Source organism: Dermochelys coriacea, chromosome 26 (genome assembly GCF_009764565.3).
Source record: "Dermochelys coriacea isolate rDerCor1 chromosome 26, rDerCor1.pri.v4, whole genome shotgun sequence".
NCBI classification, from domain to species: domain Eukaryota; kingdom Metazoa; phylum Chordata; order Testudines; family Dermochelyidae; genus Dermochelys; species Dermochelys coriacea.
The window spans coordinates 621582-743477 of record NC_050093.1 but is presented as its reverse complement, the minus strand read 5'-3'; the positions used below and the strand labels follow the sequence as shown (position 1 = coordinate 743477).

Here is a 121896-nt window from a genome sequence, read left to right as displayed (position 1 = left end):
GACTTTTGTCTAGCGTGAAAGAAAATGTTGTTTGTTTATAACTCTGCTACAGACTGAAGGCCAGAAACTCAATTAAGAGATGATACGCAGCAGAAGGAATGCTGGAGGAAACAAAAAATTAAACATTATTGGGGAGGATCAACTGAATCACAAAGTGATGGCTCTTTATTATGTGCAATAATTCATACCTAGAAGATCCACATGGCGGGCAGCTCCCAAGCTTGAAAGGCCTCTCTTCCCTTCGTTTAGCTGCTGCGACCCACACATAAATCAACACTGGCTTCCCAGTCAGGACAGTGCAATGTCTCTGCTCCAGCTCTGTGCAGCTGCTGGGGAATGTGAGGGGGATAGAAAGCCTGAAGCGGAGTTTCCCATTAAAAAAGTAGTGGCCTTGACCTTTAAAATGGGAACCGACTCTGGCCTGTGGTGATGAGTGCTGTGTGGCACAGGATCTATTGCTCCACCAGTCCTTCTCCCTTCAGGTCTCACTTGCAGCATTCTGCTGGGACTTGGTTTGCCAATGGCTGAAAGATGAAATAAAGTCATTTTCACAGTTCCCCCCAGGGACTTACCCAACGCCTGAGATTGCACTATCAGAAGGCACACAGGATCTGGGTTGCCCTGCCTGGCTACACACCACATCTCTTGATTGCTTCATGTTCAATAGAAATTAAGTACTTGATGGCGTTTCTCTTTAAAATGCCCAGTCTCGACTCCTCTGTGTTACAGCTAACCAGTCAGTCATCCCACAGCAAGGCTTTGCAAATAAGTGATACACTCTCACCACCACCAGGCAAGCTGATCTCCAGAAACTGGCTCCCAACCTGCTGCAGCATCTGAAAGTTATCCAGTTTCCCTCTCTCTGTACTAGTCTGTGTTGAATCCTTTGCGGCTAGAAGATCCTGCCATACCCACATGGGCAGCCAAGAATCTGCATCCAGAGAGAGAGAGTCCAGTACAGTGAGATTTGCAGCCCAGAGAAATGACCTGCAGTGTATCAAGCAGCTCCCGATCCAGATGTGTTTGTGCTCACAGTGGGTGCAATCCACCCCAGTGCAGAGGGGCCGGCACAAGGGGCCTAGGCACCATTTTAGTCCCACTGGAGGCTTATTTTCAGTCTTCACACAGTTAATGTTTTCTAGATAAAGTCCCTCGGGAAGATCAATCAATTTCCAGTTAACATAATTTCTTTCTAAACATGGAGTGTTTTGGACTCCTGCTGTGCGTGTAGCCGGCTAAGCAGGGGAGGGACTAATTTAGACTCCTGTTTAGCAAAGAACTTAAGCGCGTGCTTAACATTAAGCCAGTATTTGAGTATCATTGATCTCAGTGGGATGCAACCATGTGCTTAAGTGCTTTGCAGAGAACCAGAACTTTAAAGACAATTGGCTGAACTCCCTGGAAATGTGGACATGGGCAGAGCTTGCCCAGACTAAGCAAATTGCACCAATGCAACGGGCATGGTCACTTTTCATTTGCACTATGTGACTGAATTGAGAGAAGGTCAAAAAACTCTCCATGATGATTTTACACCAGAGGTCTCAGACTCATCAGAGTATATAAATGGTGAAAGAACAAGGAGACTACATCACAAAAACAGTATATTCCTGTCCCTCAAATTACTCCATTGTCCACATATGAACAATAAGAGGGAAGCTGTCTCCCAGCACAATAAGGCGTTAGTTTAAACTGAGCAAATGTTTTAAATCTATTTTATTTCAACTATTAGGATTTAAACCTGAGATTACAATTAAAATGTAAAAATATGCAAGACAGTTGCATACGATCTGGCATTTCAGCCCCCAGCCGGCTCCAGTTTAGCAGAGCCCTACAGATTTTCTGATTTAACAGTTTCTCATGCTTTCAAATGTCAGCATGTCTATTTGTTTGATCCCTACATGACCTGATATCTCCATGTAACTTTTTCTCACAGCATATTTCGCCCATCGTTTACATTCATTGGGGGTTTCACGTTTCAATAACTTTTTCTTTCAAGAGAATCTAAGGGAAATATCTCCCATCTCTACCAATATGGCACAGCATGGGCTCTCCGTTTGGCTATTTTAATCCAATAACCCAGAAGCGCACTCTAATTTGGTACCCCACACTTCTGACCAGATGCCACCAAAGCCCTCAGATGAAAAGAGCTGGTCAACACATTTTGAGTTTCAGAACTTTCAGTGAAAAAGGGGCACATTATCTGAGAAAACGTTCCCTTGTCTCAAACAGCTCTGCAAACATACCTGTGACGTTCACTGACATGCCACCCCGATTTGGTAATTCTCTCTTTAAGTAGCAGCTTAAGAAAATCTAACCCTGAAAAATTTAGTTGCAGAGCATGTGTTAAACTATTAAAATCCCCAAATTTAAGCAATCCCAGATGCCAACTCTTAATTGTCCTATGAGCAGAGATAAGATAAAACTTCAAAGCCCTTCAAAGCAATAGGCCAGGAATTCTGACCCTTCGCTTTAACTTGCCATAATTTTGATATAGTGTCAGTTCCAGTCTTTCTTGCCAGAAATACTCTACAAGCAGCTCTCTCTGATTTCACTGGGATATCAAAAGGATTGTACATCTGATGCGCACCACCTGTGAGCCATCACCATCTGCAGCGCGTTCAGATCAATTGACCGTTTCTCTTTAGTGATGGGGAAATAATTAGTTTAATCAAAATGGCCTGAGAGTAGAACCCTAGATTGAGTTGGGGGGAGGATATGGGGGCATTTTTTTTTGAAAGCTGCCTGCTTTCATTACTGCTAACGAAACAAGGATACCCACTGTCTCTAGGAAATTCACTGGCATAGAAGAAGTTTTCCAAATTAAACTGTTTGCTACCAAAAGGGCTAGTTGCTTTCTGGCCTTCACATCAGAATATTCAAAAACCCAGAAAATTCAGTGAGAATAAGAAGACTGTGGCGGCATGAGTGACCAATGCTGAAATGAGGATGTATTTCAAGGTACTCTAAATAAAACCACAGAGGGGTCCTCTCTGCAAAAAAAACTGAAGAAATGTTTATACGAATCTTGTGGCTCATGTTAACAGCTCCAAGTATCCAGCTTTGCAGCATGTTAATCCCCTGGCACCCACAACACAAATGAGATTTAACATAGTTGTGGCAAAGTAACTCACCAGGCAGAGCGTCCCAGGTTGAGAGGGATCAACAAGCCCATCTCTTCTTACTGGTGTCTCCAGCCTAGCAGTTAGTAGGAAGAGGTCTGTCCACCTCCCAGGGCTGGGCCCTTTGGAACTGGGCTTCTCCCTTTCAAGGCTCCTCCTCCAAGATTGTCATGCCTTGTAGGTGTGGCGGGGCAGAGCTTCCTGAGCCCCCAGCAGCTCACCCACTGCAGGGTTTGTACATTCCCTCCAAATGCTCACATACAGTACTTTTCAGTTTAAAAAAAAAAAACGAGAGAAGTTTTAACTTCTTAAAGCAAGAAATACAAGCAGTTTAATGGTATAAACAAAAAAATTCATATTCAAATGCTCTGAACATGCCTTTTTTCTTCATTGTTCATGTTTAAAAAGTAAAGCTATAAAAGGCACCTTTTGTGTTTGCAGTATGCATAAAATTATGTGTTTAACCCACCTGGTCCAAATGTGCGAAGCACCTGTGCACTAAACATGCTCTGGAAGCAATGACCCACTCTATTTTGGAAAAAGAAAAGGAGTACTTGTGGCACCTTAGAGACTAACAAATTTATTAGAGCATAAGCTTTCGTGAGCTACAGCTCACTTCATCGGATGCATCTATTTTGGGGGGCACTTCTCCCCAGAATGTGAGAGGGTACAAGATATCCAATAGCATTAAGCAGAGTTTCTTTATTGCAGGCTACTGCAGACCATCACTTCATTGTTCTGTTTGTACTCTTATCCCCACGCAACCTTGTCTGTAGTTGTGTAATGCCTTCTTGTTTAGCTAGTGGCTGTTGGCCAAGCCTAGATGATGCTTCTGATTCTCTAATACTTATACTTACTAGATAACATTTCCTAAACTGAATGCTGAATTCCTATGGAAAAACAAATACTAACCACATAAATATCACCGAAGATAATCTTCTGATAATGTCTCCTGATGGAAGTGCAGGAATCTCCATGTAACAGAAAGGATTGCACAAGAACCAGCACAGTAAGAGACACTGATATGGAAAAGTTTGTAAGCAACTGCACCGAGACAAATGTGCCACTAGTGAGTTATAATTATATGAACACATCAGTGATTATGAAGCAATAGCAGCAAATTAAGACATTGATCATTTTACCTCTTGTAAAGAATGTGCAGCCTACTGACGTGGCTTGGGCCTTATCTGGATCAACCGAGCAACTGTGTGCCTGGGGGCCGTTAAACATGTTGATTTAATTTGTGTAAATTCATATTCTGCCGTTTCTCTGCATGAGGCAAATCACAAAATACAAATGCAGGCTGGCTCCTTTTCTTAACGGCAGGCACATTTCTGACTGGTGGAGAAGACCGGTTCCGAAGGAAAAATGCCAGGCTGAAGCTTAGGGGTGGAGTATACTATCAGAGTGGGTAATGCGCAGAGAGGCCAATAGCAGGACTGGGAAGAGAACCCACATCTCCTGACTTCCGGCTAGTGCCCTCTCCACTGGGTCATGGTGCTGCACCCGGTTGTGGGTGCTCTGGTATTACTACAGTCCCCACACATTAAAGCAATGCGGTCCTGTACGATGCTGAACACCCTCAGCTCCTAAGGTGACTCATTCCCTCATAGGACCAGGCTCTTTATTAGGGGCTGCACAAACCATGTGAGTCCCCTGTCCTGATGCCCTCCCTCTGGCAGGCTGTGCCTGAGAACATGATCTCTGGCCTGCCCTTGGCCCACAACACTATAGAAAGGATTGGTGGCAGCCCCAGGCCCCCAGGGAATGAGATGAATGGGGAGTGCGGAATTGGAGCTAGGCCAACAGGCCTGGGCTTTGCAAACCCAAACCTGGGGAAGATTTGATTCCCGTGGGGGGGCCCTGTTTTATCTGCCCCACCAGAGCTCAGGGATAACAGGTTCTGGCCTCAGCAGCAGGACGTGTGGGCCTTTGCTCTCTGATGAGTCTGATTCCTCCCATGTTATCCACACTGCATGTACATTACAAACACCCCGAGCACCAAATCTATCAGCTTCTCGGGGTAACACTTGGGAGTTTGGTGAGGTTAAGCAGGCACTGTTTGCAATTAACAGCTCACCAGGAGACACCTTTGCCAGCTGGCAGCTAATTGGCTTTAGCTTTCTCGCTCCATTCACAAATGGGTGAAACACCGTGGAAAAAACAAGTACAGTCCATCCCCTGTTTGGGCACACAATGCCCAAAGCTCTGCCTATGTCTGAGGCTCCAAATTGATTGGACAGTTTGTTTTGTTTGGGGATTTTTTCTCCATATTTATTTATTTTCTGGATGGAGGGTAGAACCAGAAACTCTGAAATCCTACCCCTTGGAAAGTGGTTCCCATGCTATTTGCATAAGCAGCAGCAATGTCCCATGGAAGCACATTCTCTAGTCTCCCAACTAATTTTGCAGACTGAGATTTGGATAGGTGAGCTACGTTTCAAATAAGCATCCACACAAATGGATCATCTAAAGGCAGCTTGCCCACCTCGGACACTGAGAATAAATAATTATTTAATATCAATCCTCTCAATAGTCTTTTCCATCCCCAGTGTCTGTGATTTTATGATCTAAACGTTTATCTGAACTACATTCTGAACTTTCATTTCATCCATCGCTGGACAGCAGGGTAGATATGCTACATCTCAAAAGAAAACAGACAATATGATTATTCCACATGAAGCTAACATCTGAAGGCATGGGAAATACCGTCTATGTGGAAAAAGTTATAATAAAGATTGATTTGGTTTCTTGTATATTTGTTTTATGGAGGGTGTTTTGTACCATTGCAGAAGAAAGAAAAGCAAAGCTCAGAAGTCTATATACTGGCTAAAAATAACAACAACAAAAGACAAATAGATCCAGATTGTCTCATCAAAATGTACCATTAGAGAACTGAGCAGTACTCTGCCACAGGCATTGTATCTATTGTGACGGGGCAAGGCCAGATGGCTATAGAGTGAGCTGTAGCTCACGAAAGCTTATGCTCAAATAAATTTGTTAGTCTCTAAGGTGCCACAAGTCCTCCTTTTCTTTTTGCAAATACAGACTAATACAGCTGCTACTCTGAAACCTATAGAAAAGTAGTGGGAGATAGATATATTAGCTCCAGACTAAACAAATCCCTGGTACCAGGATAAGTGAAATGGCAGCTGCTCCAGGTTAATTAAGACACCTGGGGCCAATGAAGAACTTTCCAGAAGGCAGGGAGAAGGCTAGGTTGATTGGGACACCTGAAGCCATTCAGGGGCTGGCTGAAACTAGTTAAAAGCCTCTCAGTCACTCAGGTGGGGGTACATGTCAGGAGCTGTGGGAAGAAGTTGCGCGGTTGGAGAGGCTGAGTAGTACACAACGTATCAGGCACAACGAAGGAGGCCCTGAGGTAAGGGTGAAGTGGAGCTTGAGGAAGTGAGGGCTGCTGTGGGGAAGTAGCCCAGGGAATTGTACACGTCATGTTTCTAAAAGGTCAGCTACCATAGCTGCTACTATTAGGGTCCCTGGGCTGGAGCCCAGAGAAGAGGGTGGGCCTGGGCTTTTCCTCCCCCCCCCCCTTTGCCCCCTGATTAATCACTGAGACTGGGAGACAACATAGACTGTACAAGGAAGGATAACTTCTCCTCACCTTCCTCACTGGCTTATGATGAAAATGGCTCAGTAGACTGTGACCCTTGTCTCTAGAGAAAGGAGGGTCACAGTGAGCCTCTGAGGCTAGCAAAATCCTCCAGGAAATGCGGGACCCACGGAGGCAAGGACAGAGCTTTGTCACACTATGTATCTTATTTATACCCCAGCCCCTTGACATTGGTCTGGTAGTTTACTTCCACATAAGGACTCTATACACAGTCAGGCAGAACAGAGCCATAGTGCTAAGGAGAACGAGGGCCTGTATGTTTTTGTGTCTCTTTCCCATGAAGTATATCTTTGGGGTGCATTGCTCAGACAATGGACTCCATGTAGTTTGCGCTAATCTAAGATTTACTCATCTTAAAACTCAGAGATCAATGGAGGGACAGGCAGCCCTTAACCAAAGGAAAATCTCTGCCAGGTACCAAACTGACAAGATCATCTCTCTGTTTTCTAGGACCTGTTTTAAGCTCAGTGTCGGTACAGAATTGCCTGGGCCCATGGCACAGAACAATTGCACAAACCCTGAGATCCTTCTGAACATTCTAACCCTGGGCGATTCTCACTTAGCCCAAGTTTACAACTGGCCACAAATTATTCTGCTCTGTGGTATCCAGACAAGTTTGGGTTCAAGGCAGCACATGCCATTCTTCACTCCCCCAGGCAGGAGCACACAGAAGATAACAAAGGTGGTAGTTTATTTAGGTGATGGGAGAAGAATGGCCTCCTCTCAGTTCCTGGGACAAGCTGCCCCTCCAGACATACTTTGCTCCATTCTGCTTTTGGGAGAGGTTTGCAGTATAACTAGCCGGGGGGGAAATTATAAAGGACTTCAGTAAAGATTCTTTCCTTTATTCCTCACAGTTCAACACCCAGTGCCACCTTGCTGTGCCTACCCTGTCCCAGTGAAAAGACTCCAAATATACTTGGCTTATTATACTGTATTCTTCATGCTGATGAAAGTGAGAATGGGTCAGCTTACAGAGTCAGAAAATTACATTTCTCCGGGGATCACCCCCCGGTGCAGCAGGGTTAGGTGGTAACTCGTCATTCAGGCTGGGGGAGTGCTGGGTCTGGTCTCACTGGCTTTGCCTCAGTTTTGTCTGTGCATTTGCAAGGAGCAGAGATTGTGAGCTGGCATCCATTATTCTTCCTCCAAACCAACGTTATACACTAGACACGCTGAGCTGTTCTCATTGCTAAAGCAAAGAGGATCCATGGAAGCTTGCAAACGTGGCCATTTGCACAGTGCCGTACAGATTGTGTTCCCTCCCCACTCGTACTTGTTGCCCTCTCTTTTAACATGTAGGTGAGAAAATAATTTGCCCTGTCAAAAACTCTGTTTATCTTCCAGGATGCCCAGATTTGTAAAGATATTTAGGTGCTGCTGCAGGCCATTTTGCAACACCTGGTTTAATTTCAAAAGTGAATTAAGCACTTAGAAGCTAAAATCTCATTGACTGTCCTAAATCAGCTTCTAACTCAGTTAGACATTGCAATGCTAACTGCAACGATGCCTAAATCCCTTCAAAAATCAAGGCCTAAATAACCTGACAAGGATAGAGTGAAGAACCGCAAAGCATTTTACAAAGGCAGCAACTCTGTACCCACCGCTAAAGCACAACTGACTCTGAGAGGGAAGACAGCAACTGTTTCGCAGAGCACTCCACCACTTGAGAGCAAAGCGCCCAACAGAACCCCAGAGCCAGCTGCAACTGTTCAGGGCTTTAGGTTGTGATGCTGGAGGTAGTTATCTGATTTGGAAAGGAGTTAACAGCCACTGCTCAGAAGGGCCCCCACTCTCTGATGACTGAGTGGCCAAGGGACGTTCACTCCTGTTCTCCTTAATGCTGTCACGCTGGAGCACTGCACTAACCCAATTAACTCAGAGAGGAGCACCACCAACACCATCCCCTGAAGCAACCTGGTTCTCCCTGCAGCTCTCCCGCCCACGGACTCCCCAGGCTCATCCCTGCTTAGCTTCTCAGATGTGACTAGTAATGTCATGCACCTGGACCGCAAGGGAGAACCGTTCTCACAGCAACCCAGCAGTAAGGGCCTCCTCATGTCTGTCAGTTAGCAGGGAGGACACCCTAACGGGAACCACACCAACTTGATGTGCCAGGGCTGCAGGCTGGAAATTGCTGGGGCTTTCCGTACTTTCCTTTTAAGCAAACAGCTCTTGATGTGAGTGAGTGCACAGCTGTGACAGGGGAGTGGGGTTTGTACTTATCCTGGAGCTGGCACCCTTCTCCCCTTGGCCTTCATGCTGCAGCCCATGCCTGTCCATACTGGGCATAATTAATCATTACAGAGTCCTCTAGAGGGCCAGCAGCCACCTGTCCCCAGTTGTTCTCCTGCCAGTGGATCAAAGTATTTTTCTGTCTTAATTCTTTTCCTTCTGCAGGGAAACAACCCAGTTGCTAGCAAAGGAACCATGAAAGCAAAGTCCTGTCACCAGGCTTCCTAGTCCACGTTCATGCTCCAGGTGAAACTCTGAAGAAAACCACCTCAAGCTTTCCCAGTTCAGCCCAGCTTCCATGCCCTCAGCAGCCGCACAAACTGAGCCGTGCCACTGGGCAAGCTGGGTATGAATATTCGCTGTAGAATTGGTGCAGCCAGCCTGCCAGTCAGCATGGAACTTACCTTGGTACAGAATGCAAGCCAGAAATTTCCCATAAACCCCCTCTGTGCTCCAGGTGAGTCAGTGAGCCCTGCTAGCTGGGATGGGAATGTGGGAAAGGATAGGCAGAATCACTCTTCTCTTACTCTCAGTAGTTGTGATCCATTTGATGCAGCTGAGAATGGGGGGGGGGGCAGGTTTCTCCACAGCTCTGTCATTTTCCCATGTGGATAAACTCTGTTTTGATTGCATCTCTGGGGGGTGGAATGCCGAGGTGACAGTCAAGCGGAGGGACGCTTTGCTGTTTTGTTTCAAACCACGTCACCTCCTACGCTGGCCCAGTTTGGGCTGCAATGTTTGCTCGTTTGGCTTTTTTGTTTCACTTAACTGATTCTGTAGGACTAGCTGAGGGAGCACACTGCATTTTTGTAGGGCCTGTAAAACCAGTGCCAATGGAGCCTGTCCCATTAGTTGGGGGCCACTGGACTCTGTCCTCAGCAGGTTGGTGGCTGAAAAGATTTGACAGTTTCCCCCTCACTACCCATAATTTTAGCCTCAGGAGTCCATGATGTCCCCGCCCTGCGAGGTGCCCCAGAGAGAGGCTACTACACAACAGAAGTAAATTCCACCGCACTGAGCACACAAGTGAAGTGAGTGCAAGGGCAGCACAGCGCCCACAGGGAGAAATGGTCCGGCAGGACTCAGGGAAGGCAGCCAAATGGCATAGCAGTGAGGGGTGTGCACTCTAGCACTCCCTCCACTCTGTTCTTTTCAGGCCTGATGCCACGTTGTGGGGCTGAGCCAGAGCACATCGTTCCTGCAAATCAGCAGACTCTATTCCTCCCGAATAAGCACCGAGAGCTTGTTAAACATAAAGGAGACAGCATAGCCAGCAACGGGATTTCAACTGAAAAATGGGATACAACTAGGAAAACCTGAGTGCCATGCAATCCTGGTTAGGGGTAACCCTGCAAGGGCTCCCAGGCACCTCGCTGCAGCTCTGAGGAATGGGTATTTTACTCTATGGTGTTCCAATCCAGCTCATTGCCTGGGACAATTCATCTAGATGTATTCCACTGAGCAGTCTACACACCTGACTAGGACAGCCGGGAGCACTGGCAGAGCGAGCCTGGGAATAGCTGCAGAGCTGCATTGCTGTCAGTGCTACCTCTGACTTTGCAGGTTCCCAGGGAACAGGGACCCCGGCTCTCTCAGCAGCAGCAAAACGGGTCTGCTTGCTGGGCTGCATGCTTGGACATCTGCTTCCTGGCATACATTTAATAGGCTTTAAAATCTGCTTTATTGGGGCACCTCTGAGATGCAGCAGGGTGAGGTGGTAACTCGTCATTCAGGCTGGGGGAGTGCTAGGTCTGGTCTCACTGGCTTTGCCTCAGTTTCGTCTGTGCATTTGCAAGGAGCAGAGGTTGTGAGCTGGTGTCCATTATTTTTCCTCCAAACCAACGTTATACACTAGACACGCTGAGCTGTTTTCATTGCTAAAGCAAAGAGGATCCATGGAAGCTTGCAAACGTGGCCATTTGCACAGTGTCGTACAGATTGTGTTCCCTCCCCACTCGTGCTCGTTGCCCTCTCTTTTAACTTGTAGGTGAGAAAATAATTTGTCCTGTCAACAACTCTGTGGAAATATGTGATGTGTCTGATGTTCCAGAGCTTTAATGGCAATAATACCCAGCTCTTACGTAACGCGTTTCATCAGCAGATCTCAAAGTGCTTCCAAAGGAGGACAGTATCATTATACCCAGGTCACATATGGAGAAACTGAGGCACAGAGAAGGGAAGTGATGTTCCCAAGGTCACCCCGCAGGCCAGTGGCCAATCTGAAACTAGAGTCCAGGTCTCCGGAATCCCAGTCCAGTGCTTTATCCACAGGTGCTTAGAGAGGGGATGCTATCGGTCTGAACTAGAGATGGTTGGAAAAAGGGAATCTATGTTTGCAAAAAATTTCAAAATTGCAAAGTTGTTTTCATGTTGAAAGGTTCAAACATACCCATTTTCAGTTTTGCTACGTTTGTTGTGAGTTTTTTTTCATTTTCTTTTTCAAAACTTTTTCAAAAACATAATTGTATCAATTGAATGATTAGGGGATTTTATTTTTAAAAGCATTGACATTTTTGGCAAAAAAAAAAAAAATGTTGCCAATGTCAATAATTTCTCTCTGCCTCTCAAACACACATTTTAGGAAAGGCCATTTTTTCAGTGAAATATCTTTTTCATCCACAAAGTTTGGGCCAGCTCCATTCTGAACAGAGCTTCTTGAGGTGTTTCCCATGTGAAACCCCAGCCTCAGTTATTCCATTCAATTAGTTGGAACACTCCTCAGAGGCCGCCCTATTAACCAGCTGGTGCTGGATTCACCCGCTAAGCAATCAGTGACCCAACAGGACTCCCTTGACAAGCCTGATTTCTCCCCACCCCTTGTCCCCATGGTACTCTGGCTCTTTCATCTTTCAGCAGTGAGTGCCCAGGACCATGTGATGGCGGCTGGGTTTAAACTCACACACTGTGGTGAGAAAACTCACCTGAAAGGTGAAGGAAGCCAGAGGCTGGGCAGCACTGGGGGGAAGCATATAGATCAGCACAGCATGCTGCAGTGCCAACTGGGGAGTGAATGTGAAAGAAGCTCATCCAGGAGTGTGCACATGGGAGAAGCCTTTGTGAAGGTTTCCTTTAAGAATGTAAGAACGGCCAAATTGGGACAGACCAACGGTCCATCTAGCCTAGTATCCTGTTTTCCAACAATGGCCAATGCCAGGTGCTTCAGAGGGAATGAGCAGAACAGGTAATCATTAGGAATTAACAAGGATCTTCCCCTAGGCTTGACTGTACATTACTTTTCCACCATAAGACTTCCAAATACCAGTTTCAGTGGGTGTTTTGGGTGTGTGAGGAATGCAGCATCAGGACTAACCATGTCATGCGCACGCGCGCGCACACACACACACACACAAATGAACATTCTAAGCATTTCTGGAAGTTTTGCAGAATGTGTAAATACACAATGGGTTCTGCTGCAGATTATTCCCAAGTGCCTGATTTAATCCATCCTTCTACAGAAACCATTTGAAAGGCACCAGACCAGGGTTAGAAAACAACATCTCTTTATAAAAAACAGGGGGGAGGGGGAAATCACATTGTAATTGATTAATTCAGCAATTTTAGTTAAGTGAATATTGATACATGAATGAAAAAACAGGGAAAGCATATGCAAGAATAAGGAACAGATACTGGACTTGCTATTAAACATAAGTCATAACATCAAAACAGCTGGTAAAATAATGTAACATGAATAAAACGCTGAAGTAAAAAAAAAAGAGGAATGTCAAACATTTTCACAGTATCCTAAGCTTTTATACACATCTCAGGAGAAAGTAGAAGCCGATACTAGTTCTAGGGAAGAGTCAAGCTTCTCAGAGAGGGCCTGAGCCAAAACCCAGTGACATCGGAGGAGATACTGGGAGACTTCAATGGACTTTGAGTCAGGCCTGGAGCATCTGTGATGTGGGCTAACATGATGTTTAAGTGGTGCATACCGCCTTGTGCATATTCCCTGCACTGGGCTGTTTCACCCTTACTGCATGAAAGATAGGTACTGCCAGTCCATTAGGATACATCAATTGCTTAATGTATATAGCTAAAATGCATGTGGAACTAAATATATCAACAGCTATTAGATGGTGATTCCTGAAAAAGAGACAAGAACTGGGTTCTGACTTTCGAGAGCATGAAACTTACTGGACCTTTTCTAGGAAGGCATCTTCATCCGAAAATTCAAATGCATTTGCCCTGTCAGTGTAGGAATCATTTAAAAATCAAGGACATACCATATGTCTGCTGCTCTGAGAAGGAATTCAAGAAGTACCTATTAGAACTATGCAATGAAGTACATTACAAAAACCAGACACTATTTTCTCATGAAATCATCAATGCATTACTGAGGATTTTCCTTTGGTGCCAATTCTAACATTTTCAGATCATGTCTCTCAGTGAACCCTTGATTTCCCTGGCAAGTTTATTTTTATGATTACATGGAAACACCATAATGTTATCTAGCAAACTGGCATTATAGCAATGATTGCAGCTAAATTCCTGTAACACAAAAACTCTCTCACCATCTGTGGCTTAGTCTGACAGGACTAGGTAAAAGCCTGTTATTGTTCCAACAATACTGAAATGTTTTGGATGTGCTTTCAGGTCCTATTTCCAGAATGTGGGGCTGTGTTAGCCTTCACATGATTGGCTGCAATATCTTTTTTGTTTTTTGAAAGGTGTAATAATGCTCGTAAAAGTAGAAAAATTAGGCCACTTTCAGGAACAACACAAAAGCCTTGCGTTCATTTTCACAGCCCTTAGAAGGAAGCTCTTTTCAGTTCCAATTCTTACTAACCTTTTACATTTCACTTCCTCTCTCAAAATCTCTATTTACAAACAAAAAACAAGTTCCCCCCTCCCAATCTGCCACACTTCCCTAAATTAACGCTCTAAACAATTACATTAAGACAAAATGTAAAGATACTTTCACTGCCTACAAATAACATGATGTTACATCGGACTCATTTTCTTGGGTGCTGTTAATTTTATCAAAAACTGCACATGCATAAAACAGAACTAAAAAGTCCGAATGACGACCAATCAAACCTAAAAGCTAGATCCATACAGTCTCAGAATCGCTGACAGTTCACCAAGCAATTTGGCAAAAGGAAAAGTAAAATTACTATTCAGCTACATAAAAATGTCCAAAAAACCTTGACTGAAATATTACACACAAATCTGATAAAAGGATCTAGCTCATCCTCTTTTCACAGGACTAGAATACAAGATCAGAGAGCTGGTAAACTAACTGATACAGTACCTAGAGGCACACAATTATGCTATGCTTTAAATAGGTAACTACAATAACAAATTGCTTTTCCACAATGTAACTTTGATAGGTGATAGATTTTCTCGCTCCTCCTGTCCCAAGCAGAGCAATACCGTCCCCGTAACCAGGACACACAGTCTGACTGACTGCAGGACCCCTACCTCATGCCAACCAACCAACTATGTTCTGGAATCAGATACTTCCTGGTCCTGCAAAATGACACAAATGTCTGCTAGAGCTGGTCCTTACTGTGTAACTGACCTGACTTTTACCAGGTAATTAACATCCTGTACAGAATAGTTACAGAGGGAGAAAGAAATACAAAGAACACATTATCCTTCTAAACTTGCTTCCTTTCAGGATTTGTGTAGGAAACTAATTGACACTGCTAAAAATGTAAAAGGATCAGATATTTTGTTTCATGCAATACACTAGAACACTGAAAAAAGTGATGTACTGCTCAGTTCTGTGGCTCCAATTGTCTCTGAACTTGGACTTTTTGGCTCAATGTCCACTTTATAGAAATCAGCCTAATTCTGAGAAGTGCCAGGGGGTGAGTGTGAGTTTAAATCTACATGAATTGAGTTTCTATTTGGGCTGATGGTTCCTGCTGAAATATCTGAATTTTGTTTAAAACAATCAGCTTTTGCCCATCAAGAGGCATAAGGTACATTCCTATGGCTGAAGCAGTGATGAGAGAAGGCCAATAAAACCAGAGGGACCAGCATGAAGATTCCCAAATCATTAAAACCCTTTAGCATCTCCCTTCTCTGATGCAAAACTAATCTCTTTTCTGTCCCTATTGCTCTGCCAATGGAAACAATCCTTGTGTGGACTTGGCAGGCTTTCCCCCATGTCCCATAATGCTTTGCAGACATCTTAAGTGTATGTTGTTTTAAAATAACCTAATCACCTGCTTTATGGCTTATAGTACTGACTGAGCCTGTGTTTTCCTTACTGTTCCACCTCCTAATGGCTCCGGTTTGTCGCTTCCCCCATGTCCTAACCAATCTATGGCATTCAAGTCTGCAGAATTTAAAAAGCAACTAATGATAAAGTTCTTTATCTAGAATTAGTTTTGCATCAAAGACGACACTGCAAATACTGGTCTAAAATTAAAAAGTGGGATTTTCTGCAGCATTTATGTCCTAATTCCATCACCCCATTAGCTTTAAAAGGCCTTTCCCCACACATAGTACTTTGTGGAATTGGCCTTCAGTGAGAATTGCAGAAAACATCCTATATAGGCAATAAACACCCCTGAGCTAAAGAAAAATCAATTTACCCAGAATTATTTCACTTTAGACCAATTCAATAGGATTATCTAGTATCAACCCCCCCACACGCTTTGCTCTCTTTATCTGACAAGTTCCTTATTTAAATAGATTTGCATATCATTACAGCAACAGGTTACTTCAGACATTGCAGGTGTAAATAGTTTGTGACCTCAGTGACTATTCTGTATGAATGTGCTGCACTTTCAAACATTCGCTTACAGGGAAATACTGAGACTGGGGGTGGAGCTTTAAAGGAAGCTCAAAAAATTACAAAGAAACAAAATTGACTCAGGTACAACATCCATTACTACAGAAGGAGCAACATTTGAACCCCCAAGTCCTAGGGCTGTGCAAGTTCTGGGCCAGCAGGAGTCCCTCTAGCCACCTGATCATTTGAAGAGAGACTGAAACGTTGGACACTCCAGCGTTTTCATTTTCTTCATGAACTTTTTGAACTCTTTGTTTTTCTTATCCCACTTGTGAATGGCCATCAGCAGGTACTGGGTCTTCACTTTGCGGCCCATGATCAGGAAGTGGTTGCTGAGGTTGTCCAGCTGGTGGCAAGGGCAGTCTGCTCCATTCTTTAGATACAGTACTAGCTTCTTGAGATCTTTTCTCTTGATTGTGCCCAATTTCAGGGGCTTCTTCTTCTTTGGAACAATCTTTTTGTCCCCGTTCTCCTTTTTCACTTCCTTTATTTTCATCTTGAAAGCTGAAAAACAAGAGAGAGAAAACAACTCCTGAGCACCATTTGCGTACATGAAACAGAAGCACTGCAATGCTCCTCGGCCTTCCAAAGTGAACTGAGACAGTGCCAGCACACTGCACATCTGGGCCAGGTGTGCTGAGTGCGCTGCTGAGCAATAACGTCTCGTTGTTTCTTTGTGCTCCCCCTCCTAACTGTCCATATCTGCCTATTGTCTCCTGTCTTCTCCTTAGACTGTAAGCTCTCTGGGACTGGAACGGAGGTCCTGGTCCATAACTGCAGCTCCTCAGTGCCATGCAATACAAATAAGAAAGAACAACTAGCCCTTTGCTTAACCTGTACCCATAGAGACGCTGCAGCAGTTACCTCCCTACTGTGTCAGTAGCTATGTACGGACACCAGAAAGACCAGCACTGCAGATATCCATTCTGCTCCTTTAGACCCTATGTCCGTTCCATCAGTTGCCACTGCTATCCTTGCATCCTACCCAACCACCAAGAGGGGAAGGTCTGGGTGAAGTTGGGATTTTCATGTCCTTGTTTCAAGCTAGAGAGCAAGGCAAGCTATTTCTTAAAACCATGCTGCATGTTTTTTATTCGAAAGACAGATGTGTTTAGCTGGCACTGCGCACAATTTGCTGGCAAAATGTTAGTTGAATAAACAAAGCTATTTCCTTACTTTACAAGCACAAAGAGAGATTCCTGAAAGGGCCAATTAAAAGGTCAACTCAGCTTTTCAAATACATTTTTTTAGTTGCTCCTGCCCCTGGGGTGTCTGTGAAACAAGTTTCCAAACACAGTGAATTTCTGCAGTGAAGTTGAGCAATGAAACCTCCTTGGAAATAGGTATGTCTAATGGGGACCTGTGCTGTCGGAGGGCGAACCACATTGCGCTAACAAAGGTGCTGACACCTTCCTGTAAGAGAAGGCGAGCTAATCCAATATGACTTCAATGGAAAAGATTTCCCTCACTGGGCTCCGTGCTTTCCTGAGCTAACGTTAATGTTCCTTCACCGCGACCATGCAGAGGAATTTAGTTTACATGGGAGAAAATGATGAAAATGTGTTGTACATTAAAGTATCCCTTCAGTGCCATTTGGCTCTGCCTCTTCTGTTTTTGGGGGAAAGCACATATAGCCAAAAATTACTAACATGCTTCCATCGTTTGGGGTTTACTTTAGGGCTGCAGAGAAACAGGGCTTGAATAGTTGATCAATTGTCTTGTGCCCCTTTCCTTTTGCATCTTAAATGTATCTGCAGAAGCAGACATGGTGGCAGCCTTTGGCTCTAGCAGGGCACTGCACAGTACGTTCTGAGTTCTGGAAAGCAGCTCTGTGGGCCATTCCAGACACAAAGGGAGGAAGGAGATGGTGATGACAATATTGAAAAGGCAGCGGAATCTGTCTATTACCCCCATGCTCCTAGCCACTGCATTGGCAGCGGGAATAATGGTATTTATCCACTTGTGTGCCAGAAATATCCAGCCCACTTGACAAGAGCCCTGCTGTGTGATACTATTACCATACAAGAGTGTAATGGAGCTAGAAACCTCAGTCACATTTTCATTCCATTTGTTTTCTAGATTCAGGATGTTTAAAGAGCTAAAGAAATTGACCCAGATCAATTTTCAACGGGTCTGGAAAATACAGGAACCTTTTTTCGTCCACTCTATGCTCTGAGACACGAATTGGGCTGCGATCTCCATCATTATGAATCCCAGTTTCTTTAGCGGTTCAGAATTTTAACTCCACACTAAGCACTGCAGAGGTCTATGCAGGATGAAGGGTCTAGGAAACCTGTATAATCCTAGAGATAATGACAGGTTTCAGAGTAGCAGCCGTGTTAGTCTGTATTCGCAAAAAGAAAAGGAGTACTTGTGGCACCTTAGAGACTAACAAATTTATTTGAGCATAAGCTTTCGTGAGCTACAGCTCACTTCATCGGATGCATTCGGTGGAAAATACAGTGGGGAGTTTTATATACAATTTCCCCACTGTATTTTCCAACGAATGCATCCGATGAAGTGAACTGTAGCTCATGAAAGCTTATGCTCAGATAAATTTGTTAGTCTCTAGGGTGCCACAAGTACTCCTTTTCTTTTTCCTAGAGATAATGAATACGCAGGGACTCTTTGGAAATGTCCTGTTTGCAAACTGACTTAGTTATATCATTGCTAGTTTACATCCTTGTTGCTAAAGCCCTCGGAAAGAACGCTGCCCCACAGTTAGTGGGGGTTTGTTCTGCTCCAGGCATCACATGTAATGGAACCCCCATGCATGGGAACCGTCCTGTTCTCAACAGCTCTGACCTCTTCCTTGTTCAATTTAACCAGTGTTTATGGGACAAAGATCCATGCTAGGGGGTGACATGTAACCTGCTCAGACAAACCATAAATCCAGGACTTGGCTAAGTCACTGTAAAATCCCTCACCTGTGTACAGCGGTGTCTCCAATGTACAGAACTGGGATCAGAGAACAGGAAGATGAGAGGAACAAAAAGGTGGCTGACCAGGGACAAGAATTTCAGTTTAGCAGACTCTGCTGTTCACGGCAAAGACATTCTGGTCATTCATTCTGATAGCAACACACAGAGCTTGTAGTTATGTCACGTTAAAATACCATCCAGCCTAACAAATCAGATGCTCCTAGGTTATAGACTCAATGGATATATGTGAAAAAAATGGCGTAAAAGCACCATTCCCTCTCTCCCCTCTGCTGGTGACTTGTATTCTCGCAATTCCCTGGGACGTCTCAAGGTAGATCATTTAATGTCAGATGTATTTGCTGGTTGTCAGCCGCCTGAGCGCTAAGGACACTTTCTGCAAACAGCAGGGCCTGGCAACTCCACTGCTTTTTGCATGAACATTGTGAAGGCAATTAGGGATCCTTAGCCTAATGGCTTGATTCATCCCAAGCTGTCTGATGCTGCTGACTGATGCTGCAGGGTTAACACTGGCTATTTAAGGCAGGGCCCCTTGTATTGTGGTTTTATTAAAAAGAAATGCTGTGGCAGTGGAGACCATTGTGCAAATTGTCATTGGGGAGCACTGTCCTGGCATACACTGATCCCATCCCAATGAACACCTTCACTCCCAGCAACAGGCAAGGACAGGAGGGGATGGGTTTAAATAAAGTCAGTCATCAGGGCTGATTGAATCTTGGCTCCAGGGTCTAACTGTGCTGCCAACACAAACAGCTTCTTTCCCTTGGAGCCCCAGCCCTCCAGCTCCCCCAGCATTAAACCAAACTCAGCTTGAGATGATCTTGACAACCTAATGCCAGATGGGAGTCAGGGAGATTGGGGCTGGAGGAGATGAAATTGACTCCAGTCCCCAGGAAGCTCTTGCTCACACTGCCTTGGTTTTCAGCCATCTCATGCAGGCAGGTACCGACCCCTGAGAGAGCTCAGCACAAAGAGCTATTTATAGCACTACAGCATGTGCAGCCATTCCCAACCCAGGAGCTGGGCTGCCTGCATCTTGCCTGCAAAGAGAGCATGAATGGGAACTGGCTGGAGGGGGCTGCTCCAGCCTGAGCCCTGCATCTGGACAAACTGCTGCCAACTCGCATGATTTTGTCATGAGTCTCGTGATAATTATTGTTTTCCTTAAAGCCCCAGCTCCTGGAGTCAAGGGGATCTGTGATGATTTCAGCCTTCATTCTTAAAGAAAAACTTAGTTTTTAGCCCTTGTGGCTGTGGAGAAAGCTTCAAAATGTATCCCCAGTGCACCCTAAAGGCTCTAAAAGCAGAAGGCAACGACATAGAACTCAAAATCTATTATTTTTACATAATCTCATTATTTTTGATGAGCCCGATTCAAAATTTTTGAACATTTGGGGTTGGCAGTACTGCCCTACCACTGACCAAACACGATCTACATTTGCAAAGTGTCTGGGGAGAGCTCCTGCTCCCCTCCCCTCCCGCCAGTGACTCAGCACAAGCACTTGAGTTTTACCAGTCAAGTCTGGGAAGGGCTGTGCCTCTGTATTAATTAGTACAGTGGGACGGAAAACTTCCATGGCGGGGTCATGGTAGGTCACTTGGCAGGAAGAGAGCAGAGACCAGCAGAAGGCTCAGGACCCAGAGAGAAATGCTCCCATCTCCCTGTAACATCACAGCAAGCCAAATGGAGGCAGCTCTCTCCAGTGAGGAACAATAGCCCTGCCCAGCATTTCTTCAGGGGAAGGGGGCGAGTTACCCACCGAGGATTTCCAGGGCAGCCTGGTGCCAGCTCTCATTTAGGAATCAAACCCAAAATGGGCAGGCAGTGCCATGCAGTGGAGCGACTTGAATTCACATGGAAATGCGCACAAGCCCCTCTCTGTATAGAGGGCCCTGCAGGGCTATCTGCACGTTACAACCCCCCAGTTGCTGCAGCAGAACCCCCACCATGTTCAGGCCATTAACAGCTACATTTCTGAACCCCCCTTTGCCAGTTATGATGGGCCTGGTTTCCAGAGGTGCACAGAGCATCCCCATATCCAACTGACTCGTGAGGGCACTCAGCACTTTAACAGTGGCATGGCTCCACAGAACGGACACCTTATTGTTTCTGTTCTCATGTGTTATTTACAATGCAGCAGTGCCGATAGCCCCAGCTAAGATCCAGGCTCCGCGGTGCTGGGTGCTGCATCGACATGCAGGGCTTGTCTACACTGCCCCACAGCTCAGACTGTGGAGGCCTGAAAAGCAGTGCGCACCAAAGTGCTGCGCTGGAAGGTCCCCCGTGTGGACACTGTGGGCCTAACCAAAAGGCTCCTAGTGTAGTCTGCACTAGTGTGAACTAGGAACCTGTTAGTTCAGGCCCGTAGCATCCCCATGAGGCAGTTACAGAGCAGCACTTTGGTGCTCTCTGCTATTCATGTTCCTGTAGTCTGACCTGTGGGGCAATGTGGACATGGCCTTGCTAAGAGACTGTCCCTGCCGTCTCACTAGACAAGCCTGACAAAGGGAGTATCCCCATTTTACAGATGGAGAACTGAGGCGCAGAGAGGCCAAGTGACGTGCCCAGATCAACAGCGGAGCTGGAACCTGAACCACAGGCACCGACGCCCTGTCAGTGCAGTAACCGCAAGACTGTCCTTCTGTTGCTTGTATCAGTGTATAAATATACACAAACAGCCAGTCCAAGCTCTTCAACTCCACACTCCCCCTTATATGAATCTCAGTTATGTCTCCTCACTTACTTCACCATTAATGGTTGTGATGGCCTCAAAACGCTGGTTAAATAATGTCACATTGTGCAGGAATACACGACAGGCCCCATGTGCCTCATTCTGCCAGACGGGCATCATTACTGCACAAGAGCTGCCTCAGCAACTGGAGAGTAAAGCTACAAGCCTAAATCTCTGGTGCAATGATAAACGCTTGGGCAGAGAGAATTATTCTTCATCCCTCAAATCCTCTGTTGCCTGAAGTCTTTAACCCAATGTCTCTCTGAAAGAGACACCCCATCTCCTTCAGAAGCTATAGGTCTGGGTGAAAGTCTCCTGTCTGTGTTATGCAGAAGGCCAGACTAGATGATCAGAATGGTCCCTTCTGGTTTTTAAATCTACAACTCCAGCCATTTTCACTCCTCCGGCCACTCACACAGACTGAGGGAGGTTATTGCTATTTGGTTGTCTTTGATGGTCAGTCTGACGTGTGTTTTCCAGCTCCCCTATCTAAGGTATTTCTACAGTGCCTGTAGTGGAAGAGGTGGAGGATTGTATTTTGCAGTCCCTTCCTTCATGGGGGCTCTTTGAAGTGGGACACACCAGAGCTGACTAAACCAATATGATAGCAGACCAGCAGGTCTGGTACAGTTCAGATAGCCATAGTGCCATTGGGTTTAGAATCATAGAATCATGGAATATCGGGGTTGGAAGGGACCTCAGGATGTCATCTAATCCAACCCCCTGCTCAAAGCAGGACCAATCCCCAACTAAATCATCCCAGCCCGACTTTAAAAACCTCTAAGGAAGGAGATTCCCCCACCTCCCTACGTAACCCATTTCAGTGCTTCACCACCTTCCTAGTGAAATAGGGTTTCCTGATATCCAACCTAGACCTCCCGCACTGCAACTTGAGACCATTACTCCTTGTCCTGTCATCTGGTACCACTGAGAACAGTCTAGATCCATCCTCTTTGGAACCCCCTTTCAGGGAGTTGAAAGCAGCTATCAAATCCCCCTTCATTCTTCTCTTCTGCAGACTAAATAATCCCAGTTCCCTCAGCCTCTCCTCATAAATCATGTGCTCCAGCCCCCTAATCATTTTTGTTGCCCTCTGCTGGACTCTTTCCAATTTTTCCACATCCTTCTTGTAGTGGGGGGCCTAAAACTGGACACAGCACTCCAGATGAAGCCTCACCAATGCCGAATAGAGGGGAACGATCACGTCCCTTGATCTGCTGGGTAAGCGAGATTAAGAGGGGTACGGGTAGGTGTGGTCAAACCAGTATTATTAATGTAAATCACCATAAGGTGGGGTTTTACAGACCCTCCCCACCATCTTCCACTGCTCCATACAGCCAGCCGCACTCACTTCACTTGCCCCTAGTCAAGCGTGAATGAGGCTGCGAGGCTGGCCATTAACCCTTCTCGCCGAGAAAGGCAGAAAGGATGTTAGCAAATGGGATTCTGGTTTAATGTTTCATTTCCTTTTCAGCTGAGCATGAAACCGGTTTTTAAACCAGATAAGCAGCGCGCGCGCGCGCACACACACACACAGTTCCACACATGAACTCTCACATTAGTTGAGATTTAGTCAGTGAGGAGCTGTTAACTTCCAGTAGTGACAGAACGTGCAGTAATTACTGCTCCCTCCCCATTGGCTGCCCCGAACGGAGCCATCCTTCAGCGCTGTCTGACAGCTGAGCAAACTGCTTCCGCCACCACCCCCAGCAACAAACTCAGAGCTACGGGGAGTCGTCGGGATTAGTGCCCAGAAAACAGCAAAGCTTCTGCCACGTCCCAGGAGAGATGGTTACAGGAAAAGGCCCTTCGCTTGTGCTACTGCAGTAGTAGAAGCCAGCCACTTTCAGGACTACACACAAGCCAGTGAAGGCTACTTAAGATCAGGCCATTATACCAGCTCTTGTATGCAACATTACACCGCTGCTGAGACGCCACGTGAGCTGCAATGTAAAACCAGTCACACCGGGTCAGACCAATGATCCATCTAGTCTGGTACCCTGTCCGCCAACAAGGATACGTATATAGAGATCTATGCAGTGTTGTTGTAGCCATGTTGGTCCCAGAATGTTAGAGACACGAGGTGTGGGAGGCAATATCTTTTATTGGACCAACCTCTACTGGCGAGAGACAAGCTTTCGAGCTTACACACACCTACACTGACCTGAAGAGCTCTGTGTAAGCTCGAAAGCTTGTCTCTGCGACCAACAGAAGCCGGTCCAATAAAAGACATACCTCACCCACCTTGTCTCACATAGACAGACAACTCAGTGATATGACATGGGGGTCACTGCTGTGTGTGCAGCATCCCCAGTCCTGTGTCTCCTAAACAGACGGAGCTTTCTTGGGGGCTGGCCCAAGACTGTGGAATGAACGCCCCCGTAACTAAGGGCTATCCCAAACCTCACCAGCTTCCAATCACAGTGCAGGGTGCATTTCTCTGACCTGTCTTCTCGAACAGAAACATAGAGCAACACAAATGTGTGTGTGTGTGTGTGTGTGTGTGTGTGTGTGTGTGTGTGTGTGTGTGTGTGTGTGTGTGTGTGTGTGTGTGTGTGTGTGTGAGAGAGAGAGAGAGAGAGAGAGAGAGAGAGTGTATCTATCATCTCTCTAAAATAAATTCCAAAGCAAGACACTCCCCTGCACACAAACACGTGACAGATGTTAGTCACATCGCTTAATGAACACCCGGAAGGCACTCAGATACTGTGGTGATGAGTCCGACATAAGAACCTGTACAGAACAAAGTAGAATTTAGTGTGTTCCTTTCTCTCCAGGCTTGTCGACACTAGAAACTCAACCTCAACCTGACCACAACCATTCCCAAACAGGGACACTGCATAGGACGCTTTCTCATGACAGAACTGGTCCAGGCCTGCTCTAGGTCTCCATGACCAGTCCAGCCGAGATCATGTGTCCTCCTGCACCAGCACTAGCGAACACATGGCTCGTCACCTCAGCCTCTCTCCCAGAAAGCACACACCCTGCGCATCATTGTTTCCAGATGTTAGTTATGTGGATCTGAAAATCCAAATACAATTTTTAAAAGTATTGTCTGCTGAGAGGACTTGTCAATCAATGTGCGACTGCCCCAGGGAGAGGCGCATGGAGCTTGATGATGAGATGCAGTCCCAGAATGGCATCTCCCCCGTAGCATGTGTGACGAAGCGTGACTGTCCCTAATGTTTCCTCTGAATATTGTGGGGGTGCCTCAGTTTCCCGTAGGCAGTTCTTAAGTATCTAGGGGGTGGGATAAGGGTGTATGATCCTTGCACAGTCCTAGAGGGCAGGTGTGTGCAGGGGTCTGGACACAGAGAATGGCCGACACCCTGATTCCTGGCAACTGATGGCCTGGGCCCTTTCCCCCTGCAAGGTGAGAGGTAAAGGGTTGGAGAACAAAGGAATCTGGTGACCTCCTGGCCCGGGAAAGGGACAAAGCCCAGAGGAGGGGGGGCTGGAGAGAGTTTCAGTTTGGGGCTGGTTGGGGACAAGGAGTGAAGGGCAGATGTGGTTGTCTGGCTCACTGTCCCCCAAAATGGACCCAGCTGAGGGGTCCTGTTCTCTGCACCTACAAGCTCTGTGTTAGACCATGTTCCTGTCAGCTAATAAACCTTCTGTTTTACTGGCTGGCTGAGAGTCACATCTGACTGCGGAGTTGGGGAGCAGGACCCTCTGGCTTCCCCAGGACCCCGCCTGGGCGCACTCGCTGTGGGAAGCGCACGGAGGTGTAGAGGATGCTGGATGCTCCGAGGTCAGACCCAGGAAGGGGGAAGCCAGGTGAGCTGTGTGTCCTGCAGACAGGCTGCTCCCAGAGAGGAGACTTCCCCAGAGTCCTGCCTGGCTTCACAGGGAGCAGTTCCAGAGCATCGCCCGGGGACTCCGTGACAGCATGTCCTGTTTGGAATGCCAGAGTCATGATCACTTTCCCAGAATAGTAACACAAGACCTGATGGGGCCAGTCAGAGTCACACAGGGACCCAGCTGGATGTCATTATTATTATTCATTGGTCTTATTAAAAGTGCCCCCCCAACCCAGGCTGGCACCCCACGGTGCTAGGCAAGAAGCAGTCACTGCCCCAAAGAGTTGACAGACGATGTGAACAAGGCAGCAGCTAGTAAGCATTCTCCCAGGACTGAGACATCCCTCAGGAACTCAGTGGCAGGCCCAGAATTGAAGCCGGGTCACTGGAGGCTCAATCCAGAGCCCTGACCCCAAGACCAGTTGTCCTCTCTAGTTTGCTGGGTAATTTCCTACAAGACACCTGTTCCATGCGGCATTCCAGCTATAAAACCTACTCCGTGCTCTGGCCACAACACAGCAAAATACTTACACACGTGCTTAACTTTAAGCATCTGAGTAGTGCCACTGAAGGCCCTGGAACTCCTTCCAGAGCAAAATTGGGGCTATCAGAACGGCCATACATGGCCGGACCATTGGTCCCTCTAGCCTAGTATCCTGCCTGTCAACAGTGGCCCACACCAGGTGCGCCAGAGGGAATGAACAGGACAGACAATCATCGAGTGATCCATGTCCTGTCGCCCAGTCCCGTGCTGAAGCGGAGTATTGGGCACAAGGAGTGGTGGTGTTCCTGTTTGGGTTAGGATTTCATTTCATACCAGATGCTGTTATGAAACACGCCGTTCCTGTAAGCACTGCGGTTGAGGTCACTTACTGGTGAGTAACGAAAGTTTACTACTGTGAGCACAGGTTTCCAACCACCCACTTCAAAGCCTCTTCCCAGAATGCCCGAAAGTTCAAGATTTATTCAGGCTGAGAATCATCTGGGGGGGTGGGGGGAGGGGGCGGAAACGAGGCCAGATTATAGGAAATATTTTTAATCTCAGACCTCAACATATTTCAACCATATTGTTTTTACAACAACAAATTCTAACCCAGGGTATCAACTCACAGGCTACACCAGGGCTCACCCCGATACAATCCTGAACAGCTAAGAGACTCACCTGCCCTTCCCCAGACTTAGGGTCTGGACAGCAGCCACTAAAAGGACCCAAGCCACAAAAGCATAACCAGCAAGGGGTGGCAATGTGACATCCAGCCCCACACAAGGTATGTCTACCCTGCATTTTGGAGTGAGTGGGAGCAAGCCGCTGCCCCGGCTGACAGACTCAGGCTAGCAGGACTCACACTAGCACTCTAAAAATACCTGCCTAGACAGCGCTTTGAAGTTAGGGATCAGGCGGGAGCTTGGACTCTGACGCCGAGGGAGTGGGGTGGATTCACAGTCCGAGTGTGTGCATGGAGCTGATTCTCCCCCAGCATCCCTACCTCAAGACACTGCACCATGGCAGGAGAGCAGACTCCCACAAACCCCTCCCGGGGGGCTGCTGTCTGAGATGGCTCCAGTCACGATGCTCAGAGCCCCCCTTCAGAGGGCAGCGGGCAATCGGGAGCCCCCCAACACCCTATGGGTGAGTGAAACCAAAGTTCAGTCCAATTTTCTGCCTGAATAAGGACCTTCGCACCAGCAATGACCTCCACTTGGTTAGACTGGCACAGCCCCAGTGCAGACGGGCTGCAGCAGGCCAGCGCCAGACTGTTAGGGGACTGAGCTGCCTCCGGGCAGACCCTGCTTTTCCCAGTGTAGCATGTCCACATTAATGGTTTGCACTGGGTCACATTTCCCAGCCAGGCAGGCCCTTTGTCCTGCCCCAACATCCTCCATGGGCCCCTGCCCTGCTGTGCATCCAGCTTTGCTTTCTACTTTGTCCTTTGGTTTTTTGTCTCACTTCCTGGAGCACAAAGAGCACATTTGAGAGGGACAAGCCAATGGCTCTAGGAGCTCAGCCCTGACATCACCATGAATCTGGGTCTCCAGGAGCAGTATTCCTCTGCTAAGACAACATGCAGCCTGGTTAGACTGAAGCCAGGAATTTGGCCTTGACTACAAAGGGCCTGTATCAGATTGTAGCATAGTTCTGCTATCACTAATGCAGATAGAGCAGTAAGCACTGAAGATATAAAAGTGTCCTTTCTGATTTCCGCTCACATGAAACAGGATCTATGAAAATGTTTGTTCACTCAGAATGAAATTAGTCTTGGCAGCGACAGCTCCAGAAAGAGCAAAAGCCCCCAGAAGTTGGTAGGGCTCCAGTCTGGGAGAGTGCAAGACATTTTTCATCGCTCCTGCAATTCTTTATCAATAGTCTTCAAGGCTCAGGCTGTCAAACCCCATCTCCCAAATGGGGAAGGAGGAAACTCAGTCTCTCCAGCAAACGAGATGCTTTGCCTTGGTGCTTCCTGAGAACCGAGATAAACCTGGCCTCACATTCCCACAGCCCCAGACCTGCCAGATTCCCTTTCCCATGAAATTCTCTGGAAAGCTGTAGTGACATCTTCAGCACTTGCAAGCACCATGTTGTAAGAAGCACAGCTGTGCCCAGCTGTCCTCTGTGTGGTGGGATGTCTGGTCTGCTTACGTCAGACTCAGCGTGTGCTGGCGGGCGGGTTGGCGACACCCCTCCAGCTATCTGTTGGTGGCACTTATGTGGCCCAACCAAACCAGGAGAATCACGTTTTCCTTTTTTATTTTTGATCCCAGCTTTAATTCTCTGCATGCTCTGGCTGAGTCTGCTGACGCAATGTGACAGAGGGCCCTTACCATCCCCGGGCTGGCTCCATTGGTCATGAACATTCAAACTCTGTCAGCTCCAGCAAGGCTAACTCATGTGACCTGTGACAAAACCAGCAGCGTGGGCACAGGTGAGTGACCTTGCCATTCCTCCCCAACACACGCCTCTGAATATAACGCAGAGAAGGCTGAAAGGAAACTCAGAGACAAAGTAATCTTCCCCGGTGCACCCCCATACTTGTACTGCACTGAAAGCCATTGGGTTGCTGTAATAACAAGCAACTGGGGTATAAAGGAACTGTATTTCTGGGAAGCTCTGGGTACTAGATAACACGAGGCTTAGCAGCTGGGGAAGGCAGGTAACTATTCTAGGTCTAATGCTGACAGCATGGCAAGTACCCAGGTGAAAAGAGAGATTTGCTAACCACCAGTACGTTCTGCTAAAGCCAAGTCTACATTAGCTATGTCACAAAAGACATAGTGTCAGCTCCCAGCCACAAGCCACCAATCTACAGAAGAGTCAAGTGTACCATGGCTTACTGTGACCCTGCAGCTAAACTATTAGCCCTGTGGCATTACATGCATCTGCAGTCCCTGCTGTTGTCCAGAATGTGGAGTCAGGCACTAGGGAAAATCCTCCTCCATCTGCTGCAGTTTCCCAGCGCCTGCTGGCAGGGCCCCACTCCAGCACCACTGAGGGGTGGGGGAAAGAGAGAAAGGAAAAACTCGGCTTTTCCTTCAGCCTAACTGCTGCTTCCTTTAAAAACCACTCAAAGCAAGGAAACCTGCCAGGAGACACATTAGGACTGTAAGAGAAGAAGGCTGCAGGCAAGGAGCTGCCAGTCAAGGAAGAAAATAAATAGAGTGTATTGATTTTATTCCAGTCGCCACTGCAATCAGAGCCACGGGTTCAGCAGGATCCCCTCCCACCCCAGAGAAAGGGCAAGAACAATAAATAAAATCACCAAGAGAAACAGACCCAAGAATGAATCCCAGGAGGCTCCAGGATTGGCCCGGCCCAAGTGAGGAGTGAGAAGCAAGTCTGGTCACATGCAGGGGAGCGAGATTCCTGGGAGGAGTTGTGAGTGGCCCAGGAGGGCATCCCTGCATTCCAGTCTTCGTTTGTCAGTGCCCTCAGCATGGCGGAGGCACACTGAAACCTAAGCAGCACTTAACCCGAAAGTCTCTGACGTGACCATTCCTGGAGCTGGTCTGTAGCACAAGCAAACAGTAAATAATCTCATGCGAGTCTCTGCTGCCTTCCAGCTCACAGCATCCCCAAGCCCTTTACAGGCACAATAACCCTGCGCTGATCAGGTCCAACCCACAACAGTCGTTTGGCCCACCACTGACAGGCAGCCAAGCCCAGGGTAGGACATGGCAGCAGGCTAACACAACCCATGAGGTTAGCAAGGGAAGTGAAAGAGCCCTCGCTCCCAGACCCACAGCAGGAGCTGAAGGGAGGTTGCTGGCACGGCGGGAACTGTAGCTGTGACTCCAGAGGCTAACACACCTGCTCCTGTGAAGGGCCCTGGATTGGCTCTCGCACCCAAAGCTCAGTATTTTACCCACTGGGGGTGAGAAGCACTGAAGGGGGAAGTTGACTTTATTGTTAGATTTTATCTCCCAGCTGGGGCAATGACCTGCAGTGCTGAGCCTTTTCAAGCTGGGACCAGCCCCGTTAACCGGGCACCTCCCCAGGTTGACGTCCCGTCAACTGGTAGCTCTCAGGAGTTTGTGACATTCCCAGTGTATAAAATGATTGAGCTCCCTGCTGGTCTCGCCATCCCCTGGAATGAGGAGAGCTGCAGGTTCCTGGTGGGGTAGGAAGAGCAGGGATGGCTGGGTACATGGGCAGGACTAACGTCACCAAGACCCTGGCCAGGCAGAGGCAGTAAGGGCTGAGATGCTCTCGGTTTGAGCCTTCAGCACCAGAGTGCACTGTTTGGTCAGTGGTGTTGACAGGAGACACACATCTCATTTTATGAGTCGTCCTTTTCCCCCACTTTGAACCTGGGACCCGTTCTGCTGGGACAGTCACTCAGCTCACAATGCAGTGCAAATCGCTGCTCCGTCTCTGATTCCCCTACTGCTGCCGCTGTACCCAGAGTGCTCTCAGATCCTGTCTACCACGCAACGTCCCCCTCCTCAGAACCCACTGCTGCCTGCCCACCCCGTCCAGGAACAGCCCCACTCTGCTGACCTTGTGCTGAGCACGCTGGAGCATGCTGGAGAGCTGACAGCCTAATAAAAGAAGAAGGTTACAAGAAGTGGAAGGTTGGACATATGACCAGGGAAGAGTATAAAAATATTGCTCGGGCATGTAGGAAAGATATCAGGAGGGCCAAATCGCACCTGGAGCTGCAGCTAGCAAGAGATGTCAAGAGTAACAAGAAGGGTTTCTTCAGGTATGTTGGCAACAAGAAGAAAGCCAAGGAAAGTGTGGGCCCCTTACTGAATGAGGGAGGCAAGCTAGTGACAGAGGATGTGGAAAAAGCTAATGTACTCAATGCTTTTTTTGCCTCTGTTTTCACTAACAAGGTAAGCTCCCAGACTGCTGTGCTGGGCATCACAAAATGGGGAAGAGATGGCCAGCCCTCTGTAGAGATAGAGGTGGTTAGGGACTATTTAGAAAAGCTGGACGTGCACAAGTCCATGGGGCCGGACGAATTGCATCCGAGAGTGCTGAAGGAATTGGCGGCTGTGATTGCAGAGCCCTTGGCCATTATCTTTGAAAACTCGTGGCGAACGGGGGAAGTCCCGGATGACTGGAAAAAGGCTAATGTAGTGCCCATCTTTAAAAAAGGGAAGAAGGAGGATCCTGGGAACTACAGGCCGGTCAGCCTCACCTCAGTCCCTGGAAAAATCATGGAGCAGGTCCTCAAAGAATCAATCCTGAAGCACTTAGAGGAGAGGAAAGTGATCAGGAACAGTCAGCATGGATTCACCAAGGGAAGGTCATGCCTGACTAATCTAATCGCCTTTTATGATGAGATTACTGGTTCTGTGGATGAAGGGAAAGCAGTGGATGTATTGTTTCTTGACTTTAGCAAAGCTTTTGACACGGTCTCCCACAGCATTCTTGTCAGCAAGTTAAGGAAGTATGGGCTGGATGAATGCACTATAAGGTGGGTAGAAAGCTGGCTAGATTGTCGGGCTCAACGGGTAGTGATCAATGGCTCCATGTCTAGTTGGCAGCCGGTGTCAAGTGGAGTGCCCCAGGGGTCGGTCCTGGGGCCCGTTTTGTTCAATATCTTCATAAATGATCTGGAGGATGGTGTGGATTGCACTCTCAGCAAATTTGCGGATGATACTAAACTGGGAGGAGTGGTAGATACGCTGGAGGGGAGGGATAGGATACAGAAGGACCTAGACAAATTGGAAGATTGGGCCAAAAGAAATCTAATGAGGTTCAATAAGGATAAGTGCAGGGTCCTGCACTTAGGATGGAAGAATCCAATGCACCGCTACAGACTAGGGACCGAATGGCTCGGCAGCAGTTCTGCGGAAAAGGACCTAGGGGTGACAGTGGACGAGAAGCTGGATATGAGTCAGCAGTGTGCCCTTGTTGCCAAGAAGGCCAATGGCATTTTGGGATGTATAAGTAGGGGCATAGCGAGCAGATCGAGGGACGTGATCGTTCCCCTCTATTCGACACTGGTGAGGCCTCATCTGGAGTACTGTGTCCAGTTTTGGGCCCCACACTACAAGAAGGATGTGGATAAATTGGAAAGAGTACAGCGAAGGGCAACAAAAATGATTAGGGGTCTAGAGCACATGACTTATGAGGAGAGGCTGAGGGAGCTGGGATTGTTTAGTCTGCAGAAGAGAAGAATGAGGGGGGATTTGATAGCTGCTTTCAACTACCTGAAAGGGGGTTTCAAAGAGGATGGCTCTAGACTGTTCTCAATGGTAGCAGATGACAGAACGAGGAGTAATGGTCTCAAGTTGCAATGGGGGAGGTTTAGATTGGATATTAGGAAAAACTTTTTCACTAAGAGGGTGGTGAAACACTGGAATGCGTTACCTAGGGAGGTGGTAGAATCTCCTTCCTTAGAGGTTTTTAAGGTCAGGCTTGACAAAGCCCTGGCTAGGATGATTTAACTGGGACTTGGTCCTGCTTTGAGCAGGGGGTTGGACTAGATGACCTTCTGGGGTCCCTTCCAACCCTGATATTCTATGATTCTATGATTCTATGAAAAGCAGAGCTCAGAACTATCAGAGTCTAGAGCTCCAGGAAAGAAGTCCAAGCTGTCAGCAGGAGCTGAGAAATGACAGTTGCAACAGGGGAGGGAGAATGGATTTTAAGGGAGACCCTTCGATTACCAAGACTGGTTGAAGAAGTTTCTCAGTGCTCCCATCTTGTCTCCTTCCAAAAACCCTGAAGGATCACCCCGGAAGCACATATCGGGGTTCTCCGCAGATTCCCTCTCCAGGAAGGGCTTTGTGAAGGAGACGACAGGCAGTTTCTGGACCTTGCTGATATAACACAAATAAAAACCAATGCTAATCTCCAGGCATCCAGCTGCCTTAAAGGGATGATCTCTCGAGGCTACTGTGGCAACGCAAACCTCAAGGTCTCATTAATTCGCTCCAATGAATCGAGGCCTCCATTACCAAGGGTCAGAGCTCCGCTCCTTCCGTGGATGAGGGGGACGCCGATCGTGGAGGCAGAGAGCGGCAGTCCTGGTCCCAGTGAGGACAGGTCTGCACAGCCCATCCGCTGGCCAAGGCCACATGGGTACCTCAAGAACCGCTGGTGCTCTGGAGCCACACACCAGGACTGCTGTTACTCCTGGGCTCGTGGCAGGGGACATTTCCCCACTGATCCTCCGACAGTCTGAACAGCCCCATAGTGAATTTTCCAGGCGCTCGCAGAGTATCGGGCTTGAGCCATGCCATGCCAAGCACTTGAGAGTTCAGGTACTGCAACACATGCTCTGCCCACTCCTCCAGAGCTGCATCTCCTCCAGGGAGAACGTCCGCGTGCACTACAGCATTTCCTCTGCTTCAGAGAGGGCTGTTTGCTCAGGACAGGAGCCAAGAGTTCCTGGTGGGTCCTAGTCCCAGCTGTGGCACAGATGCTCTGCTGGTGACCTGCTCTGCCTCAGTTTCCCCCCTGCAGAATGGAGCTGTGAGGATGATTCCAAAGAGCACTGAGGGCGTGGAAACGCTCCATGTCACCATCTCACACAAAGCGGTCACCATTGATTCATAATGGAGATTGAGACAATTGCTGCTCTGCTGCATGGAAGTCAGTGGGATTGGCACAGGGGCAACCTGAAGGCACCATGTGGCCTTGGGACTCAGAAAGCCTCTGCCTTGCCTGGCTTTGCCAATTGACAGTCTGGGGCAAAACTACTGCTCTGACTTTAAAAGTCCCACCTCCCTTTCTCGGAAGGTCTCTGCTCACTGCCCCAGCTCCTCCAGGCCCCTCTGCATACCTCTCTGCTCCCTGCAGGTCTCTGAGACCTGATTTAAAAAGACAGAGCCAAAATGCCCCTTGGCTACTGGCACACAGTGAAAGCCAAATCAGCGGGTCTGAGCGGCCTGTATCATAGAATCATAGAATCCTAGAATATCAGGGTTGGAAGGGACCTCAGGAGGTCATCTAGTTCAACCCCCTGCTCAAAGCAGGACCAATCCCCAACTAAATCATCCCAGCCAGGGCTTTGTCAAGCCTGACCTTAAAAACTTCTAAGGAAGGAGATTCCACCACCTCCCTAGGTAACCCATTCCAGTGCTTCACCACCCTCCTAGTGAAAAAGTTTTTCCTAATATCCAACCTAAACCTCCCCCACTGCAACTTGAGACCATTACTCCTTGTTCTGTCATCTGCTACCACTGAGAACAGTCTAGATCCATCCTCTCTGGAATCCCCCTTCAGGTAGCTGAAAGCAGATACCAAATCCCCCCTCATTCTTCTCTTCCACAGACTAAACAATCCCAGTTCCCTCAGCCTCTCCTCATAAGTCATGTGTTCCAGTCCCCTAATCATTTTTGTTGCCCTCCGCTGGCAACATTTTTGTTTTCCAATTTTTCCACATCCTTCTTGTAGTGTGGGGCCCAAAACTGGACACAGTACTCCAGATGAGGCCTCACCAATGTCGAATAGAGGGGAATGATCACATCCCTCAATCTGCTGACAATGCCCCTACTTATACAGCCCAAAATGCCATTAGCCTTCTTGGCAACAAGGGCACACTGTTGACTCGTATCCAGCTTCTCGTCCACTGTAACCCCTAGGTCCTTTTCTGCAAAACTGCTGCCTAGCCATTCGGTCCCTAGTCTTTAGCGGTGCATGGGATTCTTCCGTCCCAAGTGCAGGACTCTGCACTTGTCCTTGTTGAACCTCATCAGATTTCTTTTGGCCCAATCCTCTAGTTTGTCTAGGTCCCTCTGTATCCTATCCCTACCCTCCAGCGTATCTATCTCTCCTCCTAGTTTAGTGTCATCTGCAAACTGGCTGAGGGTGCAATCCACACCATCCTCCAGATCATTAAGGAAGATACTGAACAAAACCGGCCCCAGGACCGATCCTTGGGGCACTCCGCTTGATACCAGCTGCCAACTAGACATGGAGCCATTGATCACTACCCGTTGAGCCCGACAATCTAACCAGCTTTCTTTCCACCTTATAGTCCATTCATCCAGCCCATACTTCTTTAACTTACCGGCAAGAATACTATGGGAGACCGTGTCAAAAGCTTTGCTAAAGTCAAGGAACAACACGTCCGCTGCTTTCCCCTCATCCACAGAGCCAGTTATCTCGTCATAGAAGGCAATTAGATTAGTCAGGCACGACTTGCCCTTGGTGAATCCATACTGACTGTTCCTGATCAATTTCCTCTCCTCTAAGTGCTTCAGAATGGATTCCTTGAGGACCTGCTCCATGATTTTTCCAGGGACTGAGGTGAGGTTGACTGGCCTGTAGTTCTCCGGATCCTCCTTCTTCCCTTTTTTAAAGAAGGTCACTACATTACCCTTTTTCCAGTCATCCGGGACTTCCCCCAATCGCCATGAGTTTTCAAAGATAATGGCCAATGGCTCTGCAATCACATCCGTCAACTCCTTTGGCGCTCTCGGATGCAGCGCATCCGGCCCCGTGGACTTGTGCTCGTCCAGCGTTTCTAAATAGTCCCGAACCACTTCTTTCTCCCCAGATAGTTGGTCACCTCCTCCCCATGCTGTGCTGCCCAGTGCAGCAGTCTGAGAGCTGACCTTGTTTGTGAAGACAGAGGCAAAAAAAGTATTGAGTACATTAGCTTTTTCCACAGCCTCTGTCACTAGGTTGCCTCCCTCATTCAGTAAGGGGCCCACACTTTCCTTGACTTTCTTCTTGTTGCTAACATACCTGAAGAAACCCTTCTTGTTATTCTTAACATCTCTTGCTAGCTGCAACTCCAGGTGTGATTTGGCCTTCCTGATTTCACTCCTGCATGCCCGAGCAATATTTTTATACTCTTCCCTGGTCATTTGTCCAATTTTCCTCTTCTTGTAAGCTTCCTTTTTGTGTTTAAGATCAGCAAGGATTATACTGTTAAGCCAAGCTGGTCGCCTGCCATATTTACTATTCTTTCTACACTTTGGGATGGTTTGTCCCTATAACCTCAATAAGTATTCTTTAAAATATAGCCATCTCTCCTGGACTCCTTTCCCCCTCATGTTATTCTCCCAGGGCATCCTGCCCATCAGTTCCCTGAGGTTATCAAAGTCTGCTTTTCTGAAGTCCAGGGTCCGTATTCTGCTGCTCTCCTTTCTTCCCTGTGTCAGGATCCTGAACTCGACCATCTCATGGTCACTGCCTCCCAGGTTCCCATCCACTTTTGCTTCCCCTACTAATTCTTCCCGGTTTGTGAGCAGCAGGTCAAGAAGAGATCTGCCCCTAGTTGGTTCCTCCAGCACTTGCACCAGGAAATTGTCCCCTACACTTTCCAAAAACTTCCTGGATTGTCTGTGCACCGCTGTATTGCTCTCCCAGCAGATATCAAGGTGATTGAAGTCTCCCATGAGAACCAGGGCCTGCGATCTAGTAACTTCCGTTAGTTGCCAGAAGAAAGCCTCACCACCTCATCCCCCTGGTCCGGTGGTCTATAGCAGACTCCCACCACGCCATCACCCTTGTTGCTCACACTTCTAAACTAAATCCAGAGACACTCAGGTTTTTCTGCAGTTTCATACCGGAGCTCTGAGCAGTCATACTGCTCCCTTACATACAATGCAACTTCCCCACCTTTTCTGCCCTGCCTGTCCTTCCTGAACAGTTTATATCCATGACAGTACTCCAGTCATCTGAGTTATCCCACATCAGAGTGAGACTTTCTCTAAAGCTGCACAAAGAAACATCTTTAACACTGGCAAGTGCATTCTCCAGCCTTGTTACCAGCCAGTAAGCAATCCTCCAAATGTCACCCCCGCGTGGGCTAGTGAACCTGCGCTCATGTTACACGGGGACCTCAGAGATCCAACATAGAGGGTTCACTCCACGGCAGATACAGCAGTGCCAGCCCCAGTTCTGCCAACTGCTTTCCAAAAACACTGGCCTTGGACCAAGCGTAGCGCTCGAGCCATGAACATCTAACCGCAGCTGCACCTACACGAGACCTGTGTGTGGAAGTGCAGAGGGCAGGAGCCTGCTGGACTTGGGGCCGTATCATCCCAACAAACCCCAGTTACACTGGGGCTGCCTGGCTTGTTCCCCCCACTGCTCAGGGAGAGGGGAATGAATCACAAAGAAGCGTCTATTACAGTCCGGGACCCAGAAGCTTGTCAGAAGCGACTGGGAGTCAGGGAAGAGCAGCCTGGATCAGAGACTCATCCCTGCCAGGAGTGAACTATTCCCCCTCTTCCAATCTCACTCCCCTCAGACAGCTCTGGATTGAACATCAGCTCAGTCCCTGAGAAGTGGCTAGCCAGGGCGTGGCTTTCTGGCTCTGCTCCTTGGCAGGTTGTGCTTCTCCCCTTGGATACGGGGGAGAAGTGTCACTCCATGACAGGGTCCCGCTCCCCTTCCCACAATGGAAGAGTGAGGACAGCACAATCCCAACCACTAGCATCTGTTAACACATCAGTATTCACATGACACCTGTTTCCAGAGCTGGCGTTCCTTTGCAGGCACAGACTGTAACATTAGCCACCGATCCCACACACAGAACACCCCAGTCCCAAACTGCCACCTTGTGGAGGTTATAACCGTCCCTTTGTCCTTCACACGATTGCTGCAGTTAGGACCACATGCCCTTAGCAGGTGGTCAGGGGGAAAGCACCTGACAAGCTGCAGTGCCTGCTGCTGAGGCAAGGCTAATCCCATGGGCCACTTTCAACAATCTCAACCTTGAAGGTGGTTGTTAAAGCTGGGTGCAGCTGCACAACTGAGATGTTACCCTTGCACAGAGAAACTGTGAGCTGCCTGGGGCAGGGCCAGGTATTCCGTAGTTCAGGGTTTGTCACAATGGGGCCTTGATCCCTGAGATGGGTCTTTAGATGCTACCGCAATAACAACAATAATAATCACAGGTGTTAAGGAAACAAAGTCCCACGTGTATTACAAGGCCTGGAAGAACCATTCAAAGCCCCGTTTCTTCCCAGCAGCGCTGATGTTACGAGAAAGGGCATTAAGAAAAGCAGCTCCTCTAGCCTCAACTTAGCTGTGCATGGCCCTCCCTTTGACCTTGGGATTCCCAACAGGCGCTGGCTTTGCAGCCAGGTGTCACAGACAGGCTGAGTTGCGAATGTTCTCCTTTATCTTCCCACTCCTTTGAACCATGCCAGGCCCTACCTTTCAGAACTCTTTCCAGGCTCGACTCCTAGACCCAACGACTCTCTTCTTCGGAGAGTTGTGAAGTATTTTGCAGGTTATTTCACCATTATAAGAAAGTGAGGAGGGGAGAGCTGTTCTGGCAGAGCGTTTGCCATTGTAGCTGGAAATGTGTGAGCACCACTTTCACGCCACCCAGCTACTGTGGAAACCTCACCCGCCATTAGACATCTGGTTACCCAGGGAAATGCTTCCTATTCATAACAAGGAAAAAAAAATCACATTTTGCAGTGAAGCTATTCAGTTCATTGGGTTCATGAGGGGTTCATCGCTCAAGGCTGTGTGAAAATAGACCCCAAAGTGCCAACAGAAAGCTCTCTGGACAGCCCCTGGGAAAGTACAGGGGGCTGTGACCCCATCAGACATCAGAAGTGTAGCAAAGTCTGGCTGCACCAGAACTCAGAGGAGAAGCCTCCAGGGAACCATCGGCTCTACAGGAAGTGGTGCTTCCCAGTGAGTCAGTGCTGGTGTTAGGGGGCTGCTGGAGGTGCCATCTTCCACATGAAATGCAACACTAGGCTCCTCACCACTTGTTCTCATAAATGATCCCCCTAGCACTTTTTCCAGGCCTCAGTGTGTGAACCCCAATGTCCTGACTCCCTAACATTTCTCCTGTGGTTTCAATGGATACAGCTCTCTTCACTTCATGTCCTAATTATCTGCATAGTGTTGTTGTGTGCTGTTAAACTGCTGCTGCCTCCCACCCCTGACATGACTGCATTTCAGCAATGGGTGAGACAATGCTTAAACCTAGTCTGTAAATTGCCATGGGGATGCAGGCAAAGCTTTAGAAGTGTAAACTAGAATTACAAGAATGAATGGGAAAAGGCTGTAGAGAGCAGAGAGGTGTGGTGGACCCAGTGACAGCTGCCCTTTATAGCAAGCTTTAGTTTAAACATTTATTGTATGTGTCTGGCTTTGACAGAGAATCTGTAACCTGCCAGTTACCAATGTTTACCTTGGTGGAAATTCACGAGAAATCTCAATCTGAACATCTTAGAGTTTATTTTAGTGCCAGATAAACAGTTCTGCTTGATAAATCACCCATGTGACAGTACCCCTCAAAGACTAAACAAAGATCTCAAGCACAATCCAGAGCCCTTTGAGGAACTTTCCAAAAGCTAATGCATCCTTAATTGGTTGCTCTTAACAGGTTGGAGCAGATGCCCAGAGCAGGATCTGAAATGTGCTGACACTCCTCCTGTCACTTTTCTCTCTGTTAAAGCCACAGGTAAGATTTACTGTTTCTAAATGGTGCTGCTTGCCAAGGGCGCTGAAGGTGTTAGCTAAATACCAGGAACATCTGTGGGGAGAGAGGAAATGAACTTACACAGTTCCAGGGATGGAGAGGGCGAGAATCAAGAACATTAGAGCCATTCACTGAAAAACTGACTTGTCCTCCAAAGTCTTTCTTGTAGGTGAACGGGAGAGACCTCTCTGAACAGCTAAGCAGATGCCTTACCTATGGTTAGGCTAAAAAGAAAGGGCTGGATAGATGAAGAAAGACATTGCAGATAGATGTGATGGTGCGACTGGGGCTCTAAGCACTTCTGAAAGTTCCCAGTTTTCTCTCTAGCCTTCATCCTTTTCAGAGGAAATTGGTAACAGGCTCATGTGCTGTTTGAAACTGTGCAGCTAAAGCAGGAGCAGCGAGATGCTAGGACATCTCCTCCTGGTGCCATGGGAAGTATTGAAGCCAATTGCCTCTGTGCAAATCAGAATCCTGCCTCTGTGTCACCTTCACTTGCCTGGCAAGTCTTTAGTGACATCTGTGACAAAGTTCCTCCTCTACCTTGGTGGGTCTTGCGCTTATTGGCGGATTTGCTTGCCTTGGAGCTTCACGGCAGCCCTCAGCTTGGCCGTTTTTCTGAACCCACAGTCCAGGTCAACTCCTCCTGTGTCTGACCAGGAGTTGGGAGGTTTGGGGGGAACCCAGGCCCGCCCTCTACTCTGGGTTCCAGCCCAGGGCCCTGTGGAATGCAGCTGTCTAGAGAGCCTCCGGGAACAGCTGTGCAACAGCTACAGCTCCCTGGGCTACTTCCCCATGGCCTCCTCCCAACACCTTCTTTATCCTCACCATAGGACCTTCCTCCTGGTGTCTGATAATCCTTGTACTCCTCAGTCCTCCAACAGTTCACGTTCTCACTCTCAGCTCTTAGTGCCTCTTGCTCCCAGCTCCTCACACGTGCACCACAAACTAAAGTGAGCTCCTTTTTAAACCCAGTTGCCCTGATTAGCCTGCCTTAATTGATTCTAGCAGCTTCTTGATTGGCTGCAGGTGTTCTAATCAGCCTGTCTTAATTGTCTCCAGAAGGTTCCTGATTGTTCTGGAACCTTCCCTGTTACCTTACCCAGGGAAAAGGGACCTACTTAACCTGGGGCTAATATATCTGCCTTCTATTACTCTCCTGTAGCCATCTGGCCCAACCCTGTCACACACCAAAAAGACTTTTGTCAAAGTATAATGCAGTAACCCAGGTCCTTGCACAAAGCCTGGCTGGGTGGTCTGCTATCCCATGACCAACCACTGTGAGCTCCCTCGTCATTACAAGTAAATGACATAGACAAAAGACATTTGTTGGTCAAAACAAGGACAAGCCATGAAGTGAATGGCAGGATGGATAAAGACGACTGGTGGATTAGCTTCACCTGCTGCTGACTCTCTTTCATGCAAGAGTGGACAGAGTTGAGCCAGAGGTCCGATGCCCAGATCTCCCTGCCACATGAACAAGGGAGCTAGACACGAAAGGTTCAAGTCCCCTCCCGCTATGGCATGAAGTCATGGCAGGTGTTCACAGAATTCCGTCCTGTCCCGCTTCCCCCTCCCCGGTATGAATGGAACATGCTGCCCACCAGCACATTTGCAGTTACCTTGAATTAACTAAGTCATTAAGTGTTTCTTATTCCCACTCTCCTGACTGGGCACATTTGGAAACAGCATTATTAACCCTTCTCAGGACTTCCATCTAATGGAGAGAAGAAAACACAGCAGCAGGAGCTGGAACATGAACTACAGCTGCATGAACCGCGAATCTGTCCCCAGAAGAACAGCAGTGAAAATGGACATGGTCGCGAAAGGATATCAAAAACTCGGCCACCTTCCCATTGTCACTGAGATTTACCAGCTGCCGGGCAGGACCAGGAAACTCATCCACAACAGATAGCAGTCATGTGCTGATCAGCTTATTGGAACCTTTCCTAGACTTGGGAGAGCATTTTGTTTTCAAATAGAAACAGTTTCTGGGACAGCCAGGGGAAAGAGGCATTGGGAAAAGAGAAGAGTGGGTTGCACTTCAGACCCACAACAGCTTCAGCGCTTGTTTAAAAAATACAGATACACCTCAGAGTCATGCTGGTTTGGGAAACAAAGACTGACTTCCAGGTGACTTGGAATGGCTGAAAGAATTGTCCGACCCAGGCTTGGGAGAGAAAAATCCACCAATGGCAACATGGGGAAATATACTAGTATCTGGTGCCAGATGGATGCATTCACGCCGTTATGATGTAACAAGGACAAGTGCAGAGTCCGGCACTTAGGACGGAAGAATCCCTTGCACCACTACAGACCAGGGACCGAACGGTTAGGCAGCAGTTCTGCAGAAAAGGACCTAGGGGTTACAGTGGACGAGAAGCTGGATATGAGTCAACAGTGTGCCCTTGTTGCCAAGAAGGCCAATGGCATTTTGGGATGTATAAGTAGGGGCACTGCCAGCAGATTGAAGGACATGATCATTCCCCTCTATTCGACATTGGTGAGGCCTCATCTGGAGTACTATGTCCAGTTTTGGGCCCCACACTACAAGAAGGATGTGGAAAAATTGGAAAACAGCCAGTGGAGGGCAACAAAAATGATTAGGGGACTGGAACACATGACTTATGAGGAGAGGCTGAGGGAACTGGGATTGTTTAGTCTGTGGAAGAGAAGAATGAGGGGGGATTTGATAGCTGCTTTCAATTACCTGAAAGGGGGTTCCTAAGAGGATGGATCTAGACTGTTCTCAGTGGTAGCATATGACAGAACAAGGAGTAATGGTCTCCAGTTGCAGTGGGGGAAGTTTAGGTTGGATATTAGGAAAAACTTTTTCACTAGGAGGGTGGTGAAACACTGGAATGCGTTACGTAGAGAGGTGGTGGAATCTCCTTCCTTAGAAGTTTTTAAGGTCAGGGCTTTACAAAGCCCCGGCTGGGATGATTTAGTTGGGGATTGGTTGTGCTTTGAGCAGGGGGTTGGACTAGATGACCTCCTGAGGTCCCTTCCAACCCTGATATTCTATGATTCTATGAGAGTTCCTGTGTGATGTCATTGCTAAAACAACTTTCTTTCAGATTACATTTGCAACCAGTACACACTAACCCTATGCCTCTTTCCTGTATCTGGGACTAACAAAGAAGTTGAAAGTATGCTGCAGTAGTTTGGTGTTGTCATAATGTTTGTTTTATTCATTTAAATATCTCGCTCATTGCATTGGTTTGATTTTGCATTTTTCTTGAAAAATTAAAAAAAATATTATTTTTTAAAAATGGCCAGACATGGAACATGTATTTCCATAATAGTCTAGTCTATGAAAAGTTCAGGCCAAATAAAATGAGTCCCAGAGTCTATATTATCCTGCAGCCACACACACTGCGGTGGGTTTACAGATCTGGTTATTGAACCCCAAATGGTCTGGGACCCTGAGGACACCAGGAATTCAAGATCGGTCAAATCACAGTAAAATTTCAGGATCTTACAGTGATCTGAAGATGATGTAACTCTGGTTCTGATCATATGATTTTTTACAATTATATGTCAATTGATGTGCATATGCAGGCATTGCCAATGGGCAATGGACTCTAGGTAGATTTTAGCAGTGCTGGCACATACCACTAACCCCAGGGATCTAGGTCTACATTGTTTGAGGGGGACTCTCCCCACCTTCCACTCCTAAGTGATTTATATATTTTATACCCCAGAATAATATCTGAGTAGAGCCAATAGGAATATTCCTGAGAGCTGCTGGTTGGGACATGAGCCCTCTGGCAGCATCTAAGAGTCTGCCTACACTGCAGTTTGATCTCTGCAGCTGGGCGGGCTCATGGGGCTCTGGCCAAAGGACTGTTTAACTGCAGTGTAGACAATTGGGCTCTGGTTGCAGTCTGAACTTTTGGACCCTCCCACCTCGCAGGGTCCTAGAGCCTGTTCTAAGTTTAACCCAACTGCTTCATCTCCCCGCAAACACTACGAGACCTGAGGGGAGGCTGGGCAGCCTGGCCCAGGGAATTGTCTCCAAAGGAGTATTTCCACCCTATGGACTCTATTGCAACAAACTTTCTCAATAATCAGATTGCCATATGGGTTTGTTAATGTCCTGGGCTGCTCCACTAAGGGCCTGAATACTTCTGGTTTGGCCACCCTCATGTGTTGTGTAACCGTCCCAGCATTTGGGAAGAATATTCAGAACAAGACACTGATGACAAGCGTGTGGTTAAATGTTTATTTCCCTTCCCACTGTTTGCCCACTATGGAGATGCCATAATGGCTCATTCCTCACATTCCAGTCTCTGTGGATGTAAGGTGCATTGCAGGGACTTCCAGGAACAATGAGAAACAGTTGTTCTGAGCCTGCCAGCCCGACTTCAGGGCAACAGCTCTTCCTCCCAGGTTTATTTATTTTTGCTCTGAGCGAAGTGGGTTTCTAGATGCTACACTTTCCCTTTAAGTGCACCTGCTCTGGTGCCAAGGCAGTGCTTGTAGCAGTTTCCTGCACTCAAACATGAAGTGCAGGTTGGCATTCTGGGTTTATTAGCAGTTGCTTGGAAGTTTCTTTGCTGACTCATTACCCATGGGGCTCAGCAGGCATGGACCCCTCCTCTCTTCTGGCAAAGCCATAGCTAGATCTAACAAAATACCATGGCATTTGCTTTGGTCCCAAGTGGAGTCTGCCCCTTTCCAAACACAGACTAAGCGAGAGCAAAGACTGGGTGTGCAATGTAGTGCTGGCTCCAATTGCTGCAGTCAACTCAGCGGTTGAGTTGCAAAGTCCAGAAGTGCACCTGAGCCGCAATATAAAGAGCGGGCCTGGTCAGTGTAGGAAATAGGATTGCTAAAAGACAAGGGAGACGTCTAACAGCAAAGAAAAGCCTCTGTTTATAGACAGAGCAAACCAGACAGCAGGCAGCAAGTGCTGCTGTCTGAAATCAAGCCCAACAATGAGGAGAAGCTGCATCTGAGACTCGATGGGAGAAGGATGTGACACACCTCAGGGAAAGCTCTATCACCATGTAATGCTAGAGAGGCCAAAAGGGAATTGCTGAACAGTGGGAGAAGATAGAGGGAGTCGACAGTCCAGTGCAGAGACATGATCTTATGGAAAACAGGAATGACATTTTCTGTTCCTCTCTTGGAATAAGCAAAATTATAGACATTGATGTTCAGCTGCTAATGATCATGTAGCCTGATTTCTAGGAACACAGAAATCTCCAGACCAGATCAGACCAAGGCCCCATCTAGCCTGGTATCCTGTCCCTGGCAGTAGCTGGTACAGCTGCTCCAAAGTAAGGTGCAAGAACCCTGCAGTGTGGGAATGATGGGCTAACCTGCCCCCAGGAAGTTTCCTCCCAACCCACAATAGCTAGAGAATGGTGCCTGCCCTACAGCAGGAGAGTTTGTATCCCCTCCCAAAATTTGTTCAATATTTACTGCAACAGCTCTAGATATTAGTTTCACCTGTATGAATGTAAATCCCTTTTTGAATGCTGTTAAACTTTTGGCCTCAATAATATCTTGTGGCAGTGAGTTCCACCGGATAACTACAAGTGTGAAAAAATATTTCCTCTGATCAGTTTGGATTTAGCCTCCTTTCCATTTCCTCATTCCGGTGCTTTAAGACAGGGACCAGAGACAATCTCCAGCAGCCTTCTCTGTCCCATTATTTATTTTGAATACTTTAACCATGTCCCCCCTTATTCATCTCTCTCTACAGTAATCAATAGTCTCAACATGAAAGTCAGACAAAGCCCTGGCTGGGATGATTTAGTTGGTGTTGGTCCTGCTTTGAGCAGGGGATTGAACTAGATGACTTCCTGAGGTTCCTTCCAACCCTCATCTTCTATGATTCAGGAGACTGAGAGGAGACCCATGCAACGGGGCAGAACTCAGACTGCCTTCTCTCACCTGAGCAAGCATTTCTAAAGACAGCAGGCTTGCAGGCTGGCTGCCATATTGAATTCAAAATCCACTTTGCCTTCCCCATCTGTTACTTGATCCAGTCTGAAGCATATGCACTCCTGGGAAACGATTACATATGTTTTCCTGTCTATGTTTTTCCCTGTTGGAAAAAATCTGCCTTGAACTTGGGACATTTGGCCAATCAAATCTGCGGAGAGTCACGCATTCATTGCCAGCAGAAAGGATAATGAGGCCTGCATGCTGAGCAGGTTTGGGATTCTATAGCACCCTTTGGCACAAGTGTTAATCCCTGAGGAATGCACACCTTGTTCATAAGGCCTTAAGAACCTTCCAGGAAAGTTACATTTACCAGCAAGGATGTCAAAAACAGTTAATGCTGGTTTGATCTGAGAAAACTAATATTTTTCCTTACGCTATTTTTCATTAAGTTCTGTTTAGCTATGATTGTCTGTCTCACATCCTAAACCATCAGCTCTGCATTCTTCTCCTCATTGCTCAACACTAGCAACATAAGGGCTTATTTTTGTTTTCCATAGCTGCAAAAGTGGCACATGGGTTTGGCAGACGAATGCAGAGTTGATAAAAGGAAGCCAGCAGAACAGGCCATCATTGGGGATTTTCACTCGCTCATTACTGCAAGTTTGTGTCTTCTCCACAAAAGCAAGAATCAAAGCTGGAACGTGACACTTTGAAGTAGATAATGGAGTGAACCAAATTCATTATACAAGCATCCCCGAGCAGCCACTCAGGACAGGCCTCCCTCTTCATCTCCCACCCCAAGCCTACCGCAAGCCTTCAGGAGGCTCAGAAAGTCTGGTGTGGTATTCCTCCTTTCTGCTCCAAAAGGGGCGGGGGGAGGAGCAGCACAGCACAGCCTTCTCAGCTAGTGTCCTCTGCCTAGATATCCGAGCACCAGGAAGCCTTGCAAGTCCTGAAGAGCAGTCTGGCAGGCCAAACGAGCTCAGAGAAGCATCCAAATTTTTGGGTGCATCTGGATGACTCTGAAGTTCTAAGCCAGGCTGTCACCCTGCAGCCCCACTCCCCATTGGAGCCCCTGGGCAGATGTGCTAGGCAATGCAAGGAGTCATGGGACAAGGCAACGTAGTTCCCCTGACCCTGCTCACACATGCCTGCATTGCACTAGCCATGTGGCACACACTTGCCTTGTGGGCTTTAGGCTGCATATTGTGGGACCAGCTAGCAACAGACTCTAGACTCTTCACAGACTCTAAGGTGAGAAAGGACCAATATAATCATCTAGTCTGACCTCTTGCATCACACAGACTCACCCAGGAAAAAGAAAAGGAGTACTTGTGGCACCTTAGAGACTAACAAATTTATTAGAGCATAAGCTTTCGTGAGCTACAGCTCACTTCATCGGATGCATTTAGCTCACGAAAGCTTATGCTCTAATAAATTTGTTAGTCTCTAAGGTGCCACAAGTACTCCTTTTCTTTTTGTGAATACAGACTAACATGGCTGCTACTCTGAAATCACCCAGGAAAGCCACTGAAGCCCTATCAACATCACAGCTCAGCCAGCTGGGGCTACAGCCACATTCGAGAAACCCACATTTGAGTCCAAATCTTCACACACACACCCCCATTCAACAATGGGGACACCTGCCCTAGGACTTTTGGACGATGCCTTAAAGCAATAGTTTAAAGTACCCAGCATTCTGGGTTACCAGGTGCCGGGGTGGGGCAGGGGGTCATTTGTGTGTCTCCTGGGGTGTTAATCATTTGAGGGACCAGAGGAGAAAAGCAGAGTGACCCACTGAGTGGAGCCATAGGGAGATCTCTCTCTCTCAGGCAGGGGCAATGCTGATCGACAGCTTCCTCTTTTTACGAATGAGGATTTCTCACAAAGACAGTGGCCTGGGAGGATCTCTGGAAAGGCTGTGGTTCCTTTGCTCTGCACTGGTCCATAGAACTGTCCATCTCAGCGCTGACCAGGATTGTGCCTGGACAGCCCTGCTCCCCGCGCTGGTGAATAGCCGGCCAATCAGATAACTGACTGGCTGAACCTTCCTGACCTCTGGCTCCAAGCAGAGACAGGGGCTCTGTGAGCAATAGAGCAGCTATTGTAAACACACAGGCTGCCCCATGGGGCTGCAGGAGGAGGGGGCGAGGGGGCTGACGTCTGGATGTCTCCTGCAAATGGCAGAGGACGGTGGCCAGGGCAGTTTGGAGGGGAAATGCTGCATTTTACATGAAAATGGAGTAACTAAGGACACTGGCTGGCTCTACGATGTGTCAGCAGCACCAGCCTGTCGCACATCAGCCAGGGAGCTCAGAGCATTCACTTCAACCAGTCCTGGACTCATCGGCCACCTGACAGGCACACCTGAGCCCCTGAAGCTCTAGACTGGACAGCAGGGGTGCAGCCCAGCACAGACGATGTCCCCGAACCAACCACTTTACTGACAGCCTGGCTCTGTCCTCTCCATTCAGCCGGACCAAGCTGGCCTCCTCTCTGCAGTGGCCAGGGAAACCTGCTAGAAATCCTGCAGACTCCTCCCCTGTCTTGCACATGGCCAGGGAAACCTGCTAGAAGTTTGCTCTGTAAGAATCACTGGTGATTGGTAGGCATCTGGAGGGAGTTTTCTTCCCACGTGGGTCAAAAATGCTCTTGCTTGAATAGTGAGCAGTGCCAGAGGTCCAGCAGAGGGTGGGCTCTGGGCCCCTTCTTTGCAGAGCAGCTCAGCCCAGCTGGGAGGCTGCATCTCTCTGCATGGGGAATACGCTCTTCCCTTCTCCTCCAGACGAGGCTGCAGGTGCAAGACTCCTGGGATGTCACTCGCAGTTACTAATCTTACTTACGCTCCAGGCAGAGAGCCAGCTCAGCTCGGCTACAGCCTTCCCCAAGGCGGACCACAGGCTGACTGGCCAGGACACAAATCCCCAAACGGATGGCTTTAGAGCCAGAGACGCTATCAAAACACAAATGTGCTAAGGCTCCAGGGAAGCCACGTTAACCCTGGAGCGCCTAATAATCTTTACAGCAACCACCAAACCCCCTCCGCGCCCTGTGACCGACACAGACACTAGGTGATGTCTCCTACAGAGCAGAGTTAACAGAGTGAGGAGGCGTTATTCAGGAGGGACTGCCCCATTTCTGCAGAAGGGGACCTGCCTGTGCTAGAGGCAAGGCCATGAAATGCCCCAAGCAGGGTCTAGTAGGGATGAGCGGCCTCCCAGGGAGAGCCCCCAGAGAAAGAGATAGGCGAAGAGTGGGGCCTTCAGGCACGGGCGGAGGGGAGGCTGCTGGATGAAGGAGTAGAACTCTGGAGCCAGGCCATTGCAGCTCCGGAGAGACAAGGGAAGGAGTAATCTGGGTGAGGTGGGTGATGACTGGGGTTTGCAGAGTGGGACAGGGAACAATAAGTGACTTCTGGCTGTCAGAGACCTTATCAAGTCCTGTGAAATCATAATAGCCAAGTCAGAGAGATTGCGAGACCCCCTGCTGTCCTTGCCTCCACTCCAGGCGAGCAGGCCCCGGGACTGCACAGGGTGGAGGATGCTACAGAAAACAGCCTTGGTTTTGGATGAATAACCACAGGGCCCGCTGTGTAAGGCGGAGACGGGCAAAGCACCAAAGGGAAAACCGAGCTCTCTCCCCCCGGAACAGGAGTGGGGGAGTTTCCCCCTCCACAATCCCAGCCCCAAAACTCAGCTGCACGTGGGCCCAGGTTAGCAAAGCCAGGCAGGATCCACAATCTGGGAATGCACCCCTTCCACTTCCCACTGCCGCCACTTCCCCAGCTTCTCTGTGTGGCTAAGTCTGAGTCACTCAAACTCTAGAGCCCAGCTGTGTCCCTGCTGTAAGCATCCGAGCTTTTTATCCCTCACTGCCTGCCCTCCCGTTAGCCTCCTGATCTCTCCGCTCCCCTCTCCCCACCTCCCATGGCACAACAGTGACATCTAGGGGCATGTCCATTTACTAGAGAGAAACCTGCCACCCAAGTGCCCCAGGAAGCCCCGGCTGGGGTGACATTGCAGCTTCCTGGGCCTGGCAGGGAGGCACCCCAAGGGGCCAGTCCCCCACTGCCCTGCTACTTGAGTGGCCATGCTCCCCACTGCCAACTTGGGGTGCCATTCCGCTGCTCCAGCCCAGTAGCCATGGGGTAGATGATGACATGGGCGAAGGACATGTACAGGATCAGGCCCTGCTCCTGGGTGAGATTAGCTCTCTTCTGCACAGCTCAGAGGGTGCAGTCCCAGACTTGGCTCCATGCAGCTCCAGCACCAAAGACACTTTGTGGGCAGTGCAGTTCCCGTCTGATAACCAGACTCAGCCGAACAGCCATGGCCGCCCCAGGGGAACTTCCAGCTGGGCTCCTGCTGGCTCAACAGGGTGGATCCATCCACATTAGTTTTTGATGCAAGCACCAGAAAGAAAAGGCAAAGCATGATGGCCCTGCAGCAGCCATGCAGTGCTCCCAGCATGCTAGGAGGGAGCTGCTCCTCCTTCACCGAATTTACTGCACCATGGCAATTCCTAACCAAGACAGGAAACTGCCAGTAATTAGCAGAGCAGCCCAAGGAGAGGGGGCTCGGCATGATATCGAGTTTCTCCTCCCTCGTGTACATGAAACTCTGAAAAGGGAGAAGAGGAGGCCGGAATGTTTCCTTACCGAATTCACTGGCACACAGGTGTTCAATGATGGCGTCCGACTTCATCTCGTTGTCACAGGGGGGACACACAGCCGTTCCTAGCCAGGGAGGAGAGAGGGATCAGTACAGAACACACTCAAACTGGAGAGATTTGGTGCCAAACTGGTTACATCCTTAGACCAGTTCCCACCAGGGCTACCCTCCCACAAGGCATTCGCTATGCATCCCATGATGTGCTGGACCAATGGCCCAGCCTTGGGGAGGGCCTGAGGCCTGAGAAACATTTTGCCACCTGAAACCCATGGGAAGGCCTAAAGAAGCTGCTTTCAGATGGATGAGGAGCCTGGCTTGGTGTGCAGATAAAGGGCTGCTCTACATTTAAAATATCACAGCGCAGACACTACGTATGCAGGCAGGAGGGGTTCTCCAACCCCGGAAGAATTCTTCTGGCTCCTCCCAAGTGCTGTCCACACAGGGACTAAGGTCGGCTTACCTACATTGTTCCAGGGTGTGGATTTTTCACACCCCTGAACAACATAGCTAATTTTCTAGTCTAGACCAGGCCTAAGGAACTCTGCTGAAACAGGTTCCCGGAGCCCTGGCCAGGAATTTTCTGTGGTGAAGTGGGGCTTGCAGCTACAGCCTCCTACAGACAGGAGTTCTCTGCACCAACTTCCTTCTGCAGTTCCCACCTCCCTGTACAATGGAGCTGAAAGCTAAAGGCTGCTGGCTGGGATTGAGTGCCACAAGTCACTACTCAGCGAATGGGCCAGTACTGCCACTCTTGTGGCTGACTGGTGAAATCCTGCCTGGTAAGAACAGAAGCTATGGAACCAGAAATGTATGGAGTTATTCCATCTACATTAATACCACCTTTTTGGTGGCCCAACGTGGGACATAAAGGGTTACCCAAACTTGTACAAAGCTTGTTACCCAGTCTGAGGTTTGGTTTTAGATTTAAAGGATGGAGGGGAGGAAATTATTCGACTGAGATGTGGCTTTTACCTGTTACTGGTCCTATTGCAGTGGGGCTACTTTCCACATGCTTTGAGGAGAAATTCCCTCAGGGTGACTCAGCTCACTCTCCTCCCTCCCTAAGCAAACAAAACCCTTTCACCACTAGTGTGAGTGAGTGTTGGGGGTCCGATGAAGTGAGCTGTAGCTCACGAAAGCTTATGCTCTAATAAATTTGTTAGTCTCTAAGGTGCCACGGGTACTCCTTTTCTTTTTGGGGGTCTATGTGTCACACAATATCTCTGTGAGTCAGGAAGGTTTTAGTGCCGTGTCACCTGCTGCGATGGCCCCCGAGGGACAGTCCCCTCTGAGCATGTGTCAGGAATTCCCACCAAGTACAGGCGAGCTTGTTTATTTGAGAAGTGGAGGGAAGCACAGGACCCGTTTTTCTCCTTTTGCACCGCACTCACACCATCCCTCCTTGTTATGAACCATGCTCTGGGCTGCAATGGTGCTTTTCTGCCCCTCCCCGCCCCCAAGTCCCACAGCTGTGCCCTTGAGAAACTAGTCTCTGCTCCTGCTCCTAAAGGTCTGACTGCCCTTGGGGTTCTCTGCTGCAGGAGGGGCACAAGGTCCTCCCCAGGGGTGGCCTAAAAGCGATACGGTGCACCCAGCCAAGACACACACAGAACAGCGGCCTGGCTTTGAGCTGCTGGGCCAGGTGGGGAGCCGGCCGGGGAAGGCTGCTGCCAAACTGGCAGGGAGAAGTTGTTCTGGGGCCAGACCCTAAGCAGTGTCACTCCATATTGCCTCCAATGCTTCCAATGAATGGGGGAAAAAGGGCATCCCCATAAGTGACATCCTGGAACTCACCGGAGCCCCAAACGGGCAGCACAGCTCCGCCAGGTAAGATCCCGAACTAACAATGCAGAGGAGGGGTGAGGCTGGACTCCCGCAGCTGCAGTGGGGGATACACGTCAGAGGGGGCCTGCAGGTCTGACAGCCCTAATGGCTGGAGTTTATCCCCAGAACAAGCCCAGCCTGGGCGGCAGCAAGACAGCTACACTCCTCCCATCCACATGCCTCGCTCTGAGCCCTGGCTTCATCCTGGATTGCAGCAGGGCTCTTAGGGGAGGATGGGATATGCCATCCCGGGTCATTTCCTGAGGTCCGCCTTGTGACGAGGTTACACTATGCCCTGACCTACAGCCTTGTTTCCAGGTCCTGCAGACAGCTCTCGGCAGATGGGCTGTGGTCACCCAGCAGCACAGGTGTACAACGCTGACAGGTACATTTATCGAAAAGGGAGATGCTACTTCTGCTCTTGGTCCAGCAAACTAGAGGGCCCTTTTCCACAGGAGAGTAATTCCCAGGGAATATAAGAACACACCTCTGCCTGGTACAACGTACAGAGAGGGTAATTCACCAGTAGAACAAGTCACTGAGGATCAGGGTGGATTCTCCCTGCCTGACCATTTTTAAATGAAGACTGGCTGTTGCTCTAAAAGATCTGCTGCAGGAGTTATTTTGCAGCAGGTCTCTGGCCTGTGCTATCCAGGAGGTCAGACTAGATGATCACAGTGGTCCCTTCTGGATGTGGAACCTGTTACTCTGTGGGGGGATGGCTTTCCCCCGGGCTCTTGAGGGCAGAAGGACGGGCATCCCTCCTCGACAGCATTCAGGATTATTGGACAAAGAAACAGACAGATCCCAAATGAAGTGAGGTATAAACTCAGAGGAGAAGGATGGTTTTGTGCTTAAGGCATTGTCCTGCCACTCAGGTTTGTTAGTCTCTAAGGTGCCACAAGTACTCCTTTTCTTTTTGCAAATACAGACTAACACGGCTGCTACTCTGAAACAATTCTCTGCCACTGGCTCCCTGGACAGTCTCGTCCAAGTCACATAGTACTTCTGTCCCCCTCTGTTAAATGGGGATGATAAACCTTCCCTTTTCTATGTAGGTTCTAAATGCTTTGAGTCAAGGACTGTCTATTACTATTTGCATGTGCAGGTCCCTGCACAATGGGGCCCTGATCTCAATCAAGTTTGTAGATGCTACTGGGGAACAGATAATTAACCACAGTGTTCATATAACATCTAGAATTTAGCTCATCTCATGATCCAGGTGTCCATGGATTCTGTCTCTCTTTCTCCACCACGGGTGGGAGGAGGAGTGGGCAGGGATGCATGGCACAGGCCCTTTGTGAAACAATAACATGCAATCATCACTTCGATCTTTTCAATTTACAAGTGACTTTGATAGGAGCAGGATCCAGCCCTCGCAGCTTTAGCCAGGGCCTCAGTTAACTCCCCAGGAAGTTATTTTTCAATAAGCAGTCAAGGAAGATTTCCATCCAGCCTCCAAACGTTAATGAACTGTATGAAATGGACAGAGGAAGCCACAGGGCCTCGCCAGGGCATTCTCCTCCAAGTGCTTGGACTGAGAGCCAGGAGGAGAATGCTATTAACCCAGCTTTTTCCTAGTGAGGGCAGGCATCCGTGTCACTGGAGCCCTGGAGACTCCCCGTTGTGCTGGGTGCTGCACAGACCCACAGGAAGAGTGGGGAGGGAGGGAGGCAGAGCAGGGAAGTGACTCGACCACAGTCACAGAGCAGGGCAGGGTAGAGATGAAACCAGAACCCAGGCTCCTGAATCCCAGCCCAGTGCCCTGGACTCCCCGATCCCCTCGCTCAGTGTCTGTAACTCAGTCATTCAGTGTGACTTTTCACTGCGGTCCTCCTGTTAACAGTCTCATCACCAAAAGGCTGGTTGTAGAAGATGTTTGCAGCAGGGCTAGATTCGCTGCAGGGTTTATGGCAGCCGTGTTACCTGGTGGCAGGAATTACCCCAGAGGCCAAGTGCATAGCAATAGTGCAAGGTGCCTCCTACACCAAGGGCCCAGCAGAAAAGTCCTGAAAGTAACTGACCCTTTGGTCAATCTGCTGACTCAGCACGTCCCCTGTGCAGCCTCTACCAAGACTGCTCACTGTACTTTAAAGCTGCCCTTCCTTGCTGGAGCCCACTTGGAAGCCAGAGGGTGCCAACACCTATTGTTGGGTGGGGGCGAATCAAGCCAATTTCTATTTGTTTCAATCGAGAATGAACTTGGTAGATAAGAAAACATCTCCAGCTGGCTTCCCGGAAAGTCCCAGCCAGCATCAGACCTGGACGGAGGCTGCAGCCAGCAAAGCGCTGACTTAGAGGGAATCTGGTGCCTTCCCGGTTCCCACAGAATAACTGACCTGTGAACAGAGGTTTCACCTACACTGGGGCTGCCAGTGGACCTTCTACTCTCCTGTGCTGTCCACCGGCTTTCCTGGGTCTGGTCCCACTGCACTTTAATCCATTGTTGTGCCAGCCCCACATCCTGGAACATGCATGCAGGCAGGTGTTTGGGGTGCAGGGTGAGTTCAGAACCAGCCTCACACCAGCGGGTGCACTTTGCTTTGTATCTTGTGGGAGGTGCAATCCATGGGGTGGAACGTACAGGCCCCCTCTCACTTCCAGCACTGCAGAATAGCTTCTAGTCTGACTTTACCCAAAGAAAGCAGTAGTGGCTTGAACACTAGCCTAGGCCTTAGGAGACCTGGGTTCTATTCCTAGCTCTGCCAGGGACCTGGGCAAGTAATTTCCCATCTACTTGCCTCAGTTTCCCCATCTGTAAAATGGGGTTAATGATACTGACTTCCTTTGTAAAGTGCTTTGAAGCCTACTGATGATAACCGTGAGGCATAGACAATAGCAGCAGTGCCCTCAGACCATTATTAAACTTCCTGCTGGTTCAAGAGCGAATGCAGAGTGCTTTCCACTTGGTCAGGAGCTCCAGGAGTTACTTCTACAGCATGCCCACAAAAGAGGGGAACTGTTGAGGAACAGGTTTCAGAGTAGCAGCCGTGTTAGTCTGTATTCGCAAAAAGAAAAGGAGTACTTGTGGCACCTTAGAGACTAACACATTTATTAGAGCATAAGCTTTCGTGAGCTACAGCTCACTTCATCGGATGCATTTGGTGGAAAAAACAGAGGAGAGATTTATATACACACACAGTGTGTATGATAAACCCATTGTTTCATGTTCTCTGTGTGTGTGTGTATATAAATCTCTCCTCTGTTTTTTCCACCAAATGCATCCGATGAAGTGAGCTGTAGCTCACGAAAGCTTATGCTCTAATAAATTTGTTAGTCTCTAAGGTGCCACAAGTACTCCTTTTCTTTTTGTTGAGGAACATGACACCAAAGCTGAACATAGGAAAGCCCAAAGAGCAGCTGCTGCTCTCTGTGGCTTGAAGGGCCGGTGCTGTGTGGAGCCATCAGGCTCAGAATGATTAGATTTTTATCAGTAAGTGTCAATAAACACTGATTTCACCGTATACAAACAAACTGACCACAAACATTTCCATCAATAATAATCGAAATTCAAAGCTAGGCAAAGGGAAGAAAATGCTGCCCAAGAACTTGTTAGCGTTTGATTTAAGGCTGTTTACATGGTCTATTTACACATGATGTTGACAATTTGTGTTTTAATACTTATAAAGCATTAACTTTTTGAGTCTCAACATTTACTGTCATTAAATAATTGTCTGACCCCCCCCATAATTTCCCACAACTCTGACAATTTAAATAGAAACAAATCAGAAAAAAATGCTTAAAACCCATAATTTTGCACAACCGTGAAAATTTAAAATGATAAAAATTGAAAAAACAAATCCTTAAAAATAACCATTGATGTTATCCATCAATATCATATAAAAAGCAGTGAATTCTGTCCAGCCTATTTGAGAGCTAATTGCTGATAATATCTGCCCCCGGGGGTTGTCACATAGTTTCACATAAACCATGTTTTGGCTCTTCATGGGAAAAGGCTGCCATCTAAAGGCAGAGCAGCACCCAGCGTGCCTCATGGAAGTTGAAGTCTTTCAGCCACATCCCTTTCAACATCCCACCTGAAAAGCAATTACCAGCTCTGCATAAGCTTCCCTGCATGGCAGGACGCAGAGCAGGGACTGGGAAATCCCCATGCTGGAAGGCGTGGCAAAGAGCAGCCAAACCAAGCTCTCTCTCACACACACACACACACACACACACACACACACACTCTCTCTCTCTCTCTCTCTCTCTCTCTCTCTCTCTCTCTCTCTCTCTCTCTCTCTCTCTCTCTCTCTCTCTCTCTCTCTCTCTCTCTCTCTCTCTCTCCTCTCTCTCTCTCTCTCTCTCTCTCTCTCTCTCTCTCTCTCGCGCTCTCTCTCTCTCTCTCTCTCTCTCTCTCTCTCTCTCTCTCTCTCTCTCTCTCTGCATGGCTTTGGCTGCCACATGCTTCTCAGCCCCACCTCCACCAGCACTAAGACCAAGCGTCTCAGTGGTGTTTCCTAATGATAACTCCATTTTCTCCTCTCTCTTTCGCCCACCCTTAACGGCCACATCTCCCCATACTGTGCACATACAGCTCCAATTGAGGGGAGAATGCCATCACATCCCGTATCCAGGACCCTGCTGGAGTTCACCCTCCATGCATGTCAGGCCCCTGATGAGGGCAGAGAGAGTGGCCCAAGAGGTGCAGGCTAAGGTACGGGATGTGCTGTCCTATGGTTATCAAATGATATTGCAACCCACAGAGAAATGCACATGGGAGCCAGCTATGTACTCATCTCCTCATTACAGATATAATAGCAGAGACCAGAGGTCCTAGTCCCACTGGCCCCCAGGCATGCACCTGGATAGGTCACCACCCCGCCCTGTGCCACCAACTCCCCCCGGGGTTAGTAACATTTACCTGCGTGAAGGGATGGCGTAAGGATTTAATGCGACTGTTTGAACAGCACTTGGAGATCTCCAGCTGGAAGGGGGAGAGAAAGGTAATGGATATTCCTGTACTGGCAGTGATTAATTGGTGCCAGGGATTGGCAGGGTGGAGCCCTGGCACCTCTGGGCCTGGAGGTTCAGAGCCCAGCACCTCTCAGCTTGGCAGTTCAGAGCCTGGCACATCTGGGCTTGTCACGTCAGTTATGAATGTAAAAAAATTGCTTGAGACCCAGCCCCTCTTTCATTACAAATTAAGCACTGTGTACTGGCAATACATATTCAGAAGCTGGCACTTGGCTGGCTCCCAGGAATGGGTTGCGTGGACACTGTGGGGCAAGGCAACCCCACAATGCCTGAGGGACTCGGGTGAAACAAGTTACTTGTTATCTGGACCAAGCAGCATTCCCAGGCGTTGTGTCTCTTAACCCCATGATGCCATGGGGGAGGAAGCATGCCCTTCAAGGACAAAGGGGACTCTTCAGACTCCGAGATTCCTCGCTGGGCACTTGTGAGAGCTGTCTGACTTTGAACAGTCACTAGCCCCCAGGCTGCTCAGAATGTGTTCAGTGACAGGACTGAGTCTTTCCCTGCAGCCCATAACCCAGCTCCACTGCCCCTGCACTGGGCCCAGGAGGAACTCAGAACAAACTGGGGAGCAATGCAACACTTGGTTCTGACGTGGACCAACATCCAGCAGCATCAAGGTCCTGTCTGCACTCCAAAGTTATGTCGGCCTAACTTACGTCTGCATACGGCCCCTGCAGTTATTAAATCCCTTGTGTGTGCACACTTGCTCCTAGTGTCAGCAGTGCGTGTACTCACCATGTAGCGACTGTACTGTCAGCGTGGGACATTGTGGGATTGCCCCTGAAAGTCAGTAACAGTCGCCGGATGCAACGCGGTATCTACACTGACACTGTGTCGACCTAACTGCATTGACCGTGACTCTCCGCCGCTTAGGGAGGCGGAGTTACCAAATTTGCTAGAGAGGCACTTACGTCATCTGGAGCCAAATTTAAGTGAAGACACTTCCACAGCTAGGTCGATGCAAGGCAGCTTACGTCGACCTAACCCTGTAATGCAGACCTGGCCTAAAATAACACTCTGGGGCTGCAAGGAAATTGATGCTGGCCCGGAGGCCCAGGCTATACAGTGAGCTCAGATCACCGGAGGCCTGGACAAAGCCTTGCTTGGGCATCTTCTAGCTGGTATGAGTCGTGACTGAGCCAACACGCTGTTTTCTGCATTTCTGAACACAACCTCAGTCTGTTCCCAGCCTGGTTTTCCCCTGCTGCCCGTTTCCTACCACTCAGCTTTCAAGCAGCCTTACTCCAGGGGCAGGAAGAGGAATGTGTAATGCTATATTAATCTGTGACTCCCCTGATGCATCCTGTAGGCCTGCAGGCTTTACCGCCTCCTACTTAAGGAGAAAGGAATTCAGCAGGTCAGCTCTTTGAGAGGCAGAACCAAATTCCAGTGCTAAGGTGTTAATGGGGAAAAATACTGAAAGGGTTCGTTCGTTTTTATTAATATGGGAGGGGGAGCAGTGCTGGGCTCTGACCTTATTTAAGTCAACAGGAAACAAGTCCCAGCACCTGAAATCTAAGGGGGCTCCAGTTTAGTTTGGATTTTTCTTTTTATTAAAAAAAAAAAAAAAAAAGAACAAAATCTACCACCAGGAGCAGAGGAGCCCAACAGCCCCAGAGGTTTAGCAGCAGAAAAGCACAGGCCGAGCTGCTATACTGCAACTGATTCACCCCCGGCGGTCCGTTATCAGCCGATAGCTGGGAGGCTGGGGGCTTTCAGAGGGAACTCTGCAACTCTCTCTGCAGTGGTTATTTGCAGGAGTGTGAGGTGCTGGGAACTAGCAGAGGCTCAGCACCGTGCAGGATCAGGCCCCTGCATTTATTGATTTCAGGCCAAGGTCCAACTCTTTGCTAGGAGGTTGAGTACGAGACATTGGCTGGGGAGGGGTCCCAGAGTTGCTGTGGGTTAGGGAGGGGGTTGGGATTAACTTGCAAATTCACTCTGCCTGTTAGCTGCTTGTTTCTAATAGAAGGGGGCAAACAATTCTTTGTAAATAATGCATCTGGGAAACTGAGCCCACTTCTCTGTTTGTCAGTTACCCACAAAGAGACTGTGGGCCAGCCCCCACTGCTGTAAATCACTCCACTAACGTCAGTGCAGCTATATCAAGTGATACCAGCTGAGGATCAAGCCCTCTGATTATTGCAAAATGTTCTCTATTTGAACCTATGTGCCTGATGCAGAAATATCCTGCCGAAGGAATAGGCACAAAGCAGTCGCTATTTATTATCCCTGGTGGATGACTGGTCGGCTATGTCACATCGTATTTTTTCTCCAAATGGACACAACTAAAACCTTACCAGCAGGAGCCAGGAAAGTGAAAGGGATTTCAAGATGGCTGAATGAATTTTCCCAGCACATGCCTTCATGTGAACACACTTTTACATGAGCATTCAAAGACTCTTGCTTTCTGGGAATGTTTTTACAAACAAACAAAATCAGTTGTATGAACATTCATGGCAAACAAGAGTGTGAATGCCATTTAACAGAGGTGTGGGTGTAGCTGAGGACTTCAGTACTTTCCTTCCACAACTTGCCCATCCCTAGTTACTAATTTGTGCTTTTAAGTGAACAGTCAATGGATCCAGAAGCTTTTGTGATGGGCATGTTTCTCAAGTGCTGATAGGACAGGGCCATGTCTACACTATGGGCACTACAGAGACACTGCTATGGTGCTACGGGTTCCTATACTGATGGAGGGGTCTTTCCATCGCTGTAGGTAATCCACCTCTTCAAGAGGTAGTAGCTAGGTCAACAGAATTCTTCCATCAACTTACCCGCTTCTAGGTCGGACCTAACCAGAGCACTCAGGGATGTGAATGTTTTTCACTCCCCTGAGCACTGTAGCTATATTGAGGTAACTTTTAAGTGTGGGCCAAACCTAGGTCCTTTCTGCAACCCACAGAAAAGGATTCACAAATGCTTGGAATCGGAGTTGACATCATTTATTGTAACAAAGTCACTTTACTGATTACCGTGAATAGCATAACGATATTTATATTGTGTCGGCGAGCATGTTAGAAATGGTTAGAGAGGGACAGTTCTCATCAGCACTCCCCAGGGGAGGGGGCTGAGTTTTAAATCCTGTGTTTATCCGAAACTATTTTTGGACATTTCTAAAGCTATGTCTACACCTAGCACTTTTGTCGGAAAAGCATTTGTCGGTGAAAAAAAGCACACCCCTCCGACCGACATAAGTTACACCGTCAGAAGCAGCAGCATAGAGAAGCTCTCCTGCCATTGTAGGTACCCCCGCTCATTGGGGATGGTTTAATTATGCCTACCAGAGAGCTCTCTCCTGCCAGCATAGAGCAGGTACACAGGAGACCTTAGAATGGCGCAGCTGCAGCGGTACAGCTGAGAGGCTGTAAGGTCTCCCGTGTAGGCATAGCCTAACCTATATGGGAAAGCTGAGCAGAATCTGTTTGTTTGGAAAGACCTTCTTTCCTAGCCCTTGCAAACAGCACTGATTTTAAAAGAAAAAGTTGGGAAGTGCTGAGTCTGGGCTGACCCAAAGCAGTGGGAATCTGTAATGATGGGGGTTACCGCGGAAAGCACATGGGGACAGCACTACATTGAGAATTCCAAGAGGCACAGAACAAATCCTCCTACGTTCTCAGAAGACGAGAGCACAGCTCTGCTGAGTTGCCATAGCCTTTCAAGACAGTGATTTCACAGCCTTCCTTCAAAGTAAAGGACTTTTCCAAGAGATAAAGTTGGGAAAAAAACCAGCAAAAGCCAGAAAATTGGAGATTGTGCTCCACAAATCCCTGCTGTTCCCCCATGTCCTGCCCCTTGCACTCACCCATCAGGTGGGACTCTCAGTGTACCTGGGAACTCACTTGGGCTGCCCAGCTTGCCTCGACTGTGGGTGGAGTGGTGGGTTCCCTATGGGGACGTGATAGCAGACTAAGAGCCTCTTCCGCCTCCGCCCCTGAATCATTTACTGGCCATGGCTGGACATAGCAGTGCGTGTCATGCCCCACATGCTGATGTCCAGACAGATTGTGCTGGTGCAGCTGCACCAGGGCCCCCCTGAGAGATGGTGTCTCCCCCCCCCCACACTCCTTGTCACACATTGCCACCGGGTCAGGTTTGTAACCCAAACACAGCGTCACTCTGCTCTTTTCCACCTAGTATTAAACTGAGGGCTAAGATGTTCTAATTCTCAGCAGCAGGGACAATCCAGCTCCCTGTTCTCCAAGGAGCCACCCTCCCTCCTGCCAAGGAAGGCTAAGGAGATGGGAAACTCTGTGGAAGCCCCTGCTGCATTGGGACAGGGATGGTGAAACAGGTCAGTCTCATCCCTGCGGAACGAAAGCACCAGAACTCTTACTCTTTTCCCTAGCTGAGTAGCCCCCATGTTGGCAGGGGCTGGGATCCTAGCTGTGAATGGACAGGGAGAAAGCACCTTCCACCCCTCTGCTCCCCACTCTTTTCAGCACTAAGAGTTAACTGAGCTGTGCCTCTCTCTCTGCAAGTACTCTGTGCTCTAATTTTTACAGACACTCTGAGGATGTTACTCCTTGATTCCAGACTGCGTTCATTTCCTGCTCTAGAGAGTGGAAATTAAATGATAATTGGAGGATTCTGGGCAGTACAGTTTCTGGTGTGGAAAGTAGCATAATATTATATAACCCACAGTGAGAGGAGAAACCCAGGCTGGCTGGGCAAGGGCTCTCCCTCAGCACTGAGCAGAACATAAAGTGCTTTGTTTGCCAAAGGTAACTGCACTTGAGCAGCTATAGCGAATGGCAAATTTATCTTCAGATGAACCCCGGACACAAACAGGGAATAAATCACTGGAATTATTCTCCTGGCTGCCACGAACTCCCTCCAAAAGCAGCTCAGGAAAACCAAGTGATCCTGTCCCTTCCAAGTGAAGCTATAGGCACCAGAAGAAGAGAGCTGCAACCCCCTTTTTAAATACATTGTCTTCATTTTTTTAGTATTTTCTTTCCTACTGACCTTTGAAATACTTTTAGGACCCAGAACTGGACAGCTAAACACCTGGTCCTGTATTTGTTTTAGAAGTTTTAAGCAACAAACCAAAGATTAGTGTAACTCAATCCACGCAAGCCCATGTAATATCAAACAGACCTGCTGTCCAATAGAATCAAACAAGCAGTTTGCCTCTGCTTTGTCCAAACAACCTGGAAGTCTGTTTAACTTACAATAAAATTCTTGATCAGAAATGTTGCCCCATACAAAACTCTAGCCTCAGGTCCAGGTTTACAGCCCTTACCTGAAATGAACAGGGTTTGTTTTTCTAAATACGTGTAACCTGCTGCACTGAGGCTGTTTTGTGGCATGACTGAAGCAAACCCATCCAGCCTCAAACTTCAGCGCTGCTAGGAAAACAGGGTGTTCCTAACAGGTTTATTTTCACTGCTTCCCCAGGTTAGCCCAGGTTTAGACATGTGGCCTGGGCTATTACTATAAAATGATTCCACGAGACTTAGGAATGCGAGGAAAGGTCCATTAGAACAGAGGCAGCAGCTGTCCCTTTCACATCACTGTCAATAGTGGTAGAGAGGTCCCAGATATCAACACTAGGCTCCAGCCTAAGAGAATCAAAACCACCAGGAAGGAGCCCAGCCCGGAGAACATTTACATGCTTAGAGGCTGATCCTGCTAGGGTCTAAGATACTGAACTTCGGCAGAACGCTTGCTGCAGAGAGGGGACACTCAGAGAGAAATGCATCCGATGAAGTGAGCTGTAGCTCACGAAAGCTTATGCTCTAATAAATTTGTTAATCTCTAAGGTCTCTAAGGTGCCACAAGTACTCCTTTTCTTTTTGTGAATACAGACTAACACGGCTGCTACTCTGAAACCTGTCAGAGAGAAGAGTTGCTCGCAAAGTGGTAGCTGGGGCAAGTTCTAAAGGGAGAACTTGCTTCCCTTTTCTTCCCCCCTCTGTGGCTGGAGGAGGGGCGGCTACCCTGGAGCAGAGTTCAGGTGATTTGTGCTATCACTTCTGGAGGGAGTTCTTCTTTGGACTGGAGCTGCATCTCCCTCAGGCCAGCCTCTGCTCTGCTAGGAAAGGGGGGAACCCAGGGGTTAGTAGGGACAGGGCCAGTACCAGTGAGACTTACCTTGGGGCTTGGAAGCCTCTGTGGTATTGGGAGTGGTCATCGCAATGCAGACGTCGTCCTGGGGGAACTGGTCGCACTTGAGCATTTCTGGCCAGTAGAAGCCAAAGAACTGCATGACGGGCTCGCAGGAGTCACGCACGGCCTCGCAGAGCCAGCGGCAGGGGTAGATAGGCCGATCCAGGCACACGGGGGCAAACAGGGAGCAGAGGAAGACCTGGGTGCCAATGTGGCAGTTCTTGTTGAGCAAGGGCACCCAGCTGCTGGCCTGCTGCTTCACCTCGGCCATGGTCTCGTGGTCCAGCAGGTTTGGCAGGACCATTTTGTCATAGCCCACGCTGTGACAAAGGCGCAGGTCCGCTGGGATGGCCACACACTGCGGGGGTTTGGTGTAAAATCGCCCACTTTGGTAAGAGCCTATGTCGGACTGGAAACTCACATAGTCATATTCATTTGCATCACTGCAAGCAAAGAGTCCGGCTGCCAAGGCCAGCAGAGCCTCGGCTCCGCTCCAGCTGGGGCCTCCTGAACTCTGGACTCTGCCCATTCTTTAAGCTGAATGAAATCAAGTTCCAGGAGCTTTCTGCTTCCTCTCCCCTCCTGGGTTGGAGGTCTGCAGGGAAACCCTCCCGCCCGGTGCAAGGCAGAGGTCTGCCCTCCTTCCCTTGCCTCTGAGTGCCTGAGCAAAGGAAGCAGCTTCTCTCGCCTGGTGGCTGCGCCTGGAGCACCTACTCTGGAGGCAGCCGGACTGAGAATGGCCAGAGCTCTTGTGGGAGAGAGTTTCTGAGCCTCACACACCAGCCAATCAGCACTGAGCTGCTCCTAGTGTGCTCATTTACAAGTGTCAGTCACAGACTCAATTAGCCAATCACCTCCCTAGCACGGGCTCATTTGGGTATAAGCTAGATACAGGTCAACTCCCCTCAAAACAAAACCCAAAGCTGCACAACAGAGCGAACTGCATCTTCCCTGCAGGAAGCAGCAAACTTCTCGGATGCCAGCTAATGGAGAGAGCTCATGTTTTACCTTCAGAGTTGCACACGCTGACTCACAAATCAACCAAGTCTGTCTGGGAGGCTTTCTGAGTGCTGTGAAACCTGCAGAGCACAAGGCCAGGAACTTTTTGCTCCTTACAGAGTCTGTTGTGCTGCCAAGTGGAGGAGTTCTCTTGTCAGAGCTTCCTGAAAGAGTGAAGATATGGCAGTTCTGCAGTTAGCATTGTCCAGCAGCCCAGAGAACAGTACACTTGTTCTTGCAATTTGAAACCAGCACTGGCTTCCCTGCTGTCCTCCCCCAAATAATTACTGCTGGATGGGACGCAGGGTGTTAGAGAGGCAAACATTAAAAACACACATTAGCTCATTGGAGCTGCTTGTATAAATCTGACAAGCCCCTCACTCAAGCACCCATTTGAGTCCAATTTGTTACCTAAGTCAGCAATTCTCTGGAGCTGTTCAGCTTCAGAGCACCTAGCCAGGATCAGTAAATGGTCCAACACCTTGCAGCGCAGGGCAGCTTTATTCCCCGTTCTGAGGGCTGATAAGTCTCCCCTCAGGAGAGAAATCATTCGGAGGAAGCTGATTGCTAGAAGGTTCCAAAAGGCTTCAGTCATGGAGGGGAAAAGGGAGTTGGCTCCATGAGAGGCTCTACACCTGGTCCAGCTGGGTTCACAAGCCCCTGGGCTTGGGCTTTGTGGAATAAACAATTCCAAGCAGTTTTTTGTTTTGCAGCGATTCCCTTTGTCCTCCGACAATGGCTGCACGCGCTGTTTCCTTGGTTTTGTGCAGGAGCGGTTAATTCAGAAGTAGTTTTATATTTGCCAGCCACCTCCAGAGAAATACAGGGCCAGAATTGGAAAGGCCAGTGTCACCGGGCCACTGGGTGATGCTCTGGAGCTGCTCCCTTCGAAGCCAGGCAGGACTCTGGGGAATCCTCCTCTCTTGGAGCAGACTCTCTGCAGGGCAAGAAGCTCACACAGCATCGACCTTCCTGGATCTGACCTCGGAGCATTCAGCCTCCCCTGCCCCTCCATGCGCTTCCTGCAGCGCGTCCGCCCAGGTGGGCTCCTGGGGAAGCCAGAGGGTCCTGCACCCCAACTCCACAGTCAGACGTGACTTTCAGCCAGCCAGTAAAACAGAAGGTTTATTAGACGACAGGAATATGGTCTAAAATAGAGCTAGTAGGTACAGAGAACAGGACCCCTCAGTCAGGTCCATCTTGGGGGGCAGGGAGGCCAGAGCCCCATCTGGGCCTCCCTCCATTTCCCCAGTCAGCTCCAAACTGAAACTCTCCCCTCCCTCCTCTGGCCTTTGTCTCTTTCCCAGGCCAGGAGGCCACCTGACCTCTTTGTTCTCCAACCCCTTCAGTTGGCACCTTTGCAGGGGAGGGGCCCAGGCCATCAGTTGCCAGGAGACAGGGTGTCGGCCATTCTCTGTGCAGACACCATCACACTGGCCCTCTAGGGCTCTGCCACAATCACACCCCCTTATCCCACCACCTAGATACTTAAGAAATGCCTAGGGGAAACTGAGGCACCCCCACAGTAGTCAGAGAAAACATTAAGAACATTCCCACTTCGTCACAGCCAGTCAGATGTGTTAATTTGTGTGACTCTTTCTATTGATTCTGCCAAGCTGTGCTGCTATGAGACAGAATCACTGTGGAGCAGGTTTTTTAAATCAATGAGAGTTAGACATGTTTGCACATGAGGCACCTAGTCTGCATCTTTAGGCACCTAGATACCTTTACAAATCTGGCCCTAACTGTACAAGGCCATGTGCCCTATGCCATCAGGGAATCTAGGGTCTATTTGAAACTCTCAGCTTTTCTGCAAACAGCATTTCCAACGCTGCAAAATGTTTCTGGAAACCTGGTCTGGACTCTGCAAACCTTACTTCCCGATGGATGGAGTCCAAGGAAAACTATGGTATTGGCAGAAAAAGCCAGGTTTTTCTTAAAGAGGTATTACCCATAATGAAATTCAGCTGGGGCTTAGTGTGGGCAGCTATGTGACAGCAGTGACTTTGCGGCTTCTCTGACTCTCAGCAGCACTCTTTCCCCTTTCCTCACAAAAAGGGACACAGTGGGGAAAAGTAATGTTGGTAGCCAGCAGCTTAACTCTTCTGCTGTCACAAATGGTCCCGTCCCAGCAGCCTCAGGGGCTGTCCTTTGGAGTGTTCATTCTTAGCTCTGGTCTACACTACAAGCTTAGGTCAAATTTAGCAGCGTTAGATCCATTTAACCCTACACCCGTCCACACGACGAAACCATTTTTGTCGATTTAAAGGGCTCTTAAAATAGATTTCTGTACTCCTTCCCGACAAGAGGATTAGCGCTGAAATCAACAGCGCCGGGTCAAATTTGGGGTAGTGTGGACGCAATTTGATGATATTGGCTTCCAGGAGCTATCCCAGAGTGCTCCATTGTGACCGCTCTGGACAGCATTTTCAACTCAAATGCACTAGCCAGGGTGACGAAGCTCTGTCCTTGCCTCCGTGGATCCCGCGTTTCCTGGCCGATTTCGCTAGCCTCAGAGGCTCACTGTGATCCTGCACGTAACCCTTCTTCTCTAGAGACAAGAGTCACAGTCTACTGAGCCATTTTCATCATAAGCCAGCGAGGGAGGTGAGGAGAAGTTATCCTTCCTTGCACAGTCTCTGTTGTCTCCCAGTCTCAGTGATTAATCAGGGGGCAAAGTGCGGGGGGGAGGAAAAGCCCGGGCCCACCCTCTACTCCGGGCTCCAGCCCAGGGACCCTAATAGTAGCAGCTATGGTAGCTGACCTTTTAGAAACATGACGTACAATTCCCTGGGCTACTTCCCCCACAGCACCCCTCACTTCCTCAAGCTCCACTTCACCCTTACCTCAGGGCCTCCTTCCTTGTGCCTGATATGGTGTGTACTACTCAGCCTCTCCAACCGCGCAACTTCTTCCCACAGCTCCTGACATGCACACCCACCTGACTGACTGGGAGGCTTTTAACTAGTTTCAGCCAGCCCCTGATTGGCTTCAGGTGTCCCAATCAACCTAGCCTTCTCCCTGCCTTCTGGAAAGTTCTTAATTGGCCCCAGGTGTCTTAATTGACCTGGAGCAGCTGCCATTTCACTTATCCTGGTACCAGGGATTTGTTTAGCCTGGAGCTAATATAGCTATCTCCCACTACTTTTATATAGCCATCTGGCCTTACCCCGTCACACCAGGTACACAGAAAAAGCCCCGGGAACTTTTGAATTTAATTTCCTGTTTGGCCAGTATGGCGACCTCATCAGCACAGGTGACCATGCAGTCCCAGAATCACAAAAGAGCTCCAGCATGGACCGAACGGGAGGTACTGGCTCTGATTGCTGGATGGGGAAACGAATCTGTGCTATCAGAACTCCGTTCCAAAAGATGAAATGCCAAAATATTTGCAAAAATCTCCAAGAGCATGATGGACAGAGGCTACAACAGGGACCCACAGCAGTGCCACTTGAAAATTAAGGAGCTCAGGCAAGCCTATCAAAAAACCAAAGAGGCAAACAGCCGCTCCGGGTCAGAGCCCCAAACATGCTGCTTCTATGCTGAGCTGCATGCAATTCTGGGGGGGGGGGGGCCCTACCACTACCCCACCCCTGTCCATGAACACCTGCAAGGGGGGAGTCTCATGCAACAGGGATGAGGATTTTGGGGACGAGGAAGATGAGGAGGAGGAGGATAGCGCACAGCAGGCAAGCAGAGAAACTGCTCTCCCCGACAGCCAGGAACTGTTTATCACCCTGGAGCAAATACCCTCCCAACCCTCCCAAGGTGGGCTCCCGGACCTTGAAGCCAGAGAAGGCACCTCTGGTGAGTGTACCTTTGTAAATATAATACATGGTTGAAAAGCAAATGTGTTTAATGATTAATTTGCCCTGAAGACTTGGGATGCATTTGCGGCCAGTACAGCTACTGGAAAAGTCTGTTAACATGTCTGGGGAAGGAGCAAAAATCCTCCAGGGACATCTCCATGAAGCTCTCTTGGAGGTACTCCCAAAGCCTTTGCAAAAGGTTTCTGGGGAGGGCAGCCTTATTCTGTCCTCCATGGTAGGACACTTTACCACACCAGGCCAGTAGCACGTAGTCTGGAATCATCGCATAACAAAGCATGGCAGCGTATGGTCCTGGAGTTTGCTGGCATTCAAGCAACATCCATTCTTTAGCTCTCTGTGTTATCCTCAGGAGAGTGATCATCCCAGAGAATTGGAGGGAGGGGAGGGTTAGTTGGGTTTGTGCTGCACGTTAACCCGAAAACCGCAGCCCCTCCTTGTAAATGACCAACCCAACGGGTGCTTGATATGGGAAAGGAGGGCGCTGCTGTTTGAAACCATTTCCACATGTTATGAAGGTTGAAGAAGCCGAAAGGCTGTGGCTTACCATGGCTGCCTGCAAGTCGAATTCTGTTGCCTGGCCCTGAGTGTGTAAATCTCTCACACCAAATTGGCAGGCCCTCAATATAAGAGGCAAAATGCGACCTTGTTCTGAAAGCACATGTGCTATGTAATGCTAACAGCATAGTTCACTGTGAAAGAGTCTACCCATTGTTCTCTAAAATGTGTCTCTTTAAATACTACTCTCGCTTTCTTTCCTCCCACAGCTGCAAATGTTTCAATGCTCCCCCTATCATCTCCGTCCCAGAGGCTAGCGCAGATAGAAAGGTGAAAAAAACACACTCACGATGAAATGTTCTCTGAGCTCATGCAGTCCTCCCACACTGAAAGAGCTCAGCAGAATGTGTGGAGGCAGACAATGTCAGAATCCAGGAAAGCAGAAAATGAATGTGAGGACAGGAGGGATGAGCGAGATGAGAGGTGGCGGGAGCAAGATGAGAGGAGGCAGGATGCAATGCTGAGGCTACTGGGGGATCAAATTGATATGCTCTGGGGTCTGGTGGAGCTGCAGGAAAGGCAGCAGATTGCAGCCCCTGTATAACCGCCCGCCCTCCTCCCCAAGTTCCATAGCCTCCTCGCCCAGATGCCCAAGAATGTGGGGGGGCACTCCGGGCACCCAATCACTCCACCCCAGAGGACTGCCCAAGCAACAGAAGGCTGGCATTCAATAAGTTTTGAAGTGCAGTGTGGCCTTGTCCTTCCCTCCTCCCCTCATCCACCACACAACCCGGTCCGTCCCTCCTCCCCGACCCCTCCCGGGCTACCTTGGCAGTTATCCCCCTATTTGTGTGATGAATTAATAAAGAATGCATGATTTTGAAACAACAATGACTTTATTGCCTCTGCAAGTGGTGATCGAAGGCAGGAGGGCGGTTGACTTACAGGGAAGTAGAGTGAACCAAGAGGGCGGGTTTTCATCAAGGAAAAATAAACAGAACTGTCATACCATAGCCTGGCCAGTCATGAAACTGGTTTTCAAAGCTTCTCTGATGCGCAGCGCGCCCTGCTGTGCTCTTCTAATCCCCCTGGTGTCTGGCTGCGCGTAATCAGTGGTCAGGTGATTTGCATCAACCTCCCACCCCACCATAAACGTCTCCTCCTTACTCTCATAGATATTGTGGAGCACACAGCAAGCAGCAATAACAATGGGAATATTAGTTTCGCTGAGATCTAACCGAGTCAGTAAACTGCGCCAGCGCACTTTTAAACATCCAAATGCACATTCTACTACCATTCTGCACTTGCTCAGCGTATAGTTGAACAGCTCCTTACCACTGTCCAGGGTGCCTGTGTATGGCTTCATGATCCATGGCAGTAAGGTGCAGGCTGGGTCCCCAAGGATAACTATAGGCATTTCAACATCCCTAACAGTTGTTTTCCGGTCTGGGAAGTAAGTCCCTTCCTGCAGCTGTTCAAACAGACCAGAGTTCCTGAAGGTGCGAGTGTCATGTACCTTTCCCAGCCATCCCACGTTGATGTCGGTGAAACGTCGATCCACCAGTGCTTGCAGCACCATTGAAAAGTACCCCTTGAGGTTTATGTACTGGCTGCCAAGGTGGTCCAGTCCCAAGATAGGGATACGCGTCTATCACTCCACCACAGTTTGGGAATCCCATTGCAGCAAAGCCATCCACTATGAACTGCACATTTCCCAGAGTCACTACCCTTGATAACAGCAGCTCAGTGATTGCATTGGCTACTTGGATCACAGCAGCCACCACAATAGATTTGCCCACTCCAAATTGATTCCCGACTGACCAGTAGCTGTCTGGCGTTGCAAGCTTCCAGAGGGCTATTGCCACTCGCTTCTGAACTATGAGGGCTGCTCTCATCTTGGTATTTTTGCACTTCAGGGCAGGGGAAAGCAAGTCACAAAGTTCCATGGAAGTGCCCTTATGCATGCAAAAGTTTCACAATCACTGGGAATCATCCCAGACCTGCAACACTATGCGGTCACACCAGTCTGTGCTTGTTTCCCAGGCCCAGAATCGGCGTTCCACGGCATGAGCCTGCCCCATTGCCATCAGGATGTCCAAACTGCCGGAGCCCATGCTTTGAGAGAAGTCTGTGTCCATGTCCTCATCACTCTCGTCACCGCGCTGCCGCCGCCTGCTCGCCTGCTTTTTCAGGTTCTGGTTCTGCACATACTGCAGAAAAATGCACGAGGTGTGTACAATGCTCATAACTGCCATGGTGATCTGAGCAGGCTCCATGCTTGCCATGGTATGGCATCTGCAGGAGAGCAGAGTTGCAGCAGAAGCGGTGGCTGATGATGGATGCCACGAGAATAGATATTTATAGAGAACAACGAGAGGACCTGCAAAGTGGATTCATGAGAGCAGGAGAGCAGAGTTGCAGCGGAAGCGGTGGAGGATGACGGTTAGCACCGCGCACATTTCCCGAGGAAGAACACACGTACCGGGGAGCCCATGACAGACAACATGGAGAAATTTGCTATTGAAACAACAGCAGCAGAGCAAAGTTGCAGCAGAAACAGTGTATGACGATGGTTAGCAGTCCTACTGCACCATCTGCTGCCAGCAGCATGCAGGACACAACAGCGGCGGTGTCGGTGAGCTGAGCTGAGCGGACTGCATGCTTGCTGTGGTTTGGTGTCTGTGCAGAAAGAAGGCGCGAAACGATTGTCTGCCGTTGCTTTCACGGGGGGGGGGGGGCGACTGAACACATGTACCCAAAACCACCCATGACAATGTTTTTGCCCCATCAGGAATTGGGAGCTTAACCCAGAACTCCAATGGGCAGCAGAGACTGCGGGAACTGTTGGATAGCTACCCACAGTGCACCGCTCCGTAAGTTGATGCTAGCCACGGTAGTGAGGACGCACTCCGTTGACTTAATGCACTTAGTGTGGACATATGCAATTGACTGTATAAAATCGATTTCTAAAAATCGACTTCTATAATATCAACCTAATTTCATAATGTAGACATACCCTTAGGACTGTCAGAATACCTGTCCCTTCCCTACCAGTACCTAGTACTGGCCATTCCTGGACAGTAAGCTGGACAGATCCCTGGGCTGGGGCACTGGGGCAGTCTGGGGGCCCAGGTCACATGAAAAGGCAGCTCAGCTCAGTTTGCTCCCATTGTGTTTCTTTTTCTGGAGTTGGCCAAGCCTTCCACTCCAAATCCAGCTGTGACTGTTATTTAAAAGTCATATGTCTGAGAGGAGTTACCCCGAAGTGAAATGGAAAAGCCCTGGAAAGCCCCTGTACACTGATCCCTCTAAGCTGTGCGCATGTACGCACGCATACAGATCCTAAACCCCACGTACACGGCAAAACACCACGTGCACAAAAATTTGCACAGAAGAAATTTTTTGTGCCCACAGCCTGTCAAAAATTAGAGGGAACATTGCCCCTGTACTGTCTGGATTCCTATCCCCACTGTGGGGACATCGACAGGAAATGCAGCTCGGCATCTGGGTAAGATGGTGGTGGTGAGGAGGGAGAGGAAAGAAGTTTTAAGAACTAGCTGCCACCCCAACAGCACCCTTTGTCCAAGGCACCAGTGCCCAGGATCCTTCCTGGATACCCATGTAGCTATGGCTGCAACCAGCTTCCTCCAGCCCCCAGAGCTGTTCCCACTTGTCAGACACAATACGAGGCATAGGGACCCACACTTCCATGACCTCACAGGACCTAGCAACAGAAACAGTGACAGCCAAAGCTTCCATTCGCCCAGAATGGGACAGCACAGGGCTGCTGAGAGCACAGCACCCTGATCTGCTGCTCCCAGGGCCAGACCCAAGGCTTCATTCCTAGCCTTGAAAGGTCTCTTCTGGAGATCATCTCTTTCTGTCCCCCGTGATGTATCTTCCCACCACGGTTACATTAATCAGGAGACACGGACCCATTAGCTCTCAGGGTAACACATTAGAGAGAGAGAGAGTTTGACTGGCTGCTGCTCCATGCCTATGGAACTCACTGCCACAAGGAATCAAGATGACCTTGAACCTTGCCTCTGTCAGAGGCCAGCAGTGTGGGAGTGCAGGGAGACAGGGTCTGTGAGGGGACAGAATTATTATTTGTGCAGGGCTATGGCCCTTTACAAAAGCTCCTTGGCCAGGGCCCTGTCTGTTGATCTGGGATGGCTGTGGTATAAACAAAGGGCAAGGTGCCGAGATGGGAGCAGAGTGCCATGGCTGATCCCTGGTTGGAAAGGGAGAGAGAGATGGAGACACTTGGTATGGGGTGTGGGAAGCTGCCGTGCGCATGGAGCAGCCTGGGTGGGGAAGGGAAGGCACATACTGAGTGTTTTACGTACACAGTTTTTTACATTTCAGTCACACAATTCACTGCAGGCCCTTCGTTCAGCTTTAAACTTACAATCAGAGGACAAAGAGAAACCCCTGGTATCTCTCATTTAAAGCAGGGAGCCTGGAGAGTGGGGTCGTTTTTCAGATCACTTCAGTAAGTGGAGCTAGATGTAAGAACAGGCATGTGTCCCCAGGAATCATCTCTCCTGTATCCGGTTGGTCCTGTCCCCTGGCCAGCTGGTGATAACAGGGGTTAAACATATCTCTGTGGGAATTACACTTTCCTGGACTATTCTGTGGGGCTGGCAGCTCTTTTTGTTTTCCAAGGTCTTGTTGGTTTTGTGATAATCGTTAGGACTAAGAGAGAGGCTGTATTGTTTAGGGGACAAAGGGGGAAGCATGTGTATCCCGGGTGCAGGCAGCCCAGCATTCCTGTCTTCATCCTCCTCCAGCACCAGAGAGCTATTTTTCCAAGTGGGAACTAGCCGGGTGTCTCTATGTCTCCCCCAGCAGTGACGAGACCCCTGGGACCCGCTGTGATGAGCTAGGTACAATAATGGCATATGGACTGATATTGCCGGCCTGTGTTCGGAAATCACTGCCCCAGCTCCTGTCGCTGGGGGTGGACCTGACTCCGAACGCCGTCTGCCTGTGATTTATTCCTTCCTGTCTCCTGCACCACCTCAGGCCTGGCCCGGCTTCTAGGTGAGCTGGCGCCAGCAGTAACCCTCACTCTGGGTAGGTATTTGCTGCCTGCAGTATGAGTGCTCACACTGGGTGCTCCAGCAGCACTCCCTCCCTGCCATGCTCACAATGATTCATGGGGCTTCGGGGAAACACCTCAGCCCGCAAAAACTGAGCTGAAAACGTTTCTGAACTCCTCCAGCGGTGCCCGACCATCCCATGGCACTGGGAGTAAACGCCTCCTGCCCTAGGGTCCTGGCCACAGGGGAGAAGCAAAGAGGGGTCCAGCTCTTTCATGCCCACATGGAGCTCCTTGCCCAGGCTGGGGCCAAGGCCCATGGATCTACAGCAACACACTCCCCTAGCCCCCTTCGCTGCAGCATGGGAGATGTAGCAGGCGTGAATAGTCCTGCAGAAGCACCTGATGACCAAGCCAGGAGTTTGGGCTGTACAGCTAAACTTGGTCCTGAATCCTCCCTTCCCTTCCGTTCAGGGTCCTGAATTCTGGCTGCCAGCTCCATCAGAGCCGGGAGGGAGGGAGAATCCTGCCCTGCACACAGACCATTTGATTGTGAGCAGCAGTGGGCAGGCGCCGGCGCCTCATCTCTACTGCTCATCCCATGCCTGCCCCCATCCACCAGCACATTGCTTTTGTGCCCCACTCGCCCCGGGGAGCTGGATTTAATTATCTTTACTACATGCTATTTTTATTATGTATTATTTTTTTACAGCCGGAGCCCCAAAGAAGCCAGTGGGATATTAGCCTTTCTGTTTCAAAGAGGCTTTGTATATGAAAAATAATACCGAGTGATAGGTGATTGGCATGCAGTATGGACACTGGAACGCAAGGCACCCCACACCAAGAAGGCAAGTACAGCCACGCATTTGCCATGGAAAGAGGGTGCACCACAGACAGCCGTCTGACCCAGCAGTTGTCCCATTTACTGTATCGAAAGGGTGCATTGGCACCACAGGGCTCAATCTTGTCCTATCACTGCTAACAAAGGGGAAGACCGGGAGCCACAATCCCTGATTATAACACAGAGGATCTGAGCGAGGAGGGAATTCAGCATCAGGGACAGACTGATCTTCAGAATGAACGATCCCTCCTACAGGGCTTTGGGATGATGTATGACAAGAAAATTGCAGGCACAGCCACGTCAATATGTACACCAGGCTTTCTACTGGCACGGAATAACCTGGCTTCCTCTGCTTCCCTTCAGCCTGTCTTTTGTCCTTCTTTAAAATAACCTTCGGGTTCCCAAAGGAGTGAACTCAAAGCAGCGGATGGGAGGAGTGGCAGGGGCACTAGTCACCTGGGGTATGAGAGTGCAGAAGAGCTTGGCTCTGTCAGGTTGCAAGATTCCCCGAGGGTCACTCATCACTCAGACCCACTGTGGCACAGGATGGAATGTGTGCAGATTTGCCTCTGCATTGAATCTGAGCCCAGATAGCAAGCACATGCAGGTAGCATCCTAAGCCATCTGTCCTTGCTCCGTAGGAAGGAGGCAAGCGGTCCTTCTGTTTCCAAGGGGCAGGTTATTCCTTGCATGCATTCCCTATTGCACCATCAGAGCGCCAGCAACAGTTGGCAGGAGAAAGGTGAAGCCATGTATTGTGTAAACACTACATGTAAGGTGTCCAGGACTTGTTGCTATGCTCACGTCTGGGTCTAAGAAGAAAGACTCCTTTAAAAGAGAAACAGCCAGAGAATCAGCAAACATCCTCCCCCACTTTTTGTGTGTCTGCTCGTCTCTGAGTGTCAGCAAAGCACTCAGAGCTCCTCAGAGAAAAGAGACTATGAATTCAAATGATTATTTTCAGTCAGATGGCAATGAGACTCCACTGTGTGTCATGCTGGGAGCACGATGCTGAAGTTGAAAGCCAGCTGGGCACTGTCCATACATCCCAGCACCCAGGAAGCACAGACCGGCTTCCCCAGGACATGGTATATTGTAACGTTAGACACCTTTGCTCTGCCCGAGTACCCAGACGTCTGTGCTGGAGTTTCTGAAGGACTTTTCTCTACAATTGTACAAAGCTCCTGTTACTGCTGCTGCCTTTTGCTTAAACAGCTTGTGCCATTTAATACAGGAACTACACCTCATTGAGAAGTAAATGCAAGAAGCTCTGCAGCCTGGAAGCGTGAAAGAGCCACTTTCACCTGAGGCCTAAGAAAAGAGAGAAGCCAGTTAGCACCACTAATGAAGTGGAGAATTCAGCAGTAAACAAGAGAAATCCTCACCACAGTGTGCCACTGGCTGCAGGAAAGAGGCATACAGTGAAGCAGTTGGATGGAGTGAGACCTTTCCTGCTGCTCGCGGCTCAGGAAATGGCAGTGAAGCAACGAACACTGGTTGCAAAATGGAATTTCTGTCCTGCAGGAAATCCCAACATTTTGAAATTTTGTTTTCATCCCAAATGAAGACAAAGTAAAAATCCTGAAGTATTTAAGTTCAGAAACATTGAAATTGTTTCATTTTGATAGATTAATATTTCAACATTATCAAAACAAATTAAACAATGTCAAAAAACAAACCCCAATTCTTTCCCAGTGCTGCCTGCCAGAACTCAGCTTTTATAGCCTCTCTGACTGAAGCTCTCACTAGCTCATAGACAGATTTTATTTAAATTAAATAGATCTAAACTCAGCAGCATGGATGACACTTTCTCTTGAGATCTAATGCAAAGTCTGTACAATCTTTGCACTCCACTATGTTTCATATCTGCATTTACAGGCAGATGATACCCCTCATTAGAATGCTGGAGTAAATCAGAAACCAAACATCTTGTGTCTGTCCATCAAGCCGTTTTTTCGTTCTTTTCCCCCAACTCTGGTCTAGACCGCTAAATTGCTTAATTCACAGTATGAGACCCCATAAGTAACAGTTCTGCCCAAGAAGAACCGCTTTCCCTAGGAACTCCTTCCAAGTTAGGCATTAGCTTCTCCTGCATGAAGCCTACCCAGCCATTGCAGTTCATAAATATATAACCAGCTGTTTCTTAAATTACTGCATCATCTCTAATATCATCATGTAACTTTGTTTTACTGCCATTTATTGCTGGCTTGCTGGCAGGAGCATGATGTATCCTCACTGCATAATGAAATGTTTTGCAACATCCATAATTTCAACAATTTGCAGTCCTCAGCTTGTTTGTTCCTTTGAAAGCTCTGTCCAATTCAGCATGTTTATTTCTGCTGGTCTGTGGTTCATCTGTTACCTTGTGCTGCTGAACCCAAGTTCTTGCTAAATGATCATGGGCATCCATAGATCAAAGCCTGTCGCACCTGCTCCAGGGACAGAGGGCTGGCCTTTCAGGAGAATCACAGTCAAAACTGCTGTCAAATCAGCACAACAGCCCGGTCGAGGGAGTCTTTAGGGGCCCATATACATTCGAACTACAGCTCAACCTGAAAACTCACATAAATCAGGAAACAATGTGAGGGGGCAGTAAATAACATCCATCTGGGTCTGTCCTCACCACTGTAGCTTTGGAGAAACCTCTGTCTGTCCTGCCATCCCCAGTATCTATCTGTAGATCTATGTCCCATCCTGTGCCTACCACTGCAGCGTCTGGCCTACTGCTCGGATGAATTAGTGACAAACTAGTCAAGTGAACCAATTGGGAAGTGAGTTGCATGTGACGTGCAAGCCCCACTGGGAATTCTCTTCAGCACTGCAGGCCATATTGTTCCCCCTGAGGAGACCTGAGGCCCAGAGAAAGGGGGAAGAGTCTCTTGCCACTGTCCAGAGCAGAAATATGAAGCCTAGCTGGCTAGCTCTCAGAATTGGCTTCCATGGACACACATTAAAAACCTGGACATTTGCTGCACAGACTGCTGGAGTTTGTGAAATCTGTTGTTAATTAATAAGGCAAATCTGGAATGCAAATGGACCTGGAGAAATGAGGGGTCCCTGAAACACCCATGAAATCCTGAGCATTTTCTATAGGATGGGCCCTCATGGCCCGTTTTCCTGCCACACTCTCCAGGCATGGGTTCTCTCCCCTGGTCCCAGGTTCAAGGACCATATCACTGTACTCAGCTGTGAGCCCTGCATCTCTGGTCTCCCAGGCCCATGTACCACCCCTCAGGCGTAAGGCTGCCTTGGCAGGTCCCCAAGCACAAAATCCATCTCCATCCTGAGCATCTGGGACTGCCCTGCATCTAGGGAATTCCGGTTCTGGAATTGGAGCCTTCCTCCCCGTCCTTGCTGAGCTGACCTTTCTCATGCATTGCAGGCGATGGTTGCATTTTCTGCCCACGGGATTGCAGGGGACGTGCTGCCCAGGGCAGCCCTGGTTTGTGGAATGTACCTTTCCCCAGATGCCCCAACGGAAGCCCAGCGTGAGTGGTGTGATAGAACAGATGAGCCACCACACCCGGCAGCCCCAGGCTCTTTCAGAACAATAGCTGCTGACTGAGCCGGGTTTTGCCAAATGACTGTCTAGAGCACATGAGCAACAAAATGGAGGAGCCCCCAGATGGATTCCACCCCGGGCTGCAGCTATGGCAATCTAATGAGCACTGCTGCTTCCCCAAATCACCCAGGGCCCGTTGCTGCATTTCCTGGTCTGCTGGCGTGGAGGAGTCACAGCTTTGCCTGCACAGGCGTTTCTCCCCGCTTCCCACCAGGAGTTTGACGTAAAATGCTCGAGTGGACGAGGCCCAAATCTCAACCCTTCCCCCCATGTATTATATGAATTAGACCGTGCCACTCTTCCTGAAGATGCACAACTCCCACAACACAGCCGTGCACTGGGCCAGGCCATCTGAAATACCAGAGGGAATATTTGCTTTAGATTAGATACCCCATCCCTAAACTAATAGTCCCTGTATCTGGGCTGGCTTGCTGGGCAGGATGTTAGTTCTGCCTTGTTTGTTTTTACTCAGCAGATGGCTCAAAGGTTTAAATCAGGTAGATACAATCAGGAATGTTCCCTGAGCCTGCACTACCTGGAAACCTGCTGGCGGAGGCTTTGCAGCCATAGGGACCAGTCAGTGCCTACCGCAGGGTAGGACAATTATACTTATGGCTGGGCATCAAGAGTTATTCTATGAAGCTATACCCCATCAATGTCTCCTGTTAATGTGAAACTACCACCATTCCATTATAGAGCTATCCACCATCAACACAGTGTTTACTGGCTGCAACAGTATTGTACAGAGCAAAGACAGCTCATGGCTGCACCTTGCTGAAAACTCTATCTGCCCTAATCCCAGAAGGGAATTGATGGCAAATATTTACAGGGGCTTATAAACATTTATCCTGTAATAGCTCTGTATTACCACACATTCTTCTCCAGGAGCCCACGCTGTACCCAGGCCCAGGTGGGGGTTGCTGAGCAGGGCTGTCAGCTATATAAAGCCCTTATGAATAGCATGCAGCAAGCACTGGAGTTCAATAAAATAGCGAGCAGCTCAGCTGCTTGCAGGAAACGCGCCACATGTCAGTTCTTACCCAACAAAAGAAAAATGTGGCTCAGCAGCACCGGTGTGCAGGGACTTCGGTGCAGGGGCAAACTCCTGCTCTCTTGCCCCAGTAACCAAGGGGCAGTGCTGTGAGCCATAAATCACAGCCAGGCCTAACAGGATGCAGGCCTCAACCTCACTCACGACACTTAACAGCAACAGCCGCCACCGTAACTTCACCCGCACGGGCCCTCGGCTGGCGTGGCTGAAGAACCCGAATAACCGAGTGTTCCAGCCTCACAATGTGAGAAAGGGCCTTGGGCGCTGCATTTCCAAGAGGAACGGTCCTTCCTCATGCTTCTCACCTGCAGTCAGGGCGGGGCTAAAGAACTTTGGGGCCCTGTGCACTATGGCTCGTAGGACCCCCCCTTCCCTGCCCTTGGGGGAGGCACTGGAGCATGAGCTCTCCCTGCACTCACCCCACAGCACCTCCTGTCCTGTGGGGCTGGCCCAGCTTCCTGCTCCAGCCCGTTGGCTCTCACCTCAGTGGGCAGGCAATGCCCCTCCCTGGCCAAATCCCACCCCGCCCCCTTTCCTGGCCCTGGGTTGTTTTTTTTTTTGGAGAGATACTGGCGTGTTTTGAGGGGGTTGGGAGGGTGGGGGTCCCCAGAGATGGGGGTTCTGTGCAAGTGCACCTAATGCACATTGGTTAACCAGGGCCTACAAGGCCTGTACTGCCTGTGTAGCTCACCAGAACCCCAAGCCCCCAGGCGCTGTTCAACACAACCCGGGCTGGCTGGATCTGCTCCTTAGTGTGGCGATGCACCTTATTTCATGCTCTGGGCTTTTCTCACTCGTGTTGGAAATTTGCAAAATCAAGAGTAAGAAATGCCAGAAGGAACCCTGGTGGGACAGCTGCTACCCAGGGTCACGTGGACTTGATGAACTGAACAACAAATGGGCCACAGATTCTCTCCGACGGCTGCACTGCGCACAGAAACAGCGTGAGCTGTTGCAGAGCATGCCAGATTTCTCTGCTTCATGAAAATATATTGGGTTCCCCACTGTGGTTTTCTGGACTTCTGGAGCTTTCTCCTCTGGACCCTCCAGAACAAAATCCAAACATAAAAGGATCTGATTTTGTTTCCTGCCTTCCCCTTCACTCGGCCCCTCTTAGCTTTCCCCACACACCGACCCTCCATCTATGCTGAGTAACGGAACTAACTTGGCGCAGTTGTCCATTATGGAAGATGGGTATGCCATGCTATAGGCCCCTCTAGACACCCTGTTGTCCTGTGCCATGTCACTGCATGCTCGGTCCACTATGAAATTGTTTCCACTTGCAAGAAAGAAGACCTCAGCCATAATGTGAGCAATATGTTCATTTCCATTAGTTTCCTCATGCAAACTTGACTCATTCAGCATTGAGAAGGTCTTCCAGCTGCTTAGAGAGGGGCTGATTGTTTGTTTGGGTGCCAGATGTTTGTGTCTCCTCTTTAAAGCTTTTCTGAACAATCCATCTATTTATTGTTATTTATTTAATGATTTGCAAAAGTATAAACAGTTTGTGGTTGGAGCTTATGTCACAATCTCCAAGGAGCATCAGATATGGAGTTCTGAACTACTCTCTAACATGAATAAACAAACAGTGTGGAAACGCTCCATTGTGTATATTCTAGGTGGCTATTTTCTTAACCCTGTCTCATTAAGATGGATGGAGTTTCTGCTTATTAGTAATTTGGCAAGTTCCTCTTTGTATATACTCTGCACTTCTCACTAATGATGCTTTGCTTCAGTGATTAACAAAAAAGACTTCCAACACAGTCAATGAAAACACAGCCATCCACTTCAGGGCACTCGAATGGAAACCCAATGTTCTGGAGATTTGCCATTTGGGGAAGACAAGAAACTACAGGGAATCCAGAGAAGGAGAAGCTGCTGATCCTAAAACCTTTTCTGGCATTCAAATAATTTTGACCTAAGGACATTTGTTCTTTGATTTACATGCAAAATTGCAAAACTGACAGAGCCTAAAGCAAAGGGATTCAAAGTCTTCACACTGCTGTTGCTAAAACGTGTCTGATGGAGATTGCATTGCTACTGGCTGGATTTACAGCTGGCCATTAAAGTATGTTTACAAGCCTTTAGTGCAGTGTACACATCTGGTAAATCATTGATTGAACAAATAGCTCCTGGTGTCATGCTCCCTCTGTCAGCTTTTCCCACTACTAGGTTACCCAGCATAGACTCATCCTCACAAAAATCCCATTGCTTCTGAGCCTGCCAACCCAACCCACCCACATGTACATATGCATGCACACAGAGAGGTGCATACACACTCAACTAGGATGTCATGGGATGTAGTGATTTGGATATATACACAATAACTTATGCAGATCATTACCAAATCTGGGAGACCTCTGCTAATAGAGGGAGAGCACTTTAAGCACTGTGAACCCTGCCTGGCTTCAAAGAGGGCACTCGGTGACAGAGGGGTTTGCTCTACATACCCTCTGCCAGCTAGGGTTGCCAGTTTTGGTTGGACATATTTCTGGAGGTCTCATTACATGACATAATCTTTAATTAAAGATTAATCTTTCATTCCTGGAGACTCCAGAACAATCCAGTGCATGGCCATTCTGAGAAAATTTCAGAGATGCCCTTGTAATGACAGGTGAGGAGGAGGGCCCCAGCCACTAGTGATTAACCTGGACCCACAGTGACCACAAGTGTGCTGTGCTTAGTTTCCATTTCATGGGCTGACTTCCCAGCTGGCGTCACACACAAATGTTTCAAGACACGTCCGGACAGTGCATTATCCCTTGAGAACCACTCTGGTCAAAGCCATGTCCTCAGATGTGGCGTTACCAAGGGTGAGGGATAGGTGTAAATGGTCCACGGCAGAAATCCCGCACCTGGAGCACACACACAAGCTGAGAGCCGGAGGAGTTGTAAAAACAGACAGCCCCAGGGTCCCCAAATGGGAGGGGAAATGCCTCTCCTGGTGTTGCCACAGAACTGACCCCAGGCAGCAACAAGCAATAATGGAACCTGTCAGAACCATCCCGTGACAGCAGGTGCTTCCCGCTCCGCCATGCTTCCCCAGGCCCAGCAGATCGCAACACCACTCCCTCAGATCCAGCACTCGGAGGGGTTAACCTGGGCCTGGGTTTAAGGTCGGGTAGCACTGGATCATTCTTCTAAACAGGGAGGCCCGGTCATTTAACAGAGATAAGCACCCGCATAAGATGCAGTCTCTGGCATCGGCTCACACCAAACTTCTCCCCGCAGCCACACTGGGACGATAGTGAACCAAGAGGGTCTCTGAATCCCTGCTGTGGGCAGATCAGCTAAGGCTCATTGTACTCCCATGACAGCATCTGGCCAGCTGTGCAGTGATCTGTGGCCAAACCCCAGCTCTGCTGCCCATGGGACTGGGCAAAGGCCAAAGGGGAAAGGGCAAGGCATGGAAACAAAAAGGAAGCCAGATCAGCCCATTCATGTCAAACCTTTTCAGGAGCTCTTGGATGGCTGGACAGAGAGATATGGGAGAGCAGGAGCCATCAGTTGTGACTCTGCGTGTTTGTGTCCGTCTCTCTCTCTCTCACACACACACACTGGAATTCACAAACTGCCAGACTGCTTTACAATTGGATGCTGTCAAACCTCCAGTATTCATTAAGGCTTTTAGGGAATGTCTGCACTGCAATTAGACATCTGTGGCTGGCTCATGCCAGCTGACTCGGGCTAAGAGGCTGTTTAATTGTGGTACAGAGGTTTAGGCTCGGGCTGCCGCCCAAGCTCTGGGACCTTCCCTCCACACAGGGTCCAGAACCTGAGCTCCAGCCTGAGTCGGAACATCCACAATGCAGTTAAACAGCCCCTTAGCCCGAGCCCTGGGAGCCTGAATCAGCTGGCACAGGCCAGCCCCAAGTTTTTAATTGCAGTGCAGACATACCCCGAGGTTCTTTAACAGCAGCTGAGAGAGACATGCAGGCTTCAGCACTCCCGCCTCACTTTCATTCCAAGTTTAAGGAGAAAGGGGATGCTAGCCACCACAGAAAGAAATATCCCTGAGCTTGCTAAGTCAGGAGGAGCTGAAAACAGTTACCTTTAAACTGACCCTCCACAGCGGCCCTACACAGTAGCATTTAATTTCAGAAAGGGGAACTACACAAAAGTGAGGAGGTTAGTTAAACAGAAATTTAAAGGTACAGCGCAAAATGTGAAATCCCTGGAAGCTGCGTGGAAACTTTTTAAAGACACCATAATAGAGGCTCAACTTAAATCTATACCCCAAGTTAAAAAACATAGTAAGAGAACCAAAAAAGAGCTACCGAGGCTAAACAACAAAGTAAAAGAAGCAGTGAGAGGCAAAAAGGCATCCTATAAAAAGTGGAAGTTAAATCCTCATGAGGAAAATAGAAAGGAGTATAAACTCTGGCAAATTAAATGTAAAAATATAATTAGGAAGGCCAAAAAAGATTTTCAAAAAAAACTAGCCAAGGACTCAAAAAGTAATAGCAAAAACATTTTAAGTACATCAGAAGCAGAAAGCCTGCTAAACAACCAGTGGGGCCCCTGGGCGATCGAGGTGCTAAAGGAACACTCAAGGACGATAAGGCCATTGCGGAGAAACTAAATTAATTAATTGCATCAGTCTTCACGGTTGAGGCTGTGAGGGAGATTCCCAAACTTGAGCCATTCTTTTTAGGTGACAAATCTGAGGGACTGTCCCAGGCTGAAGTGTCAATAGAAGAGGTTTTAGAACCAATTGATAAATTAAATAGTAATAAGTCACAAGGACCAGATGGTATTCACTCTAGAGTTCTGAAGGAACTCAAATGTGAAATTGCAGGACTACTAACTGTCGTCTGTAATCTATCATTTAAATCAGCTTCTGTACCAAAAGACTGCAGGATACTAAAATGATACCAATTACAGAGATGACCCTGGCAATTACAGGCCAATAAGCCTGACTTCAGTACCAGGCAAACTGGTTGAAAATATAGTAAAGAACAAAATTGTCAGACACATAGAAGAACATAATTTGTTGGGGAATAGTCAACATGGTTTTTGTAAAAGGAAATCATGCCTCACCAGTCTACTGGAATTCTTTGAGGGGGTCAACAAGTATGTGGACAAGGGGATCCAGTGGATATAGTGTATTTAGATTTTCAGAAGGCCTTTGACAAGGTCCCTCACCAAAGGCTCTTAAGCAAAGTAAGCAGTCATGGGATAAGAGGAAAAGTCCTCTCATGGATTGGTAGCTGGCTAAAAGATAGGAAACAAAGGGTAGGAATAAATGGTCAGTTTTCAGAGTGGAGAGAGGTAAATAGTGGTGTCCCCCAGGGGTCTGTACTGGGACCAAACCTAGTCAACATATTCATAAATGATCTGGGAAAAGGGATAAACAGTGAGGTGGCAAAATTTGCAGATGATACAAAACTACTCAAGATAGTTAAGTCCCAGGCAGACTGTGAAGAGCTACAAAAGGATCTCTCAAAACTGAAATGGTAGATGAAATTCAATGTTAATAAATGCAGAGTAATGCACACTGGAAAACATAATCCCAACTATACATATAAAATGATGGGGTCTAAATTAGCTGTTACCACTCAAGAAAGAGATCTCGGAGTCATTGTGGATAACTCTCTGAAACCATCCACTTAATGTCCAACAGCAGTCAAAAAAGCAAACCGAATGTTGGGAATCATTAAGAAAGGGATAGATAATAAGACAGAAAATATCATACTGCCTCTGTATAAATCAATGGTACACCCACATTTTGAATCCTGCGTGCAGATGTGGTCGCCCCATCTCAAAAAAGATACACTGGACTTGGAAAAGGTTCAGAAAAGGGCAACAAAAATGATTAGCAAAAAGAAAAGGAGTACTTGTGGCACCTTAGAGACTCACAAATTTATTTGAGCTTAAGCTTTCGTGAGCTACAGCTCACTTCTCACGAAAGCTTATGCTCAAATAAATTTGTGAGTCTCTAAGGTGCCACAAATACTCCTTTTCTTTTTGCGAATACAGACTAACACGGCTGCTACTCTGAAATCTGTCAAAACTGATTGGGGTATGGAACGGCTGCCGTATGAGGAGAGATTAATAAGACTGGGACTTTACAGCTTGGAAAAGAGACGACTAAAGGGGGGTCCTGATAGAGGTCTATAAAATCACGACTGGTGTGGAGAAAGTAAATAAGGAAGTATTATTTACTCCTCATAACACACGAACTAGGGGTCACTAAATGAAATCAATAGGCAGCAGGTTTAAAACAAAGAAAAGGAAGTATTTCTTCACACACTGCACAGTCAACCTGTGGAACTCCTTGTCAGAGGATGTTGTGAAGGCCAAGTCTATAACAGGGTTAAAAAAGAACTACATAAATTCATGAAGGATAGGTCCATCCATGGCTATCAGCCAGGATGGGCAGGGATGGTGTCCCTAACTTCTGTTTGCCAGAAGCTGGGAATGAGCAACAGGGGATGAATCAGTTGATGATTACCTGTTCTGTTCACTCCCTCTGCGGCACCTGGCATTGGCCACTGTCAGAAGACAGGATACGTGCTAGATGGACCTTGGTGGGCCGTTCTTATGTCCTTAAGACATTTTTAAAAGGTTGGGATGTGAACTGGGGGCCAGGAGGTGGGTGGGAGATGAAATGTTGCTGCACTCGGAATGGGGCAGGGTATTATTGTATAATAATTATATTGTGGTAGGGCCTCTGTGAGCTGATTTCTTCCTGGATGTAACAGTCAGCTCATTTGGATCCAGCCCAAGCCCTGGTGATATCGTCAGCATTTGGCTTCTGGTTTTCAGTACTGAGTTTCACACTTTGAGCCTTATTGACTCCTGGCAGTGATGGAGAAAACTAAACCGAAACAACTACCAGCGACTCACTGAGCTTTGCTACCCACAGGAGATCCCTGTGCATCCTGGGGACAGGTTACAGAGTCAGCTGGAAAGATGCTCATGGCTGGAGGGAGGAGGAACGTCCAGTCCTGAGGCCTCAGAAGAGTAGAATTTGATCCTAACCATGTCAAGGTGCAAGAGTCACTCAGTGTTGATCAGCAGCAGCAATTTGTTCCGGCACATGAGTCAGAGACACAGCCAAATTGAGAGGAGATAGGCTAGCAGGCTCAGTTTAAGATAGAAATAATTTTCCTTCCTTTGTATTTCTGTGATAACATTTAACTCAACTGCCCTGACTTCCCCAAGAGAAAGAAGACTTCAAGTAGCAGTGCTTGTTGTCCTCTGGTTCTGTGCTATCCTTCACCATTAGGAGACGCTGCAGGGCCTGCCTGATCTCTGCCTTTAGGATACAAAATTAGCCTCTATAGAATACAATTAAAAAACAGGGAATAATTCACAGAATAAATCCTGTGCAAGTTCAGGTAGTAAAAGTAAAAAAATGTGCAGAAAGTACCCAAAGGGGGTACGTTAGCCCAGGTGTCTTGCCAAAACTCCAGCTGATAAATTCATATCATACCAACTTTAAATCTCCCATTCTATTTCCCTGCAATGTGGCCAAACACCAATGTTCTATGGTCTTTCTCCTGATGACATATGAGCACCAAGACTATGACCTTTGAACTGCCATCCTCCGTAGTGTGAGTATGACAAAGAAGGAGATATTCAGCAAGTATATCAGCCATGGGGGGCACCCATATGAGCATCTACATACAGACAGCATCTGTCCATGTACCTCATCATATTCTCAAGCAGAAATGTATTTCCACAAGGAGCTATACAGATAAATGTACAACTGCTACATGTTTGCTATGATTCAGTCACAGGAGTTTTAAAGTCTGTAACAATTGGTTAATATTTTTACAAAGAGTATTCCCTCCCCTCAAATTCTGGCCCCATTTAGCCATGCAAGGCTAAATCCCTTTCCATGAAGAATACATTGCATCCCATCCAGCAATCTGAAGACCTGGCCCTGCAGCAACTTCCCACATGGCTTGGGCCTGGGGCCTTTGTTCTTTCTAGATACCTACAGATGTATGGTGTAGAGCACCAGTAACCATGGCATCTAGGCACCAGGCATATGAATTTAAAAGTTTCAGCACTGGCTTGGTTAGAACCATCTTCTCTGATCCTTCCTTAGTCAAAGTTTCTGAGGAAAGAAGGAAACCTACAACCCAATGAGTCGCTGCCTCTCTTCCAGGAAAGCATGAATAAAAAAATATGTTTGCATTGGGTTCTACAAAAGGAAAGACTTGGGCTCATCAAAAACTCTTGCATGTTGCTGCCTCAGCCATTCCTTAGTATCTCTGCTAATAAACCACTTTTATCATAAGCCAGGATTATTGCTGCTAAGAAAAACAATCGTTTTCCATTCTGACTTTTGTTCAGCAATAACACCTTTATGCAAGGGCCAGGAAAAGTTATCAGGCAACTATTCTGAACTATGGCAGATTCTCCTATGCACTTGTTGAAATTATATACAGGGTAAGCACAGCTGCTACAAACAATTTTAAAACCAAAAAATGCAGCCAGATTTAATTGTTGGCAATAACCTCTTAAAATAGCATCTCATTAGCTACAGTGCCAACAGCTTACGAGTGTTGGTATGATTTGTGGGATCCTGTGGGGTCTTGAGGGATTTTCTGGGGTGCCTATAAAACTAAAGCAGAAAAGATACACAGCCCCTGAGTATTGAAGAGAAGAATGAATTTCACTTCACATTAACACACGAAAATCAGGCTTTTAAGGGTATGTCTCCACTGCCATAAAACACCCGCAGCTGAGGCCCAGGTCAGCTGACTTGGGCTCACAGGGCTCGGGAGCTATAAAATTGCAGTGTAGCCATCCCAGCTTGGGCTGGAACCCAGGCTCTGGGGCCCCCTCGGAGAACACCAGTGGGAACCTTTTCATTGCCTTCAAAGGGCACCTGTAATGGAGATCACTACTCACCGCTGGTGCACCTCCTCAGGCTAAGCTGGGAACTAGCTCGCCACCAGTTGCACGCCCCTCCCTGCAGTCGCTCAGCCCATCATCTCAGGCTCACCCTCCAGGACTCATGGGAGTCCTACATGGCTTGGCCCTCTGGCCAGCTCACTCTAAATCTCCCCTTCCAGGGTATAGCAAAGTCCTTGTCAAGCTGTCCCTCCACCATTCCAGGCAGTCCTCTGCTCTGCATCTAAGGCTGTGCCACTTCCCCAGTGGCTGGGAGGGGAACCCAGGCCTGCCCACTACTCTGGGTTCCAGCCCAGGGACCCCCTACTCCACAGCTTGGGTCTCCTTTACTCCCTGACCTGCTTGCTACTTTCCTGTGCTCTGCCCCACTTCCTCCTTCCATCCTCTGGATTATCACCCATCTGAGCTTCCTCCTTCCACTTTGGCTTCTTGTGAGGCTCTGTGACAGCCCCCTTCTGGGCTCAGCTTCTTAGCGCTAGAGAAGCCTGCTCCTGCCCAGGTGACCTTTGTCCTTAATTCAACATTCTTGAGCCCTGGCTCCCCTCCAGGTGCAGCCTATGTGGTTAATTGCCCCTTCTAACTACCTGAACCCCTTCAGGAATGGTGTGGGGTGAACATCCCATCACAGAGCCATATGGCACCAATTCAGAGAAGCAGCCCTATTCATGTAACTTTAACATGTGCTTAAATCCCACTGAACTCAATGTGCTTAATGCTAAGCACATGCTTACATGCTTCCCTGAATCAGGGCTTATTAATTCACTGGGGTGCTGGCTGCAGGGCAAGGAATGGCGAGGCCGCTCTGGCTCCATCCCAAGGGGAATGTGTCACATACAAGGCAGCGCCCTGTGTAGATTGGGGATACTGGCCCTTCTGGCTGGAAACAGGGGCGGCTCTACCAATTTTACCACCCCAAGCAATTGCTGCCGAATTGCCGCCATGGCGGGAAGAGCAGCAGAGCTGCCGCCGAATTGCCACCGCGGGACACGGACGGCAGCCCCATGCTGAATGCCGCCCCAAGCACCTGCTTGGAAAGCTGGTGCCTGGAGCCGGCCCTGGCTGCTAACTGAGCTCTTGAGTGGGTTGAGCACCAGGAGGGGGAACTTTCCCTTTCTACACAGACAGCTTTATAGAAAGATTGTAAGAGGGTTTTTAGAAAGCTCCCCTCCTCTTCCCCTGTTGCCCCACAATAGCATGGTGCATTTAAACCATTTGCAGAAGGGAACTGGTTAGTGCAACTAGTGCAGCTTACAGCTCTGCAGTGGCTCATTCCTGTGCACAATGGAGATTCTACTTTCCCTCCCCTTCCCCCGAAACACATGCCCAAGATCCATGTACATAAATTTTTTCTATCCTAATTCATTTTCAAGATTGATGGAGAAAATCCATAACAAATATTTATGACTTTGCAATAAATAACCCTTTACAGAAGTTACTAAGAGTTCTGGTGATTTTCAAGGTAACTTTCAGCAAGTTTCAAAGGTCAGGTCAGATTGGGATACTAAGTCTATAGTATTTGAGCCCTCCACTCATCTGTTTTGAATTATTGGTATTACTCAGTTTAACAGCGTTCTCAATGGAGTAGCTGTGCTGGCTTTCCATGGCCATATTTTATTTCTATGGTGGGAGGGAGGCTTCAATAATTATTATTTGTACTCTGTTGCAGCCAGTGAAAAAAAACAGCCTCAGTAAGTGTGGGTGCAGGTCTGTTTGTAGTCGCACAGAAGCCATTCATCTTGAGCAAGGAGGGAGTTACAGTACTGTCCAGACAAGTGTAGAGTTATGGAGCACCCAGGTCTGAGCCTGGGAGATGGGACGACTGGTTCAAGTTCTGATTTGGTAAGGCAGGGTTAGCTTCATAAACTGCTAGTGCTGGCTTTGAGCAGGCCTGGCTTCAGCGAGAGCACTAGTGCTGTGTGACAGGCAGTTTGCATCCACAGTCTGCTGCCACTACAGAGACATTTTGAAAATATTCAGAAATTAACCAATCACGTTACACAGCGGTCAGCTCTGGTCTCCCCTCACCTCCGTCTCTGGCCACACACGAGTGCTGACCCTCCTAAATCCTCTGCAGGCTGCTGAGGCTCTAGTTCCTCAAGTTCTCTTTGCCACAGCACTCCCAGAGATACACACACACCCATGTTCATTGGGTGAAGTCGCCATACAGCTCTGCGCCTGACACACCATTCAGCCTTGGCTGATGGTCTCTGGGCCAAGTGTCCAGACTCCCTGGAATTCTGGGCTGGGTGTGGTTCATGAATTCACAGATGGGCTCACTAAGATGCATACATTTTTTCTAGTAAATGTGAGCCCGTTCCCAAACATACATGGCTTCGGCAACAAAAACAGGCAACAATTTGTGCTTCCAAGGCAGAAAAATACTGTAGCTACACAAAGCACATTATGCGGAGTCTGAGAGCCCTGAAAACAAAATGGGTACCACTGTCGGGACAGGCTCCATGCAACAAACGTTTCAAACAAACAAACAAGCGTTCAGCCCACGCTGCTGCTGAGATACTTTGGTGAGGAGGCTGCACTGCAGAAGGACCTGGCTAGACAGAGAGAAGGGGATGGACTTACAGCAATGTCTGACTTCCGGGCAGCTCTCCTGGTATTTACTGCTGTGCACCAACCATGCTAAATAGAACAGCCCCGGCCCCAAGGAGATTGCACATGGCACTGTGCTTCTCTGACATACACTCACATCTCTCATTTTGTAACCCCAGCTATCCCAACTGGCTTCTTTGTCTCATGCATGGTTATGCCTGTGAGCACGCTGGGCGGGGGCCTGTCATTTTCTATATGGCTGTACAGCACCGAGCACAATGGGCCCAGACCTGGTAGAGGCCTCTTGGCCATACCATAATATAAATATTACACAATAATACCCTGCCCCGTTCCGAGTGCAGCAACATTTTATCTCCCACCCACCTCCTGGCCCCCAGTTCACATCCCAACCTTTTAAAAATGTCTTAAGAACATAAGAAAGGCCCACAAAGGTCCATCTAGCACAGTATCCTGTCTTCTGACAGTGGCCAATGCCAGGTGCCGCAGAGGGAGTGAACAGAACAGGTAATCATCAACTGATCCATCCCCTGTCACTCATACCCAGCTTCTGGCAAACAGAGGCTAGGGACACCATCCCTGCCCATCAATGGCTATTAGATGGACTGATCCTCCATCAACTTATCTAGTTCTTTTTTGAATCCTGTTATAGTTTTGGCCTTCATAACATCCTCTGGCAAGGAGTTGCAAAGGTTGACTGTGCAGTGTGTGAAAAAATACTTCCTTTTCTTTGTTTTAAACCTGCTGCCTATTAATTTCATTTAGTGACCCCTAGTTCGTGTGTTATGAGGAGTAAATAATACTTCCTTATTTACTTTCTCCACACCAGTCATGATTTTATAGACCTCTATAATGACCCCCCCCTTAGTCGTCTCTTTTCCAAGATAAGAAGTCCCAGTCTTATTAATCTCTCCTCATATAGCTGCCATTCCAGACCCCTAATCATTTTTGTTGCCCTTTTCTGAACCTTTTCCAAGTCCAATATATATTTTTTGAGATGGGGCGACCACATCTGCATGCATGATTCAAAATGTGGGTGTACCATGGATTTATATAGCGGCAATATGATATTTTCTGTCTTATCTATCCCTTTCTTAATGATTCTCAACATTCGGTTTGTTTTTTTGACTGCTGCTGGACATTAAATGGATGGTTTCAGAAAACTATCCACAATGACTCCAAGATCTCTTTCTTGAGTGGTAATAGCTAATTTAGACCCCATCTTTTTATATGTATAGTTGGGATTATGTTTTCCAATGTGCATTACTTTGCATTTATCAACATTGAATTTCATCTACCAGTTTGTTGCCCAGTCACCTAGTTTTGTGAGATCCTTTTGTAGCACTTTGCAGTCTGCTTTGGACTTAACTGTCTTGAGTAATTTTGCATCATCTGCAAATTTTGCCACCTCACTGTTTACCCCTTTTCCCAGATCATTTATGAATATGTTGACTAGGACTGGTCCCAGTACAGACCCCTGGGGGACACCACTATTTACCTCTCTCCATTCTGAAAACTGACCATTTATTCCTACCCTTTGTTTCCTATCTTTTAGCCAGCTACCAATCCATGAGAGGACTTTGCCTCTTATCCCATGACTGCTTACTTTGCTTAAGAGCCTTTGGTAAGAGACCTTGTCAAAGGCTTTCTGAAAATCTAAATACACTATATCCACTGGATCTCCTTGTCCACATGCTTGTTGACCCCCTCAAAGAATTCCAGTAGATTGGTGAGACATCATTTCCCTTTACAAAAACCATGTTGACTTTCCCCCAACAAATTATGTTTATCTCTGTATCTGACAATTTTGTTCTTTACTATAGTTTCACCCAGTTCACCCGGTACTGAAGTTAGGTTTACCAGCCTGTAATTGCCACGGTCATGTCTGGAGCCCTTTTTAAAAATTGGCATCACATTAGCTATCCTTCACTCATTTGGTAACGAAGCTGATTTAAATGATAGGTTACAGACGACAGATAGTAGTCCTGCAATTTCACATTTGAGTTCCTTCAGAACCCTTGAGTGAATACCATCTGGTCCTGGTGACTTATTACTGTTTAGTTTTATCAATTTGTTCCAAAAACTTTGTTACAATGTTGTAAGTTACTTGTGGTCTATGCAGCCATTGATGCATGTTTGTGGAATAGCATCCCCTCAGGGTCGGTGCACCTCAACAACATTGTACAAATATTTTATCCCAAAGTCACTGCAGCTTTGCACAGCTCTCCTGACGTCCAGATTTTCCCCAAATAAACACCCAAAAATCTTTGTTTCTGTCTGTAACACTCCTCTTCATTGCATAATCCTGTAATTCCAGCTGCACATCTCAGCCTCCATTGCCAACAGCTGTCCCAGTTTTCCTTGTGGTCCAAAGTCAGTCAGTCTGTCTGCCTCTTACATATCTCCCCCAGGTCATCACCTTTTCTACTGACACTTGATTGTATTTCTGTCCCCTTCTTGGGTATTTTCCTCTCCTGACTTGCTTCCCATGGCGGTGGCTGAAGGACAAGAGCTTCATTGTTACCTCATTTTGCTAGTTTCTCTTTCCCTCGCCAATCCCCAAAATGTACCACACCAACTGTGCCCTTCTGCAGGCCCAGAATTTCATTCTGGGGATTTCCTGTGACCACAGGTGATTTTAGACGTTACAAGAGAGAAGAGAGTTTTGCTGTGGGAGATGGTTTCCCAGAATGCTCTGTATTTTAAAGTGAGAGACTGGACTCAGCCTGCTGGACTCAGCCAGTTCACACAGGGCACCAGAGGCATTTCCAACTGAGGCTGAACTTCTGTTACATCCCAGGGGCTTCTGCAGAGGCTGCAAAGTTGGTGTCAGGGCCAGTGATCCCATTCCACCTGCCTTGTGCTGACTCTGCAGCGATGGATGTTCAGAGAGGTGGTGAAAATGTGCAGGGTGGGGGTGCAAAGTAAAAAGGTGCTAGCCACACTCTGTGCAAAACTGCTTTACACATGTTGGGTGGCGCCTGTTCAGGGCCAGAGTGTGCAGCAGCCCCAGCTAAGACAACACAGCCTCATAGCCAGGCCAAAGCAGGAGTCGGCGTGCCCAGATACCCTGGGCATCAGGGATTGCTCCGGGGTTGGTTTCCCTAGCCCATCCTGGCTGGCAGGTGGGCTCTTTGTCCATGCCAAGGTTCCAGGTGCTTCCTGCCTGTGTCCTGCGGGACACTGCTTTGCTGTCAGACTCGTGCACCATCCACACCTGCAGCAACCCTGCCTCCTTGGGATGGCACACAGTGACCTGTGACTGACACTGTCATGAACCCGCAGCTTATGTATGCTACCAGCAGCCTGCTGCCTGTGTGTGGATTTCAACTCCTGCTCTGGCACATGAGCAGGGTAGGTGCTCAGTGTCTCCTCCGCTCCTTGCACTGGGAGGTGCTTCTGCTGCTGTCGCTGTTGTCATGGAGGCCCAGATAATCTAGGTCTGGTTTTGATGATCTCTTGTTCTCACTAGCAAATGGCCAGAGAGAGGCGGGAGGAGAGTGGGGAGGGGGGCCCAAGAGGAAGCTGCAGACCATACGAGGATGGATCTGTTCTAGGAGTTATTTGGGGGAATTCTCTGGCCTGTGTTATGCAGGAGGTTAGACTAGATGCTCACAACCGGCCGTTCTGACTCTGGACCATATGAATTGATGAACAGGCCTTTACTCTACCATTGCTTAATAGTACTCCTGGGGCTGCCCTTTATCCTTTGGGCAGAGGGTCCAGGTAGAGGTGACCTGTTGTCTGCTACTATCTAGGCTTTGCCCAGGCTCACTCAGCCCTATCTAGCTTTGCCGGCAGTGTGGACACAGTCTGGCTTTTATTTTTTGAGTCATATCTGTGTAATGAGTACCCTTAAATCCACACCAGGCCAGTTCCCAGGAAAGCATGTAAACATCTACCAAGGTGCTTTTCTAGCATCTCTGTCATGGACACTGCTGTCCGGGCTTGCTTCAGAAACACCCTGTTGCCTTTCCACCCGTCTTTGTGTGGTTAACAGAGGTATTGGGCAGAAATCTTGCCCTCCTCTTAGGTTACAACATGCAACTAACAGAAAGGGAGTTTGCAAACTTGTTGTCATAGCTAAACTCTGACAGCTGCTTTCTAAAAGGCCAGGGACAGAGGGAGGAGCAAGCAGAGTTCTTCCCTTCTCTATATTCTTTAGCTCTTAATCATTTGAACGGAAAGTTTTAAAAAAATGAGACAGTGTCACACACTGGTCCCCAGGGACCGGGCTCCATTCAGAGTGTTCAGAAAATAGGGTCAGACATGTCTTCTGACCTCTGACCTATCGTTTCCCTCCTCACCATAATTATCTAATACAGCGCTCTCCCTGCCAAGTACAATGAAATAATTTGTCACTTCAATTGTCTGTCAGTCAACACTGAGGCCTTTTCAACAGGCCAACACATGTTTTTTGAGAGCTTGTCAGCAAGGGCTGTCTAGCCAGACACATAACCATGGAAAATGGAACCTTTGTTAATGCTGGTTCTTAGAAAAGTAAATCCATTCACTTTCTTTTTTCAGGCCTTCAGTTTGGAATTTGCACAAGAAGCTGAATTGCTCCTGATCCCTAAATGATTGGTCCGAGGATTTGCATGAGGAAGCAGAAATTAATTATTCTTTTCTTTTCTTTTTATTTTCTGTAATTGTGTGTTTAGAAATGAGATTACATTCTACAGCAGCACGAGGGACTAGGGGAGGGGGAATTGCTTTGCATTTATTTAGCTCCTTAGAGTTAAGATCAACTAATCATTTCAAGCATTTCCTAAGATTCTCTCCCCCTTTTTCGGCTTTAATGGCTAAACAAAGATTGTGCTGCTTCCTGAGGAACTTTCCTGGCAGCTGACCAGGACAGAATGAGGCAGAGGTTTTATCTTGTGAAATGTTCTTTTTGCTCCTCTAGGTTGGCAGCATCAGGGCAAGGAAGGTGTGTGCAATCCTAGCTATAAAATGGGTCACAACGCTAATTGGCTTGGGAGCCAGTCACAGCTGCTGCAGGTTCCAGTGCTTGGCCAGTGGGGCGTGCTGGTTGCAGTAGGTTAAAGGGAAGGAAGATGCTCTCCACTCCAACTCCATGACAGCAAAACACAGATTCTCACCTACCCACCTCTTTATTTCAGGGCTAGCTCTCTGCACCCAGAGCCATGTCTCTTCTATAGCAAATGCTGCCTCCAGCCAGGTACAAGGACTGCAGTGAATGGTTCCATAGGGTGCATGGGAGTGGGGTCCTGCCTTGTGGTATACCATTAAGAACTAAGACTGGCAATACTGAGTCAGACCAATGGTCCATCTAGCCCAGTATCCTGTTTTCTGACAGTGGCCTGTGCCAGATCCTTCGGAGGAAGTGAACAGAATCAGGCAATTATCGAGTGGTCCAGCGTATGGCAGTCAGAGGTTAAGGGACATGCAAAGCATGGGGTTCCATCCCTGATCATCTTGGCCAATAGCCATCAATGGACTTATCCTCCAGGAACTTGTCAAATTCTTTTATCCTAGTTATAGTTTTCACATTCACAATATCTCCTGACAATGTGTTCCTCTGGCTGACTGAGTGTTGGGTGAAGAAGTGCTTCCTTATGTTAGTATTAAACCTGCTGTCTATCAATTTCATTGGGTGACCCCAGTTTCTTGTGTTAAGTGAACGAGTAAATAACACTTCCCTATTCACTTTCTCCTCGAGTCATGACTTTATAGCCCTCTATCATATCCCCTCTCAGTCGTCTCTTTTCTAAGATGAACAATCCCAATCTTTTGAATCTTTCCCAATCTTTGCCACCTTGGGAAGAGGTGGGGTCTGAGTTTTCCATATGGCCATGTACCATAGATGAGAAATCTCACTTTAGCGTCATTCCTACTGGGTGTACACGGTGCTCTACAGACACACAGGAAGGCAAGGTCTCAGAGAGCTGCTTGAAATCTAAACTACACAGTACAGACACTGTGTGAGCCTTTGGCAGGCTCAGCTGAGGAAATTATACACATAAGCAGAGCTGGGGAAGTAGCAAGTATTTCTGCCAGTTCAGAACAGCACAGGGATCAAACGCTGTCTCCCTTTGTGCAGCCATACAAGCTGGGTCCCGTTTGTACGAATGTGCATGAAGAGCAGCTTTCAGGCCCATGCTTACAGGGGGCAGGAGGTGCTGTAGCCTGGAAAGCAGCAACGCCATAGGGACTTAGGGGTCATGGTGGATAATCAGCTGAACATGAGCTCCCAGTGCAGTGCAGTGCAGTGCAGTGGCTAAGAGACCTGATGTGATTCTGGGCTCTCTAAGCAGGGGAGTATCGAGGTAGAGGCAGCATTATCACTGTGTGTAGCACTGGTGAGAGTGTTATTAGAACACTGTGTAGTTCTGGTGTTCCCATTTCAAAAAGGATGTGGATAATCTGGCAACGGTTCAGAAAAGGTTGACAAGACTGATCCACCGTCTGGGAAGTCTGCCTTATAGTGAGAGCCTAAAGGAGCTCGATCTGTCTCGTGTATCCAGGTGAAGGGGCGACTGGATCTCAGTCTACAAGTATCCATATGGAGAGAAGCTTTCTGATAGCAGAGGCTTTTTCATCTAGCAGCAAGATCCAGGGGCTGCAAACTGAAGCCAGACGGTCACCCTAGAACTAAACTCCAGGTTTTTAACAGTGAGAGTAACTGACTATGGGAACAATTCACCTGATGCCTTTGAATCAGGACTGGTTCTCTGGCTGAAATACAGGCTCTGGCTCTGGGCTGGATGCAGGCGCCACGTGCTGAAATTCTGTGGCCTGCGCTATACCGGCCAGACTAGTTGATCATAATCATCCCTTGTGGCCTTAAACTCTAGGAATCAGTAAATGGAGGCCCCAAGAGAGAGGTGAAGTGATTTACACAGAGCGAGCAAGAGACACCAGGAATCCCAACTGTCAGAGCTCTGCTCCACATACTGCACTGCATGCCCTCCTTGTATGTGTTCACCACCCCAGCATGGCACATCCACATTGTACCCCCCTCCCGTTGGGGGTCTAACATACACAATCCATCGTGTCTTTTATTGACAAACTGGATGCAGAACTGGCCCTTCTGAGTCCCTCTGAAAATCCCAGAGAAGCAGTGGAGTTCTTCTCTGCAGAGCCCCAGAGTTTCTAGCTCTCTGCTATTTGGTTGAAGTCCACCAACCTCCAATGGCATTTGCTTTGGATTCTGGTCACCTGAGCTATGGTTCTGAAACTCTTCCCTGATGCTTTCCCTTGGCTGGAGCTTGCAGTCCGAGCATGGGTTTGCAGGGATGTCACAGATCATAGAATGTCTTCTCCCTGCATGCACAGCCACCAGCAACTGCTTGGTCTGTACCTCAGGTTTTCAAAAGTACCCAGCACCCAACAGCTCCCTTTGAGAAGCCCCTTTCCACTCCCCCATGAAGAATGCCCCACTCATGCCCTTCCCATCCCGAACTGAGAACACAGGAAGCTGCTGGGAGTTGAAGATCTGGCCCTAAACGCAGCCCCCTCCAAGGGGTAATCTCCTTGTTAATGCAAGCACCTGTTAACTCAACACACCCACCAGATGGGCAAGGGGGTATTAATGGCCTCCCATAGAGAGTCACCTCAGGAATCAGGCTACCTTAGCAAGGGGCAAGAGAGATGTCAAAACCTATGTTACTTCCTAAGGCCAGAAGGCCTCAGAGTTGATGGTGAAGAGACTAGAGAGTGCTGTGTAAAATCAGTCACGCTGAGCAGAGCAAGCAGCCAAATCCCCAACCAGAAACCAGGCCAGAAACCAGTCCCCAGAACTGCCTGCTTCTTGCTGACCTAACCTCCACTGTTACCTCCTGGGGAAAATGATGACCCTGCTGGCCTCTGCACCACAGAAGAGACTGGGTGAAACGCTGCTGAATGGGTCCAGGCTAGTCTGGCCGGCCAGAAGGATTTGTCCTGAGTGGATGTTCACGTGCAGCATGTCTAAAACATTTCACACAGTGAGGGGGCGAGTCCGAGACAAGGCAGCCACTCTCCTTTTTCCAACACTCCAGTTAGTGCACGATTAGAGGAAGAAACCAGCCAGCTACTGCACATTTTTGGGCTGCGAAGACAAGTCTGCCCTTTTCAGGGGGCCCCTCTTCTTCAGCTGATTGGAAGGGGCTGTGTTTGTGGCTCCCGAATCTCCTGACACAGAAAGCCAAGGGGCCTGGGCAGTGAGGCTTAGGGGGCATCATCCAGGTAGTATGCATGAATTGCTCCAGGATCAGCTTTCCTTCTGCCAGAAGAGGGAACAGGAGACCAAAGGGGGCTCAGTGCCTGCACTGTGGAATTCCGGAGAGACGTCAGCTTCTCTGGGCTTTCAAACTATATATAGCCAGTGTGGCCCGGGTAGTGCATGGGGGGCAGTGCACGGTCTAGCGCAATAATCACATTCCCATGTTTGCAAGCAAACAGGGAGGCCACTGAAATTAAAATACAATGTTGAAAAAACTCCATCGCGAGCCCAAGTTGTTCCTTCTGCTTCGTTTCAGCGAGAGAGTCTGGAGGACACAAGGGCAAGACGTGCAGCTTTAAAGACCCAAACAAGATCACTCCCTTGGCTACCCCAGACTGGTTTATTGGTGCAGCAGCGATTCCCACCAGAAGGGTTTCTGGGGTGTCTGGCAGGCAAAGCCACTCTGTGGGCCCTTTCTGCAGTTCACACCCCCCAGGTTGGAGACCAGGGTCCGTTACCTGGGAAAGCCTAAATGTAAGGAAGATGTCACTGCTTTGGTGTAAGCAGGTAACTCAGGGCTCGGGGAAATGGCTTCACGAGGGGGGATCTGGCAGTTTGATTCAAACCATGATATCAAACCCTCAGATTCATCCTTCTGGGCGGACAGGAGGTTAGAAAAATAACACTCCACCAAGGCCCTGACATCCCCTCCGGAGAAAATCAACAGGCGAGGAAAATAAAACCCAGCTTCTGTTTCAGCTCCACGAGCAGAAATCAGCTTGCCCTGCTGACCCCCTGCATTCACAGGAGGTGCCAGAAGGCAGGATTACTGCAGGGAATGCTTCCCAGGGCATAGCTGGGAGCTGGCCCTATTACATACAATATGCTCTTCCACCCTGGTGCCCTTCACAGGAGGCAGTGCACGGCCCTTCACCATCAGTGATCATTACAAAACAGTGCAGCTCTCGAGCGAACGAGCGCACAAGAGCTTCGCTCCTGAACCTCACCGTGCTGCCAATCCAGTGACCGAGACAGCAAGATGTAAGGGGTGGGGGGGACTGGCTGGCTGGTGACAGAGATCCAGCCCTGCAAGGTGGTTCCTTCAAGAGAACAAAGGGGAGGAAAGCTCCCACGCCTGTTGAAGTAGATGGCTGGCTTCCAGGCAACGATAGTCACGCCCCAATGGCAGAACAGTCTCCTCCAGGCTTGTGTGCTCCTGGGCAGACAGGGGTGAGAGACAGGAGTTGCTGAATCAGCCGGTACATGGTAGGTCTCCCTAATTTATCAGTGCCAAAGGAAAATGCTACTGTGGAATGATAGATGAGCCATAGGCTGTTAATGGGCTCTGCTCTGATGGGGCTGAGGATGCAGATATTGACATGTCCTGGCAGTTCCTGAAGACCTGCTTCACTCTGCCACAAAACGTCACTGACTTTCCCACTGATCTCAGTGTGCTGTAATGCCGTGGTGGCTTCAGAAAGGTTCACTGTGGTCAGCAGCTAGCAAGCCAAGAGCTCACAGGTGACAGTAATAGCACCTACCCCTTCATCTCTAAACAGCTTCCCAGGCACGAGCTAGTCGGAGAAGACGTTCTTTGTCTATTAGAGACAAATACAGATTGCTACCTCACCAACATCACCAGCACAGCCAAGTGCATGGCTTGGCTCACACAGTCCAGACAATATTCATGTCACCGCAGGAATGACACACAGTTTCCTCCTTCCCTACGCCCAGGATGCACGTGGCATCAGTTGCTGCTGCACTGAACAAGGGACCAGCTCCCTGAAATTTCTCTCTCTGTTATGTCTCCAGTCCGTGTATCTCTTTACAGCCTACCTGGCTGGGTTGCCCTGCAGAGGGGAAGCAGAGACACCTACCTAGACCATAGAAACTTAGACCGGTGCTTTATTGTGAGCTGGAAGGCTTGTGGTGGTATTATTATGATTACCATTATTGGTGGTGTTATGTAAGACTAGTTCATTTTCCACATGGCTGCAGTGTATCTGCTGGAGACAGACGTGACTGACATGACCAATGTAATAGATATTACAGTGCACAGGAATAAAAGGAATACTCTCTCTAAAGATCAAAACATGGCATAAGCAAACAAATGGCAGGGGGCAGCTGTCTAAAGAGCAACTGTGTCTGCTCCATACGAGCAGCAGCAGATCAAAACCATAAGCAGCTATTGAATCAATGCATGGGATCCCGTGAGGAAGAGTTTCCACATAAACTAGAGCAACGTAAGGGGTGAGCTTGTGTGGGTGGTGCTGTCGCTTCCTATTTTAGAGCTGAGCCAGCCTACAAAGTCTCATTCTCAGAGGAAGAACTGTACCTGACAGACAGAAGCAGCCAAAACATTGCTCCTTGGAAGCTAATAAAGTAACTGTTCTTTCCACAGTGACTTGGGACCAGATTTTCAGCTGGTGAACGTCGCTGAATGCACACCAGCCGAGACGCTGCCAGTGAAGGTTTGGCTCTCTTGCACTCATATGTATGCGACTGATGATATTAACGACATTTTGCACATCACTGGACAAGCAAAACACAAGTATTAGCGTTACTAGTTCTGATAAAATAGACTAATACAAACTGACTTTAAAACGTTTCTTTTTTGGTGCTATTTAGAGCTTCCTCTCAGTAAACGTAACAAGCTGAGATCCCTACTTTTTCTGCTGGTGTCTCTGTGGAAGCAGATTCCAGAAAAATTGAGGCCTGATGGATACCTCCATTATCAGGTGTTCACCATTTTCCGAACTCTTTAGAAACCTCTACTTCTTTTTTTTTTGGCTGGAAATTGATTATTTGGTTTTAAATCACTGAAGAAGTACTAGATGGCCCCTGCTCCACTAACACTGACTGAGCGACAATGTCTCCATATCTAGCTTTCCTGAGCACCACTATCCAAACATAATTCAAACCATACAGGGAATCCGGACTTTACTCTTTCAAGCTTATAAAATGAAACAAATTGGCTTTGCAAGCATATCTCACAATCTAAGCTATGCCTGTAAAGTTGATTTGTCCTCTTGGATCTGTGCTGTGTTAGGTGACTTGAATGTGTCTTTGTTCTAAAGTTCCTCCATCTCCTCTATTAAACCAGTGTATCTGCAGTTATGTTGAACTAGGAAACTCTCGGCTATGCTGACATCCAGAGCTCGGTGGAGCTCCAGCAGCTTGGCTTATGGCTGCAGGTCTCAGCAGGACCCAAAGTGAAAATGTGTGGAACTCCCATCCCCTAGGGCCACCCCTTCTCCTGCAACTTAAAGAAACAGCCTTTGGGTGTAAATACAACTTGGATGCGAGACACTGTAGGAGCATTTGGGAATACTTAGATATTTCCAAACAGGCAAGGATGATATAATGCTGGCTGCCCACTGTCCTGAAACACTACATCCAGGGACCTTGAATCTGTGCAGATCAGCAGCTCCTGGGAAAGAGCAAAATGACCAAACTTGATCATTACCAAGGACTGAAACCCAGTGCCTCTAGAGCTAAGAGCATGGCTGTGCAGCTTGAGCTAAAGGAGTGGATCCCTTAGCTAACAACTGTAAGGGAACCTTATCCTCTATGGCTCAGACACTGTGTGGGACACAGAATATCTCTGAACAGTGGGTTATGCCATAGCCTGAGGATATTGAAGGAAACTGACCAATTTCCTGAAGCTCCCCCAAGGCACTTCAAAAAGCCTTGGAGAATTTTGCCCAGGGAAAGGAATAAAATAGACACCTATGCTCTGTCTGTTCATGTAAACGATGCCAAGCTAACCCTGGGGTAGAATTCAGAAGATATTAGATCTGAAAGTAGGAGTAGGGTCAGTCTTGGGCTCTGTGAGGCCTCTTGTAGTTTCTGGGTTAGGATTCAAAGGGGCAAGTGCAAGACATACAGAATAAACTGATGAGAGCAGAGCTTGATGAAATGCTCACAACACAACCCAGATTCAGGGGGAAACCTTCCTGATGCCAAGTTTGTTACACATTCAAACTCAGACCTAATTTACCGCGAGGGACCCTCCCATCTCAGGTGATCAAGGTGCCCAGTTATGAGTAAACCCAGGCTGAAACCCAAATTGCTGCAAGGATCAAAGTCCATTAAAGCTGCCCCACAAACCCCTGTGATGCAAACCCATCACCATTCGCCATGGCAGCTCTGGGAGAGGCTGGCTCATGCCACTGGCTGAACAATGCCCTGCCAAAGGATCTTTGCCTTTGGGGGCAGGTTCAGTAATAGAGGCAGCTGAGCTGGCTCTGAAGCTCCAGCAAGGTGCTTTTGGGGCAGTTTTAAGCTTCACAGCTTGATTTCAAACCGTCTTTGGAAAGTTTGCCCTTGTTGTCATCTTCCCCCAAGCCTCTCTTTCCCCTGCGGATACCGGTGTCTCTCCATGGACAGGTAGGCCCCATCTAGTGTTTCCCCAAACAATACTCTCTTTGGACTTCCTCTGAAGCCGATGAGGCTTTGCCCAGGAAATTGACACCGGGGGTTAAAGCAAAGAAAAAACAACCCGCTGTGGGAAAAAAGAAGTGGCTGCAAGCTGCAGTGACATTTGGTATTTCTCAAAGACAGGATCTGCAGCCTTTAGATCCCAGCTGGTTTGACTTACAAATAACAAACACAATCCTGTCCCTTGCGCTTGTCTTTTCTCTGTAAACACTGAGCGGGATACCCACGGGGGCAGGTTCAAATTACCCTCTCAGTCCAGGTCCAGGAGGCAGTTACAGAGGGCTGGGGAGGCCGAGTCCTGCAGAAATTCACTACAAGAAAGGGGGAGGGGGTGGAGGAGCTCACCAGAGAGAGGAGAAGATCTCTCCTTGCTCTCAAATCCCTGCCGGGAGAGCAGTTCAGCTGAACGGCCACATGTGGGCTAACCCTTCCCAGCCATACTCTGAACCCCACCTGGCACTCACACAGCTTTGAAAAAATTCTTCAAAACAACTTATTATCCTGGTTCTTCCTTTGGCTTCAGGGCCCTGCCTGGTGGAGTTGTACCTTGCTCATGGAAAATTGCTGTGCCTGTCTATGCCAGTATAATGAGCAAGCAGAACAGGGGAATCGACAAGGATGCTGCATTATTTGCGTGCATGACAGACATTAAAGCAGAGTCTGTTCCCTCTTCATTCAGTCCTAATATTGAAACAAGCATTTGTATTCATTCATCGTGTATTTCCTTAGACGTACATGAGCAGCCATAAAAAAATCATTGCAACAAACTAATGGGTCTTTATATAAATTATATCCCACAATACAGCAGTATGTAATTTAACAAAATGTTTACCAGGTTAAAAAAAATCTCTCTGCTGTATGTGAGTTTCCCTGCACTAGACAGGAATGCTCATTCCTTTCTGCTTCCATGTGGAATCTGCAGCAGGGACTCTCTCTCTCTCTGGCTCTCCTTCTGTCTTTTTAAAATTACAGCCTTAAGGAAATGCAGTGTTTTTTGCTCAGAACATTGAACAACCATGCAGGACTGTCTGGCTCCTCTGAGGTTGTGTCTGTTACCAAGCAGTGGGCTGCATCCTAGTGGGATGCTGGCTGGCTTGGTGCATGGAATGGAATTGCAGCTCAGTATCTTTAACAGAGTAATTTATTGCCCTTCCTTACAATTCCATGCTCACATGCTATATAATTTTAACAGGCTTATTCCTATTCACCATCTCTGAATAGGAATAAGCCTGTTAAAATTATGAACTATTTATGCATTGAATCATAAAATGCTATGATGCAATACGTAGGTCTTCAGAAAGAGACCTATAACAAAGCCTCCATGTAAAAGAACACAGCAAACCAGAAGGATTCCCAGCAGTTAACATGCTTGTTGTCTTTTATATTCCAACAATGTAATAGCAAGTGTATCAAAATGAACATCCACGAAGGGCCACTTGTCTCCTTTTCTGACTTATTCTGGGTTTGGGCTGAGCCATGGAAAAACATATTCTAACATATTATCTCGATGAGGTCTACATTTCAAAATGCTGCTGTCTCCACCTCTGACTGGGAGTTCTAGGCTTGGATCAGCCTGGGGATAAACTAGGCAGCATGATTAACTTCTACTGGTCAAGTTAGGGCTGGTGTTTTATTTTTTAACTTGTACTTTTAGTGTCCTATCCAAAGCCCACTGAAGTCAATAGAAGTCTTGCCATTAGACTCTAATAGAAAACAAAACAAAACAAAAATGCTTCCAGTTTGGTAAAAAGAAGGAACATATTTGTTTTTAATTCTGTTCATTATCTCATTCATCCTGAGAGCTGACAGGATATGGGACTGAAATGCGGGCATATTTACATAATTATAACTCGACAGAGTCATCTCCTATGTAGTGGCAATTATACTCCACTGAGAGAGCCTCAGAGTTTACTACAAAAGCCAACAGAATCTTAGACACCCTGAAAACATACTTTTTATGTTTTTATAAACTCTAGTAAAATTGTAATTGGATTAAACTTTGCATTCAAAAGCACATTCTTTGAGAATATTTTATATGCACATAAAACATCTGAGAAAATGTTAACATTATGATCTTAACTGTTTGCACATTGAAACCAGTTAAAGGTTAGGAAAATGCAGTCCATCTGGTACAGTATTTTGAACAGATTATTTTCTGAGCACATTTCCTCTGGGATCTGGATAGTCCAGTATGTATGTGCCGGGATAAGATGGATCTCTTTGGTAACACAGGCTGAGACATTAATGTCATTACTAACAGCAATTATTATTAGAATTTATTATTGTATTACTCTAGTGCCCTGGGGACCCTTCCAAGACCCAGAGCCCTACTGGACAGCACTCTTCACAACTGAGGAACAAACAAGCAGTCCCTGCCCTCAAACAGCTGACAATATAGGCTAGTGACAGAGGTTAAGGTCGGGAAGACGAGCTAACAATAAAATGAGCCACTGTTTTGCAGACCAAGTAGCCACTGAGGCTTGTCACCTGCACAGCGAGAATTCTTTTCTTTTCTCACCGTGATATTTCATCCCAGGCAGGATCCACAGTCGTTTGCTCTAGCAATGGAGTTAACTGTAGACAGCAGGGCAAGGCAGTCCCTCAGCCTCAGGTGCACAATATGCAATAGCTGGTAAGAGGCAATGGTAACACAAGCCCTCAACCTCAGTCTTCCCCCAAACCTCACCATGTGACTCTAGGTTTCCTATGGTCTGTAAGGGGCTTGTTTGTTCAAGCAAACCCATTAGGTGTTTATTAGCATTCATTATGGAGTGCTAGAGGGCTAATTAGTTCAGGCTGTTCCTGCAGGGGGCTGAAGGAGGAAGCAATAGTAGGCACAGCTGATATTCAGGTTCCCAGGGCAACCCCACTGCTTAGCCTGTTTTTTTGTTTTAGCTTTAGCTAAGCAAATTAGAACTGTCATTATCACATTTACCAACTGCTTAGCCCAAAGAGAGGGTATGTGGGAGAGGGGCTGGAGGGTGCGCACAGGTTCTGAACAGGGCTGCATTGGGAAACAGCTTCCACACCACAGTGCTAATGCACTGAAAGGATAAACACACCAGCAGCTCTCCCACGTGCCCCCACCTCCCACCAGAACGAATCGATGAACAGGCAGCCAACCAGGGGTCATCTGGTGGCCTTGGAAGATGAACATTTGCTAACAGTCAGATGCTGGTTTTGACCTACAAAGACCTAAATGGTCTGGGACCTGTCTATGGAAAAGAAACATCTCCCTCTGAGCTGTAGCCCAGTGGATATAAAGGACAGGGGCAGCTGGCAGGGTTTTCTCTATCATGGTCTCGGGCCTTTGGAACTCTCTCTCCCCAGGTCTGCAACAGACCAGCTTTGGCAGCCATGCTGACATGCTGCAAGGTCCATCTTCTCTCCAAGGCTCATCACGAGGAAACGGGGCTAGAGGTGGCATGCCAGGGGGGTTGTGTGGGATGGGAGGCCAATGAATTCCAGTTATATAGTTGTGGTTGCTGTGTGTCAACACTGATCCAAGGGAAGTGACAGGTTTGTGTATTTTAGTATATTGTTTCAAATGTTGCCTGCAGTGCCTAGGGCATTGGGTGGAAGATCTTTTGCTATATTCTGTATATAGTTAAGTAAATCAATACGTCTCATATTAACCCCTTCACTGCTGCATTGTGCTTCAGTTTGTGGGTGGCAGTGGCTGATCCACAGATTTAAGGCCGGAAGAGACCATTATGATCTAGTCTGAGCTCCTGCATAACACAGACCACAGAACTCCACCAGGATGCCTGCATCAAGCTCACAACGTCTGGCAGGGCTTTCAGCCAGACATCCAGTCCTGATGTAAGGACTTCCAGTGATGGAGACTCACCATATCCCCAGGCAAGCTGCTCCAGTATTGCCACTGCCAGTCATGCTGACCAATATTGTCTCCTTGTACTCCCACTGGGAGGCCTGTAGTCATCTATTGTCTCTTGTCTCATACTTCGAGTGTAAGCTGTCTGGGCAGGGGCCGTCCTTTTGTTCTATGTCTGTACAGCACCTAGCACCCTCGGATCCTGGTCCATCACTACAGCTCTTAGGCACTACATCATACAAATAAATAATAACCCTCATGGTACAAAAATTGCAGATTATTTCTAGTCAGAATTTGTCTAGCTTCAGCTTCCAGCCACTGGATCTTATTCTGCCATTTTCTGCTACATTAAAGAGTCCTCTATTATCCAAAATCTTCTCCCCTTGTAGACACTTAGAGACCATGGGAAAGGGTCTCCTGTGGCCTCATCAATGCCAAATCAATGAATAATACACTGATACCTGCAGGCTGCCCCGCCATGTATTTTTAACTAGGTACAACAGCACTTGGGCTTTTCCCAGTCACCAGTTAAACGTTAAAAGATGAGCCTTTGACACTAGTCAAAGGAAATAAAATACCTCAGCACTGATTTACCAGGGCAATATATCTGTATTTTTCTTTCATTTAAAGAGACTGGAATCCATAATTGTCCCCCTCAGGGGGTTCTGCACCATGCTCTGAACCAGCTGGTGCTGGTCACTGCTGGAGACAGGAGCCTGGGCTGTGAGTGCCATGGGTGTGAGCGGGAATGGCAATTCCCAGGGCCAAGCAGAATCTCTGGAATGGTTATTCTCAGATTCACAAACACGAAATCCAAAGGGAAGGGCCTAGCATGAGAGGGCAGGAGAGGCAGCACCACAGGGACTTCTCTGGCTGCTTATACAAAGACTGGTATTTACCATCTTCTCGCTAGTCTTCTCTCTGTGCTGTGCCCATGCAGGAGCTGGGAAGAAGCGGGCTCCCCCTGCCAGCTGGCGCTGTTTACCTGTGGGAAGCCCTGCTGTTCTGCTGCTTTCAGTGGTGCTGAAACCAACAGGCTGACGTGGTCCCACGCTCTTTCTTATTCCTGTGTTTGATGATGTCAGCAGCGGCGGGTCCACTCAGGGGATGGAGTTTGCTAGGTGACTTTTGCTCCTTCTGCAGGTTGCGCGGCCATGTGGCATATGGTGGCCCCGCTGCGCATGGACATGGAGGGGTTATTTAGAACCGAGAGAACTTTCTCTGTTACCCAGGGCAGCAGAGTGACCCAGGACTTACAGGGCTGTGGAGACTAAACTTCCCCCCCGCCCCTGGTCCCTCTGGGTCAGTATTGAGTCACTTTGGTGGGGCAGGACCCGTGGGAAGTTTGCCACGCTGTAGCCCATGCTATACCTGATCTGGCTGAGCACAGCAATTTGGTCTCCAGCTTTTTCATGAACACTAAATTCTTCTCAGCCACAAAAGGTCCCCTTGTGGCTGAAGGAAAATTCTGCATCAAATTTCAGTGTGATGTGAATATAACAGCCCTGCTAGAAATCCTTGAGTGTCTAATGGGAATGCCAACAAACTGCTGACTAGCATATCCCGGTTAGCTACCCCTACAGTACAGTGTTGCCATGCTGTCCTCATCCGCTCCCACAGATACCACAGCAACGAGCCCCTGATAAACGTGTATTGCAATAACAATAACACAGTCTCTCTCTCAGGCAGGAACTCTCTTTTCTGTGTGGTTTTGTTTTAATAAATCATGTGCCTTTTGAAGCCGTGGAACCCTACCGCCCTACTTCTATTGCTCCAAGCTTGCTGTCCTTGGGACTGGGCACCAAATAACCCGATGAATTAGGTGACGCAGCAGGACACAGCTTGCTAGGAATAGCCAGCCCAGCAGTAATGCATATGCAACGTGCAAAAGAAATGCTGCTACTGCAGGACCTATGATTCGTGATGGCATGAGAAACCCAGAGGCTGGTTCTCCATCCCACTCAAGCACCATTCAGCACAGGGATGGGAGAAGGTGACTTCACTCCTCACTGTTATGCAGGGCTGCCTAGTCCCCTAAGTAAATAAGAGCAGTCTCAGCTCCAAGAACACAACGGACTAATAAACCATGGTTAAACTTGAAGAGGAAAAGGCCTTTTAAAATGGTCTCGTGCTTCTTCCTTTCCACTCGCATGTGTATGCACACACACGCATGCATGATACATACTCATGCATGCATGCCATGTCTGATAGCTGTAAATTGGCTAGATTATAAACAGCTCAGTTGATTTATTTGCCTGCAAAACGCTTAGCTCACTTTTGGGTGCTCTCAAAGCTCTCATTGAAAAATGTTTGTTTTGTTTTTCATTGTGATGTGGTGTGCAGACATAACCAGCTTTATAGTGAAGAGAGGTGGAAAATTAGTGGAACAATGCAAAAACTAGCTGTCATACCAAACTCTGTTTGGCAATTAGATAAACAATAATGATTGCTCTGGCCCCACTTGATTATTCCTGCTCCATCTCATCGTGAAAAAAACTGTGATTTCCACTTAAAAGCCACTCTGTGTGATCTTTAGGCTAGTGATTCTGATCTGAAGTTGTAACTTCTCCAAGAGTCCCCTGCCACAGCCACATGAGGGCTTTGAAGAAGCACTCCCTGGAGAGTTGGTCATTGTGCATTAGCATTTTATAATTACTGTACAGAAAGGTCTGTTGCAGTTAGAACTTTGCCCTAAAATCCCACTTCCACTGCCTCCTTTGTGTGATACCCCATGTGCCTCAGAGGACTGGCTAGCTAACAGGAAGGGAATGACTTTATCTTGGCCTATGTTGCAGCCAGCCAGAACTTGGATCCACAAATCAATGGGTCTGTGCTCAATCTTCCTCTGCTTTGAGAGACTTAGTGGGGGGGTCTCCAAGTTCTGGGACCTCCCAGGAAAATTCCTTGTAGCAGGCTAAGCCACGCCTTTCTAACTGTGCAGCTCTAAAGCACCCAACATCCGAGCACGTAGGTGCCAAGATACCCTGATATTTCCAGCTCAAACTTCTGATTTTTATTGTATTTTATTTACCAGTTCCTGGGCATACTTCCTGTGTTACTGCTCAATCCATCATCAAAAAGGAGAAGTTCTTCAAAGTCAGAGTGTTTGGTGACCCTGTTAGAATCTGCCATCTCCCTCTCAGGGTGCTGGCAATGCCTCACAGCTGGAGTCAACTGACCAGAAACTACCCACACAAGAGCAATATCTTCACCAAACTGTAAATGTGACAAACAGACTATGGAAAATGCCTTAGAACAAAGTCTCCGAGGCACACAGGCAGGAGGAGGCAAAGGGGAACTAGAAAGTTTTCACAGAACACATTTAATAGTGGAAGTTCTCAGACATACAGGAACAAACCATTTGCTGGTGAAGATGCATGAAGTGCCACTGAAATCGATGGAGGGGCGCAACTATCGATCTATCTACTTTACAGTTACGATGAAAATAAACAGCAGCCTTGCCAACCCTGTCCTCATTAAAATAGCTCCTCAATGTTGAGCAGATATTCACAGAAACAGCAGATGAAAGCAACAAAAGGAAGATCCACTTCTCAGGGCAATCCCTCAGCGGGAACTTGTTCAAATTTTCTATTTTTTTTTATCAAACTTCTTTTGTGACCTTTGTGTGGTTTCTCTTTGACAATCCAGTGCTGCTCCCTTTGCAGTCCCTGGGAAAATATTTATGTTAATGGGAGCAGACCCATTAGCCTCAGTTGTTACATATCAGGCACTTCAGAGGCATAAGCAGCTGTTTCCCTGCATCTGTTTCTTTACCTTCTCCTCCTCTTGATGGAGCATCACAAGAGGCAGACAGCAGTGGAGAAAGATTCTCCTGCCATCATTACCAATGGAGCCTCCATAGACTTTGCCCAGTGTGGGAACGGTGGGACAGTTATATGCAAGCATCATCTAGAAGACAGAATGGAACCAAGTGGAGGAAGGTTTAGGTGGAGTTTCCAGGCCTTCTGTGTCACCAGGGTCTCCAGTGGTGAGACGGATACCTGCGCATCAGTGCCCAGTTGGGTATTATGTCCTGGGAGGGAGGCACTAAAAACAGAGTGTGACTGATCAATTGGACAGACTTGCTGACTCTTTACCCTGAAGCATCCAGGGTCCATTCTTCAATGATCGGAGGGTTCAAGGCCAAGGCTTTTCCTCTGGAAAAGACCTCATGGAAGCAAAATCTCTATGGATATAGTGTGCCCATAAGGGCTCCCCCAGCAAACCATTATACTGGCCATTTGACACCTTACAGTACCTTCAGGTACCAATTCAATTTCCCCTTGTTACTAAAATGACTCTGGATCTATCTATCCAGGTATTTCTAATGCCCCCACATTGGTGGTAACTAAGTACCCACTCTCACCGCATGGCTACCTACAATACCCATTCACTGCATCCAAACCGTGCAGCACTATCTGCTTTCAGCATCCTTAGCAGATGACGTGGTGTTTGAGATGTTTACCTATTATGCTGAATGTCATTTCCTACATGCTTCCCCCTGGTACGGCCTGCATAGAGACATTCCAAGAGACAGTAAAGCCTCACTTTGGTTTGACAGAATGTGATGTCCCACATTCAGCGATATTCTCTGTCCACAACGTACCAAAATGGTGCACTCTCTACCGAGAAACCAGTGTGCACCTCCTGTCTTAGCTGACCAGCGAGGGCACCGAGCTAGGCCACTCTACTCACCACAATCACTCTTTTATCTGCTCAGCCCGTAACAGAGCCCAGGCAGGCAGAAGCCTTTGGGCCACACAGCCAGGGGTCATAGTTGGCTGGGCACAGCCACATATTTCCCAAGGGTTCAATCTCCATAACAGGCTGGGCAGAATTTGAGACTCCTGCCCTAGCAGTCCTGGGCAGCCACGAAAGGCAGAAATGGCTCCCTAGGGAAATTCCCCCTCAGAACAGACTGTGGTTATGGCACAGAGCAAACATTCGGGCTGGACAGTGCCCTACAGACATTCTCAGAGCACACAGCATATACATATTAAGGGAGCATGCAGGTCAAATTATTGCACCTTCACAGCAGTGATGCTGCATATTGATGGGAGGCCTGGGGCTCGGCAGGGCAATGCTGCATTACCACTGCTGATGCTGTACCTGGCCTAGGGCTTCGCAGAATACACTGCTCTCCAGGGCTACCAATCCAGTACCTCCCCTTAGCCCAAGATCCCTTCAGAACATGGGTAAGTGATAATATGAAACGTGAAGTAGAACCCACTGCCTCAGTGTGAAAAGGGTACGTCTGCAGCCTCTTAAGGGACACAAATAATGAGTAGTGCAGGCGAATGAGGTAACACACTCTGATCTTTTCTTTATCCTAACACTTGCTAGTGATTTGTGAATAACCGTCTGTGTCCAACACGGCTCTCATCCTCTCAGATCATTTGTACGAACATGGCTGCGGGGTTCTATGAGCTGTTGGTTTATTACCTTCATAAAGCAAGTACTAAGTCAATTGGATGTGCTTACAATCTCACCCTGAGCCATAAAAATGCAGAAAAGTATGTTCAGCACAGGAATAAAGTTTAATCCCACAGTTAGATGCTGTCGCTTTTTCTAACATGCCTGAGGTGGGCGGGCCCAGGAAACAATACACAATCTCAATAAGTAAGGGCAGGTTACCCAGCCAGGAGCATTTTCTGTCCAACAACATGAATTAGACACCACATTTTACTACCAACATCTGGAATTCAAATGCCCTTGAAATAGATAGCATCTGGATTGAATTTCCCTTCTATTTTTACAGGGCCTTCTTATTTAATAAATAATAATGGTTTATTACTGCACTGTAAAATTTCATAATCCTTTTCTCAGCAAGAATGAAAAAGATGTTGGGGAAAAAATGAAGTGTTTTAACAAAATGATGCCAAGAACTAACAGAAAAAGAGAATTTCCTTAATGAAAAGATGGGCTGAGTCACTTTTGCATTTTATGGCACTTAGGCTTGGTCATTTACATTTGCAGATGTGCCAAACAAGTGCACCAACAATTTGTTAAGAAACCTCATCTTAAATTCACTCAGAACGGCACAAAGGACTCCACACTTCTTTAATCTAGGCCCGATCAGATATGGGAGTTACACAGGCTGAGCTGTCTGTGGCCATTGCGCTCTCTGACACACACATGCACCCAAAGTTCTTGACATGCAACTTCTGAAATTTTATGTGATTTTATTTACTGTGTGATTTTTAATACATTCAAATGTGTAGTTTTGTTCCCGTGGTAACTAGAGATTTGCCAAACTAAGATTAGCCAAAATTAGCCAAATTAATTTGGACAGTAACAATGTTGAAGGCAATACTTACATCGTATTAACTATTAAAAGAATAATTCCTTTCTCCCATGTTTTGTCTACCTTGTCTATTCGGATTTTAAGATCTTTGGAGACAAGGCCATCTCGTACTATGTAAAACACACAGCGCAATGGGGCCCCGATCTCAGATGGGGTCACTAGGCATTACAGGAATGATGATGATGATGATGATGATGATGTGCTTGCTGGTTCATGAAAAGTATGAACACTAACTGGATCTCTGTACTCCTCTTCTTCTTTGCAGGATGCATCCCAGCTAGACACTCAGACCAGTAAGCCCAAGCCACATATGAGTAGGAGTGAGTCTGCCAGCAGGCTACAGCGGCCCTACAAGGTTTGCAGGCTATCTGTACCCACACAGGGTTAATCATTTCAGGGTTGTCCATTCATCCATCTGCTTGCAACAGAACAAAGTTTTGGGAGAAAAAACACATGTTCTCCGAACTGTGCAACATTCAACTTCAACAAAATATGAAACAAAAGTGAAAAGGAGTACTTGTGGCACCTTAGAGACTAATGAATTTATTTGAGCATAAGCTTTTGTGAGCTACAGCTCACTTCATCGGATGCATTCACCCGAATGCATCCGATGAAGTGAGCTGTAGCTCACGAAAGCTTATGCTCAAATAAATTTGTTAGTCTCTAAGGTGCCACAAGTACTCCTTTTCTTTTTTGAGAATACAGACTAACACGGCTGCTACTCTGAAACCTGAAACAAAAGTGTTTCTATCAGCAAATTTCAGTCTAGAATCCTGGGTGAATTCCTGGCCAGTGAAGTGACTTAGGATAAGTTTTCTTCCTGGGTCTTAAGCAGATAAATATATTATCATATCCTCCCCTGACTCCCATAACTCTATAATTCCAAATGAGCAGAGGACCTCCATTTCCATTAACACTTGTTAAGTGTTCTGATCTGAAATTGAGACAGTTTTCAGATAAGGGCTGTCAAGGAGCCAAAGAGGTTCACCTTCATGGAGCTAAGGGCCGCAAACTTCTCCAGGAGAGTTTCTGAAAAGCTCTTGGGAGTCCCTGCCCACCCATGCCTAGGTCTGCAGCATTGTCTCCTGACCAGGAAGCAAAGCTGCCCCACATTTCTGTCATTTGTTGAGGGTGATCTAAACAGTCTTGTGCATCTCTATCCTTCTGATCTCCTGGCGCCTGGACTGCTACTGTTGTGAAGTTCTTTACAGCGTAAGCTACAATGCCTCTCCTTTCAGCTATATTAATGATTATTCCACACAAACTTGATTCATAGAGTTTAAGGCCAGAAGGGATCATTTGATTGTGTAGTCCAACCTCCTGCATAACACAGCCAATAAAATGTCCTCCAGTGATTCCAGCAGAGCAGGGAGTTATTCTTACCTGTAATATAGGTGAACATTATCAAGCACTATTGAGTGACTTCTGGTGACCTAGAGCATATCTTTTAGACAGACATCCAATCTGTTTCTCTTTGAGACCAGCTGGGCTGGTGTTCTGTTCAGTTCCATGGGTTTTGCCATAGATACAGGACTGTCCAAGCTGCACAAAGCATTATGCTGCCATCATCCCACCAGGGGGTGCTCCTAAAAATAAATCAGAGATGGCACTTGAACCTCAACACCAGATCCAAAGACTTTGCATGATGGAGAAGTTTGGGTTTGAGTTAAGCCTGTGACCTGTTTGCTATACATCATCTTTTAGATTGTAAGCTCTTTGGCTCAAGGAGTCTCTTCAATTCATGCCCTGAACACCATTGTGCATTGTGTCAGAGTTATACAAATAATGCAACTGACCAGCCCAAAATGTTTTGCTTCTACTGGCCCAGAAGTCCAGAGTAATCCCGGATCAGCCCCATTAGTGGCTGTGTAGCCAGCCAGACAGCTAGCTTTCTTCATTTGCCTGTATTTAATACAAAAGCTGCATGAGAAAGCATCATGTAATTGATACTGTACCTGGTTCTGCACTGAGCCTTCTGATGCTGAGAAGGAAAGAGGCAGTGGGCATGGGAATGGACACCTGTAATTAAGCAGAGGTTTCTAGGCTATCAGTTGTTCAGTAGAGCTCCAAACAAAGGCACTGAAACATGAATCTGGAAGAAATGTCTCTAAGTCCCAACATGACTTGCTGTTTATAATGGGTTGTAATAAATTGCTCTTTTATTAAAGCCTCAGAGCTGGAGCAAGGGGGCGTCAAGATGTATTAAAGCAAAAAGAAAAGTATAATGATTCCCTACGATAAAGGCATTTTCCTGCTTTTTCTAACTTTATTCCTATTATTTTTAATAACAATACAATCTCCTACAGAAGGCAGCAAGAAGAGGGATAAAAGTTAGTTAGTAAAGAGATACAGTGGTAACAGATACAAAATGTATAGGGACTTCAAACTCTCCAAGAGCCCAACCAGCCCCTCTGATAGACTATAAATGAATGTCTACACTACAGTGTAAGCCTAGGGTGAGTGGTATTTGAGTCAGCAGATGCTGGATTAGATAAACCACGGATTTAGCCTCTATGCCAATTGTTGACCCTAGGTTAAGGCTGTTTTAGCTGGGTCTCAAACCTGGGGTTCTGGCATCTCCACTACAGCACACAGACCTGAGCCCGGACTCCCTAATGCCCTCCTGAAATGTAGCTGCTCTAGCTTTTTGCCCGTGGTGCAGCGTGAGAAAACTCGACCATCCACCCTGCACATTACCGGAAGTTTGAACAGCCTGCCAACACATCCCGCTGAGCAGCCATTTTGATCTGAGCGTTGCCAGCAACTGGACAAACGCACTGCAGCAATTATGCAGGGATGACAAACAGGGAGGTGTAACTGCCATTGGGGGAGGAGAGGAAACAATAATAATAAAACGTAATCACCCATGATTTTTGCACCAAATAATGGTTTCCAATAATTATCTTAGTAAGCATTTCACTGATTAGCTAATTTCCTAACCTTAGAATAATATCTTCAGATGCCTTGTGATTTCACAACTTCCAAGGGAGAAAAAGAACCCCAGAAAAAGCAAAGACAAAAGGCCATCTGGGGTCTGACTAATGAACCATGGAACTAAGACTGCCGATTATACAGGCATGGCTTAGCCAAAAACGCTCAATTATGGCTCAAGCTAGACCTCCCCCTCCTTCCAAGAGGAAGAGGATATCAGTCCAAGAGCCTGATCATTGTCTGGTGGCCTCTAGTAAGCCATCTTGTGGTTTCTCAGTAGCTTTTGATTTGCCATCTCTAATTTCTATAATGCTTCAGCAATACTTCTTAATGGAGGAAAACTTTACAAGACAGCTGAATTCCCCTTATGTGATGGAGGAAGTTAGATGAGCAAAGAAACCCAGCTCCAATGAGAAGTGGACTAGAGAGCCCAGCTCTTATGTCAGCAATACCATGGAAAATTATTTATAGATGGCGATGATAAAGCTCCATGTTAGAACAAAGTGGTAACCATCACTGGTTTTGAGCTGTTGTGTGAATATGAGCATGAATAGAACAGACCTAGTGATTTCTGGTCAATATTAGTGCAGATAGATGCCTAGGGGACACAGTGAGTTAGTCTGACACCTGGACAGGAAGGTCATGTACACATTAGGTCACCAGTGAAATGAATTTAATGACCTCTACTTAATCCACAGAAGGCTTCTTTCTCTATCATCAGACAAACATCCACTCTTGGCAGTCACAGCTCAGGGAGGCTGGGCACGGGGGTTAAATCTCTTTAGGTGCTTATGCAATCTATGCAATCAGTGTCTTACTTCCAGAAGAACCAAAATTACCCACAGTTTCAGGGTAAAACCCCTTATTAGCTCTGGATTAGTGTTTAGGAATAATACTGAATAATTAACAACCTAAACTATGTGCACCTGCCATATCTTTCATCTTATTTTTTTCTTTCCAAATTTCCACTAATTGTCACTATCTGATCAGCTTTCCTCAAACTCGTAAAGCAGGTGCCAGGATTCATTAACACTGTGAGTCCTGTGGCCCTTTGTCTGGATGGTAACCAGTCTTAGTGCATAGGGTGGTCACCTTTCTTCCTCTGGGGCACAGTGCATTCCATCTGTGACATACTCTGCCTGAATCAGACTGGGAGCCAGAAAGGTCAAGTCCTATCACAGCTATTTCTGAGTGCACATTTGAAGAGGCAGCCAAATGTGTCACCACCTCATACTTCAAGCGTTCAATACATGAAATGAAAAGAAAAGATTCTAGATGATTTTTCTTGGTAGGCAAATTACAGAACTACTCCCTGCTGTGGAGGTTGGGGGAGGAAGGGATGGGGTGTTGTGTATCTCTATTAGCACAAGGTTCTACAGGAGTTCTTTGTAAATACTTTGTTAATTAACACGAACATGCATTAAATAAGTGGCCAACAGGTCTTGCAAAAATGTTCAGTCCCATTATCTCTCCTGTGTGACTTAAACACTGTTTGTTGATGAGTGGGGCTTCAGGCATGCAGTATTCTGAGGCTATTTTGTTTTAACCCCACATCCACCACTTAACATAGAAAGCTCTAAAATTTTCAACTCTTTCCCTCATTTTCTTGTTTTCCCGGTCTTTTAATTTGCTGAGAGGGCACTGCCCTCTCTCCGAGGTTTTGTGGAGGCCACATTTACACTTGTTATACTAAACAGAAGCATTCCATGTCCCGGGAAGACTCACTCACTCTTGTCTTACATTTTTGTTTAGTTAAAATGTTTCTAAATAATGTCATTAAATCCAGATCCCATTTAGCTGTAGCATATGGATTTTCCCACTATATAAACAGCTTTCAAACTAAACTATCTCTGGGCAAATGTAATTTCCTGTTACCCAGAACATATCCATGCTGGGCTCCCAGGGGTTCTGGAAAATGTACTCTTGCTCTTTCAACCCTGTCTCTTCAGCTCTGAATCAGCTTGGTAACGTGACACCTGTACATGCAAAGAGAAAATACCCTGTAGGACCCTCAGAAGTTCCATATGGATGGGGAACATCTTCATTCTCCTCTGATTGACACTTCTAGGGTCTCCTAGCTAGCTTCAAATAATCTTGCATTTAATTTTAACTGCAGTAATTGTATGTGTCAGAAGAAAACCACCAATATCTGATACTGTATAATAATGATAATTAATAATATCTTCCAACTCAAAGGAACCCAAAGGTTTTACATAGTAGGTACACTATACAGGGATCACAACCATTACTCCCAGCAGCAATGTGCAGCTACCTTTAGGGCAGAACAGCACAGGTATTTAATAGTGACTGCTTCAGAAAAGCAATTCCAAGAGGGAGTGAAGAAGAATACTGTATCATATGAAACTCCAGGGAGAATTTACAAAGGCAGGATGTAATTACCCAAAGTGGAATTTGGCCTGGGCATCAGGGTTAACATGCTTGCTCTTGCAGAAGTCCCAAGGGTCCACAGTCCAGTTTTGCATCCCCTCTCAAAGACTGCCGATTCAGCAGCAATGTGCCCCCTAACATCATGTGGGGCATCAGATCATTACTCACTTGGAGGGGAAGAGTGCCACCTATTGACTATCCAGAGAAGCCTATTTTAATACATTAAAAAGGTGAACTAATGATACTTTTCAGAGTAGCAGCCGTGTTAGTCTGTATTCGCAAAAAGAAAAGGAGTACCCGTGGCACCTTAGAGACTAACAAATTTATTAGAGCATAAGCTTTCGTGAGCTACAGCTCACTTCATCGGATGTGGGCACATGGCAGAGTGTATGGAATATCAGAGAAAGCTCTTTCAATAATTACCTTGCCTCTGGAAGGGATATGCAGCAGCTATGTAGGAAGTGCAGTATGTTTCCCCTGTGAGAACTTGAGGTTTCCCAACTGCTTCACGTTATCATTTTTATTATATTTTGAGTGTAAAAAGTGGTTTTAAAAGTGCTGCAGATCAAGGTGACAGAGAGCTGCAAATGTTCCAGCGAACACCAACTAAAACTAGCTAAAATGGCTAAAACCTTGTTCCAGGGTTTAGATGTACAGAGCTTCTTGAGAATACCGTGTTATTGTTAAGACAAGAGAGTTTGAAACGAGCAGTATGATCCAGCTGTCACTGAGTCCATGGCAGTCTTTCAGTGGGTTTTGGATCAGGACCTTAATGAATAGAAACATTCCCACAACATAATAAGCTTTCAAAAGACCGAGTGGGTTATTGTGGCAGAACCAGAGGAAGTGGTAGGAGGGGAAGTTTTGGTGCAATCAGGTTTATGTGGAGCTGAGCAAACAGTTCACAAGAAACAAGTAATTCTGTGACTTTTTGTCCCTTTTCTTATGTAGGGTTTGTCTGTGAACAGACTGTAGCTTTTATAAATTTCCTTGGTGTTTACAATCATCAGTTGTTGGTGCAAGCAACACCAGACCATGAGCTGAGGAACTGGTCACCACAAGTATTCCCTCGAATGTTCACTATTTGAGTTGTTTCAGAGTAGCAGCCGTGTTAGTCTGTATTCGCAAAAAGAAAAGGAGTACTTGTGGCACCTTAGAGACTAACACATTTATTAGAGCATAAGCTTTCGTGAGCTACAGCTCACTTCATCGGATGCATTTGGAGGAAAAAACAGAGGAGAGATTTATATACACACACAGAGAACATAAAACAATGGGTTTATCATCTCCTTACAGTGTGTATGATAAACCCATTGTTTCATGTTCTCTGTGTGTGTATATAAATCTCTCCTCTGTTTTTGCACCAAATGCATCCGATGAAGTGAGCTGTAGCTCACGAAAGCTTATGCTCTAATAAATTTGTTAGTCTCTAAGGTGCCACAAGTACTCCTTTTCTTTTTATTTGAGTTGTGTCACACTAAGTCACATGGCAATATGTTTCATGAGTGTGTAATCTAACCTTCATAAACTATTTCTGCCCCAAACAAATTTTGCTTCACCACAAATTTGTGATTTCAGCTACTAGCCTGAAATGTACTTTGCACAATCATTTGTTCTGATTAATTTTAATATAAAGTGAATAAAAATGGATGTGAATACAGTGGATGCAAAATTCTAGTCTAAAACTCACAGAGATGATTTTTCTTGCTGATTGCCAGCTCTCATAACTAGTTTTCATGGTTTCCTTATACTAAATAACCTTTGACCCTGCTTGCATCTAGCAAAAGCAGGAGTATGAAGGTCAAAGGTTAATGGGCCTGGAAATTATCATATGTTTATCAGCAAAATAAACTTGGAATAATTTTGGAGCAAATGCCAATCTGTTCCCACCAGCTCAGCTTCCTAAGAAAACACAATGAAATTAACACTCTGGGCAGTAACAGCCTGGAGAGTGAATATTTTCACAAGCCTGTGAGGCTCTGTGGTGGAGTTTCATGTAGACTATTTGCATGTCAGTTGCTGACATTCTCAGCAGCACAGGGAGACAATGGGAGCTGTTTATTTGCTGCTTTCTAACCCTGAGAAAGAAACTTAGGTCCCAATCCTGCTCCCATGAAGTTAATGGCAAAACTCCCTTTAACACCATAGAATCACAGAATATTAGGGTTGGAAGGGACCTCAGGAGGTCATCTAGTCCAATCCCCTGCTCAATGGCAATGGCAGAGGATCAGACACTAGAAATTGAGCAGGCAACACTTGGTGTCACACTGGGACACCAAGTCACTGGGACACCAACAGACTAATGTGAGTCTGAATAGGAGACCAAACAGCTTTGGGATTTTAATAATTACCTACATGATGAAAAGTTGCCCAGACAGCTCTGGGCAGTTAATTGATAAGGATTCATTTCCAAGATAAGGATTCATTTCCATCTGTTTCTAATTAAATGTGTTTGACACATCTTTCTATATGATGTAGGAGACAACATAGGAGATACTGAAAACATTCTTATTAAATCCATATGGCTAGTCCCATGGCTATCTGCAAACAGCAGAACCTATTAAATAGGATGAAGTGCTGGGGGGGGGGGGGGGCAAAGATCTATCTTGAAAAGGACTTTGGGAGTTTTAAAGATGAGGCTCAGAACCCAGCATTACATCAGCAGTGCCTTATTCACTCCCTATACAGAAACTATAACTCAGCAAAAGGGGAAGTGAGTTCTCCTTTTTATTGAAGGAGTGTGGAAGAGCGAGCTGGGTAGAGTGCTCTTGGGATGGGATAATGAAAGAGGAAAACTCCTTACCTCAGAAGCTAGGAATTGCCAGACTGGATCAGAACTAACAGATCCATTTAGGGCAGATCTCCTCCTAAGGCTTAGTAGTTAGAGGTTGGCTTTGGCCCTGAAGAATGAGGTTTTTAACTCCTTAAAAAGTCTTTTTAGCATTAACTATTATAATGCTGAAAGAAAAGGAGTACTTGTGGCACCTTAGAGACTTAACAAATTTATTTGAGCATAAGCTTTCATGAGCTACAGCTCACTTCATCGGATGCATCCAATGAAGTGAGCTGTAGCTCACGAAAGCTTATGCTCAAATAAATTTGTTAGTCTCTAAGGTGCCACAAGTACTCCTTTTCTTTTTGCAAATACAGACTAACACGGCTGCTACTCTGCAACCTGTTATTATAATGCTGGATATGAGTGTTCTCAATAGAAATGTCCAATCCCTTCTTGAAGCTTTCAGAGGTCTTGGCCTCTCTTTACTCTCCAAATACAGCAACTCCTCTGAGCCCAAGAAGACAATCTTTGGCATTAGAAGGCATCTGACACAGGAGGTCTTATAAAACAAACACAAAATATAGCTGAGACACGATTTGTCTCTGGGTTTCAGTCATCACTGTGACAGATCTGGGCTCTCTGGTCATATGGTGAGTTTCTTGAACTCACTTGCTAAAGTTGGAGGGATTGTTTCTGGAAAACAAAATGTTTTCTTCCTGGCCTACTAGAGGCTGTGGAATCTGTGTGCATCTCTAAACCAGTCTCCTGGGGCAGAATGGGGTATTAGGTATAAACAGCCCCATGCTAAATATGTCTAAAAACACCAGTAAAACAATTTAGGAATACACACAACGCCTGCAAAGAAGCATCTTTGGGGAGGGGTGCATCTGTACAAACCAACTATGCAGAGAAGAACAAAGCAGTGCCAGTAAAGGGTCCTGCAGTTTCAAGGGCAAAGCAGAAAAACAAGGTTGAGAGAAAAGGGTACTGATGAAATGTCCCTTGAAAATGTAAATTGAAAAGAAAAAAAAAAGAGGACAGTGATAGTTTCCTTGGTGGTAACAGGGGACTGGTTGGTGAGTTAGGGAGCAGAGGGGCCAGAACCTTTATAATGTTTGGCTTCCAAGAAGACTTCATGGCTGCCTGGGGCCACAGCTCAGCAATATGCTTGTTTTCCACTATCAACCCCCCTGCAAAATTAAGAGCCCAAATTCTGCTCACACAACTAGGGCAGGATTTAGCTCATTTGACAAGGGC

The 121896-nt window shown here is 47.7% G+C and overlaps 1 protein-coding gene across 2 annotated transcripts; it reads right to left on the bottom strand.

Annotated features, from left to right (window-relative positions):
* Positions 1 to 201: 201 nt before the first annotated feature.
* Positions 202 to 64804, bottom strand: SFRP1 (secreted frizzled related protein 1). 2 transcript variants are annotated; one of them, XM_043503105.1, is made up of 3 exons: positions 62526 to 63292; positions 49613 to 49690; positions 202 to 524 (listed from the first exon to the last, which is right to left on the bottom strand). In XM_043503105.1, the coding sequence occupies exons 1-3, from the start codon at positions 63067 to 63069 to the stop codon at positions 289 to 291; spliced, it is 858 nt and encodes a 285-aa protein (XP_043359040.1). In that variant the 5' UTR covers positions 63070 to 63292; the 3' UTR covers positions 202 to 288. The 2 variants fall into 2 exon arrangements, with proteins under 2 accessions (XP_043359040.1, XP_038240654.1); XM_038384726.2 differs by lacking the exon at positions 202 to 524 and adding an exon at positions 12469 to 16234 and having other exon boundaries at positions 62526 to 64804.
* Positions 64805 to 121896: the final 57092 nt, after the last annotated feature.

Coding starts and splice junctions, on each gene's coding strand:
- SFRP1 (XM_038384726.2), bottom strand. CDS start 63,069: ATGGGCAGAGTCCAGAGTTCAGGAGGCCCCAGCTGGAGCGGAGCCGAG. Junction 49,691..62,525: donor AGAGGCTTCCAAGCCCCAAG/GTAAGTCTCACT, acceptor CTCCCTGGCTAG/GAACGGCTGTGTGTCCCCCC. Junction 16,235..49,612: donor CCTGTGTGCCAGTGAATTCG/GTAAGGAAACAT, acceptor CTTGTTTTTCAG/CTTTCAAGATGAAAATAAAG.